We start from the raw sequence: 144179 nt of genomic DNA on the forward strand, positions 1-144179 counted from the left end.
CCAAGTTACCGCTCTTCTTCCGGTCTATTCAATAGAGGTTTACAGTGTTCCATCATTACTTCGCAGTTCACTTTTTGCAGATCCGCTGTTTTGCGGTTTTTCAATAAACTCTAAAAGACTATTATTAATAACAAAAAATTACAAATTACAGTCTAAGGAAGGGAGGAAGGAGAAGCCAAAGGGAGAGAAAAGGAGCCCAAGCAGCAACAGGTGGAGAATCATTATCTAATCATGGTAAAGACAATGTAAGAGAACAGCATCTATCATCTCACTGTTCTCCAGATTTCCCCCTGGAATAATATCTCATGTAAGTGGTGAAATGGTAACCCGACAGAAAGAAAAATTGGGATGACTAGCAATAGAATGATAGTACAGAGAGTACTGGAGATAAGGCAAGGCAGCCTGGGGTTTCTCAGAAGAGGGTACTGCTATTTTAGAACATAGGATTTTAACTACTTAAATGGATTCAGAGTAATACCACAGTATTACCAAAATCATTATTTTTGACTGTGTAGATATTGTATGCAAAAAGATTTTGCAGAACCTTTGAGAGTATAAAAGATTTGAATGTATGTTCTTTCTCTTAGTTAGGGTGCATCTACATTGTAGAATTGTAGCTTTATTGTTGATTGATTTGTTTTATTGTTGTGTTTTATATTGTCTGTTTTGCCTGGGCTTGGCCCCATGTAAGCCACCCCGAGTCCCCTTGGGGAGATGGGGTGGGGTATATAATAATAATAATAATAATAATAATAATAATAATAATAATAATAATAATAATAATAATTATTATTATTATTTTATGACACAGCAAACAAGATAGATATGCTGGATTTCGTATCACAAAATCACAAGTCGAACACTAGGACTGTGTGATGTATTTTCGGATGATGCGTACAGATCCCAGTAGGGTGCCCTTTTGCAGTTGGCAGATCGTGATTTTGTCAATGTCTGTTGTTTCCAAATGCCGGCTGAGATCTTTTGGCACGACACCCAATGTGCCGATCACCACTGAGACCACCTGCACTGGTTTCTGACAGAGTCTTTGAAGTTCAATCTTGAGGTCCTGAGTTTTTCCTGTTGTTTTTCGTCAATGCGACTGTCACCTGGGATGGCGACATCAATGATCCAACCCTTTTTCTTTTCCAGAACTGTGATGTCTGGTGTGTTGTGTTCCAGAACTTTGTCAGTCTGGATTCGAAAGTCCCACAGTATCTTTGAGTGCTCATTTTCCAATACTTTTGCTGGTTTGTGATCCCACCAGTTCTTTGCTGCTGGCAGGTGGTACTTGAGGCATAAGTTCCAATGAATCATTTGGGCCACATAGTTGTGCCTCTGTTTGTAGTCTGTCTGTGCGATTTTCTTACAGCAGCTGAGGATATGATCAATGGTTTCGTCGGTTTCCTTGCACAGTCTGCATTTTGGGTTGTTGTTATTATTATTATTATTATTATTATTATTATTATTATTATTATTATTATTATTATTATTATAGAATTAATGGAGTTTGACACTACTTTAACTGCCATGGCTCAATGTTATGGAATCATGGGAGTAAGACACCTGCACTCCAGCAGTGATGGCTAAATAACTTATAAGACAACAACTCACGAGATTTCATAGCATTGAGCCATGGCAGTTAAAGTTGTGTCGAACTGAAGAAATTATACTGTGTAGATCAGTGGTTCCCAAAATTTTTTTGACCAAGGCTCACGTGAACAGGGACCACTCTCCGACATTACCAAAAGGGTTATGAATAAGTTTTTGTCAACTTTAGATTCGGTTTGGCTATTTAGGGTATTGATGCAAAAAAATGGATAGACCACTTCAGCTCTAGTTTCTGATACAAAACATATGCCATCCTGTAGTCGCTATCTGCTTGCCCACAGAAAACCATATTTAATAATCTAGAGATGCAATGGTCAGCTCTGTGGAAAAAAGTGGAAATAGAATTAATAAAATAAAATAAATAAATAAAGAGGAAGGAGGTTCACAGACCGGATTTTTGTTCTCACGGCTCACTGCTGGGCCACGACCCACAGGTTGAAAACCACTGGTGTAGATGCACCCAAAATCTCTAAAGTACTACAAGATCCCTTTACATATTGATTCAGATTAACACAACTATTTCTTTGAATTCTAGATATTGTACTATTCACTATACAAATTAGCATTACACATTTGGGCTATTCAATAGAACATTAAATAGCTATTTCTGCAGTACACACACACAATCTAATCCCAGTATTCTCTGTAGTCATGTCCATGTGGGATACAGATAAGCACACTGGATGTATTATTTAGGCTTGAAAGCAAATTTAAGTTTCCTCCTTCTTCCTTCATTCTTCATTATAATAAAACCTATCTTTATCCTACAGTGTTATTGAGTTGGGTAGTCTTTTATGTGGTGTCTCATCTTCCCCTTCAATTTTACATTTGAGAAAAAGCATTGTTAATAAAGAAAAACTCTTTACACTAAAATTACAAAAGAATGATATACTTCGGGACTATTTAAACATAATCCATTAATAACTCACTTCCTGTTGCTCTTCTGTTTCTAGCTACACAGTTGAGGCAAATTTAATAGGTTCATTGTGGCTGAAGAGTTTGCATACTAAAGTGTTTGGTTCCAATAAAAAGCAGGCTTTTAAATTAAAATCAATTAAATTTTAATGGTTAAAATGCTGTTTTGAATGCAAGACATAGCTTAAAAACAAAAATGGATGTGCATCTTAGGTGGCTAGTGCTAATTTCTGTACTGTAATAGCTTGCAAATTATATTTCAAAACCATAAACCAGAGGATGTAAGATTGCTTCATAACAACAATATCTACACAGTGTTCTTTTGCTGAGACAGAAAAAGTTGTTGCAAAGGAGATTGACAATCATGTTGCTTTATGTTCTTCTATAGTTTCTTTGACATATATTAACCTTCAGGAGAAAGATTTAATTGCAATAGAACTCTTGATCTCAGAATTAGTAATTGATTGCACCTTAAATCAGGATTTTAAAAAAATAAAATTTTCTTTAAGCATCGTATTTCTGGCACTGAAACTGTGGTTATGGTTTTTTCCATAAAAAAGCGTCATCAGAAAGAACTTGAGCCAGTTTTGTGTTAAAAGGCTGATAGAAATCTCGTAGAATTTCCTTTGTGAGAGGTAACATCGGGCCTAGATTTCGATCCTCGGGCCTTCTAGTGTTCGATGCAGGGCTCTTGGTAATGAGAGCCTCTTGTTTTTCAGTTAGGGCCCCTGTAGTGAAACAAACAAACAAACAAGCAAGCAAGCAAAGATTAACATATGTATGTACAGGTTTGTTGCCGATACATTTCCCCAAACATTTCAAAGATAAACAGTATTAAGTGGGGCCGTCCTGCCCCCGCACTAGTTATTTATTTGGAAGGTGTCTGTGAAGCAAGGAACAGATCGAATGCTACACATCTGAAATAAGAACAACAATTTATTAAATAACAGATCTCAAACTTCCTCTCCTCAAGAATTTTACTGCCAGTCTTTGTGGGGGGAGTTAAAGTCCTCAAAACAACTATAGTTTTGACTGGATGTCACTTTAATATGGTTTCAATTGGATCTCAGTCTGTTATATCTCCAATATGGCTTTACTTTGTGTCTTTACTTTCATATAGCTTTGATGTAAGTTCTATGTGGCTTCGATGTGACTTGTATAACTTTGATGTGACATTCTATTTTGTGGTTTTTCCACCTTCCTTAATCTTCATCTTTTTACCTCCACCTATACCCAGCCACTGCACTTTATTACTGATCCATCTTATTAGTGGCCTTGCAATATATTGCACATGTATATTTTATTGCCTTGCCTCCAATTGTTGAACATGCCCATTGCGCCCGGCTATTGGTTATTGGTTATCGGTTGTTGTTGAGTTTATGCTTTTATGATTTTCATATGGTTTGATGTATTAATTCATTGTAATTGAATGTATCTTATGTTGTTGTATTTTATTGTTGCTTTACTGGGCTTGGTCCCCACGTAAGATGCCCTGAATCCTTTCAGGGAGATGGGGTGGGATCTGAATTGTACTTGGTAGTTGAAGTTGATTAAATTGTACTTGGTGGTTGATTGATATTATTACCGCTGCATTAACTCCTGTTTTATTGTCTTACTGTGTTTTATTTTTTGTATATTGTGCAATGTGTTTATGCTGTTGTTTTTGTATATTATGATGGTCGGGCCTTGCCCCATGTGAGCCGCCCCGAGTCCCCGTGGGGAGATGGTGGCGGGGTATAAATAAAGTATTAGTAAAGATAAAGGTCTCCCCTGACATTAAGTCCAGTCGTGACCGACTCTGGGGGTTGGTGCTCATCTCCATTTCTAAGCCAAAGAGCCAGCGTTGTCCGTAGACATCTGCAAGGTCATGTGGAGCATGATTGCATGGAGTGCTGTTACCTTCCCGCTGGAGCGGTACCTATTGATCTACTCACATTTGCATGTTTTCGAACTGTTAGGTTGGCAGGAGCTGGGGCTAACAGCGGGCGCTCATTCCACTCCCGGAATTTGAACCTGGGACCTTTTTGTCTGCAAGTTCAACAGCTCAGTGTTTTAACACATTGTGCCATCAGGGCCCCCAAATAGATGATGATGATGATGATGATGATTATTATTATTATTAGAATAAAATTATTATTATTTTCCAATAGCACACTGCCTGACTCCTAAAGGAGCTAGAAGGGACTTGGCTAAAGCTCCACCACTGAGAGGTGGTTAAGTGTTAAAGGGACAAGGAGAGAAGGTTTCAAACAAAAGAGAAAAAGGCTGTCTAGACTAACCCCACAAACTGTATATAAAATGCTAATCTCCTCTAACTGAGGGCTTAACAGGAATAAACAGTGAGAAATCTTGAGGAGGCACGACAGGGCACTGAATACATGAAGCATGGATGGCTTGTATTTCTTTCTAGTTCCAGAAACAGAACCCATTTCAAATGAATTAAAACTTTACCAGGCTGTCAAACTCATTTCCATCAAAGTCTGCATCATCCTTATGGTTGCCTTCAAAGGGCCACTGAATCCATGACTGGAGAACTATATTTTTGACATAGTGGTTGGGGCTCATTAATTTCTACCCAATTTGGGTCTCCAGACATTACTGAGTGACACCTCCCATCACTTTTGATTATCTGCCATGCTGACTGGGTATAATGGGAACTGCACCCAACAAGACTTGTGGCTCCAAGGTGAGGGAAACATTGAAGAACATTTTAACATCAGCTATCACATCCACGAGTTTTGTATCTAAAATCAAACCCTATTATCCTGCAGTCTTTCAGATGTTCCTGTATCACATCAGCTCTAGTCCCCAATGTCTACTGATGAGGAATACAAGACATTGTGGGCATTTGAAGGGCCATATAAAATGACATGGTGGGGTGGATTCAGGCTGCAGGCCTTGAGTTTGACCCATGTGCTCTACACCAAACCTGCTGATTGTCTCCCCACTGATTTTATTTAGTGAAAGAGAAATCATTCACATTAAAGCTTATAGCCAAATAACATTTCTTGTTCGACATCTTTTGAAAACATTGCATAGCAGACGACTGTAGGAAAATCCTGTTCCACAAGCAGAAATTGATTTCACCCTAAACTGATTAATTGTTTCATGTGTAGAAGGGCTCCTTAGCAGGACTTCTAGATCATGTTCCAAAAACAAATCTGGTTTCTGAAAGTATGAGGAGTGTATGTGAGTTATAATTCTAATGTGGAAAAAAGTATAAAAGATGAAAGGTATGTTTCTTATTCTATTTGTAAGTTCCCACAAATTAATGCTAATTTAGTACATTATTCAAGATAACATTCCAAAGTGTTGACACTTTTGAAACATCTAATAATTAATAGCACTCATCCCCTTATATTATCAGTTTGTTGTGTTGAATCATAAGGAGTGAAAATCATTCCTCATGGTTAACTTTAAAAAATATGACAGTATAAAATAATCAATTCACATTTAAGGTAAAATATTGTTTCTGTTTAACATTATGCTTTTGGAAATCATAACTATTTCACATTTATTCCTTCAAAGGAAGATTTTATGGCTTACTTTAAATAATTTATTAATTCATAAGAGGTCCAGACAAAAATCATTTCAATACTGAACTGGGCTCTACTGACATCATGCCATTTGAGTGAATGCATTTTCCTATTTAGGTTATGACCAAATTGTTTTAACATGGAAATTGTGACGTATGTAGCCATAACCTTTGACACACATACTGTACTTCTGGTAAAATGGTGAATTTGCTATTTTTCTGAAATGTGACTGCAAATTAATTGACTAAAATATGTGTGAAGTAAATCTAAATGCAGTGTGATTTTAAAAAGGGGGGTAATTAAAATAATTATTGTTTTATGGACATTGCAAGGTTACATTTAAGCAACCTCAACAATTAAGTTTGAATATATGCAGTCCAATTATGTAGTGGATATTAATGTTATTGAACTTTTTAAGGCCAGCAAATTGTGCCTTGTGAATATATGCCCAACTGGACAAGTATCTCAGTAGACCAGGCAGACTACATACAGAAAGGAAACCCCAGTGTATGACTATTGCCAGGATGCATTAATCCATTTCTGAAGGTGATAGACAAATGAATGGACCAAAAGATCAAACCTAAAGCTCAGAGATGTACAACATACCTACCTAAATCAAGAAACTGGAACACCATGTGCATAGTAAACTTAACATTGGATGCATGATCCTCCAAGCGAAGAACTAGTATTTGATCTTTATTAAAAACTGTCAGCCAGTCCAGAAGAAAAACAACATACAGACCAACTTGGAGCCTTACCTAAAAGGATGAAAAATAATAATATAAATGATTGTGCTAAATACATAAAACAAACAAGCACAAATGCAGATTTTAATTATATCATTTTTATATACCTGCTGTCTTTCTGCTGACAGACAGATATTTTATTTAGATAATCTTTTAAGTTATGGTGTTTGCTCAAGGGCACTTTAATATGTTTGGTGATGATTACTTTTTATTGCAAAGGGCTTTTAAATTTTAATTATAATTTTGAATTAGCAGGCTAAGCATTCTTTATCCAAAATGCTTGGGACTATAAGTGTTTGAGGGGTTTTTGTTTTTTTTTTGGATTTTGGAATACTTGCAAAATGAAATATCATGGACATGGACACATAATCTAAACACATAATGTATGTGTGCATATACATATTAATTTTATACACAATATTTTAATCATCTTGTGCATGAAATAAAGTGTATGAATACTGAACCATCAGAAAGCAAAGGTGTAAAGAAGTGTATGATTTTATTTTGTTTAATGATGACATGTTTATTTGATTTGTTTAAACAGTCAGGTTTAGTTAATTTAAAATGGTGAGTATTAGAGCTGTTAATACCAGCATTGAAGAACCGGTTGCTATGACAACGGGGGCGGAGCCAACCGCCATTTGGAAAGGAAAAGGGGAATGTTTTAAAACATTTAAAACTTCTTTTCCCTTTCATTCTTGGTGATTACCACTTTACAACAGATGAGCATGGGGGGTGACAGCAAGAATGAACCATACATGTAATGGAATATATTAATGATACAGTAATTGTTTCATAATTAGCCATCTAAGTTTTTGTCTTAATTGTATGCTTTAGCTAAGAAAAAATGTAGGCCAAGCTTTGGGATATGTTGTATTTGCTAGCTGCCTTTCTTTTTTTTCTAAACCAATGATCCAGAGCTACTGTGAGAAGTATTGGTTAAAAAACAAACCCACAAAACACCCTTATTCTTATCCTCTTTGGATTGCTTTTTATTTTTACTGCAGGTGACCCTGATGCCATAAGGTGACAAGCATAGTTTAAAAGTGTGCTGATCATAAACCTGATTCTGGACCAACATTGTCAGCTACCTTCATAGACCTTCCAGGTCACAAATTCCATTAAGTCGAAAGGATTTGGGAGTATAGTGGTTGTGTGTGTGTATGTGTGTGTGACTCTAGATGCAGAAGTAAAGACAGCCTTGAGCCCCTTCAAATGTGTACTGGTACAAAAATCAAAGGAATATGTATTGTCTGTTGCTACCTCCTTTGGCAAGTTTTCTGATCTAGGACTCCAAAGGGCCATTCGTACTTCACAACTGATGAAAAATACTCCTTGTTTGTTCTTATGGCTATTTTTCCTCGGCAAAGATATACATCTAGATATTGCAAACCGAGAAGTCTGTGATTTTTAGTCGCAGGAAGAAGACTGATTCTCATGTGGAGGATCAGGGTGGCTCAAATAAAAGAATTTGAGTCAGGTCTAAAATAAAAGGATTTATTTTAGACAGTCTGTGATTTTAAATCACAGGGAGCAGTCTGGTTTCAAGACTGAAGGGAACCAGAGGGACAGACCTCTATTAGGCCAGACTAAGCAAGTTAGGGGACTTGTTTAGGGTCATTTACAGAGGCTGTGGATTAGGGAAAGTTAATCCCAGTAGATCCAGGAGGATCAGGTTTTAGTTTAGCTGAGAGGAAGAAGTATTTTGAAAGTCTGAACACCTCATATCTGTTTGTAACCATTAAGCTAAGTGCCTTTAAAAGGTTATAAGAAACCATCAAGCTCTGTACATGCAATAAACTTGTTTTAATTTTATTCCATCTAAGTCTCTGTCATACTCCTGTACTAAGTTAAGCAACATCAACATCTGAGGTAAAATAAGCAAAGAAGGTATAAAAAGAACCAGTGCCATCTGCCGACATCTCCTCCATTGGTGGCAGCGAAGAAGATAATTAAATAAATAATTAATTAGAATCATCATCCATAAGACATCTTTATAATTGGTGGTATCTGTGTGTGTGGTGGGATCAAGAGGATTCCATCTCTGTCACACATCTGTGTACACCTCTCCACAATTTGGTGGCAGCGGTGGGATCAAGAGGATTCCATTCCTGTCACACATCTCCACAAAAGGTATCACTATTTCAGCCATTTATGGGGACAAAATTGGAATATTTCAGGTTTCCAAATAAGGCCTACTCAACTTGTGTTTTTAATTTTTGATCATTAGCTATGTTGAGTACTATTTTAATGAAACTATGAGTTATAAAAGAATTAAATTAAAAAGTAATCAAGGCTGGATCTACACTATCCAATATCTCAGAATCTGATCCCAGATTATCTCTTTTGAACTGGATTATATGCATCTACACTGCCAGATAACCTAGGATAAGGAGATAATCTGGGACCAGATCCAGAGATATAGGATATAGATCCAACTTTAACCTTCTCTACTATTCCAGCTGATTGCAGTCTTAAACACAAGCCGTCATGATGTCTAATTGATATATCCTCAGCTAACATCCTATACTATTTAAATGTAACATCTATTTAAATTGGTTATTGGTTTATTGCTTTTTTATCATCATTTTATTTTGATTATTGTTGTGTTATTTACACTTTTGTAAGACGCTCCAAGTCCCCTCAGGAAGATGGGATGGATTATAAATAAAGTTACTACTACTACTACTACTAAGTTACACTGTTGACATTGTAGAAGAAACAAGGCATTATTTCAAACACATGGGACTTCCCTTCTGAATTTAAGCACTTAATCTCAGTTCAACTACAAGGTAAACATTTTAACTTATTTACTTACTGGAGGAAGAAAGTCTTCTTTTTAAAAAAACAAACAAACAAACAAACTTCATAATCTTGAAACAGTTGAAATGTATTGGGATAATGCAGCAGTGTGGATAGTGATAACTATTAGCCCTCATCATGAAATTGTAAAGGGGTGGGTGGAAATGGGCAGCCAAATGCAATGTGTCTTTGACATCACTCAGGTAATATACTTGTTAACTGTTATATCCATGTTAACCTGAATGATAAGTTGTAAACAAATGTGAAATGGTCATCCGTATCAGCTGCCTATAATTCTACTATTTCACAACCCAAGGCAGCATCCCTATTCCAAGACCTACCCTGCCCCTTCTATCCACCATTTTATCTGAGACAGGTCTTCCAGAAACCAATCAATTCTCATCATATTAATGTCATTATTGTAGCTCAGGAGCAGTCACAGCAGCCAGAGGCCGATGGGTTCTCTAATGAGAGTCAGACTGGATTGTGGGATTCATTCTGATGCAGGCAAGAAAGTGAAACCGTGTCAGATAGTAATGCAGGCACAGATGCAGGGTTTGAGAATGTAATTGCCTCTAAACCTCAAAGTCAGGTACAAGAGTTGGAATCATCCTACCTAGATAAGAAGTCTAGCAAAGACAAACTGAGATAAACTCTCATGAGAATGACCTCAGCAAGGAGGCACGTTTGCAAATTAGAGCAGATAGCCAGCTTCGTAGATCAACACGGCTTTGTAGGAAGCAGAAATTTTAGGGCAGATGTAATGCTTTCATGTCTGTTTATTAGAAGCTAATAGACACTGATTTCAGTTCAGGCAACATGGCTTTCAAGTACAGCTAGACCTGGCTTCTCTAGTCCCTGTATCAAGTCTTGCTTTTGAGATTCAAGCATTCTGGACATTTTTCATGTTCTTGTTTTGTATTCTTGTTTAGGTTTTGTTTATGGATTAAAGCTGCCTTTTTATTTTGGGACTGTCTTGCTTTTGGATTTACAAGAGACAATTAATTATTGACTTTTTGGATTTTCATCTTATTTCCTTAACCCTGCTTTTTACTATATATCTTTTGTGTGTTTTTGCAATAAATTGTTTGCCTTTACTCTGGACTCTTGTGTGATGCTATGGTCATAAGTGGCTACAGCCCTGGGGTACGACAGTCATTTTTTGGAACAGAGCTTTTAACTAAAATTAGACAAGGGCAAACCAATTCTACTAGGCAGTCCACAAACATTACCTGGAAGAAGAAATCTGAAATGGAATAATTCAGATGCAGTTGGGAACCAACCCATATTACCCTCAATTTTTCTTCCTCAAACTCTTAACCTATATAACTATTAGATAGAAAGAGGTCTCCGACCAAGACTTTTGCATAAATGAGGTTTCTATATGAACATTCTTTTGAATCGCTCGTTCCCAACTTTTGGACCTCTAGTTGTTTTTGACATCAACTCCCAGAAATCCCAGTCAGCTTGCTAGCTGTTAGGAAATGTGGGAGCTGAAGACCAAAACACTTGGAGGACCAAAGGTTGGGAACCACTGTTTTACAGAGTGAAACTTGTATTCACCTGAAACCCCAACAACAATCTAAGGTGATACAACCCATTTTTTTGTGAAGCAAGAAGCAAGATCTTAATTTTGTAAGGATTTTGTTTTAAACTTTTCGTGTGGTAACATTGGTTTTATAATCCATTTTTAAGCATGTAATCAAGTATGAATTTTAATTTACATACTGGCATGGCATTGTTAAGAGAGTTGTTGTATACACAGGCTCTCAGGGAATAATCTGCAAGGCAATTTTCAAAGAGCTGCAGTGATTCTGCCACTTTTTCATGGAAGTCTTCGACTGATTTGTTAGCACTTGCAAAGTAGAGATAATCAGAATACAATCTGTGAATGACAAAAAATTGGAACAAATGAAAAGCAGTTGCAGTCAAGTCATGTTATCATAATGAAAAGAAAGGTAGTGGAACAACAGCGATTGTCCAGGGAATTAAAAGGCATGTTATTTGTATAATGAGATTTTATTTAGACTATAGCAAGTAACTTTGTATTTTTTTTCTCCAGCAAAATCATGACAGTTCAGCTGTCATATGCAGACAGCTTACTCAGATTCACTGATAGGTTGGGTATGTTAGAAAGGCAGACCTCATCCTTGAGGGCCCTTCCAGACAGGCCCTGTATCCCAGGATCTGATCCCAAGTTTTCTGCTTTGAACTGGGTTATATGAGTCCACACTGCCAGATAATCTGGGATAAACAGAAAACCTGGGATCAGATCCTAGGATCTAAGGCCTGTCTGAAAGGGCCCTGAGAAAACTAAGACCATTTCCAAAGCATCTTTTTAGAATCCCATTGTACATAATGAGAATGTTTTAATTTTTTTTTTTTGGATGGACAGAAAAATAATAATGGCCCGTCCACACAGCCATATAACCCAGAATATCAAGGCAGAAAATCCCACAATATCTTCTTTGAACTGGGTTAACTGAGCCCACACTGCCATTTATTCCAGTTCAAAGCAGAAAATATGGGATTTTATTCAGTTGTGGAAGGGGCCTTAGTGAAAATACTCCAGATCCAGGGGCCTGTCCTATTACTGCTGTCATATAGGTTTGCTAACTTATTGTTCTCATCCCTCCAACTATCTGTAAAAGTCTTGCAGAATTCATTTCTCATTTTCACATTATTATTTTCTTGATGCTGTTCCTCATTCTCATAACTTCTACCACCACCTATATAATGATAAATTTCTAAATCAATTTGTTTCAAAACCTTGTTATCTTTTTTGTTACTTATTAGAAGTTCTTTTCTTCAATTTGCCATTTTCTCTTTTCATTTCCTTAACTTTTCTCAACAAGCAACTACCTTTTCATTAGGATACAGTGTTTCAGTACATGGTCTACTCTGGAACCTTCCTTGAGCTAACTTTGAATGAAAAAAGCTACCTTTGAAGGAAAAATTCTACTAGAACAAGCCCATACAGCCTGGAAACCACACAAAATCCCAAATTTAATTGAACTGGTGTATAGCTCTAGCAAAATCTTACTGTTGATTTATGATTTTGGCCTACAACTCCAGAAATCCCAGCCAGTTTACCAGCTGTTAGGATTTCTGGCAGTTGAAGGTAAAAACACTTGGGGGCCCACAGGTTGAGAACCACTGTTCTAGACTGACAACATGTTTTTGCTTTCTTTCATAATAATAATAATAATAATAATAATAATAATAATAATAATAATAATAATAATAATAATAACTACTGTGCAGTTTTCTGGCATTGTATATTTCTGCCACTTCTGTGACTGTTCATTTGTATTTTGATTCTGTAGCCAACTTGTCAATGGATGTCCGGAATCAGCAGCATCAACCGTGGTCCTTTTTATCCTGGGCGATGACCGAGCCAGTACAGACTTCGTTTTGGTTTGTTTCTCCATAATGCTAATGAGTTAGGTGCTCTTAGTTCCACTCCTTAACTGAGACCTCTCCGGCTTGGTTGGACCTGCCGGTAGTTACATTACCACCAGCACAGCTCTCAGCATCTTTGGAGCAGTTAACCCCCCTCCCCCCCCCCCAAAAAAAAAAGAAAGAAAAAAGAATTGAACTACAAAGGCTCTGGCATAAACCAGAGCAGGAGGTCCCAGTGGTAATTGGCACACTGGGTGCCATGCCAAAAGATCTCAATAGGCATTTGGAAACAATAAACATTGACAAAATTACTATCTGTCCAACTGCAAAAGGCCACCTTACTGGGATCTGTATGCATCATCCGAAAATACATCACACAGTCCTAAACACTTGGGAAGTGTTCGACTTGTTGACTTAAGCATGAGGCATTCTCCATTAGCAACAAGGACTAGTTAACTGGTCATGACTGAAGGCAAAACAGATGAAGCCAAATACAGGGCAATTCTAGAAGAAAACCTGTGTTTATCTACAGCTGTGGTTCTCAACCTGGGGTCTCCAGATGTTTTTTGCCTTCAGCTCCCAGAAATCCTAACATCTGGTAAACTGACTGGGATTTCTGGAAGTTGTAGGCCAAAAACATCTGGGGACACTAGGTTGAGAACCACTGGTCTACAATTTCTGTAGTATCTTGTGCACATTAAGTGGCATCAATGCCAGTTCAACCCAATTTCAAGTTATAACAAAAATGATAAATGAAAATGTAGAAAGGTCTGGGCAATGTATATCCAAATTTGTCCACCTCTGATCTAAGCTGTATCACAACCATGACTACTTACTTTAAGTTCTTTCTCAGTACCTAAGGCAACATAGCATTTTCCCCAAAGCAAAATATTCAATAGGCAATAACGTCCACCTTGAAGACATTTCACAAATGAGCTGCGATAAATCGTTATAACCTCTTAAAATCAGCTGGGTTACTGGAAATAGAACAGTGTACAACCTTTTTGGATCTATAACCCATCTTTAACCTTGAATTACAGCACATAAATATATATATTTTCGTTGTGAATTTGGTCTTTTCTCTCTCTTACAAACTTTGTGTTAAAAAAGGAAAGAAAGAAGGAGATGGGGAAAGGTACTCTTATTCTTGGTGCAACAGATCATGATGCAATCGATCTCTGGATCTTCACTATATTTTATTTATTTATTTATTTATTTATTTATAATGTGATAGAACAGAAGTTATATTACACGGCACTCACTAATTCAATATTTCCAATTCAGCAATGAAATTATTCACTGAGGGTTTTTTAAAAAAGCTGGCATACTGTAATTTTTCTCCATTGTAACTGAACGGGAGCTTATGTTCCAAGTCCAAAGGCACAATATAAAATACACCAAGACTAGCAAACATTAGAGTCACACTGCAGAACATTTCCAAATCATTTCCAGAAGAAAGCCAATTCTCCCATCTCTCTTGCATACAATTACCATATGTTAGCATTCAGAGGCTACAAAATATATTCATCAAGTCAACAGCGTGTTTCCAAATATAACTCTTGACACAAAGCGTGGCAAGTAGTGTCTTAAACTATATTGTGAATAAATCGTATTCTCTCATGTCCCTGCATGGGAAGCTGGAGCTGACATACAGGAGCTCACCCCGCTCCCTGGATTTGAACCACCAGCCTTTTAGTCAGTAGTCCTGCCGGCACAAGGGCTTAACCCATTGCGCCACCGGGTGCTCCTGACCAGTACAGGAGGATAAATAAGCACAAACCTAATAGAAACATCATTCATCCATGCTCCAATAGCTGGCAAAATGAATCTCCTTTTCTTCATGCAGCTGATACCCTATAAAGCAGGCATGGGACAACTTCAGCTTATTAAACCAACAAATTCTGTGAAGTGTTAGCAGTACGTATTTGGGTAAATAGAATTCCTAGGACAGTTAACTAAACATAAGCAGAACAAATCCATAAAATATGTTTCTTAAGTAATGGGTGCTAACCTTTCAACAGGATCCCGAAGCATGACAATCAGTTTTGCATTCGGCTGGAAGGCATGGATAAAATCTTGTATTAAAAAAGGAGGTTCTCCCTCTGTACTGTTGTCATAGAAGAAAACCCAAGCATTGTTGTCCCACATTGTTGAAGCACTTGCCTCTCCTAGAAATGACAAAAGTTTCATACAGTTAAACTTCATTCAAGAAGAACTAAATAAAGCATTGCTATAAGGCTTTATAAGACAGGGAATTAAAAGCCATGTGTTAAATAATGTTAAGAGATTTTGCCCCCTCTTTTGTACAAAATGTTATTAATACCGTAGATCCTGTATGGAGGAAAGCAGGATATAAATAAATAAATGCAAGTTTCATATAAAAACCCCAAAAAGTCATTTAAAATTATGCTTAATTCCAAATGGGCACACAGATATCCCTTAGTTAATGAAGTCAACTTGTTGCTGTTCAAGACTTCTTTAACAGACAATTTATTCCCAGAGGCAGAAATGACATGGAAAGAATGGGCATAAGTTCCTACACCACAAAAAAGAAGCACAGTTCAACATGTTTCAGCAAACTTTTTATTCAAATCTAATAACATGCACATGTGAAATGAAGCAACCAGGTCACATGAGTCTTGCAGAACAGCATCATTTTGAATTTTTTAGGAGACCACCTAAAAACCTCTTTCAGAATTGTTGTTGTTGTTGTTGTTATTATTATTCTGACACAAAAACACAGTATGACACAGCAAACAAGATATATATGCTGGATTTCGTATCAGAACATCACAAGTAAAACACTCCCCAAGCGTTTAGGACTGTGTGATGTATTTTTTAATGATGTGCGCAGATCCAAGTAAGGTGGCCTTTTGAAGCTGATGTCAATGTTTTGTTTTTTTTTGTTTTCAAATGCTGGCTGAGATCTTTTGGCACAGCACCCAGTGTGCCAATTACTACTGGGACCACAAGTATTGGTTTATGGCAGAGGCTTTGCAGTTTGATTTTGAGGTCCTGATAATGGCTGAGTTTTTCCTGTTGTTTTTCATCAAATCGACTGTCGCCTGGGATGGCAACATCAATAATTCAAACCTTTTTCCTTTCCACAACTGTGAGGTCTAGTGTATTGTGTTCCAAAACTTTGTCAGTCTGGATTTGAAAGTCGCACAGTATTTTTGTGTGTTAATTTTACACTACCTTTGCAGGTTTGTGATCCCACCAGTTCTTTACTACTGGCAAGTGGTACTTGTGACATAAATTCCAATGAATCATTTGGGCCACATAGTTGTGCCTCTGTTTGTAGTCTGTCTGTGCGATTTTCTTGCAGCAGCTGGGGATATGATCAATAGTTTCATCAGCTTCCTTGAAGTCTGCATTTTGAGTCATCAGCTGATTTTTCTATCTTAGCCTTAATTGCATTTGTTCTGATGGCTTGCTCCTGGGCTGCAAAAATCAGGCCTTCTGACTCCTTCAGTGTTCTATTGGTGAGCCATAACTAGGTCTTCTCCTTATCAACTTTTCCTTTAATTTTGTCAAGGAACTACCCATGCAGTGCTTTGTTGTGCCAGCTGTCAGATGTGGTTTGTAATGCAGTTTTCTTGTACTAATTCTTTGTCTGCTGTGCTTTGAGAATTATTATTATTATTATTATTATTATTATTATTATTATTATTATTATTATGTTTATTTATAACCCGCTGTTTCTCTCCACAAGGATTTCTTTTTTTGTTTTTCACCGATTCTACTTCTCTTATTATTTTTATTTTTGTAGCCAGACTTACAGAACTGTGCTTTTTTTTTTTTAACATACTGGAAGTAGCTAATGTGGCAGACTTATCTGCTCTCCCTTTTTCTCTTTGCTCCTAATGCAAGGTTCAGTAACAGATTCTGGAAGCTACTGCTGTTTACCTTGCCTGGCAAGCTAGAGGAGAAGCCTACTCTTTTCCAGCTCATGCTTTATTGCATTATTTATTGCAAACACACTTCCGCGACCCAAGGTCTGTGTTTCTCTATCCATCTTTCATCATTATCCAAATACCAATACTACTATTAGATAACCCCCCAACTAGAGAAAGGATGACAGAGAAAAGAAGGGGTGAGTAGGTATAAAAATGCTTAGAGGGGACTTCATTCTCAGAGGGTTTGTCAACTGAGGTATATCTGTAATCGTGTTTACATTAACATCAAATGTACATTCGATTGGGTTATATATGTGAACACAGGTTTAAATAATGCTGCATTTTAAAAATATGACTTCAATCCTCCATGCACTTGTCAAAAATTAAGTCCCACTGAAGTAAAGGGACTATTTTATCCTACAGTTCTGAATAAACTTGCACAGCACTGCCCTACCTGCTTTTCCCATTATACAGTAGAGTCTCACTTATCCAACATAAACGGGCCGGCAGAACGTTGGATAAGCGAATATGTTGGATAATAAGGAGAGACTAAGAAAAAGCCTATTAAACATCAAAATAGGTTATGATTTTACAAATTAAGCACCAAAACATCATGTTTTACAACAAATTTGACAGAAAAAGTAGTTCAATACGCAGTAATGCTAAGTAGTAATTACTGTATTTACGAATTTAGCACCAAAATATCACGATGTATTGAAAACATTGACTACAAAAATGCATTGGATAATCCAGAACGTTGGATAAGTGAGACTCAACTGTATATTCTTGAGGGAGTATTTCCTTTAGCCTTGATTTCTTATACTTCTCATCATCATGAATGAGATGCATCCCTATTTGGATCCACCATATACATGGTGAGATCTGGGTACACATGCTTAAATCGAACTGTCTATTCCAGTGTTTCTTGAACTCTGGTCCTCCAGATGTTTTAGACTTCGACTGCCACAATTCCTAACAGCTAGTAAGCTGGCTGGGATTTCTGGGAAATGAAGTCCAAAACATTTGGAAGAGCAGAATCTGAGAAACACTGGTCTATGTCCTTCCCCTGGGTTTTTTTTCATTATGTCAGAAGCAAATTGAGAATATACTGCAAGTCATTGCTGGTGTGAGAGAATCGGTCATCTATAAAAACATTACCCAGGGACAATGTGTTACCATCCGGTGGGAGGCTTCTCTCATGTCCCCACATGGGGAGTTGGGGCTGACAGATGGGAGCTCACCCCTCTTGTGGATTCAAACCACTGATGCTTAGGTCTTCAAGTTCAGCTGGCAGAAGGGTTTAACCCACTGCGCCACTGCGACTCCCTTCTTCTTCTGGGTATATCCAATGCACTATAAATCCTACATCTCCTAATCACTGAGATGGAATACAGCAATTAAAATTACTATTGGACACTTCTATCTGCTATTAACGAAAGATACTAAGGCTAGGATGTTCTGAAGAGTTTGTTTGAGTATAAGAAGGTGCTGGGGAGGAAATAAAAGAGCCGTATTGCACCTATAAGGCTAACCAATTTATATCAGCACATGCTTTCATGGGTCAGAAGCCCACAGCACCAGATGTGCTTCTGAATGAACAAAGAGATAAGAGGATAGTTACTACAATATAACAGCTATGTCTCTGCTTAGTTATTTGTTTGTATAGAATTTGGTCTGGCAGCAATAGAACAAAATATGGCCAGTCCACCATCAGTGAAAACCAGGGCTGAATCCAACTGTTAGTGCCAACTAGAAAAAGCCATGGCATCAATGTTTGAATAGTAAATGGATGTGTTAACTCAATTGATTAAATAAGTCTATTCTACTTGGGATTACCACTAGCATGCAAGTCTTAGATTCAGAGTAATAAATCATTAGATTCAATCAATATGTGTTCATGCGTGATACCCCAATCATTAACATGGACTCTATGAGATATCTGATTTTGATATCCTTGCTAGTAACATGACCATATTATTTTTGCTCCCCACTAACTCCTCTGACATGGTAGTATTTTGGATAATGCAACCAAAAATACAGTTCTTATTAGTTTCATCATTTCCACAATCACATCACAATTCTGCATTAATGTTTATGAGGAGGAAGCCATATTCAGCCCTTGATAAATTAACAGTCCTGCATTTACAGCACAGTTCAAAATGTAGCAATTTTTTCACAGAAGTATGTAAGTTATGATTAAACTGACTACTTTCATTAGAGAAAGTCTGGAGAATGTCCTTATCCTGAGATTAATGGAATAAAATCATGTGCTTTCAAGAAAACATTCTAGTAAATTTATCATAATAATGATCATAAATAAATAACTCTGTCTAGAATGCCTGGAGCTGCTAGCACAGTATCTTGTGCAACACTTCTGAAACCTCCATGGCTTCAGCTGACAATATAATTATAACCCAGTAGCTCGAAATTCAGATACGTTTTTAGTTAGAAAATTGCATTGCCTTATAAAGTTAGATGAATGTTTATAGTTTTAATTATATATCTCCTTTTTAATAATCTGAGAATTAATAATAGTGTTTCATAATTGAATATTTGATTTTCATATATTCTATGCATGCATTCTCAACTAAATTGTATATTTAACGAGGTAATAAAAGTTATAATATAATGACCATATTAATCAAAGTTTTTCCAATGTAAACTTGATGAGGAAAAGCCAAAGTAAACTTTTTTTCAACTGAACTTCATCTGTGTGGAAAGAAAACAGTGCCCATGTGATCAGCATAAAGGAAAGGGCTGACCTCCCACCACATCTTCCTAGTCATGCGAGCATCCCATTTTTTTCATTGACACGATAAGGCAGAAGGAGGTGGGGTTGCTTAATTATAAAAGTGCCTGGCCATGTAGTCATGATCTATCTATCCCCTTTCCCTTCACTGAGAACTGCAGGAAAAGGGTGACGGCATTGGTGTCCCCTCTGGACAGCAGATGGAGCCAAATCAGACCTGATCTAATTGTCTAGACCAATGGTTCTCAACCTGTGGGTCCCCAGGTGTTTTGGCCAATAACTTTGGCCAGTTTACCAGCTGTTAGGATTTCTGGGAGTTGAAGGCCAAAACATCTGGGGACCCACAGGTTGAGAACCAATGGTCTAGACTGCCCCAACAGCGCAGGATACTCTGAAGTTTCCATCAAACTCTTATCCATGACTTTGCCCAAAATGAGACAAAGTTGGTTTAAGCCAGTGGTTAAATTCTGTCAGAATTTTAAATTATTTTCATTACAGGTGATGACAAAGATTGTGACACATTCCTTTTAAGAATGGTTGAATGATAGGATGGGGTCTGTGTCTTTGAATTCATTCTCTTCTGCCAACATAACTTCAGTGCTACCTTATTTACATTTTAGACCATATTTAGCTTGCACTATTCAAAGGTAACGGTGAACTGTTCTCTTGATACATGTGTATCCCTTTATGCTGCCTATCAATGTATGGAAACACCATCAATTTTCTAGGGGTTTCTGTCAGAGTAATGTGCACAGCGTAGCAGCAGATGAATGACGTCAGTGGAGCGCAGAACGAAGGAACGTCAGAGACGATGTTAAAAAGTATTTACAAAGTTTTACTGAACAAAACAAACAGACTTGCAGACAATAGACATAGGACTTTCACTCTAGGCAAACAGCACAGATCTTCTCAGCAGGCAGAACAGATCTCATCTGATGCAATCAGCAATATACAAACACACTTGTAGTCTGGACACTCCTATCTGGCTCCAGACACATATCCAAGGTCAATACAGCTTCTTACCAAATTAACTCTTTACACACTATAGCATTTCCTGGATGATGCAATACATGCTAGACACAAATTTCATTTAAACACTACTAATACACAAATCCCACATTAACAGTTTCTTAGGCAAGGAATGTTTAGATAGTTTTGCCAGTTTCTTCATCTGAAATATAGTCTACAGCATCTGGTATTCATGTGGCCTCTCATCCCAGTACTAAGCAGAGTTAATCTTGCTTAGCTTATTGAATATAACTACAATTCTGTTATAGTAATAATACTGCGATTAATGTATAACTCATAAACAGCAATTTTGTACCGGGTTGCTGTGAGTTTTCTGAGCTATATGGCCATGTTCTAGAAGCATTCTTTCCTGATGTTTCACCCACATCTATGGAAAGCATCCTCAGAGGTTGTGAGGTTTGTTGGAAACTGGGCAAGTGGGGTTTATATTGTCTGTGCAATGTCCAGGGTGGGAGAAAGAACTCTTGTCTGTTTGAGGCAAGTGTGAATGTTGCTTCTGGAACATAGCCATACAGCCTGGAAAACTCACAACAACCCAGTGATTCTGGTAATGAAAGCTTTCAACAACACAAATTTTGTACCAATTATGATGTTGCTCATTAAGTCATTTCCAGCATCTCCCTGAAGCACACTCTGAATCTGATGGGCAGCTAAATCGAAAAGATCCAGGTAATCTTCCACTGGGTAGCGGTCATGAAATCCATCCCTCAAGCGAATAATCCCTGAAAATAAGAATGAAAAAGAAAAACCAGAAAACACAAGCTATAAAAATTGGAGATCTGCTGATCTGAATTATTAAAAGAAAAAAAGACATGGCTGGACTTTTAAAGAAGTGTTAAACTACAATATGTTAAAAGCCTAATTGAAAGACCATGATTTTTTAAAATTCTACACAATCAAGTTTGTATATTAAATTATGGGTATTCAATTTGTATGTATCACATGAATATTCATATGTGCAGAAATGGTGAAACAGTGAGAATGATACAATTCAGAGCAGGACTTGATGGATCTTGCTTATATGGTTACAGATTGCTCCTTTGTAGTTATTCAAGGAAACTTTTAACTGATGTGTCAAAGTTTAACCAAAAGGTATACAAGACAAGGTAAATAAAAGCACAGAAGAGCTACATTTTAGAATGTGTTGCTACAGGATGAGAATCCTTACCCACAGTGCTTGGAACCAAAAGTATTTGGGTTGTGGAATGCGTTTATTTTTACTTAGATACATAATGAAATATTTTGGACATGGAACCAAAGTCTAAACATGAAATTCATTTGTTTTATATATCCCTTTTATATATCCATTTGACCTTGCACACAATAAAAGGTTTGTGTACATTGAGTCATGAGAAAGCAAAGGTGTCACTATCTCAGACTATTTCTGAGTATTTCGGAATTTTGAATAAGAGACATTCAATATGTAACGTAGAAGCAAAGAGAAGAGCAATAATATATTTTATTCCTCTTGTCTAATAAATCTTTATTGGAAAATCTTTATTTGAATCTTTACTGGAAGATTCAAATAAAAATATTTGCTAGAAAAATTCAGTAAGCAGGAACATTTTTTTCCTTGAGGATGATTCATTTACTAGGCAGTAAAATGTAAGAGAATATAGTCTAAATATGGGGAAAGTAACCCTTTGGACTACAGCTTGCAGAATCCCAAATCAATAGTAAAGTTCCAAATAAACGCAACATTGCACTGAATCTTGCAGGAGGAAACAAACAGAAGCACTGGAAAAAGGTGAGTTGTTAATATGTCTCAGGAAAATGTCTTACAGCAATTGTAAGATGCAGATGAAAGCTCTGCATTTCCTGATGGACATCAAAGCACTGATAATGAAGAAACAGAGTGCTGTTGTAACACTGAGGAAGTTTAGCTCTTACATGAATGAATCTGTGCTTCAGTCACGCTATCTAGAGTGCGTCTGATCTGCTACTATAAGACAAGCACTTTGTTAAAATAGTTCAGCTTCACAGAATCTCTAAGAATATCCTTGTAAATGCCAAAAAAATCTATCCTCCTACAGGCAGTACTGGTAAGGGTGGTTTATGGAAATTACTATGCATTTTTGTAAATAACTTGTTCTGCTTCTATGCTACCACAACGTACAGAATGCTTCCAGGCAATGTCTCATCCAGGGACTGACCAAGTCCAGACTCGGCTTGAATTGATGGATCTACACTCTTGAAGTCAGCCATTCTTTGGGTCTGGCCTCAGGACACTGCAGTAATTACTTTCAACAACTTACATTTTATTTGACAACATACAAGTATTTTTACAGGACAAATACTGTCCTCAGGATGACTATGAGGCAAAGAAAATACTGAGAAACAGGAATGTGCTTGAAAGAACAACAAATAATTAAAATCCCACTCAACTTAGTTCATCTCACTTCTGAGTACTTTGCTTAAGAGCAGATTGAGGGAAGAATGAACAACCGCATCAATGTATGTTGCAAAAATTATTACTCTGGGCAGTAAAAAGCCACTGCCTTCAAGGTCACCTGTAGCGACAAATAGTCAAAACACTGGTAATCAACTCCTCAGCTGTTCCCATGTGTTTCAGGACAAGTGAACAAAAACAATTTGACATACTGAAGGCAGCAGGAAGGGTGGGAGAATATTGTTACTGGACAACTACTTAAAATATATTTCCAGCTGCTCCAAAATCTCAAGATAACCTCAAGGTTGTTGGGGAAAATAATAATAATCTGTTCTCCAGGAACTGAATGTCCTTAGAAAGCCACTAAAAGTATGACATCAGGAACAGAGTGAGTACCAGAATCCACCGGCAGCTGCCCAAGTGTGCCAGATGGTGAAACTTTTTCTAGTTTTAGATAATAATTATAATTGCTTTCAATGATGACTCCAGCCAAACTGGAATTCAAGCAAAGAGGACATTAGATGCTGTCATCACTGTGTCCCTGAATGAGCTACCGTTAGTTGAGAATAAGCACCCTGCTCAGCACACTTGTATTAGATTAGGCCAATGCAGACTGACAAATATGATGATTTTGGCAAGATAACTGTCATGGAACTGTCATCTGCCCTTCTAGAGAACATTCAGGAAACCCGTGCCAACCACATGATGGCATGGGATTAGTACTCTTTGGCAGTTGTCAATACCTTTCCATCAACTGAAAATGCCAGATACAGATAATCAGATTCTAGCACTGTAAACCAGTAAATGCCCAGCACTATAGTCCGGATGGTTACTACTTAATTTTCAACACACAATGGGCTCTACAACAGCATTACTTCACAGATGTGCTACAACAGGCACCACAAGAAATAAAATTTAAAAAATGTTCAGTGTCAGGGGTGACTTGAGGAACTACAAGTTATTTCTGGTGTGAGAGAATTGGCCGTCTGCAAGGACATTGCCCAGGGGACGCCTGGATGTTTTTGATGTTTTTAACCATCCTTATGGAAGGCTTCTCTCATGTCCCCGCATGGAGCTGATAGAGGGAGCTCATCCATGTTCTCCCCATGTTGAATTTGAACCGGAAACCTTCAGGTCAGCAACCCAACCTTCAGGTCATCAGTCCTGCCGGCACAAGGGGTTAAGCCATCAGGGGCTCCATATAAAATAAGATGAGCCTATCTAACAAGTCCCACATCTAGTTTTCTATAGTGGCCAGCCAAATGAGGCTGAACTCTAGATGCTTTCAATCTCTGCTTCAGAGCTATCACTATGTTTCCATCTAACCTAGCTTACTCCAGAATTACGAGGATACAATCAAGAACCATGTACATTAGTCTGAACTCCACGGAGAAAGAATAGGAACTAAATGTAATTTGAAAATTTACACATAAACAACCTGCTCCCTGATTTATGTGCCTACCCTTTTTGTCTAAGACGGAGCAGATGTTCTTTAAGACTGACACAGCAGCAGCCTTGTTCAGACAGATGCTTGTGCCTAAACAAACAAATCTAATAATCTTAGACTTACTAGGCACCTTTACTCTGATCTAGCTAATGCTTGTTTTGGTGGTAACAGTGCTAATGCATTTCAATTTTGAGGTATTTAATAGAATTCTTCTGTACACAGCTTTGGAAACAATCTAATTATCTTATAAATTAATAAGAGGGTGGTTGTTTACCAATAATTTTTGAACAGGACATAATATGTTCACAGCAATGATCATACTTTGGAATATAGTGATATAAATATTTGTACAATAGTTTCAATTGGTGGGATTCCCTGTATTTGGCTGCTGGTTCAGGGTCAGCTATCACATGCAAAGTTATATTAGCTTGAGAGATCCAGGTAATAAGGCCTCATTTCTGCAGCATTACATTTATTGCCTCTTGGTTAACCAGAAACTTCAGGACCCAATAGATAATGCTTCCTAAGGAAGAACAAGCATTCACCAAATACTACTCTGAAATGTCAGACCAGGTGTTTACTTACCAAATCGTTTTCTTGTCCACCAGTGGGGCTCTTTAATTGCTGAAAATCTCACATCAGGATGTAACCTGAGTCTGTCATAAAGGTCTGTTGTCCCACACTTTGGCTGACCTATGATGTAAAAATGGGGAAGGCAGCGAAGCCGATAATGCTTGTCCTTGTAATGATACAAATGGTTCCAAAATACCTTCCTAAGGTAATCAAATATTGTCCGAAAACGTTTGGAATATAGTGCGTAGGAGTTTGTAGCATAAGGATTTCTGGTAGTGTTTCCTTGGTACTCTTCATACCAGCAAGGATTCTTGCTGTTTGGAAGAAACTTGTTAGGAATTACTGAGAACATCTGCAACACAAAGCAGGAAAGTTTTAGTTAATAAAGTAGAAAAAAGTATAGCATAGTCAGTTAAAATAATTCCATTCTTTACATTTTTTTTCGTGTCAGGAGCAACTTGAGTCGCTTCTGGAGTGAGAGACTTGGCCGTCTGCAAGGACGTTGCCCAGGGGACGCCCGGATGTTGTGATGTTTTTACCATCCTTGTGGGAGGCTTCTTTCATGTCCCCACATGGAGCTGGAGCTGATAGAGGGAGCTCATCCGCACTCTCCCCGGGTGGGATTCGAACCTGGCAGCTTTTCAGGTCAGCAACCCAACCTTCAAGTCACTTAGTCCACTACGCCATCTGGGGGCTCATTCTTTACATATTCCAGTAACTTTAACTATGCATTGTATTAGCTGCTCAGTTGCAGGACCAGGAGAATATGTAGAGCTGGCAATGGAGAAGAATACATTTACTCTAGCTTTAAAACACACCTACACAAATAACTATCTAGCTTGAATCCTGCAATTATTTCATATTTCATATAATATGTACATTATTAGATGTTAAATTATAGAAAATATGTAATACTAAATTCACTACAAGGCTAAGCGTCCAAAAAGTGATATTTTCAGATGTTTCCAGTTTTGAATATATCTTTTAATTTTGTTTCATTTCATTTGATAATTATTCTTTAATAGCTGTGCATTTTTCGTCGTTAACCAAATTCCTAAATATTTAATCTTCGTTGCTATTTGTATACCAATCTTATCTTGTATTTCTTGTTGATCTCGTTTAGATATATATTTGGTTAATATTTTTGTTTTCCTTTTGTTTAAGTAAAAACCAGCAACCGAGCCAAATTCTTCTATTTTATTGATTCAAAGTTGAATTTGGATTTATGGATATTCTTTTTTAAAAAATTATTTTATTTATGATTTTAACATGTACATAAAAATAGAGAAAGAACAAATTGAAAAAATATAATGAAAAAGAAAATCAAAGAAAAAAAAAAGAAAGAGAAAAAAACAGAAAAAAAACAAAAACCCCGAAGCCACTTCCAGCTCCTCTGCATTGCTTTATAAATCGACCTTTGAACATTTGATATTTTTCGGCAAGCCACCATATATAACCTGAGGTCTAAGAATTCCTGTAAGCGAAAATCACACAAGTTCTATATTGCTTCTTAGCAAATATTGTCTTAGTTTGGTCGCCATTGTCTTGGCGAAATACTCTGTGATACTTTTTGTGTTAATAAATCCATGTTTTTGATATCAATTAGCTTCAGTATCCATTTTTCTGTTGTGGGAATTTCTTGTGTTTTCCATACTTTGGCAATACATATCCTGGCCGCGGTTACCATGTATGTAAAGAGTTTTTCCGTATTGGAGTCCATTTGAAAGTCCACCATACCTAATAAGAAGTATTCTGGTTTGGTATTAAATTTGATTTGCAGTATTTTCTCCATTTCTCTCTTTATTTCCTGCCAAAACTTTTTTATTTTTCTACATCCCCTCCACATATGCATGGAATTTTATGGATTTTCAATTATACAAATGCGATCATCAGCAAAAGCTCTTGTTTTAAATTCATAATTTGCTATTTTGGTTCCAAGTATTGTCTACAAAGCCTTGGGTTTTAAAAAATACTAGCAAAGTTCCAGGAAAAATACTAGCACAGTTGCAGCATATGGAAGACTCTCTTTATGTCTTCTGCTGCTTTTCTTGGGATCTACAGTTTAGTTAGGTATGGGGGTTCTTAAAGAACAGTGTCTAATTAAATTTCCTTCCCACAGAAAACTATACAAAAAATAACTGAACCCATTCTAACTAAGGTGAGAACTGAAGTTTGACAGAGAAAACAATAAAAGCCTATGTGGGGCATGACAGTACATATAAACAAGGCTAAATGATTGCCATATAACAATAATAACCTAAAATGAAATGTATCTGCATGCTCTCTAGTCAATAAACCTCAGTATCCTGATTTAAGGGGACAGATTGTACAAATTGTCAAGCCCAGCACCCTCAATAAAACAAAACTTACTCACGTGCATTTCTTGTTTCTTCAGATCTTCCATGTCTGGAAGATGTCTGGTTATGAATTCAATGTTTGAAGTAATAGTATCAATGACTATTTTAATGCTTGGATAATCCTTTGCATACGAAATATTCATTTTAGATGTTTGGTAATGGTCTTTCATGTCACCAAGGCTCTCATTGTCCAAGTCTGAATTGCTGGTAAAAGTTCCATAACGGAGCACTGGCTGTATCAGCAAGAGGCCACCCTTAGCTCCAGTCAATATATATGATGCCATGACTAGCATCATTATTATTAATCCAAACATCAGGCTGCATAGCTTCCCTTTCTTCAAGCAAAACAGCCCAGTCCAGCTCTCATTGTGAACAGTCCTTACTTCCAAAACTGCAAGCAAGTTCATCTGTTTGCTATCCAAGTGCAACAGAACTTTATTTTCGCCTCTGCATAGAGGATGCTTCTGGAGATTGTGACTTTGTCCCTGACACCTGAAACACTGTTTGTGCAAGTCATTTGGTAACAATGCTATGCAACAATGAATGCAATGCCTCATATTAATACCACTACAATATTGGTTTAAGGAGGCATTTATAGCAGTCAGACAGAAAGCTCAAATGAATTTAAGTCATTTTCTACAATCAAAATTCTTATAGAGTCCTTATACAATCAGTTGAAAGTTGTAAGTTTTAAAAAATATGTCTTGAACGGAAAATGGTGTTTTTTAAGAAATGTGTCATACATAAGAATTTGAACCAATGGATTATAATGAAAAAACAAAAAACTTAAAATATAGGCTCAGGTATTCCCCATTGAACAAAATGAAGATAATGGGATTTCACTCCACTGAGAAAAAATAAATAAAAAACACAGTAAATCTATCATCCTTGAATTTCATTAAAAAATTAAAAATAGCTAGGTGAAAGAATATATTCCTTGGAGTTTTAAATATTGTCCCTTAAAATGCAAAGTCTACAGCAGAGGAATTCTTTGAAGTTCCATTTTTGATCACGCTGCTGAGGAAGATTTTTGTCGTACAACCTAAAAGAAAACAGATAGAGAATCAAATAATTACATCAAATAATCAAATATCTACATGAAAGACATAGTCATAGTCAATTATTAATCACTGCACCAAATAATGGACTACCAATAATCAAAACATTAGCACTGGATTGCTAAACTAATTATTACAAAGGTGGAAAGAAAACTCATTCAAAGTAGCCTGAATAATTTTGGACAGGGTGCTTGAAAGACTGAGCCGAATCAACTATTAAAATCTTCTGAGATACCAGGTCAAAGTATCGCTTTTTCTGAAGATATTTTCTGTGAAAATAAATCTAGTTAAGACTGCGTTCCATTGGTTTTGCATGAGATCGGATGCATTTGAGTGACTTTGTTGAACCACACAGTTTACTTTCTTTTATATTAATGATTTTAATAGTAATGCTGGTTGACTTAGGAAACCATGTGATTAAGAATTAGGAAACGAAATTAGAGACGAAGGCAGACAGCAAGGCATGAAATCGTTGTGCACATGTCAGTTGTCAAATTTATGTTAGGATGGGATTGACAGTAGACATTGCAGCAAGGATTAAAATGAGTCAGCTATCTGGACCATTATTTCTTTGGGACAAGTATGTGGATCTATAATCTCTGCAAAGTTCATACGACAGACAAATTTACAAGAAAATGTATAAACCATTCCCTAGAGCAGTGGTTTTCAATCTGGGGTCCCCAGATGTTTTTGGCCTACAAGCCAGTTTACCAGCTGTTAGGATTTCTGGGAGTTGAAGGCCAAAAACATCTGGGGACCCACAGGTTGAGAACCACTGCTCTAGAGATTCTTTAAAATTAATCAAGCTCAAAAATATGTGGGGACATTCTAGCTTACAAATTACAAATATGAAATTAGTTTCTGCATTTTCAGTCCTTGCTTGCCTATACTCATTATACATTAACCTTAGCAACAGTGGGGTAATTAGTAACCACTTTACAAAGTAGGAATATCTCAGGAGTGGCATTAATTGAAAATCTATTCTTCTCAAGAATTTTCAGTCTCCTCTAAAAACACACCATTGAGATGGAGATAAAAGCTAATATTCCAAAAATAGCATATTTCAAGAGGAAACATGCTGTTTAAAGAGGCTTGAATGGTTCATTATCCGATCTGATACATGAAAAGGCAGTTGGGCATTCAAGGATCCACGCTGTCTCCTATTGTTTAAGGCAGTTTCCACAATACTAGAACTCTTTATGCCCTAAAATATTCACAAAGTTCAATGAATGATTTTGGAGGCAAAATGAATCAAAATATAATCTGATTTATGGTTGAATATCTAAGGGGAAGAAGCTTCACTGATCTTGGTGATTTCAGTCTGTCAGTCTGTTTCTTGCCATCTTCTAGGCTCTGGTCCATATTGTTTCTCACTTTGAGACACTGAAACTCCATGCTGTGGATATCTTTGGAGACTGAGGAAGTTGTGACTCCAGTAGATCCAAGAATGCCCACCTACCCTGCTTCCCCAAAAATAAGACAGTGTCTTATATTAATTTTTGCTCCCAAAGATGCTCTAGGTCTTATTTTCAGGGGATGTCTTATTTTTTCATGAAGAAAAATTCACATTTATTGTTGAACCAAAAAATGAACATTTATTATATACTGTACAGAGTTGTCATCATAAATCAGCATAACCAGACAAACTGCGAATTCTATCAAGAATTTCTTGTAACTACCATTATTTCCAAGTACACCAATCTATGGTAAATGGTTCTTGTACTCGATGGAATAGCTCTTTCTTTTTGTGCTCATGTCTAGGGGTAAAGAGGTGGGAAAGGCACGTGCGGGGCGAGTGAGAAGGATGGAAAGGGCTGATACTAGTTGCAATCCAAACTGTCTAGACACTACTAGATAAATGTGATGTTTGTGTCCCAAACATTGCACTGGGTCTCAGAATTTCTCTGTGAACACCTGTATATCCACAACAAATCTTTATCTCACTGAGTTTTGCAGTAGTGGTGTTCAAATCAATGATAGGTAACGGTTCCTTCTTCGGTGGTGGCGGCGGCTCCCTCCTCCTCCGCCGAGGAAGGCACGTACAGCACGAAGGAGGAGGGAAAGGTGCGCACCTTGGCCACGGTGGCTCCCTCCTCCTAGGTCTTATTTTTGGGTGATGTCTTATATTTGGCAATTCAGCAAAACCTCTACTAGGTCTTATTTTCAGGGGATGGCTTTGCTGAGCAACAGAGGCAGCCAGAGGGTGAGAGCTCTACCTATGAACTTCTGCCTGGGGCCAGCCTCACCAAACAAACTGGGCGTGGCCCCCACAGCTGTACTATTCCACCAGAAGCCAGCAGCAGATAAAAACACCATCACTGGACCCAGAGCCTGCTTTGCTGAGCAACTTTTACCATCATGGATAGAGACACCTCACCATCACAAGAAAAACACCCCCATCTACTTCCCCAAGGACCTCATATCACAGTTTACACCGCACGCCCCCCATGAAGACCTGGGCTTTGCCTGAATAGTATCCAGAGGAGTCCTTATTTGCAATGATCTGGGAATCTTTGGGAGGGCATAAAGACTGGGGCTAGACATTATGGGGAGGGAATTCGGGAGGCAGGTGGTGGAGGGGAATGGCCCTTTTTATCTTGTGGAATTGTGCAATATAATCTAATTCAGACAGCACTTTAAACACTGACACTACATCTGCCTGTTGGCTTGTTGCAAGTTGCCTTTTTATGTTTAATGTTTTAACTGTTTACTAATATTAGATCTATTAGTAAAAATGTCCTAAATGTTTGATTTATATATTTAAATTTCTATTTTTGTTATTTTTGAGTTGTTTGATAAGTACACTTGATATTGCTCATTTTATTGTTTATGATATGATCAGTCTGTTATGTTTTCTAATGTATGGTTGGCATTTTGCCATTATGTTGTAAACCGCTTTGAGTCCCCCCAGGGGTGAGAAAAGCGGTATATAAATGCAGTAAATAATAAATAATAATAATGTCTTATTTTCGGGGAAACACGGTAACATGTACCTTTCCATTCCTGTCTGAGATGGAGTTCTGACTGAACAGGACTTTCCAAGACTGAATCTTGCCTTTCAAGGAGAGATCTTCATCAATTAGTGCAAAGGCGATTTTGCTCCTTTTTATAGCTTCTCTGATGCTGTGTCAGAATCAGAGGATTGCAGCCTAAATTATATTAATTAATGTGTTTAACAGAATCATCTTTCAATGAGATCACAATATTTTTAATATTTTAAAATACCTTCAAAATATATTTCACACAGAATGCCTTTTGGGCAATCTTACATATGTAACTTACATATCATGCACCAAAAAATTGAACTCAGCAATCCCTGTCATGATAAATTAAGAGTAGGATATCACAAATTAATTTAACTAGGTGCTGTTCCCACATCAAAAAATGAATGGTTAATGAACAGTGAAGGATTTTCTCCAGAGATAAGGCACTGTCTTCTAGCAATGAGGCTTCGAAAAGCAGAAACATTTTCTGCTAAAGTGGAATAACTTTTTTTAAAACTTTTATTTTTTTTCTCTTTAAACTGCATGTTTAATGATGAGAAACAGTTTGCTGAATTAAGCAACTTGTACAAAAACCCCAAAATTACTTTGCTGTTTTTTGTTCCAGTCCTAAAAACTCTTTAAGGCCTCCCAACGTTGATTTTTAAAGCTCAAAGAAAATTATATACTCTTCCAGCGACTCTTAAGATGGCAAGTCCAAGTAGCTCCTGAACTCTGAAACCAAAGGGATTCTTCCATCCCTGAGCTTTTCTGAAGTAGTTCAGTGAAATTCCCAGTCCAAGCTTAGGCAAATTTCTTTGTGTGCTTTTTAAAACCTTCTCATGAGACTACATTATTCAGATTGCAAAACAGAAGAAAGCTTGGTCCCAAAGGAAATCATTCAGAATTCAAAATGCTTCAGGCATTCTATTTTATTTGAACTGCGCTGATAGCTACTTTTGAGTTGCACCAAGCTTTTCAGGGTATAATTTGATAAATATGAGAAAAGGAGCTGCATGTAAATATCCCAGATTCGTAATTGGCATTGAAGATATGCACCCATCTTTCATCTAAGATTTTCTAGTATATCAAGTATAAATTGAAATACCAACATACAGTAACAGTTTGAGCAATGGACTACAACTGTGAATATCCCGTTTCAAATCCTGATGGGCGACGTTGGGAAAGTCCCATGCTTCCAGCCTCAGAAAAAGAAAAAATTCTCTGGACAAGTCTTGCTAAGAAAACCCCATGATACTTCGGTGTCATTATACATCAGAAACAATTTGGAAGCATACAACAACAACAACAACAACAACAACAACAACAACAACAACAAACACTATGATTCTATGATTCTATGAACAACAACAAACACAGACTTAAGTCAGTTGTAAAATATAAGACTTGAAGAAGAAGGGTCTCCTTATGATATATTAAATATGCTGCATTTACTAAATCTCTCTTTCTCTCTACTTATAATATTTAGGCTCTTATAAAAGCAATCAAAATCTAATAGGCCTACAGGCATACTGTTGTATGATCACAAAAAGTCTATAATTAAATTAGGAAGGAACAGAAAGTGGCTTGTGATGTGTGTTTACAAGAATACAGAATTGTGAATTCTCTGAAGAGGACTTCAGAAATCTCTCTTTGTTTTTCAAGGAAATTCTGGATAAGGACACAAAAAGCATTAATTAGAATTATACATATGCTCTACAAAGAATAGAAAAACTCTTAGAAATGAGTTAATCAGTGTTTCAATAGGATTATTCACATCAGTAAAAAGCACAAATGGCTGGATTTTACTGGCACTGACTGGATTTTAACTAAAAGTGGTGAACAAAAGGTGGAAAAGAAGGGAAATAAAAATGTTCATTATGAATGTATAATTTGACTACAAACTGTAAGTAGCATGATATAAGCAAACCTAAAAACATCTTTTAATGGGATTACAAGGGATAATGGCAATGTGATTGGAAGGTGTTTTTACTCAATGATCACAACTTTGAAACAGTATCAAAAAACTGTAGTGTTGCATCTTTAAATACATAAACATAAAATGTTACATCTTATAAAATAATTACAAACACAAAATCAGATGCAAATTTCCATTTAAAGAGTTGTTTTAAAAATTATATAATACTTTTTTTCAACATTGCACAACATAAGTGAGAATAAAGTCAGCCCTCCATATTTGCAGCGGTGAGACTATAGTGCAAGAAGCCCATAAATGTGGAAAAACCATAAATAAAAAAACAGGGTTGTTGTATGTCTTTCGGGCTGTGTGACCATGTTCCAGAAGTATTCTGTCCTGATGTTTCGCCCACATCTATGGCAGGCATCCTCAGAGGTTGTGAGGTATGGATAAACTAAGTAAGGAAAGGAAAGAATATATATCTGTGTAGAGTCCAGGGTGTGGCAACAGTCCTTTGTCACTGGGAAGCCTGCATTAATGTTTCAGTTAATCACCCTAATTAGCATTGGAAAGGTTTTTGTCTCTTGCCTGGGGGCATCCTTTGTTAGTCATTAGCTGTGCTCTGCCCTCAGAGTGTTGGTTCCCATCCACTGTTTTGATTTTTAGAGTTTTTTAATACTGGTAGCCAGATTTTGTTCATTTTCATGGTTTCTTCCTTTCTGTTGAAGTTGTCCACATGCTTGTGGATTTCAATGGCTTCTCTGTGTAGTCTGACATGATAGTTGTTGGAATGGTCCAGCATTTTTGTGTTCTCAAATAATATTCTGTGTCCAGGCTGGTTTATCAAGTGCTCTGCTATGGCTGATTTCTCTGGTTGAATTAGTCTGCAGTGCCTTTCATGTTCTTTGACTCTTGTTTGGGCAATGCTGCGTTTGGCGGTCCCTATGTATACTTTTCCACAGCTGCATGGTATCCGGTAAACTCCTGCAGAGGAGAGAGGATCCCTCTTGTCCTTCACTGACCATAGCATTTGTTGGATTTTCTTTGTGGGTCTGTAGATAGTTTGTAGGTTGTGCTTCTTCATCAGTTTGCCTATGCGGTCAGTGGTTCCCTTGATGTATGGTAAGAACACCTTTCCTCTGGGTGGATCTTTGTCTTGACTCTCATGGCTTGTTCTTGGCCTTGCAGCTCTTCTGATGTCTGTGGTGGAGTATCCATTGGCCTGTAGAGCCAAGTTTAGGTGGTAAAAAAAAACACTTTTTAAAAACTTGAAACAAAAGCTCTCTAGGAATCTCTAGGTCTTTCAGCATGGATCCATAGTCAATTTTCACCAGTAGTTGGTTTTCAAAGCCTTCCTCTCATCTGTTAAGTATTAGTTCATGTTCAATTGTGATTTGATACACTTTCAAACCCAAATAAGATTTAAACAAAATATCCAAGTAGTTCAAGGAAGAAAGCTTCCTCCGCCCATTATCTATTAGTCTTGTGTATTTGTATATAATTGCTACCAATTTGTGTTTGTTTCATTCATATGGCCCTGTTTCCGTGTCCGTCCGCCGCTTCCAAAACCAGCACACATTCAAATGAACTCTTTCGTTTCACCATCCGAATATACAAATGCATTTGTCCCTTTGGCGGCAATGGACGGGCTGCTCAGGCTCCCCTTCTACTCAGTTTTAGGGTTAGAGGGGTGAAAATTACCACACATTGAGGGAATATCCAGGGAGATATTGTACATATTGCATTGACCAATGTATAGAACTGACAAAATCCAAAAGGAAAATTTCAGATTGGAATAGATTGGGAAGTGCAAAAGATATACCGTGCTCCCTCACTTTTCGTGGGGGTTAGGTTCCAGGCCTGCCCGTGAAAAGTGAAAAACCGTAAAGTAGCGGCACTCTATTTATTTCAATAAATATAGCTCCCCTCCCTCCCTCTTTTAACGTACAGCTTTATCTAACTGAACAAACTCCAGACCTGTCACATTTCTGATGAAGGTACCTGAAGGGAACCTTCCCTGCCGTCGTGCATTTTTTGCATATTAGGTTTAGGTGGGCTACTGTGTGCTCCTGTACATAAAAGTGAATTTCAGACAGTCCAGATGCTGCAATATTAGTGTCCAAACTGTTTACACTCACAGCTGTAATTTCTATGCTCCTATGAAATTTCCTCATCAGTCACTAATCCCAAGAGGACATTCTACAAGGGCTATGAATGAGAGAGAGGGTTTAAAAAAAAACAACAACTTTTAAACAAGATACGAAAATTTTTTGGTGCATCTTTCCACTGATTTAAACAAACCAACAAAAAGAGTGCAGATGCATATGCCTACCTTCTACAACTGTCCCTGCTCTAAAACAGGCATCTGTGTACTATTTATTACAAATGTTTGTAACTTATCAATCTCCGAAGCTATTTTTTAATTTGCTGTCTCTACCACTGTGCAAAAGATTTCACTTCACTTTCTGTCCCTGTAATAATTGGATTTTGAAAAAAAATGGCTTGCTGTAGAAACAAGCATTGATGATAAAGCTTCAGTTGAGACGCTTTTAATCCATGATAACTTTTTCAGGAGTGAATTTCCCTTCCAAGGGGTAGATTTCTCTAACTTTCTGTGGTCTCACCACCCTTCTTACCTAGGAGTCATTTGTAAGTTCAGCATCATGGGTATAACCTCCACTGTTGCCATATAACTGCCATCTGCATGGCAACACCAACCATTAGTATCATGGCAGTAGATTCCACAGATCTTATGACAAGCTATGGTTTTACACATTCAATCTGATTTTTAAATAAGTCTACTTTTCTGTATCGAATCCTAGAGAGTAACTGATTTGACTTGGCAATGAAATCCAAGTTAACACCAGTCCTGTGCTCTTCCACATACATTGCTCTGCTCTCAACCTTCCTCGGAAATAGGAAGATTATTACAATTCTTCTTCTTAAAAAAATCACTACTTTGTTAATAGATTTGAAATTTCTCTTCAGAGATTAAACATTTCTGTCCAAGGTGCTGTAACTGAAGCCAGACAAAGCTTGTATGAGTGACATTCATTCTCATTCTTCCAAAAATGAGCTGTCAAAACTTTATTACAGAATCTAGCACTGTGAATATTGCCTTAGGCTTTGAAGTCTCGCTCATTCTGTTCTCCCCAAAAGCAAATTTATTATGACACTTCGTGTGGAAATAAAATGAAGAGGAATTTATGGGGATGCTATTGGAATTTATTGGAATGCCTTAAAAAGTATTTAAGTGCAACTAGTTGTGCAATTTGAATGTGAAAGCAAGGTTGTAAGAATTGATAGAATTTGCAGTCAGATCCTAGCTTGACTGTAGATGAAATTTATCTTTGACATTCCTAATCCAACAATTTATATGCACATAGATTTATTATTTGTATTATGGTAATGATTTTTTAAAAACAACAGCAACAAATTTATTATTTATTTATTTATTTACAGTATTTATATTCCGCCCTTCTCACCCCGAAGGGGACTCAGGGCGGATCACATTATAACACACATAGGGCAAACATTCAATGCCCATAAACACATCAAACAGAGACTGAGAGACACACGCAGAGGCAAGTTAACGTTCTTCTGAGGGGATGTTCGATTCTGGCCACAGGGGGGAGCAGCTGCTTCATCATCCACACTGACGGCACTTCCTCATTCCAGGTCGTAAATTAGTTAATCTTGCCTCCCCACTTATAAGTGGTACCTTATCTCCTACTTGATAGATGCAACTATCTTTCGGGTTGCTAGGTCAGCAACGAGCAGGGGCTATTTTTTATTTTTAATTGATGGGTGCTCACCCCGCCACGGGCTGGCCTCGAACTCATGACCTCATGGTCAGAGTGATTTAAGGCAGCTGCTCAACAGCTGCGCCACAGCCCGGCCCCAAATACAACATTCACACTTGCCTCAAACAGACCAGAGGACATTCCACAGATATATAAACTGCACCTGCCTAGTTTCCAACAGACCTCACAACCTCTGAGGATGCCTGCCATAGATGTGGGTAAAATGTCAGGAGAGAATGCTTCTAGAACATAGCTATACAGCCCAGAAAACTCAGAGCAATCCAAATTTATTTATTTTGTGTCAAAAGCATTGCATAATAAATAAGTTTAAAAGTGATGAAATAAAGGAATCACAAGCAGCTAAATAGTTTTAGACCAAAAGCGGGCAACAGCAACCTCATTGTCCATAGCTTTAAACAACTCCTCCTCAGTACATGAGGCAGGACATTGTGGGCAAGCATACATATGTGGAATTGTTTATTCTGCTCCACAGTCACACAACGTGGAGGATTCCTCCAGGTAGTGCCATCTTGCCAAGTTGTCTTTTGATCTGCCCACTCCGCTTCTGAGTCTATTTAGGGACTTCCAAGTTGCCCATTCTTGGTTTGCCCCTGAAGGCAGACCCTTGTGGAGGGCCATCCAGTTGGAATTGCCTGGTTTAGCTGCCCAGAGCGATACTCTTGCTGTTGCTGGAGGAACATTAAGAGGAGTGGTGGTTCTCATGAAGCTTTTCCTTGATTTGAGTCTACTGGGAGGAGGCTGATAGTCATGCAGTGGATGGCATTCGCAATGTTCGACCTTATTTCTCTCACAGTTAGCAGCAACTGCCCGTCGTACATCAGGGGGGCAATGCCAGTTAACTTGCAGAGTTTATCAACAGGTGTAGGTTTAAGGCATCCTGCGATTATTCTACATGTTTCGTTCAGTGCTATGTCCACCTGCTTCGTATGGGCAGACTTATGCCAGACATGACAGGCATACTCAGCAGTTGAGTAAGACAAGACCAGGGCATGTTCTTATTAATTGTGTGTCTGCACCCCATGCACTGCCAGTGAGTTTCCGCATGATGTTATTGCGTGCAGCTATTTTGTGCTTAGTGTTCATGCAGTGTTTCCTATATGTTAGTGTTCTATCTAAGGTGACACCAAGGTATTTAGGATGGAAACAGTGTTCCAACCCAAATACAAATAATATTACAAAAATCAGTGGGAGAGTCTTTCAGTAGGTGCTGAGAACTATGGCTATGAGTTCAGGCTAGACCTTTTTAGCAGTACCCTTGGTTTCACCTATGCACATACAACAAAATACATCCACTTTTCAAATTTTCTAGGTACTCCAGATAACCTATGCTTCCACCAGAAGTTACCAGAGTTGCCATGGACAATCTAGCAAATTCCTAAAGGGAATACCACTAAATAATTTTTAATGTTCTCCAGGTCCTCTATAGTAACTTTCAGATACATAGTTTATTTGAATATGGTTTGCTAGTATCCACTGTTTTCATGATACGTTTTGGAATGTATCGCCTATGGATATGCAGGTCATACTGTATATATTTGGTGTTCTTCCCTTTGGTGCAAAGAACATTATAAACATTATTATTAAATTAAATAGGAAAGGCATGTATCCCCCCTTCAAGTCATTGTTCCAAGATGCCCAAGATATCTTGTCTAAGATAGACTGCAGTTAGTTTATAAGCTCAGCTGGACAAAGATGCTATTTATTTCAAAATCCATCTACTAATGAAATGTGAGTTTAAGGTTCCAAGGACAGGTCGATCTCTGCCATCTTACTTTTCTTACATGTGAATTACTCATGATAATCTTTTTAAGGCTATGCTATCCATCTTACTAGAACTCTCAGTATGTTGATGGAGAACAATTGGCTGGTGCTTGTGAAAGCATTTCTATGTATCTCCAAGGTATAGATGACAAGCCTCACTGCTGAATCAAATGAATTATAGATAAGCCTGCAGGAAACTATGTCACCATAAATCTAAAAGCCAAATAGTACATATTAAATAATAAATATGATTGCCATGTTAGCCCAATGGCAAGAGAAGATTAAATAAATCACAAATGATTTAGCAAGTACTTAACAATTGTTTTTAAAATTGTATATTTGTATATTCCAAGTGTGCTTATACTGAAAAATAACCTAATGCAATGGTTCTCAACCTATGGGTCCCCAGATGTTTTGGCCTTCAACTACCAGAAATCCTAACAGCTGGTAAATTAACTGGGATTTCTGGGAGTTGTAGGCCAAAACACCTGGGGGCCCACAGGTTGAGAACCACAGACCTAATGAATAAAGAGAAGTATGGATTAGCAAAAGTATCCACACATAATATTAATTCCAAAATCTTGCACTATGTATCATTACAGAAATTATCACTGAGTAATTATGCCATTACTCTTGTAGCTTCATCATATTAACGACCATTAATGCTAGGATCTCACTATTTTTATGTATTTTCCTGATTCAGCAAATTAGCCAACCTGGGCATACACTGCTCATACTTCACAACTTTGAACTCACCACTCTTTTCCATTTCTGCAAATGTAGATTCATATTTCAAAATTGCTGTATTTTATGATCAAGGAAGAAAATAGAGTTTTATCCAGAATATGAAGATAAGAATGTGAAATATGATTCTATGATTCTATGAAATACATTATGATTCCAGTAACCACAGGACCAATATCCAAAGTTTGATTTATCCACATTAAAAAAAACCCTCTCTAAGCATTTTCCAAGTCCTCCAGCATGGATCTATGGTATTCCTGGGCATAATGTCCCTTTTTAAAATAGAGTTCACTATTATCTATAACTCTGCACATCCATGCAAAGTCCAGGAACATTTCCCCCATAGATACAGGACCCATGTTTTACTTTATATTTCTAAATCGTAACAAATGACCTAGGTTCATACTGGTGGTTATCTCCCATGCTGCATTCAGTTACAGCAATATACTGGCATTAAATGTTTGCCATATATATGTTGTGCTCCACCCTGAGACCCTTTGGGGTGAGAAGGGTAGAATATAAATGCTTTAAAGAAATAAAAAAAATATTACTGTTTATTTTCATATTTATTATTGATTTTGCCATCCAATAAAACTTGAGGTCTGTTTCCTCAACAACCATCTTATTCATTCCATACATCCTATTAGCCGAACAATGGTTCTTACTGTACACTGTTGTATGTGCAATTTGCTGTTATGTACTATCAAGTACAAGGAGCCCCGGTGGCGAAGTGCATTAAAGCGCTGAGCTGCTGAACTTGCAGACCGAAAGGTCCCAGGTTCAAATCCCGGGAGCAGCTTGAGCGCCCGCTGTAAGCTCCAGCTCCTGCCAACCTAGCAGTTCAAAAACATGTCAATGTGAGTAGATCGATAGGTACCGCTCCGGCGGGAAGGTAACGGCGCTCCATGCAGTCATGCTGGCCACATGACCTTGGAGGTGTCTATGGACAACGCCGGCTCTTCGGCTTAGAAATGGAGATGAGCACCAACCCCCAGAGTCAGACATGACTGGACTTAACATCAGGGGAAACCTTTATCTTTACCTTACTATCAAGTCAGTTTTGATCTATGACAGTGTTATTATGGATGACAGACCTCCAACAGAGCAGGCTGTTATTAACAGCTCTGCAGAGGTCTTTTAAATTCAGTGTTATGATCTCCTTGATTGAGTTAATTTCTCTGTAATTCAGTTTTCTCTTTTTCTTACTGCTTTCAATTTCTCATTTTAGCCTATGAGTCTTGTCATCTCACAACATGTCCAAAGTTCTCATTTTGTCATTTTTCTTTTGCCTTGATTTGTTCTTGGGCCCATTTATTTGACATTTTGGCCCTAGTGGTTTCCCCATACAAGTATCTGTAGAACTTTCCTCCAGTCACATTAGAAACACATTGATTTTTTCCCTGTCAACTTTCTTCACTGTTGAGCTTCCATATCCATATATAGAAAATGAAAATACTATGGCATAGATGGCCCTCCCTATGTGAGGACCTTATCTACTTCCTTCAAAGCTACCCTTACACATCTTAATTGCCATCGGATGTCAATAATTTTCATTTAGCATTTTCTAAATACAATGTTGCAAATATTTTTTAAAAAGCTACAAAAAAGAAGAAAAAATTTCCAGAAAGCAAACAAATAGGATATGGAAAAGAAAGACCATATATACTTGAGTATAATCTGAGTTTTTCAGTCCTTTTTTAGGGCTGAAAAAGCCCCCCTTGGATTATACTCAAGTGAGGGTCCTGGCCGGCTTATATTCAGGCCGGCTTATACTTGATTATATAGGTAATCAAAGTTGGACAGTCTTATATTATTAAAGTCTTTATTGTTATCTTAAATTACAGTTTTATGTAAATATTCAAAAACATTTCACCTACTGATGCCTCAATTGATGTAATTTTTATTTTTGAAATATACCAGTAGCTGCTGCATTTCCCACCTTCGTCTTATACTCGAGTCAATAAGTTTTCCCAGTTTTTTGTGGTAAAATTAGGTGCCTCGGCTTATATTTGGAACGGCTTATACTCAAGTATATATGGTACATAGAACTAGAAATGTGATTTCTGAATTTCTTTTCAGTTACACATACTATAATTGCACCCCTCTCTATAAAATTACATTATATACTTCTACAGATAACAAAATCCTATTAATTCTCAAAACTCACAGTGACCAAGTCATTTTCTTTGTTTTCCCACCAAAAGTCAATCAGAGATTTCCAGACCTTTAAAAAGGTCACAAATGACTTTTTTTCTAGTCAAAGCTGATAATTGATCAAATTGTGTTAATTCATTCCATTTTATCAACCATTCCTATGCCGGTAATAATATTTTTTTCTATTTTTGTGCATCTCTTGCTGCCATGCATATATCCATGTCCCTCCTCCCCACAAAAAATTATGGTTCCAAATGGGTATTAATGTTTTAAGATATTTTACGTTTTTATCCACCAGATATGTCCATGTTGTTCACATTTCCAGCAAACACACTTAAACATTCTAGATTATTTTTCTGTTGTCATATATCAACATGAATTCTATAGAAATTCTCATTCTCATAACTAAATGTAAATTTAAACTCCTTTGGCCACTTCCTTTCCCATCTGAATGTTATATTCAAAATGTAGGCCATTTTATCATACAATATTTCACTTGTTCTTCTATCATATCAAATTTTAACAAAAACTGTATGTTTTACCAATCACATGTTTTTCATCTGTATATAACTGCAACATAAACTTTTGTTAGTTTTGTTCAAAGCCAAAGCTCATTTTATCTATCTTATTTTATTCATATTTATTTATTTTTCAAACTTATATGCCGCCACTCCCCTAGGGCTCGGGGCAGCTTACAAGAACCGGCTAAAATCAACAATTTAAAAACATCTTAAAAACATCTTTTAAAAACATCTTAAAAACATCCTAAAAGCACCTTTTAAAACATCAATAACAGAACTCAAAAGCCTGCCAAAACATAAGAGGCCCATTGAAAACTTTGTTCCTCTGTAAGTAGGTGCTCATTTTATACTCTCTTTACAATTCTCAAAAGGAGAATTGGTCAGTTAAACATCTTTATTTGCCATTTATTGTCTTCTAAAATAGACATAATATGTATCAATTCCAATTTCTTAATAATGCATGTATCTTCTGATTTCTTGACTACTGTCTTACATTTTGATTAATGACTCTCATAGAACAGGTTTTTTTTCGTGTCAGGAGCAACCGGAGTTGCTTCTGGAGTGAAAGAATTGGCCGTCTGCAAGGACGTTACCCAGGGGACGCCCGGATGTTTTGATGTTTTACCATCCTTGTGGGAGGCTTCTCTCATGTCCCCGCATGGAGCTGGAGCTGATAGAGGGAGCTCATCCGCGCTCTCCCCGGGTGGGATTCGAACCTGGCAGCTTTCAGGTCAGCAAACACAACCTTCAAGTCACAAGGCTTTTATCCCCTAGGCCATCAGAGGCTCCATAGAACAGTTAATTCAAATTTGAATAGAACAGTTAATTCAAATACACAACTATAACGGAATTGCTGTTCAGGATTCCCTGAAAAATAGAAACATACAAGTAGGGATAGGAACAGAGTTCTGTAGCTTCATTCCTCATGTCATGCATGATGTATCATATGCATAGAGAGGCATCTACACATACAGTGAGAATATCTACATACACTCAACAGTATGTGCGTAGACTGCAAGATGAGCCAAGACCTTACCACAGCCATTGTGAATAACTTCTCTCTGAGGAGCCATCTACACATGCCAGAAATGGCAATGCTGATCCGGAGTGGGGTACTCCTGATCAGAATCACCAAAGTGTACACAACCAGCCTCTGAGCTGGCTTGGGGACTGACAGATACTCACACTACACATTCTCAAGATAGCCTGGTATCTGCATAGCATCCACATAGTGAAGCTGCATTTTCCTTTCTTTGCCATAAGTCCTTGAAGAACATATAATTCTTTATTCATCCAGTTCCTTTCTCCAGATTTCAAATGTACTGTTTGTCAATACTTTCAAAACTCTCTGAGGCAAAGAAAGCAAATTTTATTCATGCCTTGTTTTGTGGCATGCCAATTCAGAAAGATTTATGCAATTAAGATTCGAGTCTGTGGTGCTAATGCTGCAGATTGCTGTGTAGAGGTCCCTTGAGAAACACAGTAGACACCGATTGCTCTCTTGGAGTCGCAAACGTTTCCCATTTATTAATATTTTACCATCAAGTGTTACTGTGAACTCTGTGCAATAATACATTTACAAAAAGAATGTAACGAAGTGAAATGCTTTCTCTCAGCTATATTAGAATATGAATAATAAATTGTCAACTTAAAAGTTGTGTGATCAGAATAAATTATGCCAATTATGTGAAGTAACTTGAATTTGCTTGAGTGCTGTAATTCTGATTTTTAAACTAGATTAAATAATAGGAGAGACATGGAATTGAAATTAGCCAATTCTCCCACCCAACAGTAGGTAATGCTATGAAATCTTACAGAGGTAAATCATTTAAAAAGTAGGTTTGGGTACCCTGTGACAACAAGACACACGTGACCATAAACCTGTTGTCATCTAACCTCAACCAAATTTCAAATGCCTCCCACATTTGAAGATCTGTGCAAGATCTATCTATTGCTTCCCCAAAAATAATCCATTAGGGAAAGAGAAAGAAGGGAGGGAGGACGAATGGATTGTTTGGGGGGAGAGGAGATTTATCCCAATGGAATATTAGCCTTAACAAAAAAATGTTACCTACCCATGCACTAAAGGACTGTTACTACTAAAACAGGAGGTATACAATACAGTCTTTCTGTGTTATAACAGTATTAAAAGGTAAAGGTTTCCCCTGACGTTAAGTCCAGTCATGTCTGACTCTGGGGGTTGGTACTCATCTCCATTTCTAAGCTGAAGAGTCGCCGTTGTCCATAGACACCTCCAAGGTCATGTGGCCAGCATGACTACATGGAACGCCGTTACCTTCCCGCTGGAGCGGTACCTACTGATCTACTCACGTTGGCATGTTTTCGAACTGCTAGGTTGGCAGAAGCTGGAGCTAACAGCAGGCGCTCACTCCGCTCCCGGGATTTGAACCTGGGACCTTTTGGTCTGCAAGTTCAGCAGCTCAGTGATTTAACACACTTCGTCATTGGGGCTCCTTATAACAGTATTAGATAAGGCTTTATCATGACTACCCACTTAAGATAGGAATTCTGGTGTCACAGATGGCAGTCACAGGTGATTTGGGCCTGCAGGCCACACACACACACTCTTAAAGAGAGTCTCTTTCCAAGTTACTCTGTGTTGAAAAGTACAAGGGGGGCTTGCTACCCATTTAAAAAGATAATGGAGCCTGAAGAAGAACCAAGGGTTGCAAAATCAGCACCAATGAGCCACAGACTGCAAATGAATGCTGGAGAGAGCCTGAGGATCAATGAAATGGTGAAACCCTCTAGCACTAAAACTGAGGGGAAAGGGAGCATTGGGAAGCCCTCCCATGTTGGCCAATGGGGAAAAAATTGTTCATTTGGATGAAAGAACGAAACAGCTCATTCAGAAAAGGCATTTCCAGAAACAGTGCTTGTAAACGGGGCCATACAAATGAAACAAACAGAAACGGATAGCGATTCTATACAAAAGCACAAGACTAGCTGTAGCCCAATTTCCCCTTCAAGGTTGCCACAATCAACCAGAACAGGGGATTCACTCTTTAGGATAGTCTTCAATAGCCTAACTGAATGCTTCAAATACATTCATCTCAAATGCTTCAGTATTAGGATTTATCCCAAACTTTCTTCATATCAAGGAGGGACCAAGCCTTTTTTCTGCCGCTTCAGAGTTTAGATCACATAGCAATATATTCAAAGTATAAGAAAAGATATTTCAGCTAAACATTGGGAAGAACTTCCTGATGGTAAGAGCTATTCAACACTGCCTCAGACTATGGTGGAGTCTCCTTTACTGGAGGTTGTTTAATAGAAACTTGAATGGCTGTTTATCAGGAGTGTTTAGACTGTGTGTTCCTGCATGCTAGCAGGTGGGACTAGATGGCCCTTCTGGTCTCTTCCAAATCTATGATTTTAGTATTTATGAAAAATGCCCTTTTATCCCATTCTTTCTTAGGGCATTACTTCTATGGCTCTGGAAGATGATGCAAATCAACAGCTGGTTTAAGTAAACCCTCTCACTTTGTATGAACTTGTGGCTATTTACTTCTGAGCAATGAAAAGCCTGCCAAAAAAATAAAATCAATTATATGGGAAATCACTAACCTCTATGACCTTCTCACAAAAAAGGCTTGAGTAATGGCTCTGAAAACTCACACAACACTTTATGCAAGTCGGTGACCTTCTGCAGCTCAAGTATTCCCTCACTCTGCTCGATATAAAGATTCACATAACTCAGCTGAAAGGGAAAACAATTTTACATGTCTGTCAGTTTCTTTGAAAGCAATAGCTAATAGCATATAAGATATTAAGAGGGCTTTTTGTTTTCATTGTTATTGGTGTTAAAACATTTGGTAACAGTCAGAAAATATATAAACAGGCTGTTTGACAGGAGTTCAGATATAAACTTGTCACCAGAGCTTTTAGAAGGACTGAAAGCTTTTCTACTAAAGGCACAATTGTTTTCTTTAATAGTGACTTTATGGATCATGCTGCAAGTTGTTGTGATGATTCAGTGCAACAGAAGCCTGGGATTTGGCAAAGAAACTTAAAGACATTCATGAAAGCAAGAAAACAAGTGGCATATATTACTAAAGATACTCAATATTCTGTGCATTTGAAAATATATTTACAGTTGGCCCTCCATATCCATGGATTCTGCATACACAGATTTCATCATCTATGGCTTGAAATGTGCACAAAAAAATCCCTAAAAAGCAAACTTTGATTTTGCCATTTTATACAAGGGACATGATTTTCAGGGGATGCTCAGATTTTTAACTTTGAATATGTTTTAATTGGCTTTCAACTGAATTTTTAAATATTGTTTATATTTAATTCTGCTTTAATGTTTGCATATTTGTATATTTTAATTATGCTAATGCTTTTATGTTAAGCTGCTTTGAGTCTCCTTCAGGAGAGATAAAGGGGAGTAAAAATAAATATAATGATGATGATGATGATTTTTCAAATAATAATATTCCAAATTCAGACTGACAGAGTTTTGGGGCACAATACTACTGACCTCACAATCATGGAAAAAAACAAAGTATGGATTGTCAATGTTGCAATCCCAGGTGACAGCAGAATCAATGAGTAGCAACTGGAAAAGTTGACATGACATGAGGATTTAAAAATCGAACTGCAAAGACTCTAGCGCAAGCCAGTCAAGGTGGTCCAGTGGTGATCAGCACACCGGGTGCAGTGCCTAAAGACCTTGGCCTGCACTTAAACACAATTGGTGCTGTAAAAATTACCATCTGCCAGCTGTAAAAGGCCACCCTACTTGGATCTGCACACATTATTTGCAGATACATCACATAGTCCTAGACACTTAGGAAGTGTCCGACATGTGATCCAATACAAAAGCCAGCATAGTGATTTTATTTGCTGTGTACTAATCTTGTTGTGTATTGTTGTGTATTATTATTATTTTATTGTGTCATTATACATAATGGGATTTGATCATCCACAAGTTTTGGTATCCATGGAGGATGCTGAAACCAAATCCCAGTAGATTTCAGCGTGTAACTTTCCTCTTTTATTCAAGCGCAAACAATCTTCTTTAAGCATCCCATCCTTCATAAACTAAAACTATAAGGCAAGAGAACAGAGATAAAATACACATTCCATCTGCATTCTTATAATGACAGCTTTGAACTTCTTTTTGCTACAGATTCATAACAAACTATAATTTTTAAAGCACATGCATTCTGACTGTTTAAATAGCATTGAATGCTTGTGATATTTCTGTACCTCATCAGTGGGGACTAAATACACCACAGGCTTAAACAGCATAATGTGCTGTTTATGGTAATTAATTTTCAATCCCTACTCATTGAAGTGTTCAGTTGATAGAAAATGACAGCTAGAAAATGTACAGAGACCAACTGGAAACAAATTATGATACAAATTATATCAAAGTAATTTACATATTCATAGCTTTGGTACATTTCACGAGGGAGCAAAGCTATTACATTTTCTTTTGCAGTGTAGAAGAATGCAAGATGTACCAAAATCCAAATTAAATTGGCTACAAATAAAACAAACGATTCACTGCAACGAAACTGTAATGACATAGTGCTTTTCCAAAAGGTCACTTAATATTTATACAGAATGTTGTCTCTGAACATATTATTTGCATATTCTATAATAACCATCTCCAAAAATAAAATGATTTCCACCTCATCATTGCTTGTTTTACTTTTCATTCTGGAGCTCTTGGTGGTAAGCAGTAAAAGTGTGCTTTGGGTTTGTATAAATCTGAATCCTAATATGATTTGGGCTGGTTCACACAGATTCAAATATCTGAATCACAGATGGAGTGCTCCAAAGTAACCTTTTGAAGAAACATTAGCAATTTGGATTCAGAGGACCACAAAGATTGGTGTGTTTGCACAATAAAATAAGCCAGGAATCTGCAGGAACTCTGAGTGTTCAGAAGCAAGCCACATGTCGAGTCTACGCTGGACAATAATTTTTGTTGAAACAGGAGACACTAAACAAAACTATGGATTTTCACCACAATATTGCCTTATTGGGTTTTCTGACAACAGGTGGCTTCTCTTCCCTAATTTTCTCCAATCTAAAAAAGAGAGAAGGAATCCAGAGTTTGTTTTTTGAAAAGAGAATCAAATTGAATCTTTTAAGCAGAGTGTACCACCAGATGTCTGGCTGAGAAAAAATTGATACACTTCTCCCCAAAGCTTCTATGAAAAGGAAACATCAGAGTGGAACAAGAGTTCCATGATTATGGAAATGGGAAACTTTATAGTATGATATTATTGCATTACTTGTTGTGCATTCTCAAAACCATCTACACTGCCATATAATGCAATTTGAAACAGCATTACATGGTCAGTGTAATAGACTCATACAATTCAGTTCAATGCAGTTAAACTGCATGATATTAATCAATACTGACCATATAATTCAGTTTGAAACTTCATTATATGGCAGTGTAGATGAGGGACTCAGACAAGAAGATGTCATCGTGCCAGGAAAAGAAAGAGATATAGAAATGCAAGATTTGTCAAAGCATTTCTAAGACAACTATAATTGGGAACTAAAAAGTGTCAAGTTTGTTTAGTGCTTTGATGGGAAACCACCAACAAATACCTGGTGCAGGTGAAGAAACAGGCAAAACTACATCTGAGTATTCCTTGCCTTAAAAAAATCCAATAAAATTCATGGGACTGCTGTAAGTTGACAAGTAACTTGATCATGTGGGCAGAGAGAGAGAGAGAGAAAATCAGCTTTTTGAACACACACACACAAAATGTAGTCATTAAGTAATGAGATTAAAATAACGTAAGATGAATCAAAAGTAGACAACAACAAAAAACTAATACTCTTTTAAAGAGTTCTGATAACATTTTGGAACCTATGAGAGTAGCTCTGCTTGATTTCTTCTAATGGTGACAAAAACACATATCATACGCATACCTGCTTGAGGTATGTCTCATTTTAATATTCCTTTCACGTAGGAATGCATAGGATTGTACTATGACTTCATCACAACACATCAAGATGTGCAATTTTCAGCAGCCAAAAAACAATCACTTTAGGCCAGAAAAAAAGCAGTAGGTATAGATAAATGAAACATCAAAAAGCAAAAAACTGGTGCCTCAGTTTTGCTTCCAGGGGAATTTGTTCTGATGAATTTTTACCTTCTTGAAGTTTTAAGATTGTAATGACACAAATTGCACATCACAGCAAAGTACTTTCAGGTGACGTTCATGATTAGATGAAAAGGCACATCACAGGTTTGCTATGATCGTCTACTTCCTTTTTTTCAAAAATGTTTCCCCTTTACTCATTGCCTGATCAAAATTATTCAGAAAACTCCCAAGATAGAAAATTGGCTTCATACTCCCTCCACTAACAAAATAACAATCTATTGTGCATTTTTAATTATTGTAGCTGCCTTTTTGTTCTGTCAATTTTCCATTTTCTGTACACTTTTAAAATCTCTTTGCAGAGTTTCTAAAGATAGTGAAAGGAAATATTTTATAAAAACTGGCACAAAAGATATCAAACATTTTCCCTTTACTTAACTCACTTTAGAGTGAAAGATGCCGTACTTAATTCCCATCCTTTTATCTGAACACAGAATCCTTCCACTTGATCTATAGCTGGGACTTGGCCAGGAAAAGAAAATCAATGTTCTTGATGTTTCCAGCCAACAAAAAATCCAAAAATTGGTAGGTGAACAAGGGGAAAATGGGTTATGTCACAGACCTACTGCATAACACGAGACTGGGGGCGAGGGGGGGGGATATAACTATGTTTTTTGGGAAGACATATGGAATGTGGAGTTTTTTTACTTCCTTGTTTTGTTTTGTTTTGTTTTGGCCTACTCATGCCTTTTTTATACAGGCAACTGATACATATCAAAAATTGCCCAAAGTTAGTCTCAACTAGAGTACATCTATGGAATCAAAGCTGTTAATCTACATATTGACTTACTAGTCCCAACAATAAATTTCATGGATCTACCTTACTTGAGAATAACCAGTATGATCCATGTCTATGTATTTTTTTAAATAAATAAATAAATAATAATAATCAGTTCTAAAACGTGAAGCTCTTACTAAGTTTTCCATAGACCAATCAAACTACTTTATGAGATAAGAGTCTTGCACATTTTTAGACCTAACCCTGGTATAAGGTCTCTTAATGAACATGACCTCTGCTTAATCAATGGAGTCTATTTCATTCTAGATTTGATTCTTTGTAGACTTCCTTCCTGGCACCATTCTATAAATGATACAACAGTAGCATCTTTTGATGTCAAGTACAAATTTGGACATTTTATTTTGACAGCTATAGTATCACCCTAGAGATCAGGAAGGTATATGTTTCATTTTTGTGAAACAGAAGCACTGCATAGTGCTGGCTTTTAAGAGTGAACCTGGAAGATTTCTGTGGATCATATGGCAACTATATCTTGAACCAAACAATTTCAGAAGGAAATCACCTTGTGCTTTATAGATTATAGCAAAGCCTTTGATTGTGAACATATGAAAAGCTACTGTTTAACAAAACAGAAATAATGACTGCAGGTAATTTACATAACTTTAAAGTAGGTCATGGAGACATAAAAATAGTTAATGATTTTCCATATTTTGGCCCAGTAATAAATCAAAATGAAGACTGCAATCAAGACATTCAATCAAGAAGAAGACTGCAATCAAGAAGAAGACTATAGATCTTCAAATACAAATGTATATTCTTGCATACCATAGTCAGGACTGTACATAGGATTTTATGTAAAGTTGTGAAACCTGGACAATGCAGAAGGCTGATAGAAAGAGAATCAATTCATTTGGTGCTGGACAAGATTTCGTAGGGTACCATAAACTGCCAAAAAGGCAAAAAAAAATGGATTTAAGAGAAAAATGAATTTGAACTCTCCCTAGAAGCTAAGAGGACTAAGGACTGTTGTGATGGCACGCCCAAGCCTTTGGAAAAATTATAGTGTCTGGCTTTACTTGGGGACTATCTGTATACCTTTTATTAAGATCAAGACCCTTAACATACAGAGGCATTTTAGGCAAGATGAAAGTTAACCAAAATGAGTTTACTGAAAACAAGATGAATAAAAGGTTAACTCCACCCGGGTCTATTGAAAGATAGCTTTAAACAATATATTACAAAAGGAGATTTTGCTGGTCGCAGTCATCTCTCTGGGATCCTTGAAAGTCTTTTGCCTCTAATGTAAAGTGATGGACTTGGTCTTCTACTTTGTGATACTTGGGCTGATTGCAAGTTTCTGTTGTCACTGGAACTGATAGTATATGAAGAGTTTCTTAGTGCTAAAAATGCCTGTTTGGACTGCTAGGGCCTAGGATTTCCAGACAATATCCAGGCCTCTAATCTCTGTAACGCTATTGCAGAAAGAAAAGAGGGCCTAGCAAGAAAGCTCTGTGGAGGAAAATGGACTAAACCAACTAAGACTAAACCAACTAAGACAACCCTAGGCGAGTTTTTTAAGTTCCACCCAAAAACTAATACAAATGGAGGCATCTATACTATTCAGAAACCTAAACAGAGGGAACTGAAGCAAAGGAGAGGAAAGGCAGAGCCAAGACTTCACAACGGTCCTATTCTGGATATGTAATAAGAAGTGACTCAATGTAAAAGACAATGATCTTGTTCAAGTGGAAGGTAGCATGAAAACAGGGATTGATTCAATTATGGAAGCTACAGTCTCAAGTTTGCAAAACCTAGGAGCAGACCTGCTAATAACAGGGTGACTTGAAGGTCTCTCATTCACAGAGCCACCATAAGCCAATATCAACTTAACAGCAATTAACAACAAGGCTTCCTTTATCTGTATTAATGAAGAACACCAAGGATGACATTGACCGGTGAATTTCTGAAGAGACACAATTATCCTGCATTAGTCCCACAATAATCCTTTCAGCTGCTAAAATGAGGATAATGCTAACTAGGGATTTTAAATTCATAGTGAAAGCATTTCAGTTAACGAGCTGAATCTGTAAATCTTCAATACCTAGAGAAATGGGTTAGCATTTGATCTTAGGCTTATATCTTTTACTCAGATATCAGTGAAGCACAAAAATTATAGCACTTGAAGAGCCAAAGCAATTCTGAATGGATACAAAAGAAACCTAGGGATATGATAGGCTTCATGTGTGTTTTTATTACTTGCCTGTATTAACAGAATCCAAACACAAGTTGGATTTAGTATGCTTATGAAAAAAGAATACCTGCATGTACAAAACAAAAGGAAGATATTTTCGAAGAGCATAACTGCTAGAATAAATGGCCCATTCTAAATAAGATCCTCCTCTGTTGTTAGTGGATTTTGAATTTACAGCTAGCTAGAACACCGTAATCAAATTAATCTTTGAAGCCTCAGCATGCTTTTTTGGAAATAGTGTTTTACTGACCTTTGTGGAACTTGCTTCCTCATAAATAAACTCAACCTTGTCTTCCCTCCAGATGTGTCTCGTGTTACCACAAACAAACCCTCCCAAAAAAAAACCCAGAAATAAATCTCCCCACATCAGTTACATCCCTCTATGAACAATATGCAATAATGTTTGTTTATAACGACAAACCATTAGCGACACAAAGGTTTATAAGTACTATTACCAAATGACAGTACTACTGCACACTATCATTTTTACTGCCATTCCTCAAGGATTAAAGTTTCTCATGAATATAACTACATTTGCTCAGGTAGGAAACAAAATGGGAGATAACAGGAAACCTGGGAGTGGGGATCCATTAAAGGTGATGCTGCCTGGGCCAACAATAATTGAATCTCCCCATTAACTTCTATGAATGAGATACAATCACTACAACATAAAATATTTCTAGAGAAAAGCATATTGGCATGGAAAAGAGATGGCATAGTCACATAAGTACACTTTTATCTCCCACTCTTCTCAGTTTTGAATCTGTTCATTCATAGATCTGATCCATCATGTTGCCTCATTAATCCGTAATGTTTTCTTAGATGTGAAAAACTTTGAATTTAAATGTGTATAACATAGTACTCTACTTTACATATTGAATCTACTTTTCAACACATTTTACCTTAAAATGTTTCTCCAAAACTGATAACTGCATTACAAAATTCAGATAAGTGAGAAATCCACCAGATGGTGTACCTTTTTAATCTTGAAAGTGCATATCAAGTAAATTTGCCCCAAAACATGAACCAAATAAAATCCAATCATTCTTCAACACATCAGGTAGGATTGAGCCATATATATCAGAGTAGACAGAGTGCATCTTATGGCATACTTCTTGCTCCCAAACCCTCAGTGTTCTCCAGAATATTTAAATCTAAAATGATTGGCATTTACCATTTGCTACCTAATTTTGATGACAAACCAATAGAGGAGATGTAGTAAATGTGAGAGTCAAAATCATACTTGATTTCGTTCCTACTCAGTTCAGCATCAACTGTCTATTAATCTTATGCATTTGTATGGAATCAGTTTTGTTTTGTTTCATTTATTTTGCCCCATTTTCATTTTTGTTTGCCGTTTCCGAAAATGGGGTGCCTATCCGAATGGGAGTTTCGTTCCACGTCCAATAGAACAAAAAAAGTAGAAACCCAACAATTTCTTTCCTTTGAATTTTTTTTAAAAAACCCAATACTGCCCAGTGGGAGGAAAAAGGGATTTTAAACAAAGAATTAAGCATAAAAGATTTAAAGATTTAAAAATACTACAGTACAGCAAATAGAAGCAACAGATATCTCCTCCTTTCCCGCACCCTTGAAGCCCCACGTGCGCTCCACAGCCAAACCCACCCACACCTATCCCTTCAAAAATCCCAGCCCCCTTCCCTTCAAAGAAAGAATAAAAATAGAAGCCAAGAAGCCAAGCTTGGGGAAAAAATAAAATACAAACAAATCTCTTTCCCATGGCAGCAAGGCAAGGAAGGAAAGGCAAGGCAAGAGGCAAGGCAACAAGGCAGCAAGCAAGCAAGCAAGCACACTAACACAGAGAGACTGGGTGAGCTGAATGAGCAGTAGCAAGCCAGGCAGCCAGACAGCACCAGCAAAGGACGTGCTCGCAATGGACACTTTGGGGCGGTTGCCCCATTAAATATCCTGGCAATGTCAGTTTTCTTGGCCTCTGATTGGCCCAAAGCCCCAAACATCACCTCCTCCTCCTCTGACGCATGCAGAAGAATTCACTAGGCTGTGTGAGGAAGGCCACGCGGCCCAAAAACCAAACAAAGAAATGGAAACCGTGCAATTTTCTCTTTTGTTTCACCTTTCGTTTCATCCAAAAAATGGGCTCTTTCATTTTGTGCCAATTGAAAGGATGGTACGAAATGAATACACAAACGGAACAAATAATGTGCACACCTCTACTGCCTATATACTTTGAAACTCAGTTTAGGTTGATTTATATATAAATATAAATTTTATAATGATCAGATATGGGTGGGAAAGTTTATTATCTAATGATGATAGTAAAAAATGATTTGACTTTAATGAATAATTAATTTTAATTAACATCAGTTATCTTTCAATCTATTTTACACTATGCCACCAATCAAGACATAAGTATAACCCTCCAGTACTTCACCAATGAGTTGTGGACTTGCTGACATTTCCACCAATGTTTGCCTCTATGTGTTTTAGTGTGTTGTAATCAACCCTGAATCCCCTTGGGGAGATAGGGTGGAATATAAATTAAACTTTATTTACTATTTATTACCAGTGATCATTTTCCTCTGAGAAAATTCTAGAAAGATTGAGTAATATGAATGAATGAGACTTTATTTCTATTTGTCTTGTGCATTTGTACAGAATCTTTATCCGTTTCTGTTTGTTTCATTCGTAAGGCCCTATTTTCGTTTTTGAGAGCCTCTCCCGAAAACGGGCGCCTTTCCAAATGAGCTTTTTTGTCCCGGGTCTGAAAAAAAAGTCCTGTTGGCAGCAGTGGGCAGGCATGCTCCCCTTCCCCTCAGTTTTAGGACTAGAGGGGTGAAAGTAGCCACCATTTCTCCCTGTTGTTTCCCCCTGCAATTGGGAAACTTAACTTGCATCTCTTCCTTGGAGCTAGGGGACCTATGGTGGGATCCTTGGCACGGGGCTGGAATGCGCTGCGTTCAATGGCAGCTTGCTGGAGCTGACCCTCCATTGCGTTTGCCAAGGAAAGTGAGTGTGTGGAGTACAAGCCCAAAGCGACAGCAACTGCCAGGGTTTGCAGCCATGTGCCAAGCACCTCTTACTTGACACTCAGCTCTTGGCTGAAGGCCCTGGCAGGCGCTGGTGCTTTGGGCCTGCACGCCACACACACACTCTCCTTGGAAAGAGAGTGCATGTGTGGCATACAGGCCTAAAGCACCAGCACCAGCCAGGGCCTGCAGCTGAGCGCTGAAAATCAGGCAACCGAATAGTTACCATTCCCACTTTCCTTTTGTTTCACTGAAATTTTCGTACCAGAGGGGGTGTACTGTTTTGTGCCACCCGAATGAAAAAAAATGGGATGGAACCACTAATTAAACGACTGAAACAGTTACTGGGCCCATGACTAATTTCTATCCCGCCCTATCTCCCCAGTGTGGACTCAGGGTGGCTTACAGCATGTAGAGAGGCAAACATTCAATGCCATATAAAAATACAAAATAACATAAACCAAAAGATAAAACCCAGTGTACATTAATGTAATAAGGAGGTGGGAGAATTTAATTTTCTATATTTTGGAGAAATTATACCAAACTGGCATGTTTTCAACAATAAAATGCATGCAAAATAGGATAGACTGCTAGCTGTTTACCAATTATTTACTAAGATGAAAGGGTACATTGTGACTACGTATAAACACATCAATTAACTCCAGTGCTAATGAACAGAACACACACAGTAACTCAGCCTGGTTAAACATAACTTTGACCTACTTGAGGCTGAGGCTGAAGGTAAGATGACCTCAGCTATGTTTGCCACTGAGTTTAGATGAATATTGAGCTAGCTGTACCATCATAGTACGTTTTCATAAGCAACCAGGATGAGTTAGTCATAAAAAATCTTCTAGTTATGCTGTTAAAAGACTCACTGTTGTGTCTCACCCAAACTATCCAAGAGAAAATAAGGGTTTGCTTCTAACCTTCTCTCAGTGGTGGCTTGTGCACAAAGGTGCCAGCATGTTGAATTAGGATGGTAAATAAATATTTCAATAAATGATCAACAGAATGAAATAATAGTAGCAAATGGCTGAAATTCTGTTCACAGCTCTTCTGGTGACAATATCATAGAATCCCAACATTGTATGTCTAGTTTTGTGTGGATGCTGGAATCAAAAGTCATACTGTGGGGTGCATGAACAGTCCACACAGCTGCAGTAAACAAAACTTTGTTGACTCGAATCTCATGTCCAGGTTGCCTCAGAACTCGTCTTATGTGTAAGAAGACAAGGTATAATAGTACCAGCGTAATTTGTTATTTTTCCATTCATAAAGTAATATTTTATTTTCCTCAAGTTGGTACTGAGAGAAAGAAGATGATACAAATCAGAACTCACTATAGCAGGCCCTTCAGAAGCATGACAGCTAGTTCAATTGAATAGTCTATGGTGAAAACTCAGATTACTCAAATTCATGCATTCACCTATTAATTCTAAAGCCTTCTGATTAATATGCACATCCCTGGCCCTGAAAATCTAATCTTTTAGGCACAAACTAGCAGACACACAATGTATTCTAGTTCATGCTGTTACCAGGGGAGTGTACAGCGGAATCAGCAGCGTCCAGTCAACACCATGTGCAAAAGATTCAGACCAGGCAGAGGAATTGAAAGAACAAAAGGAAAACTTTACTTGTTGAGTTGAAGACAAATAAACAGTTCAGCAATCGTACAATGTCCTTGTAGTTGCATAGGATCAATAACTAATCAATCAGCATTCAATATATATACAGCATACCATATTTAAACCTGCTACTTGACCGTAGCTATTAGAGAGCCTGTCCTTTTCTTGTGCTCTCCCAGCAAGCTCAAATTCCAACTGACAAACCCGGCCATCTGCCATCAAACCGATACATTGTTTGAGGCGTGGCTTGCCTCTGCAAAAAGATCAGCTCCCTTTTTGCAGAGCTCTTTCTTTGCAAGGATTTCTTTACACACACACACATAGCAATTTGGCGCAATACATGCTTCCTTCTTGTCAAAGACAGAACGCCACCAAATAAAGTTCAACACAGTTTATTAAAGTTACAGAACTAAAAAGTGCCCGTATGAAACAAAGGACTAGGCAAACACTTGCCTTCAGTGTAAAAGATACACAAAAAAGACTCCGCTGATACTAAAAGCGGTTCAAAAGATAAACCGGATTAAACAGGAGTTTAATTCGGGTTAAACAGAAAATGCTTACTTCAGCCCGGCAATTTGAACAAACAAAAGTTGATAAACAAAGACTCAAAGAAACATAAAAAGCTGGCAGCAGATTCCTCTCTGCTACTCGAAAGCTGCAAATGAGTAACTAAGGTTGTTACTCCTCCGTGCAACAAACGGAATCCGGATCCAGGCACATCAATCAGGGTAGCAATGGTCAGCAGGGTCCCAGTCCGGTCCGAGGTCGAAAGCCAGGTACAGACGTCTTTAATTCACCAATTCCACCGAAAGCCACAGAAGGGGTAGTCCGAGGTCGTAGTCAGTCAGTCAGTCAGTCCAGCGTCAATCCAGAGTAGGCAATTAATGTCCGTCAAGAAGACGACGGAGGTCCAAGCTAATAAGATTAAACACAGGTTGCACAACAAAAGCCCACACAGTTCCTCCCGCCGTCTATGCCCAGTGTCCTTGGTAACTTACGTATTCAGCAAACGAAACACACCCGTCTTCAGGAAATTCCCAACAAGAGCCCAAGCGTTCGTCCAGATTACCTTGCCCAACGCAATTAGCCCTGGATTCAATACCCCATTTTATGCCAGTTTACAACTCCTCATCGCTGTCAGCTGTTACCCTAATTCCAGGTGCCTCCTCATCATCATCCTCATCAGAGCTAAAACACCTTTGACTACGCCCCACAGCATCCCCAGCTGTGGATCCCGTTCCATCCCTCCAACTCGTCCACGGGTGTGATGAGTCATGGGCCATGTAGTCCCATTCATGGCACTGTAGTCCCAGATGAAGAGGAGAACTTGGGTTTTTCACCGTCTCAGTCAGAATTGGAACCTTCCCAGCCAGATTTGGGAACCTTGCACCTGCAAGAGATTTGTCTTCCAGAAGTCTGTCAAACAAGCCCTGAGCCTAAATCTCCTGTGTTTTCTCGCCACGAGTTTTGTAAACAACAGAGAGGAGTTCAAGCGGCCTCTCGCAGGAGTGCTAGGATAGCTGCTAAGAATTTAGCTGATTAAGCCTGTTTTCCATGAGAAACTTTAAGGAGTCATGCATCTGGACTCAGAGATTAGCTTTCGTTTCTGGTTCCCCAGTGAACTGTTCTTTGGTGGGAAAACTAGACCCTATTTAGGTGTTTTACCCACAAAGGGATCTTGCGGAGTCAATTCGTCAGCTACTGGAGTAAGTTGTGTGTGGACAGCGCGCTCCGTTTCCAAGCCTCGTTCCTGTTTCAAGCCTTGTTCCTGATTCCAAGCCTTCGCTCCCGTTTCCAAGCCTTCGTTCCCGTTTCCAGCCTTGTTTTCCTCCACGGACCTTGCCTTGTTTTCCAGGACTCAGCCTTGCCTTGTTTTCCGGATTTTGCCAAGTAATTCCACGGATCTTGTTCTCGCTCCTCGTTCCTTGTTGCCTTGTATCAAGCCTCGTTTCAAGTTATTTCCTAGCCTTGCTCAAGTTCATGGACTAAAGGACCTTGTCATCTCCCCTCACTTTGCCTGGCAAAGTGAGTGTTTCGGTTATTGGATTACAACTTTGGACCTTAATATTTCATATTGGACATTGTTTTCTTGGACTAATTTTGACCTTTCCTGAAAGGTCTACTTCTGGACTATTTCATACACTTGCTTTTATTAACTTTATATATTTCCTTAATAAAGATATTAGATAGATTCTGGCCTCTGTGTATGGTTATTGGTGCTCTGCAGCCTGGGTCGTGACAACGGGTCCGATCCTGCAACCCGCCAGTCGCCTCCCACACTAGCATTGCCAGTGATACCCAAATCCTCCCTCACACGAGTCCATTCCATGTCATCCTCCTCTGAGCTAACCACCTCTTCCTCCATTCCCTCGGTAAAACCCTCAAAGGAGTCTTCGTCTGTTGGTTCTGCAAATAAGTCCCGCAGTCGTTTCCTTTCTCGCTCCTCAAGAGAGTCTGACTCACGAGGAGTCTTACGACCACGTCTCCCAGTATCGGAGCCATAAGGCTCAACCATAACACTTCTACTCCTGCGTAAGATGCTTTTCTTACATATACATATTCTATAAATATGGAAAATCTAAATATGGTATATATAAATCCCTAAGAGTAAATAATCTTTGGATTTGATCTCTTTATCCACTAAAAAACTGCAGGAAACCTCCATCGACTTTAATAGTTTGGGATAAAGACCATATGAGAAAGCCAAGCAAGTGCTGCAGCTGGAGAACCAGTAAAAGAGAGAGTTCTTTCCTTCTGAGATCCTAAAAATTTGATTGCATCTGCCTTGTAGAAATAATGTAGTTTGATCCCAATTTATATGCCATGGCTCGAGGGTTTGTATTCACGAGAGTTGTAGTTTATGAGGGTTTTAGCCTTCTCTGGTAAATAGTACTGGTATTCGCTAAACCAGAACTCCTATGATTCTATCAAATTGAACCATGGCAGTTATGGTGACAAACTGCAATAATTCAGCAGTGTAGATCCATTCTTCATCTCCATCCAAAAGCTCAAATGATTTTTTCAAGCCTCCAGAGAATGTTTTGGAGATTTTGGAGTTAAAACTGAGGAGTTAAGACCACTTACAGCCCTAGGTAACCAATGACAAAAGCAGTTAAATCAACACCTGAAACTCACTGAATCCTGGCCATAGTCAAAACGTCTTGAAAAAACATAGAGATGAATCCAAGAGCTGAAAAATCTATTTGTCATGCAAGGGTATATAGCAAACGAACTAGATTAGGTTAATACTACTGGTTGTTCCTGAAGAAAAGCCCTCGTACATTCAAAACCCATTGCTGTTGTTATTATTATTACAGTTATTATTATTGAATTCTTTATCTCTATAAAAACAGACTCAGAGTGGCTAGCACTAAAAACAATATATAATGTAAAGCCTACAAAACATAAAAACATTAAGATAGGATTAATTATTGAAACTATTAAAAATAAACAGTTAAAACCATTTACCTATTTACACACCTTAAACACCTAAAAATAAAACTCACAACTACGTCTCGTAGAGACGAAAGAGAGGGCCTTCTTGGCAGTGGCCCCCCAACTCTGGAACTCCCTCCCTAGGGAGATTAGGTTAGCTCCCTCGCTATCCTCTTTCAGGAAACAACTAAAGACTTGGATGTTTCGTTTGGCCTTTGGTGAGACAAGCATTAGATAATCAACCCCAGACGGTATTATCTAGCATTTTATTAGGCCCCTAGTTTTATTATCTATGCATTTTATCTCATCATTGTTCTCTTGCATAGATGTTTCAATTCCTCTCCTATGTAGATGACAGAACTGTACTTGGTGCTTCACTGATATTATTAACTATTATAATATCTCTGTTTTATATTGTATTTTTTTATCTTGTTATACTGTGAATTGTATGTATGCTGTTTTAGCTTGATTGTATTGTTCGGGCTCTGCCCCATGTAAGCTACCCTGAGTCCCCTAGGGGAGATGGTGGCGGGGTATAAATAAAGTTGTATTATTATTATTATTATTATTATTATTATTATTATTATTATTATTATTATTATTATTAAAAGCACAGCATGCACACACATGGCTCAGTCCTAAAAACCTTCTTTTTTATAAGCCTGCCTAAAAAGAAAGGTCTTAACCTGCCACCATAAGGACAGCAGGAAGGGGGCCATTCTGGTTTCCCTGGGCAGAGAATTCCAGGATTGAGGGGAAGCCACCAAGAATGCCCTGTCTCACGCTCCTATGTTTGCGGTAGTAATGGGATCGAGAGAAAGGCCTCTCCTGAGGATCTCGGTGCTCAGGCAGGATTACGTATATATGGAGATGCAATCAACCATATAGCCTGAATCTGAGATGTATAGGGCTTTAAAAGTCACAACAAGAACTTTGAACTCTGGCCAGAAACAAACTAGCAGCCTGTAGATCTGTTGCAATCGAGGAGTTGTGTGTTCCCTAAAGCCATTCCCAGTTAGCAATCTGGACATAGTTCTTTGGACCAGGTGAAGTTTCTTTACACTCCTTCAAGTAGAGACGCTACAACAGTGATTCCAAACCTGTGAGTCCCCAGATGTTTTGGCCTTCAACTCCCAGAAATTCTAACAGCTGGTAAACTGGATGGGATTTCTGGGAATTGTAGGCCAAAACACCTGGGAACCGACAGGTTGAAAACTACTGGCCTACAATGTACCACCATGCCTTATTGTGCAATTAATATTATATACATTGTCTTTTATCGACTAATGCAATATTCAGGTCAGGATCTTCTGAGAATTCAACATCCTGCATTTGTTATTTACAATTAATTAAAAACAGGCAGAATACAGTAAGCAATTGCACTGGAGAAGAGGTCAATTCTCCTCCAGAATCTGTATCTTCTCATCCAGAAACCAAAAGACTTCTGCTTTTGGTCAAACATGGTCAAAAAGATGACTACAAGAGATATTGTGCCATTCCCAGTTGCTAAGTCAGCTGCGAGGTCATCTGGAGGCCAATGGCCAAGGGCCACTGTCACATGCTTTTGGGGTATTTCAGTGCAGTTTGAGACACAAATCACCAAAAAAATTAAACCACCTATTTTTTTTTTTTAAAAAAATGCAGGGCTCTAGGGTTCTTCAGGAGGCTGGTGAAGGCTTACCATTTACCATTTATGTGTTTTAAATGCAATTTTTTATCCTGTATTTTTGTTTTAATTGATATATTGTATTACTGTTTTATCTTTTTATAGTGTGATTTGTATTATGTTGCCTATATTTTGTCCTATGTTGTTTGGGCCTCTGCCCCATGTAAGCGGCCCCGAGTCCCCGCGGGGAGATGGTGGCGGGGTATAAATAAAGTTTTATTATTATTATTATTATTATTATTATTATTATTATTATTATTATTATTAATATTATTATTATTGGAGGGTCACAAAAATGGGATTCAGATGGGCTGCAACCTGCACTCTTTGCCCATTTGTTCAACTGACAAGGTAAATTGGCAAGGAATTCTGACTCCCAGTTATATGACAATAATAGCAACAAAAGGTATCCCCTTTCCCGCTTCTTGTGAAATGTGGAAAGCTTTGGGAGCTGAGTACTCATAATTCTTCAGTCCTAATTCAAGCTCTAGATGTTGGGATTGTATTAAAATTGAAGAAGATCCTACAAGAATATGGATCACCCTTGAGTCAGATCAAATTCAGTTTGTTACCAGAAAGATTAAGCAATATATAAGGTGCTTGCATATAGATAAAATGCAAAAAAAAAAAAACACTTAAAGCCACTTAATCATATATTCTTATTTATTAACAAATAATTAATCTTCAATAGTAATCCCCCTTCCCTGCAGTGTACTTGTAAAGTCTGGTCAAAGTGCTAAATTTGTTGGTATTTTTCAAACAGACATTAAAACCACATTATTATAACATCTGGGTTTTTTAAAGGAGGGGTTGTAGCTTCAAACATTTTTTGCGTTGAGCAATAGCTATCTCAAGAACACGTATGATCAGAAACTAATGTTTTCTGCCAGCTTTCAAATGCAGCAGAATTTTATTATAAGATTAGCATCAGCAGTTATCCTTAACATTTCTTTGATAGATTAGCTAGCATTATGAAGAATCAAAGAAATAAATGACAGTTTTCTGCTAATATTATTACTACTACTACTACTGCCACTTAATGCATATGAAATCTTCAGAAATAACTTTTTAATCAATTGCAATACAGCACTTTGTCAAAGATAAATTGTGTTATTGCAATTTTCTAGCTCAATCTAAAGTCTGAGTCAAAGAATATAAGAAAAAGAGTTTTTACCAAGTACATGGTGAGTACTGTGTCAGTCTATACTTGTGGTTTCCCATTATGACAGACAGCTCATAATATTAAAGGAGGGATGGTCATCATTTGGTATCATCCCCATAAGCATAAGATTAGGGAAACTGCATTCCACATATATCTTAAAGATAAATTGGAATATCTATTCTCCATGACCTTTGGTTTATATTCTTAAAAAATAAAAAGCAGCAACAGAAGCTCCCAATTAGGAGAATGACACAGAGAGTATATGTTTGTGTACTTTTCATTAGTTGAAAGAGGTCCCCATTGGGGTCATTGCTTCTTTTATAAAGAAAAAGACATTGGAAACCCCAAGCACAAGGATCAAACAAACTTTTGACGTATATTATGAATCTCATAGCAGTAGTACCCAGAGGTTGATGCTACAATATCCCAAATCTTAACACGAAACAATAGTTCTGAATGTCTAAAAGGTAAAGGTTTCTGAATTTCTACAGCAAGATTAGTAGTCATTAAAGAAATCAATGGTTGTTTGATGAATGGCTGAGAAATTTACAGTATATTTTGCTGAGAAAGCTCCTTACAGTATACTAAAGAAAGAGAAAACGGAGAACCCTTCTACAGCAAATTTGACTTAATTTATTCTATGCTGGAACAAGAGATATAATAAAAATGAGACTTATTAGGATTATAGTTAATTACAGTGTTCCCTCGCTACTTCGCAGTTCACTTTTCGCTCCCTCGCTTTTTTGTGGGTTTTCAATTAATATTAATGTACACATTTATCATGGTATTTTAGCTGTTCCACAGGTTTTTGCGGTGTGCATAGGGTTTTGGAAGTGGGGAAGGGGAGAAATAAAGGTAGGGGGGAGGGTAGGGAAGGGTTGGAAATATAAAAGGGTTATTTAGCTTCTATTCTTCTTTTCTGCTGGTGTACTGTATATTGCAACTGCTAAAATAAAGTATAGCCTGCTTGTAATAAGTAGTCTGTGGTTTGCTCTCCTCCACACATAGAATAAATATAGTGTCCCTACTTCGCGGATTTTCACTTATTGCGGTTGGTCCTGGAACGTAACCCCCATGATAAGTGAGGGAACACTGTATTATAGCTCAAACATAGGGTGCTGGTAAAATAGGTAATCTGATTTTCTGTAGTATTTGATTGGTGTAATCTATGTTGTAAATTTTAATACTCTTTTAGCACTCTTTATTAAAAATGTTATTCATAATTATTACTTTTATTGCTAAGGGTATTTACCTAGATCTGTTCCAAAAGTTCATAACTTGCCATGTATACAAAACCAGATGTTTAATAAAAAAGTTCCTTAAGAAGAAATCTCTGGGCCCACCCAGACAGGCCTCAAAACTGAAACCTGTCTCAGTTTTACTAGAGATGTCAAAACGACATCTCCAGTAAAACCAGATTAATTTGCATCAGGATCCAAATTAGATACCCCATTAGATCCAGGCCTTTCTGAAAGGCTTGGTGTCTAATGGAGCATTGGATCTGTGGGGACACAGCCCTGGGTAATCTTGGGACTACCGTGGGGTGGGGGGAGTCCCCATTGCCATCTCACACCTTTTGGACACCTGGAGCCCAAAGGTTCAGGATGGCACCCACCCCCTCCCCCCAAAACCCCAAAATAACTTCTAGAAATAAGATAAAACTTACCAGGCTGCCATTACAACCCTCCTTGTGCTCTCCTGGCACAAGTAAATGATGCCCCAGGAGATTGGGGGGGGGGGGAGCAATGAAAGATTTTCCTCCTTGCCCCTCGATTTCCTGGCATGTCATTTCCTCGCACCAGAAGAGTGCAAGGGTGGATGTAATGGCTGTCCATTAAGTTTTATTTCATTTCTATGGGTTATTTTGAGAGTTGCTACATGCTATCCCGATTGTTATCAAAATGGCATGTAGACACCCCCCCCCCACGCCGGGAAAAACCCGGGTTTGGGGGTGGGATGGGGACTCAAACCCACTTTGCTATGGGTTTAAGTCCTGTCTGTAAGTGTCCTCTGTTGTAGTGCTGCCAGATTTAATGAATAATCTGATCCTCAGCTTTGAAAACTGAGAACATGGAAATTGTGTCTTTAAAGTATCCAAAGAGCATGCAATTTGCATGACACACCATCAGCCCTCCATATCCATGGATCACCCATGCACAGATTCAACCATCCATGGCTCAAAAATATTTAAAAACAAAAATCCATAAGTAAATCTCGATTTTATGTCATTTTATATAATGGATGCCATGTACTATACCACTTTATATAACGGGACTTTATTATCCATGGATTTTTAATATCCATGAGAGGTCATGAAGCCAAACTTCAGTGGATATGATATGCTCACTGTATAGTAAAATTGAAATGAGCATTAAAATTAAATTTCTTGATAATATTTTGCATTTCAAACTCAACAGCATCTCCTTTTTACTTTCCACAACTGTCACTGTGTTTGACAGACAGTCCTTTCCCTTTTCTTCCTCTCTCCTTCTGAGATTTTTTTTTTGTTAAGATTTCTCTGATTGCTTGCAAAAGGATTTTGAAACTGGGTTATGCAACATTTCTCTGAAATGTTGGGATATGATAATGAAAGCTGGTTCCACCTTCGTGTCACCCTATTCTTATCAAATTTGAACTGCGGTTCAAACCACAGGCCCATTTTAAATTGGAACAGCTGTACGAGGTGAGGTTCAGCACAATAAGTTGCTCAAAGATTAAGACTGCAATGACAGTTAGCTGGCATATTTAAAACCCAATCCTCCATAGTTCCTTAACCCACACTATCTTTTTAGAAGGCAAGAAAGAGAAGCTATACATTATATTGCATTGTGATACGTACCTTTGAGAATGAGATTTTAACCTGAAAGCAGGTACATACATATAGGATACAATTCTATCTGTACATTTATATCTGAATTTGACGTTGTATCCAACTTATTGCAACACACATTAATTCTCACAGAATCTATAAAACGCCTCATCTTGCTAATATAGGTATAACTCAAATAACAAAACAGATGTGTTCCTGAGCATTCCTTCTTTGATAGAAAACTTAGTACCAGAGGTAGAAATAACATGTAAAGAATTGAGATAGAGTATTACATCACAAAAAAATCACAGCACTCTAACAACTTTCAGCAAACGTTTTTATCTAAAACTAGCTTGGGTACCCGGCGATGCCCGGGCTATTTGAAAAGGGTCTTGTTTGTTTTTGGATGATAGGTAATATTAGTTTAGTCATATGTTATGCTATTTCTTAGAAAAAAACTCAGTCTTTTCTATTGTTTTTTATTAATGCTCCCATTAGAAAATGCAATGGATGTGGGTGAACTATAATTCCCAAAATCATGGGTCAGTCCTAAAACTCCCCGAGTATTCACAGTTGGCCATGTTGAGTCTGCGTGCCAATTTTGGTCCAGATCCTTCACTTGCTGGTTTCAGTGTTCTCTGAATACGGGTATAAACAAAACTATTTTGAACTTTTAGCAACGACTTGAAAGGACACTAGAGTCTCATTTATCCAACCTTCGTTTATCCAACGTTCTGTATTATCCAACGCTGTTTGCCTTTTAATAATCAATGTTTTTGTAGTCAATGTTTTCAATACATTGAGATATTTTGGTGCTAAATTCGTAAATACAGTAATTAATAAATAACGTCACCATGTCAATTTGTTGTAAAACTTGATGTTTTGGTGCTTAAGTTATAAAATCATGATGTAATTTGATGTTTAATAGGCTTTTCCTTAATCCCTCCTTATTATCCAACATTTTCGCTTATCCAACATTCTGCTGGCCCATTTATGTTGGATAAGTGAGACTACTGTATACATAGAAGGTGACTTTTTTACCCTTTCATCTTCCTCTGTTTTTCTATATTTTCCATTTTGATAGTCCAAATTTTAAATCTATGCATTGTACATGCTACTGCATAAAGGGCAATGCAAGCTTATCTATACTGCCATTTTACCTCTGTTTTGTTCTTTACAGGTGCTTAGTAAGGGATCCTGAAGTAAACTACTATTCACCATGTCTGTTGCAAACAGGCACAAACAGCTATAGCAGAACTACCCTAGAATCACATTCATGCCCAGATCAAGCTAAACTGTATTACTTGCTGGAGACACACTGCTCCATTCTGATATCAAAAGTCTTGTCTGTGTTTCTCCTGCCCTCCTCATCTGCTAGACTCTATGCTGTGAAATGACTTCCAGAAAAATGAAGATTAAAAACTTTATGAAGATCAAAAGACTTTATCAGATGCTTTGGTAACTGTGAGATGCCAACCACAGATGCAGGTGAAATGTCAGGAGAAAATGCTACTACAACATAGCCATACAGTCCGGAAGCCACATAACATCTCAGTGATTCCGGCTGTGAAAGCCTTCAACAAATTCCAAAAAAAGCTTGTTTAAATATCAACTATTCTGTCAAGTGTAAATCCTCTGCATGAGTTACATCATCATCATCTGTCTAATTAAATGTGTTTGACTTAATGGAAAATATTATAGAGTAAACCTGCACATACCAGCACGTGATGCATCAGCAAGATAAAATTACTTAAAAATTATGCTTTTTGACCTCTCCACATTTAGTGCTGCTGGAAAGATGCCAGACGAAAAGCTTTGCTAGTTCTCTATAGTTTTTAATGAGCCAGAAAGTTTCCGGCTTGCCCTTTTGCTAAAAAGACAAATTATACCACAGCACATTAGACAATCTTCTTTTGCCACTCGTAGTTAAGCCAAGGTAAACTCATTAGTATATATATATATTTTCTCAGTAGCATTAACCACTTCACTGTTACTAAGACAGAAAAGCAGTCATGCCCTTTATAGGTTTGGCAAGCTCCTCTCTTCCTCCTATGAACTTTCTGTGCTCAAAACAGTAACACAACAGAAAGAAATTAAATAAATGAAGCCTCTTCAAAGGCTGTATCTATCTACATAAAAGGAAGAGTGTCCCTGCTGAATTTCTCATTGCTTTGCAGCTGTTAAAGACACAAATGCCAAACTATTTGGCAACTTCATGCAGACATGAACTTGGAAGTCAGAATAGGAGGAGGAAACTGAATAAGAAAGCTTAACTTCAGGCTGTTCAGATTGAGTATTTTTGTTGTTGGCTTTAATCTCTGCCAGGCAACCAAATTAATAATAATAATAATAATAATAATAATAATAATAATAATAATAATAATAATAGCTTTAACCCACCTCCATCTCCCTGAGGGGATTTGGAGCGGTTCACATGGGGACCGAGCCCAAGAATCAACAGATAAAAACAGAACACAGTAACAGCATATATAATTAAAACAATAAAATAAACATTCATAAAATACATCAGCGGGTGTCAGGACAAAAGTGGAACTATTCAAAATTGCAAGGGAAGGCAGGCATGTGCAAAAACGCAAAGTCATAAAATTAGGAATAGAATTAAAGTGCCAAAGATTAGGGCAATAAACAATTAACACTAGGTGGTGATAAAAAAAATGTAAAATTTCTTGACTTTCACATCTTCAGAATGTCACATTTTTCTCAAACTTATAAATTAAAGTTTTCTTCAGTGGAGTTGGCCACCAAAGAGAAGACCTTCTTACTGGTTTTTAGGCATCAGCCAGACCACTTCATCACATTGATTAAATTCCACTAAATCAAACACTTCAGATATGGTAAGCCACTGTGTTCATCACATTAGGTTGAGTTCAAGTGCAAGGTAGAGCATTCTTTATGTGTCTAAAGCATTGGGAACAGATTTCTTTTCATAGGTTTCAAGAGCTGCTTGGGAAGTGGATTTTTTGGTAGTGATCCAGATGTAGATGGGCAAAATGGCCAATTCTGTAATGTGATGGTGTAACGGAATGGTCTACCTTGCGGGGTTGGTGTGCAAAGTCAGTTCTGGGCTTTGGTAAGAAAAGCAGCCAGGCAAGGGGAGGAGAGATCAGGCAGCTCCATATATGGTAGTGGAGTCTGACTGGTTGATGGCGTTGGAGGGAGCTGGCTAGTAACAGGTGGTAGGTGGCGCCATAAAGGCAGAAAAAGTTAGTTAGTCAGAGAGGCAAAGTTTAGTCAGGGATTTGCTAGGTCCGGTGTTCTCTGAATACGGGTGAACTATAACTCTCTAGTGCCAAGATCAATCACAAAGTCTGCCAGTATTCACAGTTGGCCATGTTGGGTCTGTGTGCCAAGTTTGGTCCAGATCCTTCACTTGCTGGTTTCAGTGTTCTCTGAATATGGGTATAAACAAAACTATTTTGAACTTTTAGCAACCACTTGAAAGGACACTAGAGTCTCATTTATCCAACCTTCGCTTATCCAATGTTCTGTATTATCTAATGCTGTTTGCATTTTAATAGTCAATGTTTTTGTAGTCAATGTCTTCAATACATTTAGATATTTTGCTGCTAAATTTGTAAATACAGTAATTAATACATAACGTTATCGTGTATTGAAATGTTTTTTCTGTCGATTTGTTCTAAAACTTGATGTTTTGGTGCTTAATTTGTAAAATCATGACGTGCTTGGGAAGTGGATTTTTGGTAATGATCCAAATGTAGATGGGCAAAATGGCCAGTTCTGTAATGTGATGGTGTAACGGAATGGCTTACCTTGCGGGGTTGGTGTGCAGTCAGGTCTGGGCTTTGGTAAGAAAGGCAGCCAGGCAAGGTGAGGAGAGATCAGGCAGCTCCATATATGGTAATGGAGTCTGAGTGGTTGATGGAGTTGGAGGGAGTTGCCTAGTAACAGGAGGTAGGTGGCACCATAGAGGCAGAAAAGGTTAGCAGGGCCGGCCGGAGATATTTTTCAATGTTAAGCGGGGGTGCTGAAAAGCGCCCCCGCCACCGGCCCCGCCTCCCGCGCCCTGGCCCCACCCAGCGTGCCCTGGCCCCGCCTCCCATGCTGCGTGGGAGGCGGGGCCAGGGCGAATCGTGCAGGAGGCGGGGCCAGAGTTGGCCCCGCCCCCCGCGCTACTCCCGCTCGCCCGTCTGGCCTTTTCTAGCTGGCCAGACTGCAGCTGTCACGACCCAGGCTACAGAGCACCAATAACCATACGCAGAGGCCAGATTCTATCTAATATCTTTATTAAGGAAATATATAAAGTTAGTAAAAGCAAATGTAAAAGTTAGTCCAGAAGTAGACCTTTCAGGGAAGGTCAAAATTAGTCCAAAGAAACAATGTCCAATATGAAATATTAAGGTCCAAAATTGTAATCCAATAACCGAAACACTCACTTTGCCAGGCAAAGTGAGGGGAGATGACAAGGTCCTTTAGTCCATGAACTTGAGCAAGGCTAGGAAATAACTTGATACTTGAAAGCAAGGCTTGAATCGTGGCACAAGGTAACAAGGAACAAGAACAAGATCCGTGGAATTACTTGGTAAAATCCGTGAAACAAGGCAAGGTTTAGTCCTGGGAAAACAAGGCAAGGTCCGTTGGTAAACAAAGGCTGGGAAACAGGAGCGAAGGCAGGAAACAAGGACAAGGCTTGAGCAGGAACGAGGCTTGAATCGGAGCGCGCTGTCCAGACACAACTCGCTCCGGAGGCTGACGAATTGACTCCGCAAAGTTACTCCGCGGGTAAAACACCTATATAGAGTCTAACTTTCCCGCCGAGAGCAGTTCTCTGGGAACCAGAAACGAAAGCTAATCTCTGAGACCAGATGTTTGACTCCTTAAAGGTTCTCATGGAAAGCAGGCTTAATTGGCAAATTCTTAGCAATTATTCTCGCACTCCTGCGCGAGGCTGCTTCCAAACCTCTCTGTTGTTTACAAAACTCATGGCGAGAAAACACTGGAGATGTAGCCTCAGTATTTGTTTGACATACTTCTGGAACATAATCCTCTTGCAGGTGCAAGGTTCCCAGATCTGGCTGGGAAGAATCTGTCTGGGAAGAATCCAGTTCTGACTGGGAAGGTAAAAAACCCAAGTTTTCTTCTTCATCAGGCATCACAATGTCATGAGCAGGACTACAAGGCCCATGGGTCATCACACTATCCCCCTCCTCAAGCCCCCTCCCAAACTGGGACTCTCTCCCCGAGGCGCGAGGTCGTGGCTTGGCGGGATAGGTCTGATGGAAGCGACGGGTTAGATCAGGAGCGTGAACTGTGGAAGCGTCTTCCCAAGAGCGTTCCTCAGGGCCAAAACCCACCCAGTCAATGAGATATTGCAGGCGGCGGCGGTGAAAGCGAGAATCCAAAATGTCCTGAACCTCGAACTCGTCCTCCCCATCCACCAAAATAGGGACGGGGGCCGGCCGGTCTACATCTGGCCGCACACCATCCGCCGGAAGGAGCAGGGAGCGGTGAAACACTGGGTGAATGCGCATTGAGCGCGGAAGTTGGAGTTTGAAAGTCACGGGGTTAAGTTGCGCCACCACTGGATAGGGGCCAATGAAACGGGCATCTAACTTCCGGCAAGGGCGATGGGAGGGCAAAAAGCGAGTGGACAGAAAAACCCGATCTCCTACCTTGATTTCGGGGCCCGGCTGGCGATGTTTGTCCGCGTGACGTTTATAGTCCTCCTTGGCTTGTTCCAGTTGCTGGAGCAAAAGTTGTTGCACCGCTGTGAGTTCCTGCAGCCAATCTTCTGCTGCGGGAACTTCAGAAGTTTCAATGACAGGGGGAAAGAAACGTGGATGGAAGCCGTAGTTTGCAAAGAACGGCGTTTCTTTTGTAGAAGCCTGGACTCCATTGTTGTAGGCAAATTCCGACAGTGGTAACAGAGAAGCCCAATTGTCCTGTTGGTAGTTTACATAGCAGCGAAGGTACTGTTCCAAAGTGGCATTGGTGCGCTCCGTTTGCCCATCCGTTTGGGGATGATGAGCTGAAGATAAACGAGAGTCTATGCCCAATAGTTTTTGTAGTGCCTTCCAGAAACGAGAGGTGAATTGGGATCCACGGTCTGTGACCAAACTCTTGGGCAATCCATGTAGTCTGAAAACATGTTGGAGGAATAAATCTGCAGTCTCTTGGGCCGTGGGAAGACCTTCACAGGGAATGAAATGGGCTAACTTGGTGAAAAGGTCCACCACCACTAGGATCGTGGTGAATCCACAGGAAGGTGGTAAGTCAGTGATAAAATCCGCAGAAATTATTTCCCATGGGCGAGATGGGTTAGGAAGGGGGTGTAGAAGCCCTGAGGGCTTCTCCCTTCTTATCTTGGAGCGCTGGCATACTGGGCAGGTGTTAACATATTTTTCCACATCCTTGCGGATCTTGGGCCACCAGAAATCTCTTAGGATCAAATGCATGGTTTTAAATAGTCCGAAATGCCCTGCTGGTTTGCAGTCATGACACAGACGAAGTGCTTTTTCCCTGCCCGGTCCGGGTGGAATATAAACATGATTTCTATAGCAAAGCAGTCCATCTTTAAGCGAAAAGGGAAAATGCAGACCTTGACGAAGTTGGTCCTGCGCCCAGGCATCTGCTTGCTGACTAGCCCTGATTTCTTGAGCACAGATGGGCCCTGGAGTAGAGGGAGTTGAATCAATGGAAGTGGATTTGGTGTTCCCCACTGTGAGCGTGGCAAAGTTCTCGGGTTGTAGTAGTTGGGATTCAAAGGTCTCCTTGCGTCCTGCAGCGTATTCCGGTTTACGTGACAGGGCGTCTGCTTGCTTGGTTTGGGCTGGGGTCACATAATGAATCTGGAAGTTGAAACGTTCAAAGAATAAAGCCCAACGTTGCTGCCTCTGATTTAGCTTGCGGGCAGTTCTTAGATGTTCTAGATTCCGATGATCAGTGTGGACTTCAATGGGAAATTTGGCCCCTTCTAGCCAATGTCTCCAAGTTTCAAAAGCTGCCTTTATGGCTAATAGTTCTTTTTCCCAAATGGTATAGTTCCTCTCTGGTGCGGTTAGTTGACGAGAATAATAGGCACAAGGATGAAGGTGATCTCCCACCGGTTGTAGGAGCACAGCCCCAATTGCCACATCAGAGGCGTCCGCTTGCACCACAAAAAGGGTTTCAGGATCTGGATGCTGAAGGATTGGCTGGGATGTGAATAATTTCTTTAGTTGCTGGAACCCTTTCTCTGCTTGATCAGTCCAGCGGAAAGGCTGTTTTCCACGGATGCAGCTAGTGATTGGGTCAGACCAGCGGGCAAAATCTGGAATGAACTTACGGTAATAGTTCGCGAACCCCAAGAATCGCTGCACCTCCTTCTTGTTAGTCGGCGCCCGCCATTCCAATACTGCTGAAACCTTGGCTGGATCCATGGAGAGCCCTAGAGGCGAGATACGATATCCAAGGAAATCTACCTCTTGTAGATCAAAAGCGCATTTTTCTAGCTTGGCATAAAGTCCATGATCCCGCAATCGTTGCAACACCATTTTGACGTGGTTCTCATGTTCTGATTGTGATCTAGAAAACACCAAAAAATCGTCCAGGTAGATTATCAAGAACCTATCTAGATAGTCCTGGAAAATGTCATTGACAAAATGCTGGAACGTTGCGGGAGCTCCGCATAATCCATAATTCATAACTCGGGACTCGAATAATCCGAATTTAGTCTGGAAGGCGGTCTTCCACTCGTCCCCTTCTCTGATGCGAACTAAGTTGTAAGCTCCCCGAAGATCCAGCTTGGTGTAAACCTTGGCTCCTCGAAGTCGGTCTAGTAGATCCGAGATTAAGGGCAGGGGATAGCTGTTCCGCTTGGTGATATTATTCAATGCTCTGTAGTCCACCACCAAGCGTAATTCCCCTGACTTCTTCTTCACAAACATCACTGGGGAGGCGGCTGGGGATTGAGAGGGTCTGATGAATCCCTTGCGAAGGTTTGTCTCTATGAATTCCCTGAGAGCTTCTTGCTCTGGTTCAGTCAGGGAGTAGAGGTGCCCTCGCGGGATCGGGGCCCCCTCCACCAAGTCAATGGCACAGTCATAAGGTCTATGTGGGGGTAATTTTTCGGCTTCTTTCTCATTGAATACATCCCAATACTCGGAGTACTTCTTTGGCAAGGTGATGATGGGCTCGGTGTCTGTGGCATGACAGACCTTGGCTACGAGGCAATGGTTTTGGCAGTACTTTGAAGCAAACTGCAGTTCTCTGTTGGACCAGGAGATGCTTGGGTCGTGAAGTGTCAGCCATGGAATCCCCAAAATCACAGGGAAATGGGGAACCTCAGTAACAAAGAAGGAAATCTCTTCCATATGTTCCCTTATCCACATCCTGGTGGGTTCCGACCACTGGCTTACGGGGCCCGTCTTGAGAGGGCGGCCATCGATGGCTTGCACCACACGGGCATTCTTGAAGTCATGATATTGTAATCCCAGAGAGTCGGCATACTCTCTATCAATGAAATTGTTGGTAGCTCCTGAGTCTATCATGGCGTGGATCATGACGGGTCCCTTTTTTGCTGACCATAAGGTGACCACTAGAAGGAACAGGACCCCGGTTGGCGGCTCCTGAATGGGTTTCTTGACCGGGTTGGCGAGCCTCTCTACGCCCGGTCGTTGGCTTCCCCCGCCGACTGTGTGCCAGCCGCCTCAGACGTCTTCGTCTCCGTGGAGGACGCCGCCGCAAGACGGGCGGCGGGCTTCCCTTTGGCTGGGCACTCTCTGGCGAAGTGGCCCCCATTCCCGCAATACCAACAGAGATTTAGGCGTTGGCGGCGGGCCTTCTCGGCGGCATCTAATCTGGGACGCACATTGCCCAACTGCATCGGTACCTCCTCGCTCCCTCTGGGGTATGGGGATGGTGGTGGGGGTCTCCACACTGGACGTGGCTGAACGCTGGCGGGAGCGGGGGGTTTTGCCCCAGCTCTACCGCTCTGGCCTCGTACCCACTGCTTCCTGTTGGCAATCATGACTTCAGCCCGTAAACATTGATCGATGAGTGCTTCCAGCGTTTGGGGAGGATCCACCTTGGAGATTTCCTCCAGCATTTCAATGTTGAGACCCTCCCGAAATTGTCCTCTGAGGGCAACATCGTTCCAGCCGGTGTTGTGGGCCAGCACTCGGAACTCGGCTATGTACTGAGACATGGGTCTGTCTCCTTGGAAGAGGCGGCGGAGTTTGTGCCCGGCTGCCTCCAAATTGTCCTCGATTCCCCAGGTCGCCTTAAGGTGGTCCAAGAAATGTTGCGCTGACCTTAGATGTGGGGAGGCTTGGTCGAACAGAGCCGTCGCCCAGTTAGCCGCTGGCCCGTCTAGGAGACTGTAAATCCACGCCACCTTGATGTCTTCCTGGGGAAACTCGGCATCACGGGCCTCTAGATAAGCTTGGCATTGGCGACGGAAAACATGAACCTTAGAAGCTTCTCCAGTAAACTTGGTTGGCAACGCCATGGCCGGAAGACGGATTCCGCGTTCCTTCAAACCCTTTATTTCTCCATCCTGCGCATTGAGCTTATCACGGATTCGGTCCACCTCATCCTTGTCGATGGTGTAGGTAATCGGCTGGCCGCTCGGCCCAGGTACGACTCCGGTAGACATTCTGGCCGAGGTTAATTGGTGCTTAGGGTGGCGGAGTCAAACTGTCACGACCCAGGCTACAGAGCACCAATAACCATACGCAGAGGCCAGATTCTATCTAATATCTTTATTAAGGAAATATATAAAGTTAGTAAAAGCAAATGTAAAAGTTAGTCCAGAAGTAGACCTTTCAGGGAAGGTCAAAATTAGTCCAAAGAAACAATGTCCAATATGAAATATTAAGGTCCAAAATTGTAATCCAATAACCGAAACACTCACTTTGCCAGGCAAAGTGAGGGGAGATGACAAGGTCCTTTAGTCCATGAACTTGAGCAAGGCTAGGAAATAACTTGATACTTGAAAGCAAGGCTTGAATCGTGGCACAAGGTAACAAGGAACAAGAACAAGATCCGTGGAATTACTTGGTAAAATCCGTGAAACAAGGCAAGGTTTAGTCCTGGGAAAACAAGGCAAGGTCCATTGGTAAACAAAGGCTGGGAAACAGGAGCGAAGGCAGGAAACAAGGACAAGGCTTGAGCAGGAACGAGGCTTGAATCGGAGCGCGCTGTCCAGACACACCTCGCTCCGGAGGCTGACGAATTGACTCCGCAAAGTTACTCCGCGGGTAAAACACCTATATAGAGTCTAACTTTCCCGCCGAGAGCAGTTCTCTGGGAACCAGAAACGAAAGCTAATCTCTGAGACCAGATGTTTGACTCCTTAAAGGTTCTCATGGAAAGCAGGCTTAATTGGCAAATTCTTAGCAATTATTCTCGCACTCCTGCGCGAGGCTGCTTCCAAACCTCTCTGTTGTTTACAAAACTCATGGCGAGAAAACACTGGAGATGTAGCCTCAGTATTTGTTTGACATACTTCTGGAACATAATCCTCTTGCAGGTGCAAGGTTCCCAGATCTGGCTGGGAAGAATCTGTCTGGGAAGAATCCAGTTCTGACTGGGAAGGTAAAAAACCCAAGTTTTCTTCTTCATTAGGCATCACAATGTCATGAGCAGGACTACAAGGCCCATGGGTCATCACAGCAGCGGAGGTCCCTCCAGGCCGCGATTGCAGCCTGGAGGGACCTCCGTGTGAGGACTCATGGGCCTTGTAGTCCTGTTCCTAGTACTATTGTGGCAGACGAAGAGGAAAACATGGGGTTTTCGCCGGTTCAGCAAGAGCCGGAGTCCATTCACCTGCAGGATGTTGATGTTTGCCCTCAAGAATTCAGCCAAACAGGCCTTGGGCAGAACTCCCCTCCATTTCCCAGAAAAGAATCTTATTCCAGAGAAAGGGGAGTCAGAGAAGCCCAACGGAGGAGTTTACGCTTAGCTGCCAAACATCAAGCTGATTAGGCCTGCTTCCCTTGGGAAATTCTAAGGAGTCACACATCTGGACAGAGTTGGGTTTCGCTTCTCGTTCTGTAGGGAAAGAGTTCTGTTGGCGGGAAAACGAGACCCAATATAGGTGTTTGGCGCGAGGGATTCTTTGCGGAGTCAATTGATCAGCTTCAGGAGTGAGACCATGTGTGGACTTCGTAATCCCAGTTCCTTGCTTCCCGGATCAAGCTTCAAGCCTTGCCCTGCCTCGCAGTTTTACGAACCCTGCTTCATGCTTCATGTTTTGCCTTGTCTCCAGTCACGGATCTAGTCAAGAATCAAGTTTATTTCCAGCCTTGTTGTCAAGCTTCATTGGACTCTAAGACTCTGCTATTTCCCCACACCATTGCTTGGCAAAGTGTGTGTTTCGATCAAGTGGATTAAAACTTTGAACTCTAATATCATTTATTGGACAATACATTTTTGGACTATATTTGACCTCATTTGAAAGGTCTGCTTCTGAACTATATTCTTCACTTGTTTTTATTGATTTTATATATTTCTTTAATAAAGATATTAGATAGAGACTGGCCTCTGTGTATGGTTATTGGTGCTCTGCTGCCAGGGTTCTGACACTCCGCTGCAGTCTGGCCAGCTAGAAAAGGCCAGACGGGCCAGGGCGAATAGCGTGGGAGGCGGGGCCAGGGCACGCTGGGCGGGAGGGCGGGGCACCGCCCTGACGGTGCCCCGCCTCGCGCCCAGTGCACCCTGGCCTTGTGGCAGCTGGCCAGGCAAGCCTTGTGGCCTGGCTGGCCTTACCCAGCCGGCAGCCGGCCGGGCAAGGCCAGCCAGGCCAGGGCGCACTGGGCGGGAGGCGGGGCACCGTCAGGGCGGTGCCCCGCCTCCCGCCCAGCCTGACGGCGCCCCCCCCCCGGACCTGCACCCGAGGCGGAGGCCTCACGTGGCCTCTATAGTGGGGCCGGCCCTGAAGGTTAGTTAGTCAGAGAGGTAAAGTTTAGTCAGGGAGTTTGAAGAGGAAGGAAGAATTTGGGTGCTGTTAGTAAAGAACCTCTTTGACAAAAAAAGTTTAAAATTAGCCTTCGAGGAGAAGTGCTAGATATTGTAGTAAACCTCTAAGAGTTAGAGTGCTTATGTTAAAGAGTTGTGTGGCATCGAAAAGCCGAAAGGAGGGATAGATGCCGATCGGTGCTTCCCCCCCCCCCTTCCTTCCTTCCTTTCCAGATCGGGCAGCCAAGAAAGGGAGAGGGGGGGAGAGAGGGAGAGAGAGATGGCTGCATCACCGCTTTCCATCCCTTCCTCCTTCCTTACCCAGGGGAGGGATGGTGGGTAGTGCCTAGATATTACAGTGTGATGGCAGATCAACTGAAGAATCCTGAGTACAACTGAGTCACACAGATAGATTTAACAGTGTGATGAAGGATGGGAAAATTATCAATTTCATTTCTAAACAGAGTATGACTGAGCACTACTATAAACATACTCTGCCAAATACTTCCCTGCTTCAATGTGATGAAGTGCACAGTCAGCCCTGTTTTCTTGGCCCTGTATTTATTTATTTATTTATTTAAATGAAAATTACCCTTTTCTAATCATTACATTTACATATTACATCTGCTTTTATTATCCTTTAATAAAATCTGCTTTTAACGCCCACTCCCCTACCGCTACTTTTAGTTTCTCTTATTTATTTTTTAATGTTTCTACTGAAAGATATTTGACGATGTTGTAAAAAGAAGCATCTGAAATGAAAAACATTTCAAAAAGAGGAAAATTATTATGGAAATGTGGGTGTAAAATGTACTCAAGTCTAGAAAGTTTTTAAGTATGCGATTTATCCCTGCTTGTTCATTCTGTCAGTTTATGGATGGATAGAACACTGTTTTCCCTTTATTCTCACTCAACTGACACACTTCATCAACATTCAAAACTTTTAACATATACATACCTGGGGAGATACAACTATGCGGATTAGTGCAGAATTCTCCCCCAATTTTACACATTAATGTAAACACATTTTTTTTTACATTACAGGCTGGTTCATACATGAATGCATGGCTCATATACCATCACATTTTTGCACAGTAACACATATCACCAGGTAGGATTCCATCAGCGTTAATTCAGAAATTACAGTGGCATTTATCTACACTGTGTGAAATAAATTGATGAACTATTCCATTGTATTTCTCTATAATGTTCCCTATTTAAGGATCACCTCAAAAGGCAACCTCTAAATAAGCAGCATTATATTTCAGGGTTGCTGTGAGTTTTCTGGGCTGTATAGCGATGTTCCAGAAGCATTCTCTCCTGATATATCATCCATATCTATGGCAGGCATCACCTCTGAGGATGCCTGCCATAGATGTGGGAGAAACATCAGGAGAGAATGCTTCTGGAGCATGGCTTTACAGTCTGGAAAACTCACAGCAATCCAGTGATTGCGGCCATGAAAGCCTTCGATAACACATTATATTTCTGCTTTATACAAATGAGATTATTGTAGCCATTGAGATATTTTCTTTAAATCCTCATCAAATGAAAAGTTTCAGAATCAAGTTAATATAAATTCTTTAATAATAAGCGTAAGAAACAAAAAAGTTATTTTTTACCCGCCTCTCCTCGCGGTTCTAGGTAAGGATATTTTTAAACACAGAAGAATGTGGAATGATAAGTTTCACACATTTTATGATTGTTTCACCTTTGAGGAGAAATCAATTTAGTAGTCTCTCTTTTAACACCTGTGTTTTCTTAGAGCCTCAAGCTTCTCTATCCATAAACGCCTCTCCTAAATGGAGTGTACAACTCACAGTTCTTTTCCTATCCATCTTCCCACAACAATTTACAACACAATTGAAATATGTGTGCATTGACAGCAGTTTAAAAAAAAAAAAAAAAGCTCTCACTGCTTCTTCTTCTCAAACAAAGCAAATGGTTTGTTCTAAGGACCATGCTTCAAAGGGCTGGCAGCAGTCTGATGGAAGAGATTTAAATCCGTAAAGGGTGGGGTGTTGGTCACAGAGATCATCTTTTCTTCTTCTAGGCAGTAGTCATGGGCACGAAATGTATCTCATTTGTTTCATTCTTGTTTTTGTTTCGTGCCGTTCATTCATTTGGCACGATATGGGAGATCCCTTGCCAGATGGAAAAAGCAGTGAAACGAAAGGAAAGTGGGAATGGTAACCATTTGGTTGCCTGATTTTTATCCCACTGGCAGCAATGGGCAGTCTTCCCATGCTCCCCTTCCCCTCAATTTTAGGGCTAGAGAGTTTCACCATTTCACTGATCCTCAGGCTCTCTCCAGCATTCATTTGAGTTGTGGGGTAAACCCCTGTTTCTGAATCCAGATAAGCAAAATGCAGTCTGTGGCTCATTGATACTGTTTTTGAAGCCCTTGGCTCTTCTTCAGGCCCCCCTGTACTTTTCAATGCACAGTACCTTGGAAAGAGACTCTCTATAAGAGTGTGTGTGTGTGTGTGGCCTGCAGGCCCAAAGCGCCCATGACTGCCAGGGCTTGCAACTGAGTGCCAAGCACTAGGCAGAGTGCAGAGCGCCTTTTACTAGGCACTTGGCACTCAGATCTCGGCTGCAAGCCCTGGCAGTTGCAGGCTCTTTGAATGTGTGTGTGGCCTGCAAACCCAAAGAGCCTGGATTCAGAGACAGTACCAAAGGCCCATTTAGGGTGGCCTTTGGCTCGCCATGTGGCCTTCAAGTTAAAAAGTTTGCCCATGCCTGGTCTAGAAAATATGGGCAAAGATCTCTATTATAAGTATGTACTTTATAAGTATTAATGCATAAGTTGAGCTCATGTATAAGTTGGGGGCAGATTTGGGGGCCAAAATATGATTTTTGATATGACTTGTGGAGAAGGGAAGGCACCAATGCTTCCTTGTGGAACTGGCACCATCACTGTCATTTCCCCACCCAGGCATTCAAAAATACCACAAGTCGTATCACAGTGGAGAACGTAGTGCTTCTTTACATGCTCCCAGGAGAGACAAAGCTCTTGCCTTTTGCCACTTTGGTCAGAGAAGGAGATGGTTATTTTTTTTTTTTAAAAAAAAGAGTTGAGGTAAAGAGCTCATATTGACCCGTGGGTAAGTTGACACAGTCTTTTGAGGTTAATTATTTTTAATTAAAAATTTAAACCTATACATCAGTATATAGGATATGTAGGTAAAGGTTTTCCCCTGACGTTAAGTCCAATCATGTCTGACTCTGGGGGTTGGTACTCATCTCCATTTCTAAGCCGAAGAGCCGGCATTGTCCATAGACACCTCCAAGGTCATGTGGTCGGCATGACTGCATGGAGCGCCGTTACTTTCCCGCCGGAGCGGTACCTATTGATCTACTCACATTGGCATGTTTGGTTGGCAGAAGCTGGAGCAACAGCGGGCGCTCACTCCGCTCCCGGGATTTGAACCTGGGACCTTTCAGTCTGCAAGTTCAGCAGCTTAGTGCTTTAACACACTTCACCACAGGGTATGTAGCTATTTCAAATTGGTGCTAGTTACAGAATAATCCAGCACATGATCTACATCAGTGGTGTTAAACTTGTGGTGCTTTGGACTTCTACTCCCAAAATTCTTGGCTTTGGGCAAGCTGGCTGGGGCTTCTGGGAGTAGGAGGCCAACATCTGAAGGGCCACAAGTTTGACACCTCTTGTCTACACGAATGTCAGCCACAGAGTATCAGGTGTGACCCATGTGTTCTAGAGGGTCCTTTCATATATTTAGTAGCCAGAAGCATTTGGGATTATTTTCTGATTTTTGAATATTTGCATATACATAATGAGATTTTTTGGAGATTGAACCCAAGTTTAAGCATGAAATGCATTTATGTTTCATAGAAACATGAAACACATATGCTGAATGTAATTTTATTCAAAATATTTAAAATACTTTTGCACATAAAATAAAGTTTGTGTACACTGTGCCATCAGAAAGTAAAGGTATCACTGTGTAAGGCATCAATATAGACCATTTTGGATTTTGGATAAGGGATACGCAAAACTATATACTTCGTTGGTCATTAGTTTTTCCAAGGAAACTAGCAGATTTTCTAGTACATTGGCACATGTTGCCCCCATTCACTATCACTCATAGATTGCCTTCTTCTAAACTTTGAGTTGGCACTTTCAATTATTATGGTAATATGGTTAGGGTGAGGTAACACAAACACCTGTATAACATCAAAGCAAACCCCAGCTGATGTAGGCTGCTGATTAAAAATGTATGGCCCTAAATAAAGGCAACAGGATAAATGCATGTCTGTTACTTCACATTGGTTCTAGCCAGTTAACATGGCAGAGGGCATTTCACCACCAGACATATGCAACAGAAAGAATAATAATAATAAAAGATCAAAAATGCAAATCACAACCATGGAAAGACATAAAAGACCCAACAACCAAATTTTGTTGCATAACGCCTTTTAAACAGGATAAAAAAAACTTAAAGATCGCCACTCTCAGTAAAATAACATTGGAGAAGGAATTGTTTAAAAAGAATGTACATATTTGTGTAATAGTCTGGAGATTTGATATCATTGATTACTCTGCAAATATGTTTCAGTACTACAAACTGGCAAACATTATCTGCTATTTGAGAGATATTGATACCAAATGTATGATTACATACAGCTTGTTCTGCAACAGCTATCTACAGAAAAATCTGACTGTTAAAGAAAGACAGATGCATGGCAATGTTTAAAAGATTGATGCCACTGATGAGGTGGAGATAAAGCAAAGGCAACAGGAAAGAAACAAGGACTCCTGTCAGACTGAGGAAGAATATCTTTCCTACAATTCAAAGAAGAATTACTTAGCAAGGGGAAGGATTAATCACAGCACAACCTTGACACACAACCATGACACAACTCACAAGCTACTAAAACAGTATATGGAGGCTAGCCATAATCCATCCTGCGGAAATGTGAAGGAAAACGAACATGAACAGCAACTTAACATGTCATACAGAAACCCTTGTGGGAGAAAAAAGGATATCCTCAGTAGAATCACCTACAACCCTGTTGGTGGGTATTTTTTTACAACAATAAACACTGCCAGGGTGATATCAAGCAGATTTAAGTTATCTATTACAAATTCATTGCCCGTTCCTTCTTTTCTACTAAAATTATAATAAATTTTCTAAAACATGAAGAATTAGGATATCCCATTACAAATGAAAGTCATCTTTGAGAGTGAAACAAAGATGGGGAAAATGTGGCCCTCTAAATGTTATGTGGTAAGGGTTCCCACAAGTCCTACAAGCTAGATCTGTTTGGAGCCTAACTCTGGGATATCAATGTTCCTCTCTTCTGGTCTAAATTCTGCCTCGTGGCTACAAACTTGGATTTATAACACCACTAAGAGTGCTTCCAGACAGCACAAAATCACGGGTTTTAGTCAGGGGAAAAAAACCCGGGACCTGAGAAGAGATCCACACACAGTCCTGTTGGTTCCAGGAATTCTGCCTCCACTATACACACTTGCTGCTTTGTCCTGGGATTTTGAAGCCCCCAAGATGGCTACTGCGGGACGTCCACCGGAAATTTCAACATTTAAAAAAATACGAATATGTGAATATGCAAATCATTGTATATGTTCCATTCCTGGGTTATAGAAACTGTGTGGCCATCTGTGCAGGCAGATTTGGTCATGTACTGGGAACTACGGGATGCTGTTCCTGGATTATACATGTCTGTTCCTCATTGCTGTTATTGTGAAAAGATGTATGACAACTTTGTCCTGATAATAGAAAATTTGCCCTCCACATCTTTAATGAAATTTCTGACATACAAACAAGGTTTATGGGGTAGGACTACTACTGTCCAAGTCAGGACTACACAATCAATCAGGAACACACACTTTCAAGCCAGGAACACAACTTAGTCATGATCACTCATTATTATCAGACAGGCTTTGTGGTGTAATGCTTACTGTGAAAGTACTTGTTGCATCCTAGAAACTTTGTTGTTCGACTACAAACAACATTAAATGGTTGAAGGACAAAGTTCGTCTTGCCAGGACAAATTTTTCACCTTCTACTCAACTGTCAACTTCTTTTTAACATACAACCAATCAGGAACGGGCATCGAAAAGCCAGGAACAAACCCAGATAAAAAATCTGTTTTCCAAGTGTAGGGACATACAGGCATTTGAAGGTGCACATTTTCAAGCCAGAACTGGGATATTCCCACACATGAAAATCTCACGTTTTTGCCATTTGTAGCAATTGCTTCCATGTTTTCAGGGGACGGTGTTTGGCCACCCTCCATTTTGACACGGGAGCTCCTAGGATAAAGGAACTGTCTGGATGGGCCCTAATATGATCATGATAATGGAGGAATCTAGACTCCTAAAACTTCTCAGGCACTACCACCAAAAGCAAAATCTACCATAAGCAAAGGCCACCATTTTCTCTTTTGTCCCTTTTTTGATATTTTCTTGCTCATTGTAATAACAGCAACAACAACAACAACAACAAGCTTTATTTATATCCTGCCCCCTCTCCTCAAAAAGACTCAGGGTGGCTTACTACAGAAGAAACACAATGTAGTAATAGTAAACATACAACCATATCAAACTTTAATCACACAATAGTTAATGCAAAAAAAAAGTCATAAACATATTAATAAAATTCAAAAAGGTGTCACCAATGGACAAGGAGGTATGGGACAGTTAAAACATATACTGAGATCAAGAGGATTACAAACCCGACCCTTCCGTACAGATTTCTAACAACTAGCCATCTGGGATAAACCTGATTACCATTTTTCAAGAACTCTACATTATTCTTCTTAGGATAATAAATTGTGGTACTCCTTTTCGTGTTCAAAGCCTTACTTGTTACTTTATGCTCTACTGCTTGTAGTTTTGTTTTTAACCCTTTAAGCCCTTAATGTAATTAGTTTGGGCATACTACAATGAAGTTCATCTGCACCCTTCACATACATGGCTAAATCTACAGGAAAAGCTAACATGCTTTGCGCTCAGACTGCTCTTTTAATTAGCATTTTTGTTTGGTTCGCTTTTGATATTAACTGAATTATATATTTTTACTATATGTAAAACAATAAGATTAGTCATGTGGATCAATCCTTTCTAGTCCAAGATCTATTCCAGCTCCCACAATGGCCAACCAGACATCCATTGCAAGGATACACGACGGTAATTGCTTTTTCCTGGTTATGTTTCCTAGCAAGCGAAATTCACACTGGATAATACTATCTCTATTATTGATGGTTATAAGTATCATAACTTGTGGCCATTAGCAAGCATAATCTCCATAACCTGTCCAATTTCTGCATTATGAAGTCATTCAAGTTGAAGGGTGTTATAATCTTCTATAAAGAGCTGCTTACCATGTTTCCCTGAAAATAAGACAGTGTCTTATATTAATTTTTGCTCCCAAAGATGCGCTAGGTCTTATTTTCAGGAGATGTCTTATTTTTTCATGAAGAAGAATTCATATTTATTATTGAACAAAAAATGAACATTTATTATATACTGTACAGTAGTTGTCATCACATACCAGCATAACCAGACAAACTCTGAATCCTATCAAGAATTTCTTGTTACTACCATTACTTCCATGTACAACAATATATGGTACATACATTTACCAATCCTGCATGCTTTGGTGTTCTGTTTGGCGCGCATGCTTCTAAATAAAAACTTTGCTAGGTCTTACTTTTGGGGGAGGCCTTATATTGAGCAATTCAGCAAAATCTCTACTAGGTCTTATTTTCAGGGGATGTCTTATTTTCAGGGAAACAGGGTATATGTAAATATTAATTACATACTGTTGTATGTTAAGTATCACATATTATTGAGTAAACATGTACTATATGAAGTAATACTTCATTTTGTCTTCCCAGAAGCTTCCAACATTTAACTTTATGAATGATCCACTAGTTTTATAAGCTAGAGAGAAACACGTCTCTTTCTTATAACTTTTTTCCCACACCAAGCGCAACAGTACACTCTACATCTCTGCTTGTTCACCCTTGTGCTGGCAGGACTGCTGACCAAAAGGTTGGCAGTTTGAATCCGGGGAGAGGAATGAGCTCCCATCTGTCAGCTCTAGCTTCCCATGCAGGGACATAAGATAAGCCTCCCACAGAATGGTAAAACATTAAACATCCGGGCATCCTCTAGGTAACATTGTTGCAGACGGCCATTTCTTTCACACCAGAAGCGACTTGCAGTTTCTTAAGTCGTTCCTGGCACACACACAAATCCTTTATTCAGTATTTTTCTAAGCTAGAAAGTTTTCTAAACTATAATGTCTCCTCATAAACAATTGCTCTAATCCCTTTATCATCAAATTTGCTTCTTTTTGCACTATTCTATCTCTAGAATATCATTTCTGGGGTCAGTGTTCCAGGATATAAAGATATTGTCCTGTTTACCATTTGTCTTTTTCAAAACTGCTATATATTGGGTGGACATTTTCACTGACTTCTTCACTGTGTATTTAAATGACATTTCGGATTTACTTTATACTTTACGAAAGGCAGCATGTATCTGAGTCCACTGGTCAATCAGCATGATAAAATCCATGTTCCAAGAAAGAAAGGATTGCCTAAGGCTTGAAACAGGTGCTCAGGATTGCCCGCAGGAACCCTAAAATTGTTTTGAAGATGGGAAGGCTCAACACTGGTAGGTGAAGTGATTTTCTTCCTACTTGTAAACACTTGCAGGATGGGGACTACTATATATATTTATGAACATGTCAACATCATGTATTAGTCAAGGGGAAATTTAGAGTCCAAAATTATGGATTTTGATAAGACCCATGGATATTGCGCAGATCGGGAAAGGACTGTCATCATTTCCCTGCCTAGGCATTCAAAAAGGCCAGAATTAACACTACATCAGAGAGTATAGGATGTTGGTGCTTCACTTAGGGTCTCTTAAAAAAAAGCACTCTTGCATTTTTTCACTGCTCAAAGAAAATAACAGTTCCTTTTTAATAAGAGTTAAGGTACAAAACTTGTATTATTTTGTGTAGAGGGTGACCCAGATTTTTGGGATTAGTTTAAAAAAAAAATGTCTAGACTTATGCATGAGTAAAAAGGGTAGGTTAATTTGTCCATTCACTGTCATTACATACAGTGTTTATGCACATGTACCTCTTATGTGGTCAGTGCAGCTTACTCCTAAATAGCTTTGTACAGGAGATGTTGCAGGGAGCATTTTATTATTCCTCAAAGGATTCAGTCTCAACAGTTGTCTTGATATTTCTTAGTGCTTGATCATTTAATACTGGTAATTCCCAAGGAGGCTCAACTTCATAGGGTCTTGGGCCCCATCTACACTACCATATAACGCAGTTTTAGAATGCAGATGAATGGGATTATATGGCAGTGTAGGCAGACTCATATAATCTAGTTCACTGCAGTTCAATGTGCATTACATGAGTCTATATTGATCATATAATGCAGTTCAAACTGCATTATATGGCAATGTAGATGGTGCGTTGGTGGTCCAATATTGCCAAACAAACAGTGTGGAATACATCTCACCACATTAAAACAATGGATGTGGCTCTTAATGAGACATGTTGCATTATTACAGGATGTCTATGCCCCACACCACTGGAAAAATTATACTGTTTAGCTGGCACTGCACCATCAGACATCCGCCAGGAAGTAGCAGCCAGCAATGAAAGGACCAAGGCATTGACATCTCCGACCCATCCCCCGTTTTGGTATCAGCCAGCATGCCAATGCCTTAAATCAAGAATTAGTTTTCTAAGATCAACAGAGATTCTCACAGGAATGCCTCAACAAGCAAGAGTCCAAAAGTGGCAGGTTAAAACCCGGAACCTCAAAATGGCTGATGCCGGATGAGAGACTCCCTCCTGGGCACACAGAAGGCTGGACGACTTGGAAGGCGTTGAGCAGACTGCGCTTGGGCACCACGAGATGCAAAGCCAACCTTAAGAGGCTACAAAGTGGACTCCACGACATGCGAGTGTGAGAAGAGTAAACCACAAATCACCTATTACAATGCAGTCTGAGCCCTACCACATGCACAATCGAGGATAGAGCAACACAAAAGGCACTCCAAGTCGTCAGCTACTGGTCAAAGGACATTTAGTATAATGCCAAGTTTTTTAAAACTTTGTGTTTTCAAATACATTACAACTTGTACCCTCAATTCGCCTAACTTTAGAGAAAGCTTACCATACACACCACACACATTCTTCTTTTCATGGTACACTATTGCCAATCAGGTTTTCTGTGGTTTAGCAGAACACCTAAAACACCGTCTGTTTATCAGAACCAATGGGTAGAGAAAACAAGAACCAGGTTAAAACAGTCTCTATTCTGGACCTTCCTTTCCAAGATTTATAAATCTCAGCTATGGGTTATGCTTCTTTCAGTATAAAGCAAGGTTATCTCAAGTCATTTCTTCTCTCCAAAGTTTAGATGGAATGGGAGAGTTGGTATTTTTTTTTACCTTGCATTTCAAACCTACTTTACTACCAATCAGTTATGGAGCAGTGTGAATATAAATTAATGCATCATTCCTCATTGCTGTCACAGGCAGGTCTAAATTATGTGCATATGTTTTTCATTGTACATAGTTGCCATAGCAGGGCACAAAAGGTGAGAAGCTGACAAGGAGAGTTATTAAAAGAAAAGTGATGAGAAAAATGAGAAAGCCAGGAGTGATAAGTCAGCAAAGCCAGGTTGCTACTTTGAAATCTGATTTATGAAATGGCAAGTTTGCTAAAGGAGTGGCTAATGGCCCCAAACTTGTGAAGATCAATATGAAGAGAATGAAAAGAATCAGTTCTCTTTCACCATCTTCTCAATGGCAGTCCTACAAACAACATCAACTTCCAACCAGACAGAGAATAAGAAAACAGGAGGTGAACTTTCCAGTTTGAGGCCAGGTTCCATGGTTAATGTAATCACCCACTTAGCCTCAAATCCAGGCATGGGCAAATTTCAGACTGGCTGTTAAAATTGTGGGAGTTGACGTCCAAACACCTGGAGAGCCAAAGTTTGCCCATGCATGCTCAATCCATTTCCAGTCTAATCACCTGCAGAGTGAAACAGGTTCCTCCCAACCCAGTTCCAAGCTGCATTACAGTGTCAATATGGAAGGGCCCAAAAGTACACGGGGGAAATCAAGATATCATTAATCCACCTTCATCCATGGCCAAACTTCAAGAATAGGGCTGGGCTGTAGCACAACTGGTTAATCGCCAGTAGCAATAAATCACTTACGACTGAAAGGTTGGCAAGTTCAAAGCCCGAGTCAGATTGACCTGACCGTTAGCCTAGCTTACTGTCCATCTGAGCAGTTGAAAACAGCTGAGCTGTGAGTAGAGAAATTAGGCACTGCTTAAAGCGAGGAGGCATTTTACAACACCATGAAAATGCCTGCTATCAAAGAATATGGAGGAAAAAAATTCTGCAATCAAAAGGGCTCGTGGTCATAGTGGATGCTGGTTTTCCCTGTAATAGGCAGTAAGAGCACCTAAAGCTTTGGAGATCTTCTGTTCAACCATTTCAAAACTCCCTGCTTGAGCGTAATGGCATGATCATCAGCATAGATTAAACTTTCTGTCCCTTCTGGCAGTGGCTGGTCATTTATGTAAATATTGAACATTGATGAGGCAAGCATGCTCCCCTGAGGCAGGCCTTGCTTCACCATGCCTTGCCTACTAGGCTTGCTCAAATAATTCGATTTTCCCGTTACCCGTTATTAATTAGTTATTTTCGTTTGTTTTGAAGCAATATAGAACCTTGGTTGTCCACACGTCTGGATATCACGGTTTCGAATCGCGAGAGGCCGTTTTTTCTTATTTCTTCGTTAGGAAAAAAAAGCTTTTGCAAATCACCCAAACTCCTTTCCTTTTGCCCCTCAGCCAATGGGAGGCTCAGCCAATGGGAGGGGGCGAGGGGGAAGGAGGCCGAGGAGGAGGAGGAAGACGGAGGGGGGAAATGGCCGCCGCCGCCGCCGCCTCGCCTCAGCTCAGGCCTGGAGAGACCGAGAGGGGCCCGGCAGTGAGGAGGAAGAGGCCCGGGATGCGAGGGGGTGTGGGCCAGGCCCGTCCTCGGCTGCTCCCAGGGGCCCAGATTCGCACCCTCCCTCCCCCCAATACAGGTCTCCAGTCCATACCACGCTACATGAACTTGAATGGATACTGTGGTTGTGTTGTCGAAAGCTTTCATGGCCGGGATCACACTGTTGTGGTATGTATTCCGGGCTCTATGGCCATGTGCCAGAAGCATTCTCTCCTGACGTTTCACCCACATCTGTGGCAGACATAGAGGTTTTGACGTCTGTGCGAAGCTAGGCAAGTGGGGTTTATATATCTGTGGAAGGTCCAGGGTGGGAGAAAGAACTCTTGTCTGTGGGAGGCAAGTGTGAATGTTGCAATTGGTCACCTTGATTAGCATTGAATAGCCTTGCAGCTTCAAAGCCTGGCTGCTTCCTACCTGGGGGAATCCTTTGTTGGGAGGTATTAGCTGGCCCTGATTGTTTCCTGTCTGGAATTCCCATTTTCTGGGTGTTTCTGGGAAGGTAATGGCACTCCATGTAGTCATGCCAGCCACATGACCTTGGAGGTGTCTATGGACAACACTGGCTCTTGGGCTTAGAAATGGAGATGAGCACCAACCCCCAGAGTCAGACATGACTGAACTTAACGTCAAGGGATACCTTTACCTTTACCTACACACACACACACACACACACACACACAAGCAGGGACTATATATATATATATATATATATATATATATATATATATATATATACACACACACAATATATATCACACACACACCAATTTAACAAAGTTTCAGCCACAAAAACAAAGTTTCTGAAGTAGAACAATGACTTTCACAGTAAAGACAACCCAATTTAACAGGAAATAAGACTTTCAAACCAGGAACAGATTTCTGCAATTATTAAAAAATGGTTTATTATAAAAGCTATGAAAATTCTCCAAAAATCAGAGGATAAGGGAAACGTTCCAAATTTTGGTGAGCTATCAGTGTTAAATGTGTTCTACCACTGTACCAAGTTTGAAGAATATCACTCAAAAAATGAGGGTGGGAGAGTCCTGTAAAGTCCTCTCCCTCTGTGCTGTTTTTGGGAATTGCGCATGCGCGTCCGCCATTAACGTATTAATTTAGAAAATAACGAATTTTTGTTAATTTTGAAATTTTTTGGGGGCCAAATTCGGAAATACCATCAGAAACGAAAAGCTGCCCCCCTCTAGTTTTGAAACGAGTTTAGAATCAAATTTTTCATGGATCGATCAAGCCTATTGCCTACATAAGATTGCTTTTTAAAAAAATATGATCCAACCTAACATGAAAAAGTATCTCTTCTGTACTCTCAACTACTTAATAGAAACACCTAATACCGATTCTAAATTATCAATATATTTCCAAGTGCTGCATTCCATAAAGTGTCATGCCTTAACTTTGCATTTATCCTATCCCCAAAAACGTAAAAGATAAAAAGAATCAAATTAAATTATCAAGAACACCTTGAAGAGGGGAATATACACCAAATACAAAACACAATTTGAGTACACATTCATAATGCTTTTGCAGTTTATAACACAATGTATCAGTTCTTGGGGATAAAAGCTTGAAACACTGGTGAAATTATTATGCCCACTTTAAAAGCTACCATTAAATAACTATTAAATCTTAGCAGAACCTTTTTATACATTTCATTGTGTAGCACCAAGGTGAAATATTCCAAAATTGTAGCTTGTGTCATCCAAAAGTTATCCATTATTTAGTGAGGACATTTTTGAGGTGCTAAAACCTTGTTGAGTAATTGTTAGTAACTATGGAAGAGACGTTTAAGAAGAACACTTCAGTGTGAAAATGGTTTAAATACGATTTAGCAAACCTGAATTGCAGTGGTATTAAGCTAAAAGCTACACATAAAACATTAAGAAACCCAGGAGTACTAGTCATTATAACAGATCACTCTTACACTTTTACTACCTTGCTAGAAAAAAACATGCACTTTATTCAGACATCAGCTAGTGGAACAGGAAAAAAGTAGTAAACATTTACTGGGTAGATACATGCTGCAGAATTAATGCAATTTAGTGCCACCTAAACTGCCAAGACTCAATTTCATATTGTAAGGGTTTGGTTTTTTTCACCTTCCAGGGCTCTTGCAGACAGGCCTGATATCCCACAATTTTTTTATCCCAGATTATCTGGCAGTGCGGACCCGTATCATCCAGATCAAAGCAGAAAACCTGGGATCAGATCCTGGGATATAGGGCCTGTCTGGAAGAGCCCTTAGTTATGATACCGCACCAAACTACAACTCTCAGGATTGCATAACATTGAGTCACAGCAGTTAAAAGTGGTATCAAACCGCATTTATTCTACTGTGAAGATCAGCCATGGGTAAACTTCGGCCCTCCAGGTGTTTTGGACTTCAACTCCCAAAATTCCTAACAGCCTATCGGCTGAGCCAGGATTTTGACTCTAGCACCCTTGAATGTAAAACTCAAAACAACTACAGCATACTGGCTCTTATGAGTTATGTTCCATCGCAATGCAACACTTTATCTAGTTGTATGTTGAATCTAAATTGACTGCTTATAAAATCATCAGTTCACCCAATCTGACGCATAACATTTCAGCTATACATTTACTTCCTCCAAAAATGAAGAGCACGGTTTCAGCTAAATGTTTTCAGAAAATTTCATTTTGATAGTGATATTGGGACTATCCTCTTTTCCTTTAAAGGTTAATAAATAATCCTTCTTTCCTATGATCACTCTAGAGCAGACCTACACAACCTGCAGCCCTCCAGATGTTTGGGCCTCCAACTCCCAGAAACCCTAGCCAACTTGTGCATTCATCAGGAATATTGGGAGCTGAAGTCCAAAACTAGAGGGCTACAAGTTGTGTAGGCTGCTCAAGAGCATGGGTTCCCTAGATGTTTTGAAACTCTTAGGAACCCTGATAGCCTCCTTCTAAATATTCAATTTTATTACGAGGGTTGAATGAAAAGTAATGCCTCCACCTTCGTTACTTGGTTTTGGATGGGAATATTTTAATAAATCAAATGCAGAAATAATCCTTAGAATGTGCTCTTTAACTACCACTCTTTAACTACCACTATTCACTTATCCACATAATCACCAGACAATTGGATAAATTTCTGCCAACAATGAACAAGTTTTCTGAAACCGTCATGGAAGAAGTCAACGTCTTCATCAGAAGCATAATGATGTCCCCGCAGATCTTCTTTCATTATCGTGAACAGATGGAAGTCAGACAGTGCTAAATCTGGACTGTATGGAGAGTGCCGTACAGTGGTGAGATCCAGTCTCTGAAGTTCTGCTGTGGTGGCATGTGAAGTGTGTGGTCTGAAATTGTAATGCTGCAGGAAAACATTTCCCCTTTCCTTTCGGATCCTTGTTAGCCGTCGTTTCAAAGTTTACAGCGTTGTGATGTAACACTCTGAATTTATTGTTGTTCCATGTTCAAGGAAATCAACATGGATAACACCATCTGCATCCCAGAAAACTGTTGCCATGATTTTTCCAGCTGAGGGCTGTGTCTTGAATTTCTTTTTCTGGGGAGAGTTTTTGTGCCGATGTTCCATAGACTGACGCTTCATCTCCGGGTCGTAATGGTGTACTCACGTTTCATCTCCTGTCACAATTGAATGGAGAAAGGCGTCACCTTCATTCTCGTAACGCGAGAGGAGTTCCTGGCAAATTTCAATTCTGTGCACTTTCATTTCAGGCGTCAGCATCCTTGGGTACCCATCATGCACAGATCTTCTGATAGCCAAGCAAAGCAATAATGTGACCCAAACCTTCTTGTGAAATGCCGATTATGCTTGAAATTTCTCTCTGAGTCATATGGTGATCGTCCTGAATCAATCTGTCAACCTTTTGCTTGTGAAACTCGGTGGTTGCTGTCATAGGACGTCCAACTCTTTGTTTGTCATGCAAGTCAGATATTCCTAAATCAACATCTTTAAACTTACTCGCCCAACGACGCACAGTATTCACATCAACACAATCACCATAAACAGCTTGCATTCTCTGATTAATCTAATCAGCTCCCGGGTAGATAATGTGCAGACAGAGACTGCTACTAATGAGCCCTCTGGCCTGGACGAAACAGAATCTCTGGATCGAGCTGGCCATTTGGAATTTCGGTGCAGGAGTGTTAGAATAGCAAACAAGAAAGAGAAAGAGGTCAGAGGCCAAAGAAATGCATTCATGCTGTGCAGAGAATATTAAAAGGTGTGCTGAGAGAAAAATCTTTGTCAAAAGCAACGTCTCATTTTGGAGTATAAGAAGCTAGCTCTTGCTTTCCAGCTCTTGCTGGATTACCTTGCAGCCTTGTGTATTCAAGTTATGGGACTTTGTCAAGCATTCATGGAACCATGTTTTATGCCTTATGTTTTCTTGGATTATTCTTTATAGCCTTGGTTTTGCAACATTCTTTGGGATCTTTACTTTTGCTTTTTAAGAACTATTTATTTTCTATTTCTTAATAAACTACAAAAGACTTCAACCTGTGTACAGTCTGGTGTGTTTAGCAAGGTGAAGCTAACCTGAGGCGTGACAGGTGGGGTATGGGACCTTTATTGTATTTTTTGTATTTTCAGATTCCCGCCACCCACCATGGTGAAAAAAATAGATTTGACATTATTTGTTTTTCACAAGTAGGAAGGAGCAACACGAAGCAATATGATACTCTCAAAGATCAAATTTAATGAGTAGTGTGTTGCTCTCTTAAGGAACATTTCCTAGGTCCGCTTGTAAACATGGACTATCTTTTATTTATTACTAGCTTGGGGTCCCGGCGGTGCCCGGGTTATTAGTAGACGGCATTGAGTTGTTTGGGGATGTGAGGAAATATCACTTAAGTTTGGTCCAGATCCGTCATCAGCTGGGTTCAGTGCTGTCTGTATAAGGGTGAACTACAACTCCCAGAGCCAAAGATCAATCACCCCAAAACCATGCCTGTATGCACAGTTCGGCATGATAGGGCTGTGTGCCAAGTTTGGTCCAGATCCGAAGTCGGCTGGGTTTAGTGCTAACTATATAAGGGTGAACTACAACTCCCAGAGCCAAAGGAGAATCACCCCGAAACCCTGCCTGTATGCTCAGTTGGACATGATGAGGCAGTGTGCCAAGTTTGGTCCAGATCCAAAGTTGGCTGGGTTCAGTGCTGTCTATATAAGGGTGAACTATAACTCCCAGAGCCAAAGGACCTAGCAACCCAAAAGATAGTTGCATCTATCAAGTAGGAAATAAGGTACCACTTATAAAATGGGGAGGCAAATCTAACTCATTTATGACGTTGGAATGAGGAAGTGTCGTCACAGTGGATGATCTCTCGGTTCTATGTGTTTATGTATATAATGTGATCCGCCCTGAGTCCCCTTCGGGGTGAGAAGGGCGGAATATAAATACTGTAAATAAATAAATAAATAAATAAATAATGTTGCCTAAGTACCTGATGTTGCCTGGGTTCATTTGGTAAGGATATATATTAGAAATATGCATTTTTTGATTTTGGATTTTAAGAATAAAGCTATTAGAAAATGCATAACCATATAAACAGAACCATTTATATACAGTAGAGTCTCACTTATCCAACATAAATGGGCCAGCAGAATGTTGGATAAGTGAATATGTTGGATAATAAGGCGGCATTAAGGAAAAGCCTATTAATCATCAAATTAGGTTATGATTTTACAAATGAAGCACCAAAACATCATGTTAGACAACAAATTTGGCAGAAAAAGTAGTTTAATACGCAGTAATGCTATGTAGTAATTACTGTATTTATGAATTTAGCACCAAAATATCATGATATATTGAAAACATTGACTACAAAAATGTGTTGGATAATCCAGAACGTTGGATAAGCGAGTGTTGGATAAGTGAGACTCTACTGTATATATAAACAGATCACATTATATACATATAGGGCAAACATTCAATGCCCATATACACACAGAACCGAGATAGAGACAGATGCAGAGGCAATTTAACCTTCTCCTGAGGGGATGTTCGATTCTGGCCACAGGGGAGAACAGCTGCTTCATCATCCACTGTGACGGCACTTCCTCATTCCAACGTTGTAAATTAGTTAAATCTGCCTCCCCACTTTATAAGTGGTACCTTATTTCCTACTTGATGTGGTGCTACTTCCATCAGCCCAAGATCAACCTATTTACGTACTGCCTCCTGACCTTGTTGAAGGAGAGTGCTGTATCCAAAAGACACAGGCAAAAGATGCCCTGTTTGGAACAGGGAAGATGGCCGCCTCTTTTGCGGCCTAGCACAATGGAGCCAGGCTGCAAGGCCTGAAACGTGTTAGCAAAATGATCAAAGGAGGCTTGGATTGGGGCTTTGGGGGCTAGAAGTGTTCATAAGCATATCGTTAAAAAGATAATAACAATGTTCTCTGCTGTCTTTTGAGGAAAGTAGGGCCTTACAAAGAAGTTGAAAGCTGAGGTAAGATGGCGTTCTCCTTTTGGGCCATCAGCATGGGGCCAGCCTGGAAGGCCTTAAACATGTCAGCAGAGGGGCCAAAGGGGGCCATCCGTTGTCAGTGGGTTCATGGGGTTACGTGTGTCAAGTTTGGTCCAGGTCCGGCCTTTCTGGTGGTGGCAGTGGTGTTTTGGATTACAGAAGTGTAGGCTGAAAGCTGTTACCTGTCCCAAAGCTAGCATCATTCTGAGGAGAGAAGTAGGCCGAACGAAGCCAGTTGGTAGTAGTTTTTCCCTCAGCGGTCCCAGTGGCCTATGAAAGTGGCGGCCAATCACAAAGCTGGCATATTCCGCCCAGCCAATCAGAAAGCTGATCCATATTCCGCCAGGCCAATCAAAACGCGAGCACATACACCGCCCGACCAATCAAAACGCTGATACAAACATACAAACATTCACTTTTATTATATATATAGATAGATGTGCCTGCCTAGCAGTTTACATATTCATCCAATGGTTCCAGAAAGGGAGGTTATGCTCTGATTGCTCTTCTGTACCTTCAATATTGCTATTTCACAATGCCAAAAATGTCTTCATTGTTTGTTTTATTTTATAGATGGTTTTATGTGTTATATATGCTGATTGTTTTGAACTTGTATTGCTTTTAATATGTTGGGAGCTGCTTTGGATCCCTTTGTGGGAGAAAAGCGGGATACAAATAAAGATATTATTATTATTATTATTATTATTATTATTATTATTATTATTACAAATCAGTTACTGCATGCATACTTATTCAAGAAACATTCGAATTTCAACCTAGGAAACTCAGGTTGTACTTCAATGAAGTGAAGCATACACAATAAGCATGCATATAACTGCATTTAATTATTTAAAGTGTTTTTTTTTCTTGGAGTCATAAGCCATGATTTAAAACAAGCATGATAGCATTGTGTCTAAAAAGGATGCAGAAGCAAATATCATTTAAAAAATGCTAAAATATGACACTGACACACAAAGTGCATAAATGCAGTAAACAGGCTGAATACAGGTAATAAAATTGCACTGTGCTATATAATCGTAAAGCGCCATATTAGTGAAGCACTCTAAAATGAAGCACCTTAAAGCTAGGTATATAATCTCATCACTGAGTTTACATGTAAGCTACTAGCATCAAGAAATTTCATTTGGAACCAAAATAACCACAAGCTATACTTTGCCATAACCTTTTTCATTAATCTGAGTCAGCTAACTCTTACATTACATCTCACATCCAGTTGTTTAACCAAAGCGGTTTAATAACTAATATAAATAGTTTCCTCTTCCAAATAAAATAATGTGGTAAACCATGGAGATACTTCATTAATCTGCATTTATTTCATTGTCAGCATGATTTAGTCTTTCATTTCTTAACTGTTTTTTATTTAGGGTACTGTTTCGTTATTCAGGGAGCCCCAGTGGTGCAGCGAATTAAACCGCTGAGCTGCTGAACTTGCTGACCGAAAGGCCAGCGGTTAGAATCCGGGGAGTGGAGTGAGTTCCTGTTGTTAGCCCCAGCTTCTGCCAACCTAACAGTTCAAAAACATGCAAATGTGAGTAGATCAATAGGTACAGCTCCGGCGGGAAGGTAACGGCGCTCCATGCAGTCATGCCGGCCACATGACCTTGGAGGTGTCTACAAACAACACCGGCTCTTCAGCTTAGAAATGGAAATGAGCACCAACCCCCAGAGTCGGACACGACTAGACTTAATGTCAGAGGAAAACCTTTACCTTTACCTCCATTATCCGAGCGAAGACCACAAAGGGGCACTAAACAAGGGTTGCTTCCATAACAGCAACATGGGTGGAGGAATAACAGGAAAATAGGGAAATAGTTTTATTCCTTCAACCCCGTCCCGTTAGAAAAGCTTATCCTTTTCTGTCTAGCACCCCCTTGTGGCCTCCGCCCGGATAATGGAACAAGACATTATTTAGAGATTATATTTTTTTTAATGTATTTCATATACATATAAATATACATGGGTCCCCTTTTACACTGCACAAAGAAAGCAGCTTGAAAGCATTTTAACTGGCATGGCTCCAAGAGATTTTGTAAAACACATCTTGAACAGATGGAAAATTATCAGTGAACTCCCTGGTTTTTTTTTTAAAAAAAAGGCTTACAAAAAGTGGTGAAAAAGAAGTGAGTCAGACGTTGCTGCAGTTATTCTTGGTGGTGTTTTCTTCGCAACATACATTTCATACAAATGTACAGAAAAGGCAAAAAAGCAAAACTGTAACACCTATTTGTATCGTGAAATACACAGGAGCCTGATGAACCTAGAGATCTTTTGCAGAGATATGGTGAACATCGTCTCACACTGTTCTTCAACGAAATGTAGAAATTAACTGCAGAACATCTATATTTGAAACAGATATCTTGTTTTACCATAGAAGTTTAAAGAAAGAAATATTACTGTAGCAAACCTTTAACACCAGATTGGAACACTCCTAATCACACCAGCATAGCAAGAACAGATGTAGGTAGGGAGTTGTGATTCATTAAATAAAGTACGGGGACTGCTCAAGGTGGCAAGATTGGATGTAGAAAGCAAAATATATCAAGGCATCTTTCACTTTTCAGGGGGAAACCGAAGTGGGTATATCTGTCTGTTTAGAAAAAGTGGGGTGGGGGGGACTAGATTTCCTGGTTTGCTTACCTAGAGACTCATTGGTGTATTGGGTTTCTGGTTTGGAATACGCAACAGAATTATCAGCTTAGCCCACAGCATGTTGAGGTCTCCAATCCCATTTCGATATGATTGGACAGGTAGCCTCATAAACTAGGTTGGCTTGGTAATCAGGAAGATGTGTGCATTTATTTGGAATACTCAAAAATGCAAACAACAAAAATACATTGAATAAACGTAGGGTGAGCTGTGCGCTTCAATCACAATAAAAACGGTGAGCTAACAAATTTTTAAGCCTGGTGGGCTTCTTTTGCAAGCAAGAAGTGGTCATCCAGTAAACAAATGTTTAGGAAAAACTGTGTTCAGATACAAAAAGGTCTGCCAGCAGGGAAATAATGAACGACATCCCTCAAGAAGTTCTGAGGAGCACAACTGCCCATTTCTAGACAACATTTCTGACATCACCCCAACTGGGGGCTGGTTAAAAATAAGGAGGTATTGGCTTCCAGTTAGTTACCTTCCAACCCAAACATACCCTTGTATAAAATCTATAAATCCTCCCAAGAGAAATTAGATTAGCCCCCAACTTAGCCACTTTCGGGAAAGACCAGAGAACATGGTTATTTCTATGTGCCTTTGATAATTCGGTCACAACTTGACTGAGTCCTTCTACCTCCACCTTATATCCAGCTCTGCACTTTATTACTGACCCATCTTACTAGTGGCCTTGCAATATATTATACTTGTATCATTATTTCCCTGCCTCCAATTCTGAACACGCCCATTGCGCTCGGCTATTGGTTATTGGCTGTTGTTGAGTTTTTATGATATCTTATATGTTTTTATGTATTAATTCATTGTAATTGAAATGTATTTTATGTTGATATATTTTATTGCTGTATTAATTACTGGGCTTGGTCCCCATGTAAGCCATGCCGAGTCCCTTCAGGGAGATGGGGCGGGATATAAGAATAAAGCTGTTGTTGTTGTTCTTGTTGTTCTTGTTGTTGTTATGGTTCAGCTTCTTGAACTTTTATTTACAAAGGCAGATTTTAAAGATACATGTTTAAATATGAAAAAATTAGCATATAAATTCTGACTTGTTTCGAGAAACAAACTAGGATCTAGCTTGAATATCAATAAGTTATGCTATCCTTGTTAATTCTGCCCACTCACGCATATGGCACAGTAGTGACAAAAAGACTGTTAATTAGTTATATTCTCCCTATGGGGCAGAAGGATGGGCACATACATGTCTAAAATTCATGCTGGTTTGAAAAACAGCCAATCTACAATCTCTAAAAATAGTCTTTGTTTCAAAAACCTCTTTTGGAGCTCTCTGATCAATTACTAAAAATTATCTTATTTGTCCTGCTCTTCCACTATATTATACAATGCCTGCTTTTTAGGTTGGACTTCACAATCACATAGGTCGTAAGCATACAAAGTCCAATTATTGTCAACAACTATAATGAAACATGTGTGTTTTATTTTTAAAGATCAAGCCAACAAGGTCCTTACAGTGTACAAAGCTGGTGTGTGCACTGCGGATTTGAAATACAGTAGAGTCTCACTAATCCAAGCTAAACGGGCCAGCAGAAGCTTGGATAAGCGAATATCTTGGATTATAAGGACTGATCAAGGAAAAGCCTATTAAACATCAAATGAGGTTATGATTTTACAAATTAAGCATCAAAACGTCATGTTATACAACAAATTTGACAGAAAAAGTAGTTCAATACGCAGTAATGTTATGTTGTAATTACTGTATTTATGAATTTAGCACCAAAATATCACGATATATTGGAAACATTGACTACAAAAATGGCTTGGATTATCCAGAGGCTTGGATAAGCGAGGCTTGGATTAGTGAGACTGTATAATGCTTACTGAAAAAGAATGCTTCACCTATTTAGAGCAAGCATGGATAAAAATTTTGCCTTGGAGCCGCAAGTGGTCCGGGCCAGGAGGGAAAGGGGCCAGGCACACATTGGCTGGGAAGGGCCAGAGAAAGAAGGGGGCAGGGCAGGGCCCAGGTCATCCTAAGGTTGTTCCCCCAGCATAAGGACGAAGCTGCTTGTTCCATCCTAATGCCAGGAGGAAGGTGGGACACATGGTAACTGCCTCAATCCTTCTTCCTATCCTCCTCTCCCAATCATTGGGTTGTCCTCTTGGCATTATGTTGGGAAGAGGCAAGACAGGCAGTTGCTGAGTGTGCTCTGGGGGCCTCTCAGTTGCCATGTGCCTTCTTCGAAGCATCCTCCCGGTACCGTCCTTATACCAGGAGAAGGATGCGAGACACACTGTGGCTGAGAGCATGCCAGAGGGCTCTCAGCTGCTATGTGCCTTCCTCCCTCATCTTTTTTGCATAAGGAAGTGGTGGACCACCGTGTCCTTATGCGAAAATGACATGGAAAATTTGGAGGGCCTGAGGTAAGAGCCCAGGGGGCCACATCCACCCCCCAGGCCTTAGTTTGCTCATGTCTTATTTAGAGAGCTGGTACTGAACCCAATCTAGACATATTGAGTTCATTCAGGATACTCCTAGATCCAGTTTTTGATTGAAGCCCAAGCAGCTTCTAAGGAACAGAATGGTGAACTAGCTGTCCAGGAAAGGTCACTGCTTTTGACTGGCCACAGACACCCATATTCTGCTAAAAAACATGGATACTGTAATGTGTTATACATTAGATTGTCTTAGGAAGTCAACTGGAAATTGTATTTAGGTTTAAATGCAAGTAGCAGGAGACTGGCTAGAACCAGTCACTGGGAATAAATCTTGCTCATATTGAGATATCTGGGCCATTTACGAATACCAAAAAATTATGCACTTGCACTTCTATACAGTCGCCATTTGTCTATGCAGTATTGAGCAGTATTGACAATCCCCCTCGATGGATTGTCGCCTTGACATGGTGAGGGGGCTTGCGTGTTCCAATGAACCTGAGGGCACAACCACAGGAGTCACACACTCCCAGGAGTGGCCACAGGGGAGGATCCAGATCAAGAACAATCTGAAGACCCAAAGACCTCAACGGCGGAGCAGGCGGAGGATAACATGGTACATGTTACAACGGCTGTGAAGGCGGAAGAATGCTGCAACAGACTGAGAAGCCACTCTCGTTGTGTTAATCACACCACTGCTGGGACCTCAATCTGTGAAGACTGTGTGTTGACCAGCCGTGCACCAACCTCCACACATTCAAAAAAATCACGCACAGGCGTCTTCCAAGAATTGGAGGACCATCATCCTCGAATTACGAGGGATCACCTAAGAAGATAAGATTGAGCAGTGCCACTTCTGGGGAGAGCTACATGTTCTTTCATTCTGTGTTGTCAGACCCTGGTCACCTTTTCAATACAGGAAAGCAGGATTAGGAAGCGGTTTCAGCAAACGGCAATAGATGGCAAAAGCAGGCATGTAATTGTTCCCTTCAAATCCAATCAACAATTTTGTCTTTCAACATGTCTCTCTCAGCACACCCTCCATGATACAATTACTGAATGTATATGAGATCTGTAACCAAGAGAATTAATTTCATCAGTACTTCTTCAAGGTTGGAAAAAAGAATCAAACAAAGCTTTTCTAAACTAAGAAATGCAAACACATTTTTAGTAAATTAACTTTCACATCTGTGTCACAAAAGGAAATATATTTGAAACACATTTGAAAAAGCAGTGTTTATCAGATAAAGCTGCATTATTGATTCCAATGCTTTGATTCAATAAAGCATGCATTATATATAGCCAATGCCATACTACAAAACAGAGAAAAGAATAGGGCACACAAATCTTACACTTGAAGAAACCAACAGGAGATACCGGATACAACTTCAAAAGTGGAATACAAACACAGCTAGAGAGACTTTTAGCATTTTATGCACATACAATTCTGTTCACTTTTGAACATTTTTCATTCATCTGCTTCCACTTGAACAGAACTAGACCTTCTATTTCTTCTATTTCTCTGAAGCTATGGTCAATATAACTGACATATCGTTCCAAAAATTCTTTATTCTTCAAATAGTCAAAAAGACTTTTTGGGCATTATTTTTATCGTGTCAGAAGCGCCTTGAGAACATACTGCAAGTTGCTTCTGGTGTGAGAGAACTGACTGCCGAAAGAGATGCCCAGATTTGTTACTGGGGGGCTTCTCTCATGTCCTCGCAAGATAGACCTGACAGATAGGAGCTCACACCGTCTCGCAGATTTAAACGGGCAGCCTTCAGGTCAACAACCAAACCTTCAGGTCAGTAGTTCAGCCAGCACAAGGGTTTAACCCTTTGCGCCTCCGTGGCTCATGGGCAATGAAAAAAGGAGTGTTATTGATCAAGAATTTTCAAGAAGTTATTCTTAATGGTAATGTGGCGGCACAATGGGTTAAACTGCTGAGCTGCTGAACTTGCTGACCGGAAGGTTGGCAGTTCAAATCAATGGGACAGGGTGAGCTCCCGCTTTTAGCTCCAGCTTCTGCCAACCTAGCAGTTTGAAAACATGCAAATGTCAGTAGATCAATAGGTACTGACTAGGCGGGAAGGTAAATGACACTCCATGCAGTCATTATTGCATAACGTATTGGAAAATAACTGCATCCAGTCTCTGGGCACATATCCTTTTGACAAATGCAAATCTCCATGAATATGTGGAGACCACCTTTTGAAAACCACTAGTCAAGAAAAGCATGTCCTTGTTATAAGTCAACCCTTTGAACAAGTGACATTCATAAGCATTCGTGTAAAGCACACAGGTAACTCAGCTGTTAAACTGAACCACAACTTTAAACTTTCAAGGATAAAGACATGCCATCACAAAAATATATTTAGTTAGCAGGGTTTTAAAGATGTTTCTTTGCGGTTATAATTGCCCTAAAGATATACACTCCCTTGAAACCTCTTAGCTTAAAATATGCACTCAGAGATTCGAAAAACCAAAGTCTTCTTTCCAAAATAACATATCTTGTTTACTCATAAACGTCTTGCATTAATTAACCATACAGGCACATTTCTTTTTGAAGTTCTGTTACAGATAGGATGTAGCTTGTCTCTATGTTGAGTAAACAGGGTACCACTCTTAATCAATAGTTCATAGTCTTTAAGTATAGTTGTACTCACTAAAGTCTATAAGCAAACGTCTATATTAAAGTCTCTAACAAGCAACATGCATCCATCTCCACCGAGGTCTGGATACATACATCTGCCGTCATTGAAAAATAAACACATACTGATAACAAAATGGAGTTTTGAGTCTGAACATGCTCAGTACAATCACATGTCAATAACCACTCCCACACCAAACAGGTACAAACTGGCAAATCAACATAAATATAGAATACAGGTTAGCAAATATATACATTAATAAATCAAATACTGAGAGGCTTGGGAGGTTGCTACTTTCAACAGTCATGCCAGCCACATGATCTAGGAGGTGTCTACAGACAACGCAGGTTATTTGGCTTAGAAAAGAGATGAGCGCTGCCCCCCAGAGCCGGAAGGAGAAACCTTTACCTTTATCTGTGTTTGTTGTTTCTAGGCATTGTGTCTGTGTTTGCTGGAATTCCCCTTGAGTCCCCTCAGAGAGATAGAGTGGAATACAAATAAAGTATGGTCGTTGTTGTTGTTGTTGTTGTTGTTGTTGTTTTCCTTACAGTGCTCACAATAATAGAATCATAGACCCCCTTCCCTGAAACTCACTGGAAATAAAGTATACCTGCTGACACTAGTTCATCTTGTCTTTGTAATTGCATATTGTGGCAAAAAATATGGATTAAAGAAATATCTGGCAGATCTTGCCCCGATTAGATTAACATACAAATATCCCTCTCAAACATAATTATTGATACATCTAAAACATCATCATAATCAGTGCAGATAAGTGTGTCTTCCAGATGCTCTAGCAAGCTTTCAACTTAAGTAGTTATTGAAATAGATAAAGATCATGGAGGAATTCTCAACACTTCAGGGGAAAAAAAATCCCTTCCCTTTGCCTATCATTGCTTGGTTTCCTATTATTATTGCCAAAGGGAGTTCTTTGGATGTTATATACCCACAATAGGAAAGACTTTAATAATAGGACACCAAATGCCCTTCACAGACAATAAACAGTATGAATACAACACCATTAAACTTGAAGGTGGATGATGGTATAAAAAGAAAGGCAATCCTGGAAAATGACCAAAGCTTAGAATATCTACTGACAGCATTATACTTATCAAATAGAAAACTGACATTAAAAGGAACATAAGTACCTAATGAATATCAGGGTCATTTTGTCTGAAGTTTTGGGACTGTTTGCTTACAAGCTCCTAAACAATTATAATCAGTAACTAGCTGTGCCCGGCCACGCGTTGCTGTGGCAAAGTATGCTGGTATGGGAAATAAAGTATTGAGGAATTAGTTAAGGTAAAGGGTAAAGGTTTTCTACTGACATTAAGTCCATTATAAATGGGTAATATAGCTGTGTGGAAGGGCCTTGAGTCTACCCTGCCATATAATCCAGTTAAAATCTGATAATCTGTATTTTATAGGCAGTGTGGAAGAGGCCTAAGTGAGGCCTAACTCTGCCTGTTCCCTGGGCTGAGTGGGTTGCTAGGAGACCAAGTGGGCAGAGCTTAGCCTTCTAACTGGCAGCAATTGGATAAAAACAATTATTCCTCTCCCTCTAATTAGGACTTTATTTTTCTTTTATTTTTCTTGTATGAACGTAGAGGCATGGATGAGGGGTTGTGCTGCCAAGTTTAGTGTTTCTGGAATGTGTAGTTTTGTTGTTTTGTCCTAGGCCGAAATTGCATTACTCTTTTATATATATAGATAACAACCAATCCATCCTGAGCAACCAGCCAAGAATGGCATTTCATCTAACCAACTAATAATGTTCAAAGTAGAAAAGCATTGGGGGGGAATATTACACAAAGAAAAGATACAGAAAAGGATTTCTTCAACAGTCAACTGAAATGGTGCAAAATGAATTACTGAATCATTAAGCCACACAACTAGAAACTTTATACTTCACCATCTCCCACATGGATTCATCATACGTTTAGGAGATAAGAAGTTAAAATGTATAAAAATAAAATCCTGATAGTAGTATTATTCCTCTAGCACAGCGTTTCTCAACTGGGGGGGCCACACCCTAGGGGGGGGTCGCGAGGGGGGTTCAGAGGGATTGCCAGAGACCAGTATTTTCTGTTGATCATGGAAGTTCTGTGTGGGAAATTTGGCCCAATTCGATCATTAGTGGGGTTCAAAGGGCTCTTTGCTTGTAGGCGAACTATAAATCCCAGCAACTACAACTTCCAAATGTCAAGGTCTATTTTCACCAAACCCCACCAGTGTTCAAATGTGGGCATATTGAGTATTTGTGCCAGGTTTGGTCCAGATCCATCATTGTTTGAGTCCACAGTGCTCTCTAGATATAGGTGAACTACAACTCCAAAACTCAAGGTCAATGCTCACCTACAGACTACACAGAGAAGCCTTTGAAATCCACAAACATGTAGACAGGGGAATTCCAGACATGAAACAACCAGGGCCAGCTTATCACCTCCCAACAAAGGATTCCCCCAGGCAGGAGGCAGCCAAGCTTTGAAGCTGCAAGGCTATTCAATGCTAATCAAAGTGGCCAATTGTAACATTCACACTTGCCTCAAACAGGCAAGAGATTTTTCTCCCGCCCTGGATATTCCACAGATATATATATAAACCCTACTTGTTGAGTTTCCAACACACCTCACAACCTCTGAGGATGTCTGCCATAGATGTGGGTGAAACATCAGGAGAGAATGCTTCTGGAACATGGGCATACAGCCCAGAAAACTCACAGCAACCCTGTGATTCTGGCCATGAAAGCCTATGACAATATCTTTACTTTTGTCATATCTTCAAAAAGAAAAAAAAATCCCTTTCTGGAAAACTGTAGTGAAAGAGTCATGAGCACCACCTAAATAGTTCTTTCTATTAGTTCACTTTTACAAGCTGTGAATGCCTTTTCACATTAGAAAACAATAGAATTATCTCTTTGATATGTAAATGCTGAGATAATTAAGTTACTTCACAGCTTTTCACAGCCAGAAGAGGTTTTCATTCATATGGAATTTGAAATATTTGGAAGAGGTCTCGAACTCATGGCTCACAAACTGAAAAATAACCACCAGCATTATTTATGTGAAGTTTTGAGAAAAACTATGCCAATATTTGTCAATCAAGTCTTCCAACGACATAATGTTCAACAGTTCATCTCTTCATCAAGCAAAGCATTGTTCTAACTGTGCAATGAAAATATAAATGTCAGTGCTTAGACAGTGAATAGTTGCTTCCAGTTTTTGTGTCATGTAAATTTAGCTAAACTTTTGATTTACTAAAGCCAATTTTAGCAAGTAAAAAACATCCCTATGGTAGACATCCTTCATTGTTATTTCAAAATGCACACTGACTAATAGCCATACTCATACACTGACACTTTTGATTTAGTGCAGTGGTTCCCAAACTTTTTTGACCAAGGACCACTTGACCAAGGACCACTCTCCAACAATAGTACCAAAAGGGTTACGAATCAGTTTTTAATCAACTTTAGATTCGGTTGGTTATTTGGGGTGCTGATTCAAAAAATTGCATTGGATAGACCTCATCAGCTCTAGTTTCTGATACAGAACATATGCCATCCAGCAATCGTCATCTGCTTGCCCACAGAAAACCGTATTTAATAATCTAGCGCTGATTTCCCCCCGCACGTCTTGCAGACCTTATTTTAGGTGGGCCACGGCACACAGGTTGGGAGCTACTGCTATCTATATTGCCTGTGTTAAGTTTTAAAAAATGCTTCGGTTTCACAATTTTTCCCTGACAAATCACCACTAAAAGGCTTTAATTAGCCAATCCGCAATTTTCAGACAGAACAGTCTGAGCCCAACAGGCAACCTAGCAAGATGACAGCAAAATTACATTATCTGAGTTATTATGGAGCTTTCTCCAAGGCCTTTCTCCAGACAGATAATGTTTTCAAAGGGCCCGTGACATGAAATAAAAAAATCCAAGTACTGCTATCTATTTATCGAGAGCAAATGTTGTGCAGCTCAGCATCTCTCCATGGGTATGTTCAATGAGAAACAGACATAACAAACTACATACCTCAGTGCTATTATCTTAGAGGCAGTGAGCATTTTTAAAACCATGCTTAGCAAACCTCTGAGGAGACTCGTGCCAAATGCAAAAGACTGCTTCTGCTTTCTTGCCTTTTGTAATGCCTTCTTTTAAGTCACTGTCTCGTACTTTCTATTACGGAAAAGAAGCAAATGTTCAAGCAATGGAAGATCATCAGCAAGTTGTCACTGAACACCACTACAAGTGCCAGTCAATGTCCAGAGGCTCTGTATGAAATGATTCTGTAGATTAACCTTCTTTATTACTACTGAGATTGCTACTGCCATTTAAAGCAAATGAAACAGAAAACCTTTTTTGCAAGAAATTAAGCCACCTAGCAAAATTTATGCCGAAACAGAATTTTTCCCAAAGTGATGAAAACCCCAAATTCTGCCAGTTGAGAAGTATCAGCTATAGGCACATTGAGAACTCACAAAGATGTGTCTATACTCACATGTATCTTTATCACGAAGGCATCTTTACATTCACCCTATAGACATGCTTTCTAAACCACTGATATCATCATGATTTAAGTATAGTCAGTATCTCAGGTAGCTGATAAATGCATAAAAGCTTCAGTGATCTAGCAGACATTTTAAATATTTATGCATTTATACATCACTGAAGAAAAACATGTTAAGTGTTTTTGCAGATTATCGACAGGGTCAGCTAACACCTCCCAACAAAGGATTCCCCCAAGCAGGAAGCAGCCAGGCTTTGAAGCTGCAAGTCTATTCAATGGCAATCAAGGTAGTCAATTCCAACATTCACACTTGCCTCAAACAGACAAAAAGTTCTTTCTCCCACCCTGGACGTTCCAGAGATATATAAACCTCACTAGCCTAGTTTCCAACAGACCTCACAGCCTCACTGCCATAGATGTGGGCAAAACATCAGGAAAGAATGCTTCTGGAACATTACCATACAACCCAGAAAAATTACAGCAACCCTATCAACGTAATATATTGTACATGATGCAATGCAAAGCAAAAGAATATAGTTTATATACTCTTGAACAGATATTTCAATATGGCAGCCTCTTAGGATTTGGTTCCAGGACCACAACCGTAACCACCACTTCTGAATGCCAAAATCCATGGATGTTCAAGCCCCATTATATGCAATGCCATAACATAATAGTATCCCTTATATAAAAGTGCAAGATCAACATTTGCTTTTAGGTTGTCTTTTTATATTTTCAAGGCATGGATGGTTGAATCTGTGGGTACAGAATCCATAAGCACGGAGAGCCAACTCTGTCAGCGAGTGCCTAGATAATTAAGATTGAATATATGCTATTACTCCAACTGATGCCATGTTTACACTTTGTTCTTATCAAGAGTTTTATGCAGACATGATCAATCACACCACACTCCCTTGCATAACATTTCCACAACCAAGCAAGTCCGTAAGATGCCAACTCAGCACTTGTAAGTACTACAAATATCTCAATCAAGTTTGCGATTTTAGTGATGTATCACGTGAGCATACTGTGCAAGTGATCCCGCCCTATCTTATCTTGCTTGCTGAATCATATGGACATAACACTCACACACCCAGCCAGCCTGGAGAGAGTATATCACTTTAGATCTCTGTGGTGTGTATCACTTCAGTGCCCTGGGGCACTAAACAGATGTTGGTTCCTACAACTATTCCCTGTAACAAAAGACAGAAAGAACCAGCGGGTGATGACAAAGTTCTGAAAATCCAATCTAACCTTTATATGTATTCATCAATGAGAACACTCTTACATGTCTGCATAAAACACAATGATTATTTTAATTCTTAAAGTACAATATTCAAAGCACCTTGGTAGACAATTGATGTAGTATCCATGTGTTCTTATGTGATTCCAGTCATTTTCAACCTATTAGCAATTCAATCATTGGGTTTTCTTGACAAGATGTGTTCAAAAGAGACAGGCTCCAGGGCACTCAGTGGGTTTCCTTAGCTGAATCCCGGGATGCATCTATAAATTAATGCAGTTTGACACCACTTTAACTGCCATGGCTCAATGCTACAGCATCCTGGAAGTTCTAGTTGGGTGTGGCACCAGTACTCTTCAGCAGAAAAGACTAAAGAACTTGTAAAACTACAACTCCCATGCTTCCATAGCAGGAAGTCCTGGCAGTTAAAGTGGTGCCAAACTGCATTCAATCTACAATACAGGTGGACCCTTGCCCAGGTCCCCATGGCTATTTGTTGTTATGTGTCTTCCTGTCATTTTCAATCTATTAGTGAGTCAATCCTTGGGTTTTCTTGACAAGATGTGTTCAAAGGAGGCTAAGGCTCAAAGGAACTCAGTGGTTTGCATGGCTGAGTAGATTTGAACCCTGGTCTCCCACTTGCGTAGGTTTGCATAAAGACAGAAATATTACACAGACCAACACACATTTTGGTGCCTCAAATATCAGTCCTGTTTCTGCATATATATAAAATCTGCTGATTCCAAAAACGGTAGCAGTTTTCCCCTATTGGGGCCAGGCTGTGGTGCAGGCTGGTGAGCAGCCTGCTGCAATAAATCACTCTGGCCATGAGGTCATGAGTTCAAGGCCAGCCCGTGGCAGAGTGAGCACCTGTCAATTAAAAAAATTAAAAAATAGCCCCTGCTCGTTGCTGACCTAGCAACCCGAAAGATAGTTGCATCTATCAAGTAGGAAATAAGGTACCACTTATAAAGTGGGGAGGCAAATTTAACTCATTTACGACGTTGGAATGAGGAAGTGCTGTTACAGTGGATGATTAAGCAGCTGCTCCCCCCTGTGGCCAGAATCCAACATCCCCTCAGGAAAAGGTTAAATTGCCTCTGCGTCTGTCTCTGTCTCGGTTCTATGTGTATATGGGCATTGAATGTTTGCCCTATATGTATATAATGTGATCCGCGCGGAGTCCCCTTCGGGGTGAGAAGGGTAGAATATAAATACTGTAAATAAATAAATAAATATTGACTTTGATTTTTGAGAAACAGAAGATATGCCATCTACCAGCCACCATCTGCTCGCCCATAGAAAGTCATTATAACCATATCTTAAAAACTAGAACCAATGCAGTCTATACAACACAATTTTCTGAATCAGTGCCCCACATAACCCTAGGAACAGACCTAAAAACCAAGACATTGAATTCTTAAAATACAGAATTTGAATTCTTAAAGTACAACATTCAGCCAAGGCACCTTTGGTAGACCATCAGTTTTTTGCAGGCACGGGAAAATTTCGGCCCTCCAGGAGTTTTGGACTTCCAACTCCCACAATTCAGCTTGTCGGGTTGCTGTGCATTTTCCAGGATGTATGGCCATGTTCCGGAAGCATTCTTACCTGACGTTTCACCCACATCTATGGAAGGCATCCTCAGAGGTTAGTAGTCTGACATGGTGATTGTTAGAGTGGTACACCATTTCTGTATTCTCAAATAATATGCTGTCCAGGTTGGTTCATCAGGTGCTCTGCTATGGCTAACTTCTCTGATTGAGTTAGTCTGCAGTGCCTTTCATGTTCCTTGATTCGTGTTTGGGCAATGCTGCGTTTGTTCGTCTGTATGTAAACTTGTCCACAGCTCCATGGTATACGGTAAACTCCTGCAGAGGTGAGAGGGTCCCACTTCTCTTTTGCTGAATGTAGCCTTTGTTGGATTTTCTTAGTAGGTCTGTAGATAGTTTGTAGGTTGTGTTTCTTCGTCAGCTTCCTTATGTGGTCAGTGGTTCCCTTAATGTTCCCCAGGCAGGAAACATGCAGGCTTTGCAGCTGCAAAGCTATTCAACGCTAATCAAGCTGGCTAACTGCAACGTTTACACTTGCCCCAGACAAGAGTTCTTTCTCTCACCCTGGGACAACAATCTAGCTAGGGCACATTTGGTAGACCATGTTCCCCAGAGTTGTGGGGTGCATCTACACCAGGCATGGCCAAACTGGCCCTCCAGATGTTTCCAACCGGCTATAAGGAATTGTGGGAGTTGAAGTCCAAAACACTTGGAAGGCGAAGTTTGCCCATTTTTTCTCATGTCAGGAGCAACTTGAGAAACTGCAAGTCGCTTCTGGTGTGAGAGAATTGGCCATCTCAAAGGATGTTGCACAGAGGATGCCCAGATGTTTATCATCCTTGTGGGAGGCTTCTCTCATGTCCCCGCATGGTTCTGGAGCTGATAGAGGGAGCTCATCTGCACTCTCCCCGGGTTGGATTCAAATTGCCAACTTTCAGGTCAGCAACCCAACCTTCATGTCAGTGGTCTGCCAGCACAAGTCTAACCCATTGTGCCACCGGGCACAATGGCAGGGTTATCATGAGTTTGCCCATGCCTAATCTACACTGTAGACTCAATACAATTTGGTACCAATTGACTGCCATGTCTCAGAGCTATGGAATCAGGAGAGCTGTAGTTTGACAGCATCTAGCCTTCTCTACCAAAGTGTGCTGGAACCTCACCAAACTACAGCTCCCATGACTCCCATGCCATTTAAAGCAAATGAAACAGAAGGCCTTTCTGCAAGAAATTAAGCCACCAAGTTAAATTTATGCCGAAACAACTTTTTCCAAGTGATGAAAACCCGAAATTCTGTCAGTCAAGAAGATTTTGTTTGTGGAGGCAAGTATGAATGTTGTAATTAGTCACCTTGATTAGCACTGAATGGGCCTGCAGCTTCAAAGTGTGGTGGTTTCCTCCCTAGGGGAATCCTTTGTTGGGAGGTGTTAGCTGGCCCTGGTTGTTTCCTGTCTGGAATAGCCTTATTTTCAGAGTTTGGTTCTTTATTTATTGTCCAAATTGTAGAATTTTTTAATGCTGGCTGCCAGGTTTGTTCATTTTGATGGTTCCCAGGAACCCAATAATAATAATAATAATTACTCTGAGGAAAGGGAAGAAAGCCTTGCCCTCGGCGCACAGTGGCCGTTGAAGCCCCGTCCACCTGGCTAACATCACCAAGTTTCCTGGGGGGGGGGGCTCTGCACATGCGTGGTTAGTCATTTTTTATTTGGGGGGGGGGGGTCTGTAATTTGGACCTAATTTTTTAGGGTTTTTTGATTGAAAGACATAGATTGGATGAAAATGTCTTTTGTGGCCAAATTTGTTGTGATTTGGTCCAGTGGTTTTGTTGTTTACTCCATGGGAATTACGCATATTACATTTTTATACAGAGAGAAGTATGATCAGTATCTCAGGTAGCTGATAAATGCATAAAAGCTTCAGTGATCTAGTAGACGTTTTAAATATTTATGCATTTATACATAATCGAAGAAGGAATGTTAAGTGTTCTTACAGATTATCAACCTCCCAACAAAGGATTTCCCCCAGGCAGAAAGCAGCCAGGCTTTGAAGCTGCAAGGCTATTCAATACCAATCAAGGTGGCCCATTGCAACATTCACACTTGCCACAAATGGACAAACAGAGTTCTTTCTCCCACCCTGGACATTCCACAGATACAGTAGAGTCTCCCTTATCCGAGGTTCTAGATTATTCAAGGCATTTTTGTAGTCAATGTTTTCAATATATCATGATATTTTGGTGCTAAATTCATGAATACAGTAATTACAACATAACATTACTGCGTATTGAACTACTTTTTCTGTCAAATTTGTTGTATAACATGATGTTTTGGTGCTTAATTTGTAAAATCATAACCTAATTTGATGTTTAATAGGCTTTTCCTTAATCTCTCCTTATTATCCAACATATTTGCTTGTCTAACGTTCTGCTGGCCCATTTATGTTGGATGAGACTCTACTGTACATAGAAGTATGATAGCTGATAAATGCATAAAAGCTTCAGTGATCTAGTAGACGTTTTAAATATTTATGCATTTGTATGTCATCGAAGAAGATTATCAACCTCCCAACAAAGGATTTCCCCCAGGCAAGAAGCAGCCAGGCTTTGAAGCTGCAAAGCTGTTCAATACCAATCAAGGTGGCCAATTGCAACATTCACACTTGCCACAAACAGACAAACAGAGTTCTTTCTCCCACCCTGGACATTCCAGAGATATATAAATCCCCAGTGTCTAGTTTCCAACAAACCTCACAACCTCTAAGATGTGGGTGAAACATCGGGAGAGAATACTTCTGGAACATGGCCATACAGCCCGGAAAACTTACAGCAACCCTATCAACATAGTATATTGTACTTGATGTAATGCAAAGCAAAAGAATATACAGCAGAGTCTCACTTATCCAAGGTTCTGTATTATCCAAGGCAGCCTGCCTCTTAGTAGTCATTGTTTTTGTAGTAAATGTTGCAATGTTTTGGTGCTAAATTCATAAATACAGTAATTACTACATAGCATTATTTTGTACTGAACTACTTTTTCTGTCAAAATTGTTGTAAAGCATGATGTTTTGGTGCTTAATTTGTAAAATCATAATCTAATTTGATTTTTAATAGGCTTTTTTCTTAATCCCTCCTTATTATCCAAGATTTTTGCTTATCCAAGGTTCTGCCAGCTCGCTTAGCTTGGATAAGTGAGACTCTATTGTATATAAATCTCTAGTGTCTAGTTTCCAACAAACCCCACAACCTCTGAGGATGCCTGGGTGAAACATCAGGTGAAACAACTGCCATAAATGTGGACAAAACATCAGGAAAGAATGCTTCCGGAACATGGCCATAGAGCTCAGAAAACTTACAACAACCCTATCAACATAGTGAATTGTACTTGATGTAATGCAAAGGAAAAGAATATAGTTAATAGACTCTTGAACAGATATTTCAATACAGCAGCCTCTTAGGATTTGGACATTCTACAGCTCCCATGACTCCAAATAGCATTATTTTTAGAGCGTGGCTCCAAATGCCTTGGGGTGAAGCTTCCAGGACAAAAAGAGAGAGGCGAAGCCCATTGATCAATCCCGGATTAGGATGCCCTGAGATGCTTGCGGGGAAATCAGCAATAACTAAGCACGAAAAGGAAGGCAACGATCTCAACCCAACCAACCAGGGTCCTGTTTCTCGTCTCTTTAAAACGCTCCGACGCAATGCTGCCTCCCGCTCCTCGACGCTGAATGAATGCAGTTCCGACACCACTTTGCGATGGAGTTGTAGTTTTGGCGCGGCCTCGAGAGTGTGCCAGTGCCTCACCAAACTCCCACCGAATGGCAGGGAAAGTCGGCTCGAAACTGCACGCATTCGAGAGAGGAGACACAATGAGACACGGTAACTTCCTACCTTCAAGTGCCTAGAAGAAGAGAGGCGATGGAGATCTTGAGGAGAGTGCAGGGGGCTCTCTTTTTCTTTTCTTTCCCCTTCAAGCCCTTTCCTCACAAGCCTCCTCACCTCCTCGTCTCTGTTTCTCAGTCTCTTCTGCTACTTTCCCGGCGAAGAGGGGAAACAAGGCATCCAAACAGCCTTCTCCGGCTCTATCAGCGATGCTCCGCTCGTTGCAGCACACATTTCTGGTCTTGAGAGAGAGAGGCGGGGAAAGAGAGAGGGAGAAAGCAAGCCTGAGAGGCGTGGTCCGCTTTGCCTCAGCGAAGAGGAGAACGACGAGGAGGAGGAGGAGGCCGGCTTCACAGCCACCAGCGAAAGCAGGCAGCGCCAACAAGCCCCGACACAGCCCTGCCCAAAGCTGCGGGCTGCTCTTTTTCTCTCTCTCGCCTCCCCCGAGAGCGCGCAGCCCAGGCTAAAAATATCGAAGTTGGAGAGAAAAAGTTCCTGGGCGCTTCTTCGCCAGACACGAAGGTGGAGATGCCAGAAAAAGAGAGAGAGAGAGATAGAAGAAGGAGCTCGGCTCCTTTGGACCGCAATAGAGACTCTTCTCCTGAACACTTTCCAGTCCAGTGTTCAGTAATAAAGGCCGAGAAGCGTCAACTAATAGGCACACTATGTTGTCGAAGGCTTTCATGGCCGGAATCACTTAGTGGTTGTATGTTTTCCGGGCTGTATGGCTATGTTCCAGAAGTATTCTCTCCTGACGTTTCGCCCACATCTATGGCAGGCATCCTCAGAGGTTGTGAGGTATGGAGAAACTAAGCAAGGAAGGTTTATATATCTGTGGAAAGTCCAGGGTGAGAGAAGAACTCGTGTCAGTTGGAGGCTAGTGTGAATGTTGTAATTAATCACCTTAATTAATACTATTGTATTCCCCATAGTAACCTATGGATGCGAGAGCTGGACCATAAGGAAGGCTGAGCGAAGGAAGATAGACACTTTTGAACTCTGGTGCTGGAGGAAAATCCTGAGAGTGCCTTGGACCGCAAGAAGATCCAACCAGTCCATCCTCCAGGAAATAATGCCCGACTGCTCACTGGAGGGAAGGATACTAGAGGTAAAGCTGAAATATTTTGGCCACATCATGAGGAGACAGGAAAGCTTGGAAAAGCTCACGATGCTGGGGGAAAAGGAAGGAAAAAAGAAGAGAGGCCGACCAAGGGCAAGATGGATGGACAGTATGCTTGAAGTGACTGGCTTGACCTTGAAGGAACTGGGGACGGTGACGGCCGACAGGGAGCTCTGGCGTGGACTGGTCCATGAAGTCACAAAGAGTCAGAGAAGACTAAACGACTGAGCAACAGAGCAGCTAGCATTGAATAGCTTCATCTCCTGGCTTTTTCTCTCACCCTGGACTTTCCACAGATATATAAACCTTCCTTGCTTAGTTTCTCCATACCTCACAGCCTCTGAGGATGGCTGCCATAAAAGGTAAAGGTTTCCCCTGACGTTAAGTCCAGTCATGTCTGACTCTGGGGGTTGGTGCTCATCTCCATTTCTAAGCCGAAGAGCTGGCGTTGTCCGTAGACACCTCCAAGGTCATGTGGCTGGCATGACTGCATGGAATGCCATTACCTTCCCGTCAGAGCGGTACCTATTGATCTACTCACATTTGCATGTTTTCAAACTGCTAGGTTGGCCCAAGGAGCTGGAACTAACAGCGGGCGCTCACTCCGCTCCCGGGATTTGAACCTGGGACCTTTCAGTCTGCAAGTTCAGAAGCTCAGCGCTTTAACACACTTCGCCACCGGGGCTCCTTGGCTGCCATAGATGTGGGTGAAATGTCAGGAGATAATGCTTCTGGAACATGGCCATACAGCCCGGAAAACATACAACCACCCTCTAATAGGTACACTTTGGCCACATCCCTGACTTAGGGTGCATCTCTGGAATGTAAGCAAACCCGTAGCCAGAAAAGAAATTCGGGAGAGGTTTATAGATCTGCGGAGCCTTCTGGAACATGGCCATACAACCCGGAAAATTCACAGCAACCCAGTGTCTCCCAATCTTGCACAAGATCTCAACAAGGCCCAGAAATTACCACCATTGTGCAAAGGTTCTTCACAGCTGATAGATCCTGAATCATTGCTCTCTCTTTAAGCTAGTTCTTTTTGAACACAAAGGACAATAGTTTCCACAATTGGCAGAAGTTTCTTTCTGTTTTCTTCTGCTTTCTTCTTATTTCCTTTATCATGATGACAGGTTACACCAAGATGTTTTCCACTGTAAATTAGCTAAAAGTTTTCTTATATTCTGTTTTTTGGTGTCTATTGAAGGGCCCTTCCACATTGGTTTTTAACCCAGGATCATGTCCCAAATTATCCGCTTTAAACTGGAATATATGAGTCCCCACTGCCAGATAACCTGGGATGACATCCTGGGATATAGGGGCAGTGTGAAAGGGCCCAAAGACTTCCTTTGCATTTCTCTATCGCACCAATGGTTTAGCCACCAATACACCAAGCTTCCAATAAGCATCTTTACTCCCAACTTCTCTAAACACCACGCAGTACTTACAAAATGCACCTTGTACATGAAATGAGTAGGCTAGCCAGGGAAATCCGCTAACCAGTGGTTCTCAACCAGGGGTCCCAGAAATCCCAGTGAGTTTACCAGCTGTTAGGATTTCTGGGAGTTGAAGGCCAAAAACATCTGGGACCCCCAGGTTGAGAACCACTGCGCTAAACCATTTGGATTGAAATCGTAAATGCCTCTTCTTATCCACAGAAGATACATATCCTGGCAATGGAGTCTGTGAATTTTGCACTAATTCAGCTTTCACTTGGTCATCAAAAAGAGTCTTGTTCATATAAAGTACAATGACACAGCTTCTTCTCTTTACTCCTGTTCCATTGTTTCTTTGGCAAGGCTTCCACTGTGGTCACTTCCACTATTGCTACTATTGAAATGGAAATTGGTAGAAAGTTGATAATGATAGTGTGAATAATCAAAATTTGGGTGAGACCGTGCTTGTAGTTCTGGAGATACTCTAATCTTTGCTTCTCCTAGACTTGCCAGGGGGATTTGGTTAACTAGTTAAAATTCATGAGTAAACCCAGTTTTGTTTACCTGAAAAAAATTGGGGGTGGTTTGAACGCCTAAACCACCCCCTTGGCTATGGGCTTGCTGGAATGTAACACACTTGGATACCTTTTAACTGCTAGGCATGTGTGATCGATAAAATATTTCAAAAGTCATTACAAAGGGGCAGAGTGCGGGTGCTTGGTTTCTAAAGTGTTTCTAAAGTGTAATTAGTGAAAAAAATGTTACTGTAATGCGAGTAATGAAATTTTGTTACTATTTCAAGGTAATTGTGCATAATTACTATATGGGTCTAAATATTCAAAAAGCATCTGATCCCTTCTGATCTTGGAGGCCAAGCAGGGTTAGTGTTAATACTTAGATGGGAGAACACCAACAAATACTAGGTGCTGTTGCTATACTTCCGAGGAAGGAACTAGCAAAGCCACCTCCAAATATTCCTTGCTTAAGAAATCCCTTTGAAATCTATACGGTCACCATAAGTTGACAAGCATCTTGAAGCCCCATACACAATTAATCCTGTGAAACCGCTCTCTGCTTATGACCTCCAAAGGCCAATTTGAATTCAAATGTCTTGATGCTGCTCCTGGGAAAACTGCAGATTGGGCAAATCTCTAGGGCAAGAAAAATCTAAAACCTGCTTCTCTTACATATGCTTGAAGCCTGTTAGAGAAAAATAAATGCTTTGCTTTTGAGCAGTTGTATTTAAAATGAAACTACACATTACTGGTAAATTGATTTCCTGTACTGTGTTTGCATCATACAAAAAAAAAATTGCAGGCAACAATTTGCAAGGGATTTTTTTTTCTTAGCCATTTTCCCCCTACAAATGTCCCCACAATCCATTTTTAAACCTAATTTTCCCTCTCAAAGAACCAGAAATATACTAAATTGAAATATTCTAAGTATCATTTGTGATGGAGCATTGCACCAGTAGGTTCAAACACATCCCTATGCCCTTCCGATTCATAGCACATAAGCAAGCGTAGGTGTGTACCAACACTCAACACACTTCATTTGCCACTCTGCTAAAATCATTATTGCAACATCTATTCTTCAATATAAATCTGTTTACTTAGCCTTCAAATGATCACTATAAATACTATTAGCTGTCGAGGTATGTATATATTCTGAGACACCTTGTATGTGTAATTATGCACACACATACACATATAGCGACTGGAGTGCACAGGGATTATTTATCATTCTCTGCTTCCAAGAATTTGCAGCATTTTATCAGTCACCTCGTGTTTACAATATTTATATGGTGCACCTTACCCAGTCTACTTTTACAACCTCTCCGTTTTAATCCATGTTTTTATTAGTTCTTGTCATTTGTTTTTATTGGTTAATGTTTAAATTTTTATAATTGTGCATGTCTTTTGTCTATTGTTGTGTTTTATATTGCTATTGTTTTTATTCGGGCTTGGCCCCATGTAAGCCGCCTGAGTCCCCTTTGGGGAGATAGAGGCGGGGTATAAAAATAAAATTGTTGTTGTTGTTGTTGTTATTATTATTATTATTATTATTATTATTATTATTATTATTATTATTCTGTCCTATGAACACAAGCCAAGCAGCATCCAAAGATGAAGCATTTAACAGCCCTAAAACTTCTATAAAACTTCAGTAGCAAATAGAGTCATCATGCTTTGTTCTGGAACTTTTTAAAAAAATGTACTTCATCTATTTTATATAATTGAAAGGAATATTCTTCACAACAGATTGGCATTCAATGTAAACTACTCTATCCCCTTATTTTCCACTAAGGATCTGGCCTCATGTTTATCATGTGATAATCATGTGTGAAAACGGTTGTCATGGAAGGCATTTATTTTTCAAAGATGGGCAAAACATGTGTTTATCATTTCATAATGGCCATACTGGTATTTTAAGTGAATTTTCTCTAGAAATAACTGTTCCGAAGTACATTCACAGTTTCAACAGTTTGTGAAGATATTTGTTTACCAATTTTAACTGTAAGTGGGGAACTGAAAATTGCTATCACTTTTTAAGATGTCTTTTATTTCCTTTGGTTGCTAAGGCTGCAATTGTATGCCGGCATAACTGGAAAGCAAGCTCTCGTGAACACAGCTGGACTTATTTCTAAGGAAACATGCACAAGAAATGCACATAATTTACCCCACTATTACTTTTAAAACCTCAGCCAAAGTACTTTGGTGGGGCCACAGTTAGCATAGCAGGTTAAACCACCAACTATAGAAAATCATGCCAACCGGAAAGTTGGCAGTTCAAGCTGTGTGTCGGGTGAGCTCCTGCAATCAGCCCTAGCTTCTGCTTACCTAGCAGTTTGAAACAGCAATGTGAGTAGATAAATAGGTACCACTTTGGCGAGGAGGTAAAAGACATGCTGGCAATTTGATCAGGAAGATGTCAACAGACAACAGGCTCCTCAGCATGGAAAAATGGAACAACAGCACCTCCTCACGGCCAAACCGAACACAGCCTCCAGATGCCAGAAATTAAAAAGAAAGAAGCCTCTGTCTATATACTGTCTGTCTTCGTTGTTAGTTGTATAATGGCATTTAATGTTTGCCATATATATATTCTGTAATCCGCTCTGAGTCCCTTCGAGGAGATAGAGCGAAATATACATAACGTTTATTGTTGTTGTTGTTGTTGTTACCGTGTTTCCCTGAAAATAAGACAGTGTCTTATATTAATTTTTGCTCCCAAAGATGCACTAGGTTTTATTTTCAGGGAGTGTCTTATTTTTCCATGAAGAAGAATTCACATTTATTGTTGAACAAAAAAATGAACATTTATTATATACTGTACAGTAGTTGTCATCATAAACCAGCATAACCAGACAAACTCTGAATCCTATCAAGAATTTCTTGTTACTACAATTATTTCCATGCACAATGATCTATGGTACATATTCACCAATCCTGCATACTTTGGTGTTCTGTTTGGCGGGCATGCTTCCAAACACAAACTTTGCTAGGTCTTACTTTCAGAGGAGGTCTTATATTTAGCAATTCAGCAAAACCTCTACTAGGTCTTATTTTCTGGGGATGTCTTATTTTAGGGGAAACAGGGTATATCAGTTTGACAATCCTTCAAAAGATAGGGATTCAATAGGAAGCAAAATAAATGAAAAGTCAGTCTGGTCATATGATCAGAATTTTGGCTACCTGCCTGAACATGTGGGTCTTTCAATAACAATCACTGCTAACCAGAATAAAAATAATAAGACCCTGCTAAATGACATGCCTAAAGCTGTAATATATATATATAATATTTTTTAAATACAGTGAATAATGATATAATTACCACAAATTAAGTCATTTCTGTTTCAGACAAAGCCTTATAAAAAAAACCTTCTAAGGATAAGTGAAATAGCTGCCAAACTGAGAAAAGCCTGAAAACAAAAAAAGGGGATCAAAAGCAGACAGAAAATTAAGTCTCCCCCCACACAGAGTACCATCATTTTTGTGGCACAGAAAAATCTACTTCTGGGTAGCCAAAGGAAGAAGGTGGTAGGGAGAGAAAAGTGAGAGATATTGCTGGCTTTCAAAGCCTCCCACAAATCTCATTGATGGAAACATTTGGCTCATTCGAATGCCAGAGGCTCCTATGACTTGTCTTTATGCAATCCACAAGCCTTTCTAAAATTAGTTCGGCCTTCAGAGGAGCAGGAGGAACTGTGTCCACCCTTCTCTGTTATAAATGTTCCTGTAATTCTTTACATAAAACAGCAGAGTGGCAATGGGAATGTATAATTTCTAGGATTTAAAAAAACACTGTGATTTCAAAGATGCATTTAAACCCTTATGCATTTATATATGGTTCAAAATATTAATGCCTCTGCCTTAATGTGCCCACTGTGTAATTAGTAAATACATTAAACAACCTCACATATTATGTTTGCTTATAATTCGATTGCAGTCTCTATATGCTAACTGTATACTTTGCCTTGGCCTTCCAGCTCTAATTCTCCTTTCTCTGCCAGTTAGTGGCAGCATTGAAACTGAGGATATTACATGGAAAGGCCAAGCTGGAAAGTAAGTCTTCATATATTTCATTCTTACATGCAAGAATAAATAATTACTGATCGAATATCCCTATCTAAAATGCTTGGGACCAGAAGTGTTTTGGATTTGGGATTTTAAAAAGATTTTTAGAATACCTGTATTTGCATATGAATACATAAAGAGATAGAGAGGCCACAGTGGCATAGCAGGTTAAACTATGCTGCAGAACTTACTGACCGGTAGGTCAGTGGTTCGAATCCAGGGAGCGAGGTGAGCCCCTGTTGTTAGCCCCAGCTTCTGCCAACCTAGCAGTTCGAAAGCATGCAAATGTGAATAGATCAATGAGTATCATTTTGGCAGGAAGATAATGGTGCTCCGTGCAATCATGCCGACCACATGGCCTAGGAGGTGTCTATGGACCACACCAGCTTCTCAGCTTAGAAATGGAGATGAGCACCAACCCCCAGAGTCAGATATAACTAGATTAAATGTCAGGGGGAAAACCTTTACTTTTAATTTTACATAAAAAAATAAAAATGGGAATCCAACCTAAACACAAAATTCACTTATATTTCATATACACTTTATATGCATAGTCTGAAGGTAATTTTATACAATATTTTAAATAATTTTGTGCATGAAACAATGTTTGTGTTACACTGAATCATCATAAAACAAATGTGTCACTGTCTCAGTCACCCACATGGATAATTATAGAATATTTCATATTTCAGAATTCCAGATAACAGGTGTTCAATCTCAATATTCTTTTCTTTCTGCTTCATGAGACTACAGGTATTTCTGTGCAGTTTTTGATCACTATTCTGTTGTGTAGAATACAGTTTTTTGTGTAGAAAAAATATCCACAGAAAACTAGTTTATTCCACAGGAATAAACTCATTTTTCTGTATAACATACATCACATCCATTTTGTATTTTGAGGTACAAAGAATCCCATGGATCTTATGTTTCATGTGGTTCCTGAATGTCAGGACATCTTTTTTTCATCAAGGAAAAAACTTATATTTCTTCCAACCTTTATAGCACTTAACTACTCCATGACCCTACATTCTTTAGATCATTTCATTTGCTTCCGCTGAGATTATATCACACGTCAAAATTAGTAAAGCAGAGCACTCTGGAAAGAAATGAATGCACAAAAAATGCCAGTTATTATCACTTGTGGAATCCATTAAGAGGATATGAAAGAATTGCAATATGGAAGAAGCAAAAAGGAATTATGGAAACAGACACCAGAGAAATTGAGCTGAAGAGAAAAAAATAATAAAAGACATTTGAGCACAGTGGCAGGTAACCAATCTGAATTGTGCGGTGAATACTATGGTAAATAGAACTAGCTTCTGGATTGAAAAATAACAATTGTGGGAAACAGTAAGAGAATGGAAAGTGGTCCTATCATTCTTCTCAGCCACCTTTCTATTGTTCCAATTTGTATTGCTTCCATCCTAAGTATTTCATCTTTCATCCTTTTTCTCAAAAGCTGGGCATAACATTATCTTCCCCAGCCAAATCTGAATTTCTATCTCTATTGTAGGCAGAATGTCCTTTTCATTTAGAGATCATATCTTGGAATTCATCTATTTTTTCAAGGAGAAAAGTATACACAGTGAATGTGAATGGGGGCGGAGGATACTACCTGGTACTGGTAGCAGGAGTAGTCCTTCCCTCTCCCCTACTAAAGAAGTTGTTTTGTTGCCATGGTGTAGCTCTTTTGGTGACCTCAGAAACTTATAAATATACATCACATGTTTACAGACTACATCCTCAGGAACAATCACTAAGCATCTGGCTGTCCATGATGTTACAAATGATGTCCTCCAACATCTAGCTGTGTTTAGTGCTGTCTCTTACACTACATCCTGCAATTCCTAACTTTTTGTGAAATTCTCTCCGAACCAGGAACTGCTATACCAGTGAGGCAGTGAATTAATGTGAACTTTACTGGAATTATCCTTTTTAGGGAATAGAAATCAGCACCTTGGATAGCTTCTTTCAAATCTGCACTAAACCCCAGCACCAATCCAGTTACATGGGCTAAACACAGGAAAAAAAAACTCAATCATTCTTTCAAACACCTCAAAGGACATTATCCTTTGCATTTATCCCTGTTGAACTTCATTTTGTTAGTTTCGGCCCATCTCTCTAGTCTGTCAAGATTGTTTTGAATTCTGCTCCTGTCTTCTGGAGTGTTGGCTATCCCTCCCAGTTTGGTGTCGTCTGCAAACTTGATGATCGTGCTTCTAACCCTTCGTCTAAGTCGTTAATAAAGATGTTGAACAGAACCAGGCCCAGGACGGAGCCCTGCGGCACTCCACTTGTCACTTCTTTCCATGGTGCTCACCAATGCGTCGTCTTCATCATGGAAAGAAGTGACAAGTGGAGTGCCAGAAGACAGGAGCAGAATTCAAAACAATCTTGACAGACTAGAGAGATGGGCCGAAACTAACAAAATGAAGTTCAACAGGGATAAATGCAAGATACTTCACTTCGGCAGAAAAAATGGAAATCAAAGATACAGAATGGGGGATGCCTGGCTTGACAGCAGTGTGTGCAAAAAAGACCTTGGAATCCTCATGGACAACAAGTTAAACATGAGCCAACAATGTGATGCAGCAGCTAAAAAAGCCAATGGGCTTCTGGCCTGCATAAATAGGGGTATAGCGTCTAGATCCAGGGAAGTCATGCTCCCCCTCTATTCTGCCTTGGTCAGACCACACCTGGAATACTGTGTCCAATTTTGGGCACCACAGTTGAAGGGAGATGTTGACAAGCTGGAAAGCGTCCAGAGGAGGGCGACTAAAATAATTAAGGGTCTGGAGAACAAGCCCTATGAGGAGCGGCTTAAAGAGCTGGGCATGTTTAGCCTGCAGAAGAGAAGGCTGAGAAGAGACATGATAGCCATGTACAAATATGTGAGGGGAAGTCATAGCGAGGAGGGAGCAAGCTTATTTTCTGCTGCCCTGCAGACTAGGACACGGAACAATGGCTTCAAACTACAGGAAAGGAGATTCCACTTGAACATCAGGAAGAACTTCCTCACTGTGAGGGCTGTTCAGAAGTGGAACTCTCTCCCCCAGGCTGTGGTGGAGGCTCTTCTTTGGAGGCTTTTAAGCAGAGGCTGGATGGCCATCTGTCAGGGGTGCTTTGATTGCGATTTCCTGCTTCTTAGCGGGGGGTTGGACTGGATGGCCCATGAGGTCTCTTCCAACTCTACTATTCTATGATTCTATGACATACTTGCCCAAGGCTGTCAAGTAGATAAATGGCTGATTGCAGAGTTGAATTGAGGACTAGACAATCTTAGCATAATATTCTTATTCAAAGTTCATGTAGACTGGTGTCCTAACGTTCTGTACAGGGGACAGAAAAAAGGAAGAGATCTCCTGATGAACAGGAATGTATTGAACACACCCATTTTCTTTCAGAATAAATCATTCTTTGGGGGAAAATTGTAAAGCTCTTCAAAAACAATTCTGAACAGTGTTGCAGTAATCGCAACAGGACTTTACAGACCAAGTTGGTAGTAGTTACTCAAGGGACCTACAGTGCCTCTGAAGCTAAATTTATTTGATTTTTGCCTATACGGGTATCTGCTCAATTTTAGGATATTTTGTAGCTTGGAAAAGTAATTTTAACAAGATTTAATATAATAGCATGCTGAAGCCATCCATAACGTCTGTCACAGCTTAGTTATGGATGGCTTCAGCACACCGTTATATTCATTCTACTTTAATGTAACTTTCCAAGCTTTGGTTATTGTTAAAAGCCCTGTCCTCCTCTGAACGGACTAATCCAAACCGTTCATTATGCTAGCCTGGAGCTGGTATAATGAAAAATATAAACTCCTCCTTTCCCAGTAGTCGCAAGACATTATGGCATGGAAAGTAGTGACAGATCTGCTAGTCATCCCCCCACTTGTTTTCTAAGATTACAATCCTATATACCAGAGGCAGACACCTTCTGAGGGGCCATATTTGCCTACTCTGCACACATTATGTGGAAGATGGCATGGTTTTATGCCAGAAAGAGCAAAAATACAATACAATAACACCTTTTCCATGGTAGACATGTTTCAAGATCCCACCCCCATCCCAATAAATATCTGAAACTACAGATAACAGTGAGTCTCATATTTTTACTTTCTGAGGGAGGGGGATTTTTGGTGTGTGTAAGTGAAACCATAGATCTCAAATCCATGGATATATTGTGATTATGCTGCATTATTAAAGGCATAGTTCACAATGCAAACACCGGAAGATCATGCAACAAAGCCAAGGTCATTGTTCCGAAGTCAAAGCACAAAGTCCAAACAATAACCAATAAGGATAGTCTAGAGCTGTAGTCTAAGTTCAGTTTACAAAGTCAAAGCTGGAGAATTACATTATGAAGTCTGGAATAAGTAATAGCCAAAGTCCAAAAAGTCGAGCATCCAAGAGTAGCAGAGTCTGGGTTCAGTTAAAGAATGATGTTGACTACCAAAACAAACCTTCAAACCGAGCCTCTTTTATCCTAAGATCTCAACTGTTGCTTGTTGAGAGCTTTTTTCTCTACCAATCTTTTGGACCTGCGAGACGCTGCACACTCTCTTCTGCATCCTAAAGCTGGAAGTATGTATGATTCCTTGCTCTCTGGTTCTGCTGTATTTACTTTAGCTTGCCTAGACAGCTGGGAAATGTCTGTCATTGCTGAATGCTTGTCCTTAACAATGGCTGAACTAAGTTGGGGCGATTGTTGCAAGCTGCTTACTTCCATCTCCCCCCACTGGCCCTTCCAACCACTCCTCATCACCACTGTCAGAGTTGACCATGACATGATAAGAGATACTGAAACTGGATACTTACTGAAAAGGAAGTCCCATTGTTCTTGTTACATGTCTCCAAGTCAACATTGACTTATGGCAATGCTATCCTGTGGTTTTCTTGATATGATGTATTCAGGGGAAGTTTGCCGTTATTTTTCTCTGAGACTGAGATCCCATCTACATTGCCATATAATGCAGTTTCATAATGCAGTTTAACTGCATTGAACTGCACTATATGGCAGTGTAGAATCATATAATGCAGTTCAATGCAGTTAAACTACATTCTGAAACTGTATTATATGGCCAGTGTAGATGGGCCTCAGGGGATACACTTTATCCAAGGTAGCCCAGTGGATTCCTGTGGTTTAGAGGGGATTCAAAACCTGACATTTTGGATTCCTAGAGAAACATTCAAACAACTGCACCACACTGTATCCCTAAATTGCATTCACAGAACTCAATCTTCACTGAACTCAGAATGGTTATGCCAGCACTTATTATTCCATTAAAGAATTTAGTTGTTCCTTAAACACTTTAGGACACAGGAATAGTACTTGTAAAACCTTCTCTTTAATGCTGCTTGGTATTTTATCACCTCTGCTGAATTTTAATGTATGTTATAACATTATTTGTATGCTTTAATGTAGATTGTTGTCCAAATAGTGGAGTATAAATGTAGTATGCCTTGTGGAACTAACAGTTTCACCTACCTGCATCCAATAAAATAGCATCTTTTTAGGAATTTTCTAGATTCGCCAGATGATTCTATGTTATACTTAGGCTAAAAGCATGCTTAGGCTAAAAGCATGCTTAGGCCAAAAGTTACAAGGTCTTGTAAAACTACAACTACCAGGATTCCCTATCATTGAGCTCAGGCAGTTAAAGTGCTGTGAAACTCTTTTCATTTTACAATGTAAATTCACCCTGGGCTGTAATTAGACATAATCTCTCTCTATATATGTGTGTGCATGTAAATATACCTACATATTTGTTATACCTAACTACAGTGATATATAGGCAGTCCCCAACTTGTGAACAAGATAGGTTCTGCAGGTTTGTTCTAGAGTTGCCTTGGAGGGCCTACGAAATTCCTAGTGAGGCTATCTCTCAAGAAATTTTCTTCCATTATGACTCTATGGTAACTGCCAGAATAAGTCATTTATCTCAGTAGGTTTCACTATTATTCACTATTACCATGGATTCTTGTTTCCATGGTAAGTTCAGGTATGAGGGCTGTGTTACATAATTTATAGTTACTGATATTTTTGTATTACCATGCTCTGATGAATATTCATGTATTTGCAAACCACTTCATCAATTTCTTTTCATCACAAAGTTGGTGAGAGAGATTGATCAAGGTTTAACCATAGAAATTAATAGTTTAGTATGGATTTGAACCAAATATCTGAACTTTACAATTCGTTCCTTAGCCTCCCCTTAATAAGGTCTATGCCATACCACACTGATCATGTTACTGTTTAGACTTCTATTACAGTATTGATTCAAGAGCCATTTTAGGTTACTGGTTTGCTGAGAGAAATCATTTAAAATAACTTTTAGAAGACAAATGCATCTCCCACGAATTCACCTTTTAACCCTCTGTGGTTATGTATAGTTCTGGGTGGATCAAGAGTAACTTTGCTATGTTTGAAAGTGACTGCCACCTACTCTCATGGTTTAAAAAAAGGAGTAAATGATAGGATTACATTTACATCTACCACAATGGATTTCAAGTCTACTCTCTCAGTAAAACAACTGACCCGGTCACTAATTAAAAGCCTGCAATTTGGAAATCTTACATTTCTTCTTTAGATGAAATGTCTTGCCTCATGAAAAGAAGATGATTTTTCACCAGATACATGTTGGAAATAAATTTTGTTCAAGAAGTAATCTACACCCTCATTTTACTAGATTATGTTTCCAAATTTTGTCTCATATCCAACACAAAATTTGTTTTACCAGTAACTACTCAAAGTAATAAAATGTGCAATACCTGCTAAGTGATATTGGTAACATCTGCTAAAAACAGATACATATATATATATATTTATTATATATATCTGACTTTTCTAACAAAGAGCTCAAGGCAACATATGAAGTTCTTTTCTCCTTCACCTTCCTAATCTCACAGCAAAACCTTTTAGGTGGTTTATGCTAACAGGTAGTGATAAAGCTAAAGTGACTTGATAACTGAGGGCACATCCAGACAGCTCCTTTAATGCGGAAGTTCCTGCAATTAAAAGGGGGCCTTCCATATGACGTCCTAGGGAAACACAAAAGCATTCACCACAAACCAGGAAAACCCTGGTTTGTTGCAAATTTAATTGTTAGTGGGTTTATTCAGCACTTTCTTAGAAGGTGCAGAATAAACTCACTATCTGGACAGCTCCCTCAAAAGTTCTGAGATTTTGAGGGGGCAGTCCAAACAGTAGTCCCATGATTTTCCAGGCTAAATTAGACCAGAAAATCATGAGAACACAAACCCCCTCCCCGAAAACCCTCAATGCTCCTTTTAAAAGTAAAATAACTTACCCGGCCTCCAATCGCATGGTGCCTGAGCTCTCCTGGCTCATAGGAATGACATGCCAGGAGAAAGGGGGAAAGAAGAAAATCGCTCCTGCCGCCCTTTTTCTCCTGGCATGACATTCCTACATGCCAGGAGAGTTCCAACACCACACGAATGGAGGCCGGGTGAGTTTTTTAATTTTAAAGGGGTTATGGGTAGGGGGGTAGAGTGTCCATATATTCTCCCGGAAAGTTCCAGGAGCACATCTGGACACCCACCCCAGAAAGCATGCACTTTCTGGGATGTGTGTGAATGAGGACCCAGGAATATTCATGTTTTTAAAACACGAATGTTCCCAGGTTAAAGGGCTGTCTGGATGCACTCTGAGAAATAATTTAAACCTGAATGTTTCCAGACTTTGACATTCCACTAGAGGATTACCTGAAATAGTTATTGAGCTATAACTTGCAGAGTGCCCTAGGCTCCATCCTGCCTATTTATGAAAGACAACTTGTGTTCTTGAGGGCAAATCATGTAATTAGTGTGACATGTACTTTCACCCAATCACAAGATATGCAAGAAAAAAGAAGAGTGGAATAAAAGAGATTTGTTAAAGTCTGCCAGTGTGAAGTACACTGTATTTAGAGTTCCTAACTAGGAGTGGACAAAGTCTAGGCTGTAAGCTGTATGTATTCCTCTCTAGACCTTTTTTGTGGCCCTCACAGTGCCCCTCTACACAAAGTCTTCCTTGGGTCTAAAAAAGGCCTATCCCTCAAAGTTGTGTAAAATGGCCAATTATGGTGCTACTTACAGATTTATAAGGGAACAACTGATTAATATTTTTGATAACAAATTAAGATGGAATGGGGAACAGGGGTGTTGCAAACAACGGAGTAACCCTTTAGCATCCCATGCAGCCCACTGAGTAATGAATTTTGCCTGTCTTAATTTAATCAAACTGAAAATCCCTATACCATCCATGTGGGATAGATGTAATTTGGTTCTCAAATGAAATAAATGTTATTTTAGACTATAAGAAATTATGTGAAAAGTACAAAGTCTTTAAAGCATATTTGCATTTCAGGACTTATGCAGCATAACATTTGCACAAGATGTACTGTATTTGTACAAAAAAAGCAAAAATACGGCACATCAATATTATTTTCTGTAGGGAAAATTATGTTTTCTGCACAGAAAATAGATGGGGATGTATTCTACATAAAGTTTGCATATATTTCCTCCCATAAAACAGTCTTTACTGAGCAGGAAACAGCATTTTCTATACTGAAAATAATATTTTTGGTGCGAATTTTGTACAAAAGTTCTCATTGTTCTAGGATGCTCCTTATCATAATTTCTTGGTACTTAGGAAATATTGCTTTTGATCATTTTATAAATATTTTTGAATGTTTTCCCCCAATTGTCATATATAGCATCATAGATTCATGGAGAGGGGTGTGAGAGGGGGCAGTGAACAATGCAATGAATATATTCCTTGCTGCAGAATGTTTGGTTTTGTCTGTTTTTGAACTTTTTCTGGTAGCAGTGGTGGGTCTGGGAAGAGGAAGGAGGAAATGTTTGACTGTATCTCAGAATATGTTGCATTTTGAGCAAAACCTTGATCCCTAGCTACTATGAAATGGAGGTATTCATTATTCAGATATACTATTAATATAATTCAGGCCCTGCTGGGCCAACATACATTCTGGTCCAGCGATCGCAATGCCAACACAACATAACAGAAATCTGGCTTGCCCTGAATGCAAGCCCTTTCTTATACAAAAAGAGATGCAGTGGGAAAATCAAACTGGCTCAAGGTAGTAAAAAAAAAAAAGGGGGGGGGTTGCCTCTTTGCCTCTTACAACACAGAGAGGGGAGTTCCCATGCTTACTATAATAACCAAACTGTACAGAAGTCCTGTTCAATGACCCCTTTTTCCAGTACAATTACATAGGCTTCCTTGTCACAAAGATGGATTATGTCTGTTATTTATGCATCACTCAGAAAGCAGTGCAATATGCAAACACCAGACAGGTTACTAGCCTCCTTTAATAGAAACAACTTAATGTCTTAAAATCTTAAAAACCGCATTTTCCCTTACAAAATTGCTCTTGGGAATTACGTTTGTAGGCTCATAAATTCTGGAGTCAGTCCTGGAGCCTAGGCACTCAATCCGCACTCTGTTAAGAGATTGCTCTAAATAAAGGTCGAGGCAAAGTGGAACAAGAAAAAAAATACAAGGCTAAACACATAGCCTATTATACAATGACTTTCAGGTTCTACGACCCAGTGTAATCTAGTCCTATTATTTCCATGCTTTATCTGTAGAAGAAGTAAATTCCACATTAAATAATTTCTCTGACATAATATTTATACCTTATAGCAACCTGTTGAAGAGTACACTTTCCTTCAGCTATGAAATACACATATAAAAGAGAGAGAAACCTTTCTAATCTTTCCGCATAAGTCACTATCTTTAGACGCTTAATCATTTTTACAGCTATTTCATGGATTCTCTTCAATTTGTCTACATCTTTCAGGCAATAAATTTTCTGCTAAAATAAGGCCTCTTGCTATGATCTCATCACATCACTACAGACAAGGAACATTATTTTAAAGTCACCTTTAATCAATTATTACAATTTTATCAGTGTTTTCAAATTATAGAGTAAGTGGAATTGATCCAAGAGGCTTGGAAGTGATACTAACTGCAAAAATGCAAGAGAGATTTGAGAGAGCTGTTTCTGTTAAGAAACACTTCATAATATTTTTCAGTACCATAATCTAGTATTAAAAAGTACATTTTAATGCACAAGTGAGGGACAGCATCCCTTAACACTTTATTAACAGTATAAATCAATTCACTACGTATTTTAAAAATCTTAGTTTTAAATCAACTTTAAGTGATTTCTAATTAATCAGTTCTGATGACACCATTATATAACAGGAGAATAAAGGCTTCAGTTTGGTAGTGACTGTTACCTGAAACCCATAGAATTTCCATCTTAGCCATGCAAGGAAAATGTGTCTACAGTATTCAATTTTCCACAGTTCCTCTGGAATTTCGTAGTTTTTAAAGCAAAGAACACTCAGAGGTTTTCCATTGGTTTCCTCTGACTGTAGCCTTCAACACTTGGTATTCTCTGATGCTCTCCCTAGCAACCAAGTTGGACCCTGCTCATCTCCTGAGATCAGAAAAAAATTGATGTTTTCAGGGTATTTAGGTATGTATAGTGATAACTGACTACTTAATACAGGACTGATGTAACATGCCTTCTTTCAACCATGTTATATTTTCTTATCCACTTTATCTTTGATATAATTATATCATCAGAAAGAGAGAGGGAAGGATAGATGGACCTAAGTTGACCTTCCCAGTTGCCTCTAATGCAGTGATTCTCAACCTGCGGGTCCCCAGATGTTTTGGCCTTCAACTCCCAGAAATCCTAACAGCTGGTAAACTGGCTGGGATTTCTGGGAGTTGTAGGCCAAAACACCTAGGGACCACATGTTGAGAACAATTGCTCTAGTGGATGTATGGAAGCTAACTCAACTGGTAGCTACATCAAAACTGTCAAAAGGATTGTATCTTCTCTGGTTCCTGAATCGGTAAACTAGTTGAGGAAGGGCTAGCCAGGTCATGTGTCATATGCCACTCTGTTGTCCAAACAAGGAAAATAGCCTGAGAACAGCTGGAAGGCTTCCATTGCTGTTCCTCTGCACCTGCCAGGAGTGACCTCATTCTGCCTAATGAGGCCACCCGAATGAAAAGATATGTGACAGATGCATGTTTCCTCGATATTTTCCCCTGCAAAGCTAGTAAAAGCTTGGGGAGATTTAGATCTGAGAAACAACACAGAAGAAAAAGGCAAAAAAACCCCCACATTCCCTGTTAAATCTCCAGTCTTCAAAGCCATTTCATGTTATTTAGATGTAACATGTGCTCTAAATGGGAACTTGAGCATAAATGTCCTAGGACATGCCAGTTTTGATCCTAAGACCATGATAACATCATGAAACTCTTGGCATGAACTCAGTGTGGCGGGCTTTCAGCAAGTGGCTATATCTCTGCTCAGTTCAAATCTATATATATATAAGAGTGATGGAATCCTGCCACTGAGCAAAACAACAAAACTAAACACCCCCAACCTCGAAATTTCACAACATAATCCATCATCCATGCCTCGAGGTTGAAACCACAAAATATCACGTCACGAACCTCCACAGGGCCTAAAAAAACCCAAAAACCGGAGCTATTCAGTGCAATTCCAATGGGCCACAGCAACGTGTGGCAGGGCACAGCTAGTCTACTATAAAATTGATGTGACCTTATGGTGATGTTCTAAATACAATACTGCTAAGAATAAATATGATACACAGAATCAAGATTATCCATGGTTTTTAACATTAGTAGCCCTACTTTGTGTTTTGTCACTTTCAAATGTACAATTTGCCAGGCTATGAGACACAGCAATTTCTGCCCTGGCACTCTTCCTAAGAGAAATGCAATTGACTCCTTTGACTTTATCACACAGGGCAAGGAAACTGGCTTTGCAGCTGGACCATAATCTTGGGGGACATTTGGTGATGGTAGCTAGCTACTCTATGACCTAAAATGTGTCCCACTATTGGTTTGTCTCCCACCACCCCTGTAATTTCCCCATCGCTAACTCTTAGTCAGCTAAACCTGTCAATAGCTACCCATCCTGCCATGTTCCCACTACCTATCTTAGTGTGATGGGTTTTGCTTCTGTGTTAGCATTCACGCAGTGACATGACATCACAGGGTGGGATTCTCTGCCTATCTTGCTGCCACTACTTCCATGGCGGTTATACATATACACACACACATTCTCTATGTAACATTGTAAAACCATGCTCAAATATAAATAATAAAACAATTAAACGAACCACAAGGCATGTTGGATAGGCAGTACTTCAGGAAGGTGAGGTTATGGAAGGTTGTGAAAGATTGATCATGACACCACAAATTAGCGAACCAGCACAGTTGCACTAATTTATTATTTATTTATTTACCACACTTGTACTCTGCTTTCTCACCCTGAAGGGGACTCAGGGCGGTTTTACAAAGGCAACAATTTGATGCTGCATATACATATATACAGCAGAGTCTCACTTTTCCAACATAAACGGGCCGGCAGAATGTTGGATAAGCGAATATGTTGGATAATAAGGAGGCATTAAGGAAAATGAAGCACCAAAACATCATGTTAGACAACAAATTTGGCAGAAAAAGTAGTTCAATACGCAGTAATGCTATGTAGTAATTACTGTATTTACGAATTTAGCACCAAAATATCACGATATATTGAAAACATTGACTACAAAAATGCGTTGGATAATCCAGAACGTTGGATAAGCGAGTGTTGGATAAGTGAGACTATACTGTATATCAATAAACAAATGTATTAAAATCCCAAACAATTAAAACACAAACATTAAAACATCAATTAAAATCACACAATCCAGGTCATATTCCAGGGCTAATCCGAGTCGTCATTATGTTATTTATAGTCTCTTATTGCACTGCTCCCATTTACTGACCAAAAGCTTGGTCCAAAAGTCATGTTTTTAGTTTTTCCTGAAAGTCAGGAGGGAGGGGGCCAATTTAATGTCACTTGGGGGGGGGTCCATAGACAAAGGGCCACCACTGAGAAGGACCTGTCTCTTGTCCCCACCAGTCATGCTTATGAGGGGGGTGGGACCGAGAGCAGGCCCTCCCCTGATGATCTTAACCTCTGAGGTGGATCATAGAGGGAGATATGTTCAGACAGGTAAGCTGGGCCAGAACCATTTAGGGCTTTCTAGACTAAAACCAGTCATTTGAATTGTGTTCAGTAGCAGTCTGGCAGCCAGTGGGGCTGACGTAACAGGGGAATTGTATGCTCCCTGTATGCCACTCCAGTGAGCAATCTGGCTGCCACTCGTTGGACCACTTGAAGCTTCCGAACAGTCTTCAAAGGCAGCCCCATGTAAAGCATGTTGCAATAGTCTATTCAGGATGTAACAAGAGGATGGACCACTGTGGCCAAGTCTGACTTCCCAAGGTATGGGGACAACTGGTCTGTACCTTGGGAAGGTAATGAAGATACATACAAAATAAAAGGTGTTCAATTTGGTATGTATCTTTTATCCCCACTAATGCAACTATCAGACTAACCTGTTAAAGCAGACTAACGAGTTAAAGCAGGCACCTCCACATTTTTAGTATCTTCTGCCTCCTGCAGGATTCTGGGAAATGCAGTTTAGGGCAAAAGCTTTGCGATTCTCAGCTAGAGAGATTCTCACCTTCCCAAACTACATTTCTCAGAAGTCTCCAGGAGGCAGAAGACACCAAGAATGTGAGGGTGTCCACTTTAAAATGCTAGTCTGATGAAACCTCAAGTCTCTTTTCTCTTTAATATTGGTGAGCTGTAAAGATCATAGGATTTCCTTTTGATTCTGGTGTGGTTTAAACATCTTTTTCCAAGTTTTATATAAAATTGCTTTATTCTCTTCTTGGCATTATTGTATGAAATTGATTTTAGTAATTTGAACAGCTGTGCTTATGAACCTTACTTTTATGTAAACTGGTTTGAGTTTATTTTATAATGAAAAGCAGGGTTTGCATTTTTAAATACAGAGGGAGAGAGAAAGGGACTTATCAGATGATGTATGTGAAGTGCTTTGAACAAATGTTCTACAGAAAAGCAAGCCGTTATTACTAATACATTAGAAACACTCTTCATCAACAAAAACCCTTTAACAGTTTGCGTATACCACAATATTAATACTAAGCACTATTCGCTCAGTTGGGTGCCCAAAAAGTTGCTTCCTACAAAATAGACCTAATAATTTAAAAAGTAATTTTCTACCTCCAGCATACAGAATAAGGATGCTGCTTAGTAGAGTCTCTAGCAGCCTCTGCTAGTGAGAAGTGCTGTCATAGAGTGTCTGCACTCAGAGGTTGAAAAGGAAAAGGATGACTAGCAGAAAACCCAAAAGGGAAGCGTTCTGGAATTGGGATTGGTGTTGTTGTTTATTCATTCAGTCACTTCTGACTCTTCGTGACCTCATGGACCAGCCCACACCAGAGCTCCCCGTCGGCCATTGCCACCCCCAGCTCCTTCAAGGTCAAGCCAGTCACTTCAGTAATACCATCCATCCATCTTGTCCTTGGTCGGCTCCTCTTCTTTTTTCCTTCCATTTTCCCCAGCATCATTGTTTTCTCCAAGTTTTCCTGTCTTCCCAATATGTGGCTGAAGCACTTCCTCTTTGCCTCCAATATCCTTCTCTCCAGCGAGCACTCGGGTACTATCTCCTGGAGTATGGACTAGTTGGATCTTCTTGGGGTCCAAGGCACTCTCAAAATTTTCCGCCAACACCACAGTTCAAAAGCGTCTACCTTCCTTCGCTCAGCCTTCCTTATGGTCCAGCTCTCGCATCCATAGGTTGCTATGGGGAATACCATTGCTTTAACTATGTGGACCTTTGTTGCCAGTGTGATGTCTCTACTCTTCACTATTTTAATGAGGTTGGTCAATGCTCTCCTCCCAAGCAGTAAACGTCTTCTGATTTCCTGGCTGCAATCTGCGTCTGCAGTAATCTTTGCACCTAGAAATACAAAGTCTGTTACTGCCTCCATGTTTTCTCCCTCTATTTGCCAGTTATCAATCAGTCTGGTTGGATTGGTAGTAGCCCCTTTTTCTCCTGATAGGGAGAAAATCAGGCTTGCCAGCAACATTGGTCCCAATCAGCCATTAATGAGTTTTCTCTTCATTGTCAACAACAGAAAGAAATTATGGTAGATTGGATCTGTCTACTCCAAATCTACCATTAAATCTGGAAATGGACACCAACTAATTTTCATATGTTTTTTTCATGTCAGGAGTGACTTCTGGTGTGAGAAAATTGGCTGTCTGCAAGGACATTGCCCAGAGGACACTTGGATGTTTTGATGTTTTTTACCATCCTTGTGGGAGGCTTATCTCATGTCCCCACGTAAAGCTGGAGCTGATAGAGGGAACTTATCCAAGCTCTCCCCGGATTGGATTCGAACAGGCAACCTTCACATCAGCAACCCAACCTTCAAGTCATCAGTCCTGCCGGCACAAGGGTTTAAAACACTGCGTCACTGGGGGCTCCTTTCATAGGTTATCTAGGTAGAAGATGAGGATGCAAATTCTCCAGTTTTGGTAGGGTCATCTCCAAGCAAAAGGAAAGAACTGTGTGCAGATCTCTGGCTGAGCGGGTGGAGTACTAGTTTGCTACAATTCCCATGGCTTAATAATTTTATTGCTGCAATTTGCAAAAGATCTCCTGTGAGTATATTTACTTATCTAGCTTCCTCTTTCCCTCCCACCCATCATGGCACCAGAGCTCTCCCATCAATCTACTTTGCATCCACACTGTGTGTAGAGGAAGTTGGTGTTATTGTGTGCCTTCTAGTCATTTCCGACTTTTGGTGATGAAGGAGATGAGTCTATCTCAATATTTTCTTGCAAAATCTGTTCAGAGAGGGAGTTGCTTTTGCCTCTGCTTCAGAGCGTGTGACGTGCCTAAGTTCATGTAATGGTTTCCACTGGCAATGTGTGGATTCAGACCCTGGTCTCTAGACTCATAGTCCATGGTTCAAACTATGACACTATGCTAATTCTCCTAGAAGTAAGTAGACTAGATTAATTTTTTTTATCCCATCTCCCAAGTCAGTGAGAACGAGAAAATCCTTTAATTTCACCTTCGTTTGGGGAAAGCTCATTTAGATAAGATTGTTGTTTTAATTGCCAAACATGCCACAGCAATTTTTCTTCACAACCAATGAGGTGTTTATTTCTTGTTCTTGATGCCCCAGGCACGATGTTATGCCTAATATTTAAAGATGAAAAACGAGCCTGCTGGCAAGGCTATGGTAGAAGATCTTCCACTTCTCCTGTCCTCCCTTAGGATTGATCTGCCCCATTTGTCAAAATTACTACCTGAAGGAATTTTGACAGCTAGCAGATGGAATCAAAACAAATGCTCAGTAAATTAAAAAACATATATGCCCTGTTCTTATACTCAGGGCCAGTAGAATGTGATAAATACATTGCTTGAGATCCATCTGACAACAGGACTCTCGTATCAGTTATGACCAATGAGACGCCTGTCAAACACAGCAGCGTACCTAAGGTTTAAGAAAGAAATTCTGCCAGGTGATCAGTGGTAGCAATATGACAAGCCAGCAATGCTTTCTGAAAGTATGTACTAATCCCACTGGATAGGAGTAATGAGACCTCTTGTTCAGCCACTTCCTGTCAATTAAGATCACCATGAGTACAAAAAGAGGAATAGTTACCATGCAACATCTGAAGGTTATACTGCTCTTGAATGCAATGCTAGTCCAAGAACCAGAAGTAATGATCATGAAGGATTTCCTGACTGCTAGATGGAATGCTTTCTAATAGCTAGGGATCTCTACAACCAATATGAAAAAGAAATATCCAGAATGATATTTTGAGATTTGGTCTTGTGCCAGAAGAAAAAGTACAGCCTCCCCCCACCCCCAGACATACACATTGTTATCATCTTTCTTTGGCCTTCTTTTACAACATAGAAAATCCAGACAAATAATCATTATACACTATGTCAGAGAAAGGACTAAATATAGCAAGGGAGACAAACTATATCCTTCAAGAAGCTCAAACCATTACAGACCTACACATTTTCTCCAGTCCCTGTACTTCCAAAATTGAAAACAGATTGATTCTTTTGGGCTAGAGTGTTATTAGAAAGCCACACTTGTCATATAATATGTTATGCAACACTCCAAATAATACAGTTGCAATGTGTATAAAGTTCAATGAAAAATGCAGGGCAATCCTATGAAATGTATGGGGTAGACTTTAGAGATAGAAATTGAGGGACCCAGGGGCGGTGCGAGCCAGACGAACTGAAGACTCTCTGACAAACAAGGCAAGTTTATGTGCTTGACAGCCCCTTTCTGCTCTGCATGCTGTTTACTTGATGGGGCATCGCATTATGCTCAATGAGGCTTACTCTCAGAGAAGTTGCATAGCATTCCAACTCTACACACCAATGAATTTATCCCAAATTTAATTCCTGTGCAAAATACATCTACCAAAACTCAAATTTAACTTCCATATCTAGGGGAGATAGCTAAAATAAACAAACAAACAAAAAATCCCAGCATTTATTGGATGTTTATTTCACAGGAAGGAACTGGCTAAACCACCTCTGTATGCTCCTTGCCTTAGAAAGCCTCATGAAATTTATAGGGTTCCCATAAGTCAACAGGCAACCTGAAGAGACATACAAACAATGGGATGGAGACTAACTAAATCATTCTACCACAACTGCAAAATATCATCCTTTGTGTGTGTGTTGATAGCTGGTTTTCTTAATACCCTGTTTCCCCCAAAATAAGACCTACCCCGAAAATGACCTATAATGGTTTTTCAGCATTTCTGAGGATGCTTGAAATATAAGCCCTATTTCAAAAATAAGCCCTAGATATAGTTCATTTAAAAAGTCAAGTTGGAAAAACAAGACTGCTCCTGAAAATGAGCCTAACTCATCTTTTGGAGCAAAAATTAACATTTTTTTTCTCGTGTCAGGAGCAACCGGAGTTGCTTCTGGAGTGAAATAATTTGATGTTTAATAGGCTTTTCCTTAATCCCTCCTTATTATCCAACATATTCACTTATCCAACATTCTGCCGGCCCGTTTATGTTGGATAAGTGAGACTCTACTGTAGAAACTAAACTGAGTGCATCCTAGCTTTTTGGATAAGGTGAGCTGTGAGGCCTGGCCTTCACCTATTCACTTTTTTGTGTTTTGACTGTGAACCAGGCATGTAGCTGGAGGGGGGGGGGTTGGATGGCTTCAGCCCCCCCAAAAAATTCTCAGAGTGGTCCACGAGAAGACCTTACATTTATTATTCATATCACCATGTTCAATATATCCCATATATCCCACCGGAGTGGAAATCATCTATCGGACAGATGGCAAGCTATTTAACTTCAGCAGACTGAAAACCAAAGCCAAGGTCACCACAACATCTGTTATAGAACTCCAATATGACAACATAGTCTGTGCGCACTCAGAAGAAGACCTACAAGCCACTCTAAACACCTTCGCAGAAGCAAATGAGAAGCTCGGCCTCTCACTGAACATCGAGAAAAGCAAAGTGCTCTTCCAACAGGCACCAGCTAATCCCTCTGCAAAGCCAGGAATACAGCTTAACGGTGTAACATTAGAAAATGTTGACCATTTCCGCTACCTTGGCAGCCACCTCTCCGCAAAAGTCAACATCGACACTGAAATACAACACCGCCTGAGCTTTGCTAGTGCAGCATTTTTCCGTATGAAGCAGAGAGTGTTTGATGACCGGGACATTCGTAGAGATACCAAGGTGCTTGTTTATAAAGCCATTGTCCTCTCAACCCTGCTCTATGCCTGCAAAACGTGGACGGTCTACAGACATCACACCCAACTCCTGGAGCGTTTCCATCAGCGTTGCCTCAGAAAAATTCTGCAAATCTCTTGGGAAGACAGGCGGACAAATGTCAGCGTGCTTGAGGAAGCAAAGACCACCAGCATTGAAGCGATGCTCCTACGCCATCAACTTCACTGGACTGGCCACGTTGTCCGAATGTCCGATTACCGTCTCCCAAAGCAGCTACTCTACTCCGAACTCAAGAACTGTCACGACCCAGGCTGCAGAGCACCAATAACCATACACAGAGGCCAGAATCTATCTAATATCTTTATTGTAGGAATATATAAAGTTAATAAAAACAAGTGTAGAAAATAGTCCAGAATTAGACCTTCCAGGAAAGGTCAGAATTAGTCCAAAAAAGCAATGTCCAATAAGAAATATTAAGGTCCAAAGTTGTAATCCAATAACCGAAACACTCACTTTGCCAAGCAAAGTGAGGGGAGATGACAAGGTCCTTTAGTCCACGAAACTTGAGCGAGGCTAGGAAATAACTTGATACTTGAAACAAGGCTTGAACGTGGAACAAGGTAACTAAGAACAAGAACAAGGTCCGTGGAATAACTTGATAAATCCGTGGAACAAGGCAAGGATTGATCCTGGGAAACAAGGCAAAGTCCGTAGATAAACAAAGGCTGGGAAGCAAGGCGAAGGCTGGATAGCAAGGCAAGGCTTGAGCAGGAGCGAGGCTTGAACCGGAGCGCGCTGTCCAGACACAACTCGCTCCGTAGGCTGACGAATTGACTCCGCGAAGTTACTACGCGGGTAAAACACCTAAATAGAGTCTAGCTTCCCGCCGAAGCAGTTCTCTGGGAATCAGAACCGAAAGCTAACTCTGAGACCAGATGTGAGACTCCCCAAAGATTCTCACGAGAAGCAGTCTTAATTGGCCACATTCTTAGCTGCAATCCTCGCACTCCTGCGCGAAGCTGAATCCAAACTTCTCTGTTGTTTACAAAACTCCCGGCGCAAGAATACGGGAGAAGTAGGCTCTGGGCTTGTTTGACATACTTCTGGGAGACAACTTTCTTGCAGGTGCAAGGTTCCCAGATCTGCCTGGGAAAGATCTGGCTGAGAGGAATCCAGTTCAGACTGGGACGGTAAAAAACCCAAGTTTTCATCTTCATCAGGAATTACAATGTCCTGAGCAGGACTACAAGGCCCATGGGTCATCACACTATCCCCCTCCTCAAGGCCCCTCCCAAACTGGGGCCCTCTCCCCGAGGCGCGAGGTCGCGGTTTGGTGGGATAGGTTTGATGAAAGCGACGGGTTAGATCAGGAGCATGGACTGTGGAGGCGTCTTCCCAGGAGCGTTCCTCAGGGCCAAAACCCACCCAGTCAATGAGATATTGTAGGCGGCGGCGGTGAAAGCGAGAATCCAAAATGTCCTCAACCTCGAACTCCTCCTCCCCATTCATCAAAACAGGAGGGGGGGCCGGTTGGTCTGTATCAGGACGCACACCATCCGCCGGAAGGAGCAGGGAACGGTGAAACACTGGGTGAATGCGCATTGAACGCGGAAGTTGGAGTTTGAAAGTCACGGGGTTTAATTGCGCCACCACTGGATAGGGGCCAATGAAACGGGCATCTAACTTCCGGCAAGGGCGGTGGGAGGGCAGAAAGCGAGTGGACAGGAAAACCCGATCTCCTACCTTGATTTCGGGGCCCGGCTGGCGATGTTTGTCAGCGTGGCGTTTATAGTCCTCCTTGGCTTGGTCCAGTTGCTGGAGCAAAAGTTGTTGCACCGCTGTGAGTTCCTGCAGCCAATCCTCTGCTGCGGGAACCTCTGAAGTTTCAATGACAGGGGGAAAGAAACGTGGATGGAAGCCGTAGTTTGCAAAGAACGGCGTTTCTTTTGTAGAAGCTTGAACTCCATTGTTGTAGGCAAACTCAGACAGTGGTAACAGAGAAGCCCAATTGTCCTGTTGATAGTTTACATAACAGCGAAGATACTGCTCCAAGGTGGCATTGGTGCGCTCCGTTTGCCCATCTGTTTGGGGATGATGAGCTGAAGATAAGCGAGAGTCTATGCCCAATAGTTTTTGTAGTGCTTTCCAAAAACGAGAGGTGAATTGAGATCCACGGTCTGTGACTAAACTCTTGGGCAATCCATGTAGTCTGAAGACATGTTGAAGAAATAGATCCGCAGTTTCCTTGGCCGTGGGGAGGCCTTCGCAGGGAATGAAATGGGCTAACTTGGTGAATAGGTCCACCACCACTAAGATCGTGGTGAATCCACAGGAAGGTGGTAGGTCAGTGATGAAATCCGCGGAAATTATTTCCCATGGGCGAGATGGGGTAGGAAGGGGGTGTAAAAGCCCTGAGGGCTTCTCCCTTCGTATCTTGGAGCGCTGGCATACTGGGCAGGTGTTGACATATTTTTCCACATCCTTGCGGATCTTGGGCCACCAAAAATCCCTTAGGATCAAATGCATAGTTTTAAATAGTCCGAAGTGTCCTGCTGGTTTGCAGTCATGACACAGACGAAGCGCTTTTTCCCTGCCCGGTCCGGGTGGGATATAGACATGATTTCTATAGCAGAGCAGCCCATCTTTAAGCGAAAAGGGGAAATGCAGACCTTGGCGAAGTTGGTCCTGCGCCCAGGCATCTGCTTGCTGACTAGCCCTGATTTCTTGAGCAC

The 144179-nt window shown here is 39.8% G+C and overlaps 1 protein-coding gene across 3 annotated transcripts; it reads right to left on the reverse strand.

The window, feature by feature from the left end:
* Window positions 1–2652: 2652 nt before the first annotated feature.
* chst15 (carbohydrate sulfotransferase 15) lies at window positions 2653–115994 on the reverse strand. Of its 3 annotated transcripts, XM_008106734.3 has the most exons (9): window positions 115634–115994; window positions 46002–46134; window positions 27470–28494; window positions 25108–25447; window positions 21268–21408; window positions 15021–15177; window positions 11336–11492; window positions 6670–6817; window positions 2653–3251 (listed from the first exon to the last, which is right to left on the reverse strand). In XM_008106734.3, the coding sequence occupies exons 3-9, from the start codon at window positions 28007–28009 to the stop codon at window positions 3061–3063; spliced, it is 1674 nt and encodes a 557-aa protein (XP_008104941.1). In that variant the 5' UTR covers window positions 28010–28494; window positions 46002–46134; window positions 115634–115994; the 3' UTR covers window positions 2653–3060. The 3 variants fall into 3 exon arrangements, with proteins under 3 accessions (XP_008104941.1, XP_008104942.1, XP_003218632.1); XM_008106735.3 differs by lacking the exon at window positions 46002–46134 and having other exon boundaries at window positions 115742–115994; XM_003218584.4 differs by lacking the exon at window positions 46002–46134.
* Window positions 115995–144179: the final 28185 nt, after the last annotated feature.

This window comes from Anolis carolinensis, chromosome 3 (genome assembly GCF_035594765.1).
Source record: "Anolis carolinensis isolate JA03-04 chromosome 3, rAnoCar3.1.pri, whole genome shotgun sequence".
Classification (NCBI taxonomy): domain Eukaryota; kingdom Metazoa; phylum Chordata; class Lepidosauria; order Squamata; family Dactyloidae; genus Anolis; species Anolis carolinensis.

What these genes read in the sequence shown, in the direction of transcription:
- chst15 (XM_008106735.3), bottom strand. Translation starts at nt 28,009, where the DNA reads ATGAGGCATTGCATTCATTGTTGCATAGCATTGTTACCAAATGACTTG. An exon ending in TGAAGAAACAAGAAATGCAC is followed by an intron (nt 25,448 to 27,469) that starts GTGAGTAAGTTT and finishes TTTGTGTTGCAG; the next exon opens with ATGTTCTCAGTAATTCCTAA. An exon ending in AATGAGCAACATCATAATTG is followed by an intron (nt 15,178 to 21,267) that starts GTACAAAATTTG and finishes TGTCATTTCTAG; the next exon opens with GAGAGGCAAGTGCTTCAACA.